This window comes from Miniopterus natalensis, chromosome 4 (assembly GCF_054644295.1).
Source record: "Miniopterus natalensis isolate mMinNat1 chromosome 4, mMinNat1.hap1, whole genome shotgun sequence".
NCBI classification, from domain to species: domain Eukaryota; kingdom Metazoa; phylum Chordata; class Mammalia; order Chiroptera; family Miniopteridae; genus Miniopterus; species Miniopterus natalensis.
Window position 1 is genome coordinate 21,197,996 of NC_142084.1, and position 111,658 is coordinate 21,309,653.

Below are 111,658 nucleotides of genomic sequence, written 5' to 3' on the forward strand. Positions count from 1 at the left end.
AAATAGTACTCAAAGGAAAATTCATAGCCTTAAATAATTATATCAACATAAATAAAAGAAAAATAAATGAATTAAACAGCTGGCCCAAGAGACAAGAAAAATAATTTTAAAATAAAGGAAATGCAAAAGGAAAAATAGATAATGATAAATACAGAAATTAATCAGTTAATCTAACAAAATACAGTAGAAATTTTATTATTATTATTATTATTATTTAAATCTTCACCCAAGGATATTTTTTCCATTGCTTTTCAGAAAGAGTGGAAGGGAGAGAAAGAGAGAGAGAGAGAGGAACATGGATGTGAGAGAGACATATTCGTTGCCTCCTGCATATGCCCCAACCAGGACCAGGGATCAAGCCTGCAACCAAAATAGGTCAAAAGTCTGCAACTGAGGTATGCGCCCTTCGCTGGAATCGAACCTGGGACCCGTCAGTCCTCGGGCCAATGCTGTACTACTGAGCCAAACCAGCTAGGGCTACAGTAGAATTTATAAATAAATAAGCTTGTTCTTAGAAAAATTCAATAAATTAGATAAGCCACAAGCTAAATTAATCATAATAAAAAGGAAATGCACTAAAACCTCAAATAGGAAATTACAAATAAGAAATAGTCACACAAAGATTAGAAAGTAAAAAAACAAAACAAAGCAAAACAAAAAACAATATATTATACAATTTTATGCAGATAAATTGAAAACCTATACGAAATATACAATTTTATCAGAAAACTAAAGATTGAAAACCAAAACAGACCAATTTGCATAAATTTTTCCAAATAATTTGAATATAATAAATATTATACATAAATATAATATATAGATATAGCTATATAAGTTCCAATAACATTTTTAATAAATAATTTTGTCAAAATAATTTGATAAATTTTGTCAAATATTTACCTTTCTCCCACCAAAAACCCAAGAAACATCAGGTTAATTGTTTTATAGGGGAATTCTATAAGTCTACTAACCTTTAAAGAACAAATGATTCCAATGATTTTTTAAAATGCTCCATTGCCTAGGGAAAAAAAAAAAAACTTTTTTCAAAAAAATATATAAATACAGATACCAAAATATAATAACAATTATAAGAATAAAGAAAAAATAGGCCAATCTCATTTAAAAATATCAATGCAAAAATCCTAAATAAAATTTTAGCAAACAGAATCCAAAAGCGCACTGAAAGAAGAATATATTATAACCAAATGCAGTTTATTCTAGGAATGGAAAAAAGGTTCAACATTAGAAAATCTAATATAAATCATCATATTAATAGTTCTAGAAAGAAAATCATGAGTATCTTTATAAATACTGAAAATTCATTTGATACTTATTACTTTTTAAAATTTATCTTTATTATTGAAAGTATTACACAGGTCCCTTTTTCCCTCCTCATTGATCTCCTCCACATTTAGTAAAATGAGAATTAATGGATACTTCTTCAAAATGAAAAAATGTTTTTTTCTTAGCAGAAAGGCAACAACTTGCTTAACAGGAAAATACTAGAGACCCTAATATATAGGATATGTTAGACTTAGTAACCAATGCAATGTAGACATGAGAAATAAATTAGTGGTAAAAGAATTGAAGAGAAACGTTCTAGATTATTTTCTAGTGTGTCCTCTAGAATTCTCATAAGGTTTCCAGGCCCAAAAGAATTGGTGAAAAATGTTCAAGATAGTCTTAGGAGGTGAAGAAAAGAGGAGCAAAAAGAGGAGGCAGAGGAAGGAGAAGGGGAAAAATGAAAAGAAAAAGAAGGAAGGAAGGAAGGAAGGAAGGAAGGAAGGAAGGAAGGAAGGAAGGAAGGAAGGAAGGAAGGAAGGAAGGGAGGGAGGGAGGGAGGGAGGGAGGGAGGGAGGGAGGGAGGGAGGGAGGGAGCTGTGGTGGTATGAAATACATTTGACAGTCCATCCAAAATGTGGAGCCTCATTCTCTTGCCCCTGGACGTGTGCTGGACTTAGTGACTGGCTTCTAATGAACAGAGTAAGTTAGAAGTAATGGTATGTGATGTAGGAGCTCATGTCATGAAAGATATTGTGGCTTCTGCCTTGCTCTTTCTTGGCTCTCTTACTCTGAAGGAAGACCCCTGTCACGTGAGGACACTCAGGCAGCCCTGTGGAGAGGTCCATATAGTGAGAAACTGAGAACTGTGGCAAATGGCCATGTGAGCAAACCATTTTGGAGGTGGCTCCTCTGACCCTAAACAAGCCTTCCCATACACAAAGCATCACCAATAAATGTCCTGAAAGCTCATCAGAGATGCTGAGCCAGAACCACCCAGTAAAGTTCCCCCCGCATTTCTGATTCACAGAAACTGTGAGATTATATTTGTTAAGTCACTAAGTTTTGGAGTAATTTGTTGTGCAGCCATATAACTAATACAGAAGGCAAAATAAAGTCATTTCAAGGTTGACAAAAAGTGAGCATGCTACTTGCAGACCTGTAGTAAAGAAAATGCAAACAAATTTTTCAGGTAGAAGGAAAATGAGACCAGATGGGAAGTAAAAGAGAGAAGGAATGAAAAACAAATAAAGTGGTAAATATGTGTATAAGTCTAATGTTTCATTGGATTTTAAAATATACCACAACAATAAGATCTAAATAAGTTGAGAGATACATCATAATTATGAATTGGAAGATTCAATATTGTTAAATGTTAATTCTTCCCAAATTGATCTATAGATTTAATACAATCCCAGTTAAAATCCCAGCAGCCTATTTTTCTAGAAATTGACAAACTAATGATAAAATTTGTATAAAAAGGCAATAGGATAAAATAGCCAAAAAATTTTTTAAAAGAACACAGTTGGCCCTGGCCGAGTACCTCAGCTGGAGTGTTGACCTGATACACCAAGGTTGTGGGTTTGATCCCTGGATCATGGCACAAACAAGAATCAACCAAAGAATGCATAAGTAAGTGGAAGAATAAATCTCTCTCTCAAAATCAATTTTTAAAAATAAAATAAAGAACACAGCTAGAAGACTCAAACTATCTGATCTTAAGACTTACTATAAAGCTACAGCAAACTATTGCCCATGGGCCAAATTGAACCTGGAGCCTGTTTTTGTAAGTCTTACAAACTAAAAATGTTTTAGATTTTTAAATGGTTAAAAACAGAAACAAAGAAAAGTATGCAACAGGAATTATATGTAGCCTACCATCTACTGAAAAAAGTTTGCTAGCTCCTGAGTTATAGTACTCAAGATAGTATGGTATTGGTAAAAGGACAGACACATAGATCAATGGAACAGAATAGAGTACAGAAATAGAGTTACACATATATGGTCAATTGATTTTTGACAAAGGTACCAAGGTAATTAAATGGAAAAAGGAAAAAAGGATAGTCTTTTCGACAAATTGCACTAGATCAATTAGGCAACCATATGCAAAAAAAAAAAAAAAAAAAAAAACCACAAAAAAAAAAGAAAGGAAAAAAAGAGCATCAATCTATTTAGGAGACAATTCTCCATGGGTCTCTCATGTATCTTCACATTTTTAAGAGTTAGACACTAACTCTCCTTTTGTTCCAGACTGTCTTTTCAAGGATGTTTGTCCATGAAACAGCCTGGAGATAGTGTCTACCTCCAGAGCAAAGGGCAAATTTGTTTACTGCCCAGATAAAAAAGATAATCTATTGTTCTGGGGCAAAGGTTGGGCAGGTCTGCTTGTAGTCCTTTATAAAAGGTTGATGTTCCTTAAGCTCAGAGTTGCTGAGCTGTGATACAAACCCTCTGTGTGTACCTGTTTGTACTTCATCCACCTGGGTCTTTTGGCATAGCCCGTGAGACTTGGGGGACATGGGGAACCAATGCAAACATGAAGCCTGCTGCAAACACAGCTCGCTGTGCTGTAATAAAGCCCTTTGTCTCTGTTGTAGGAGTCTTATGTGTTTTGCCAGCATCCATTGGAACTGTGGCAGGGAAACTTCTTAACTTGCAAGTAGGGTAAAATCTTATATCCTTTATTGCTCTTGACAACCCATACCTTGCATCATATATAAAAATCTACTTAAAATGAATCATAGATCTAAATGGAAAACCTAAAACTATAAAACTTCCAGAAGAAAACAGGAAGTCTTTATGTCATTGGGTTAGACAAAGATTTCTTAGGGACCAAAAAGCACGTAACTCATAAAAAAAGTAAATAAATTGGATTTCATCAAAATAAAAACTTTTGCTCTTCAAAAGACACTTAGGATTGTTAGGGCAGTAAAACTATTCTGTATGTTACTATAATGGTAGATACATGTTCTTATACATTTGTCAAAACCCATAGAATGCACAACACCAAGAGTGAAACCTAATGTAAACTATGAGCTTTGGATGATGATGAAGTCAGTGTAACAAAATATACCATTCTGGTGGGAAAAGTTGATAGTGGGGGAGGCTGTGTGTGTGTGTAGGGGGAGACCATATGGAACTCTCTGTATTTTCCACTCAATTTTGCTGTGTAAAATTGCTCTAAAAAATAAAGTTTTTTGTTGTTTTTTTTTTAAAAATGGGCAAGAGATCTGCCCTGGCCAATGTGGCTCAGTTGGTTGAGCATCGACCCCTGTACCAAGAGGTCACTGGTTCAATTCTGAGTCAGGACACATGCCCAGGTTGTAGGCTCCATCTCTGATAGGGAGAGTGCAGGAGGCACCTGATCAATGTGTCTCTCATAAATGTTTCTCTCTCTCTCTCCCTTCCTCCCTCTCTAAAATGAATAAAAACAATTTTTTTTATTTATTTAAAAAAGCCAAGAGATCTGAATTGACAGTTCTCCAAAGAAGATATGAAAGATTCTCAAAATAATTAAAAACACCATGAGACACCACTTTGTACCCACTAAGATGGCTATAATAAAAAGAGGGGAAAATAACATGTTGACAAGGATGTGGAGAAACTGGAACCATTATGCATTGCTGGTGGGAATGCGGAATGGTGTAGACACTGTGGAAAATGACCTGTAAGTTCCTCAAAAAGTTAAAATAGACCCAGCAATCCACTATATATCTAAGAAAATTGAAAATATATGTATACATAGTAATTTGTATGTGAATGTTCATAGCAGCATTATTTATTTATTTTAAAAATATGTCTTTATTGATTTCGGGGAGAGGGAGAGGGAGAGAGATGATAAGAGAGTCATTGATCGGCTGCCTCCTGCACGCCCTCTGCTGGGGATCAAACCCAAAACCCAGGCATGTGCCCTGACTGGGGATCAAACCGCTATCTCCCCGATCACAGGTCAATGCTCAACTGCAAAGCCACACTGGCCAGGCGTAGCAGCATTATTTAAATACCTAAAATGTAGAAATAATCCAAATGTCCAACAAATGATGCATAGATAAACAAAATGAGGTGTATTCATACAATGGAATGTTATTCAACCATAAAAAGGAATGAAGTACTGGCCCTGGCTCAGTTGATTAAAGCATCACACCGATAAACCAAGATCACAGGATTGATCCCAGTCAGGGCACATAAAAGAATCAACCACTGAATGCATAATAAGTGGAACAACAAATGGATGCTTTTTTTAATCTCTATCTCACAGTTCCTCTCTATCTATAAAATCAATTTTTTAAAAAAAGGAATGAAATATTGACACATGCCACAACATGGGTAAACCTTGAAAACATATAAGTGAAAGAGCCAGTCATAAAAGACCACATATTGCCCAGCCAGTGTAGCTCAGTGGTTGAGCATTGATTTATGAATCAGGAAGTCACGGTTCGATTCCCCGTCAAGGCACACGCCTGGCTTGCCAGCTCGATCCCCAGTACGGGGCATGCAAGAGGCAGCCGATCAATGACTCTCATCATTGATGTTTCTATCTCTTTCTCCCTCTTCCTTCCTTCTCTCTGAAATCAATAAAAACATATTTTTAAAAATAAAAAAAAGACCACATATTGTATGATTCCAGTTATGTTAAATGTGCACAATTGGAAATCCATAGAGACAAAAAGTAGGTTAGTTGCTGCAAAAGAGAGCAAATGCTAATGAATATGGGGTTTCTTTTGGGGGGTGATGAAAATGGTCTATATTTAATTTGTGTTGATGATTGACTATATCTGTGAGTACACTAATTGAATGAAAAACTTTAAATGAGTGAATTTTATGGTTTGTGAATTGTATCTCAATAAAGATTAAAAAATAATAATAATAACATAGGAAAACTGATTCTTGTCTATGGAAGTAAGTACCCTAAGAAAATCTGAATCATAGAAACAAGTTAGAAACAATAACCTGATCAGTAACTGGACTTGCCACAGGGTCCTGTAAAAGTAATACTAGCATTTTTAAACTACTTCACATTTAAAAAATGTCTGCTTTACATTTTGAAAGCATAAGGTCAACAAGTTCATATGATAAAAACAAGAATACCTATTTGTGCATTTATAACCTAAACGCAGGTTTGAGTATGTTTGTATGTAGGTACATATGTGCATATATCCCATCATTGTCAAAGATGATGCTAAATAAGCTAGTTGCTGGATGACCCCTTAGCTTTTTCACATCCCAGTAGCTGAGTTAGCTGTGTAGCTGCAGCTGCTGGTCACAAAGCCCAGGTTCCTATCTGTGGGCCAGCCTCTCCACCTTACAATCAGGCGACAAAGAATTTTGTTAATCGAACCCTCATTAAAATTAAGGGTTTTTCAGTTTGGTCAACCACGGGTGGAATCAATTACATAGGGCCTTGACTCTGGTGATGGGCCTGGGAATCTGCTGTTTTAACAAGTCCCTCAGGAGATGTGATCTGCACTCAGTTTGGGAGGCCCAGCTCTGGGCACCTATTCCTGATTGCTGTGGAGAAGCTGAGTCTATCTTTGGCTTCACAGCCCTGTCCACCCCCTCCCTGCTCACAGGGTGAGAGTAGCATGCCTCCCCATTGTTAACCATAATGAGATGTCAGTGAGTCTAGTGTTGGGTCTGCAGGCACAGTCAACTCATAAGACTCTCTAGTATTTCCATTCTGTATACGGTTTCTGCCTGGGGGCGGGGAGGGCTGGTGTCCCATCAGAAGCTGCAGAAGGAGCAGACAGCACATAGTTTGGTTTCTGCCCCTGGGCGCTACTCACAACATAGGACCTTCAGTGAAGCCCTGGATCCTGGATTCTAGGGCCAGCTCTGTACCCCACTCCACATCTTATGGATGATGCTGGGAAAGCCTATTAGGTCGATAATCTCTCAAGGCTAATGTTGGCTCTAGTGATTCCCCTGTTACTGTACTTGAATGCTTCCAAGGATGGGAAATACACCACTAGCAACGAAGCTCTTCTGTCTCTCAGCGGGTCTGCTATGTAACCCTAGAACAGACAGCAGTCATGCCAGCTCACCTGCTCATCTCCTCTGGACACATCCATTCTGGCTCCTTCCAACATCTTTTGGAAACATAGGTGTCCCTGTTCTGGCTAAAATCCTCAGCGGCTCCCAATCCCTCTTAGGATCTAGACCACAGCCCCTACCATGGCCTGCCATCCTTGTTGATCTCTATGGCCTCACCTCCTCCACTGTCCCCCACTCTCGGACCTTGTCACACAGCTCCTGCTGTTCTCTTACCAGGCCAGGCTCTCTCTTGCCATGGCCTCCTCCTCTTTATGTAGTTAACTCCTGTACCTCCCTCCGCAGTCCAGCATCATTTCCTTGACTCCGGTTCTGGATCAGGTCCCTCGTGTATTTATGCTTCTAGCACTCTGGGCCTCTTCCTTATTAAAATTTGTCAATGTTGAAAATTTTCCCTTGAGCCATTAGGTATTTCACCAGTGTCTGCCTCCCTCAGCAGACGGTCAAGTTCATTACCACAGGCCTCTGAGTGTGCTCTCGCTGCGTCTTCAGCACCTGGCAGAGGGCCTGGCAGGTTTGTAACTGAATGGATGACTCGCTCAAGGAAGGCGGGCCACACACGACCTGGGTGGGGTGTGGAGACCTCTGGGGATCACAGAGAGAACCGGAGCAGCTACGTATAAAAGTCCTCAGAACTGAGGAAATTCCTCTGCGGGCCAGGCGCGCAGGGAACCCTCAGGGCAAGGCCACAGCACAGCTCTGGCTGGCGTCCCGCTGCCGAGGGAGAGAAAGGGGCGCCGGGTCTCTGGGCTTGGGCGCCTCTGTTTCCCTACCGGTTCCCCGAGGGGTCCACCGAGGACCGCCCCAGCCCGCGCCCGGGAGCCAAGGGCTGCGGAGATCCGAGGGGCCGGGCCAGTCAGGCCGCCGCGCCCGGCGAGGGCGCTCCAGGCCGGGCCTCCGGAGCAGTCGCGCGCCGCCCGGGCCCCTCTAGCCGCCGGGAGGCGGCGCAGTGCGTGTCGGGAAGGCGGCGGGCGGGTCCGGCCCTCGGCGGCGGAGGGCGCCATGGTGGGTGGCGATGCTGTTGCGGCGGTGGAGGAGCTGGTTTCGGGGGTACGGCAGGCAACTGACTTCGCCGAGCAGTTCCGCTCCTACTCGGAGAGCGAGAAGCAATGGAAGGCCCGCATGGAATTCATCGTGCGCCACCTGCCCGACTACCGCGACCCGCCTGACGGCGGCGGCCGCCTGGACCAGCTGCTGTCCCTCTCCATGGTCTGGGCCAACCACCTCTTCCTGGGTTGCAGGTGCGGACCCCTGCTGGCTGGCTGAGCCCGTCCCCCGCCTTCCGACCCGCAGCCCTCGCCCAGGGCTGACCCCGCCCCCAGCCTCCAGCCGCGCTGGCCAGGCCTCCGTCTGATTCCCAGCCTTAGCCAGCGCCTTGGGAAGCTATTTATGACCTGAGCCTCAGTGTCCTCGTTTGGAAAATGAGTTACAATATTAAAGAGTGAAAAGCACTTAGCACAGGCTGCCAACTAGCAAGGGCTCAATACATGCTAGACTCTAAAATTGCCACTATTTGTATTCCTAGTATTAGCTCAAACTCTAGCTTTAGCAGAGTGCATCTCAAGTCCATTAGCTCCTTTCGCCCACATGGCAAGTGCAGGGACAGAAACTGAGACCCCCAACTTACATAAGAAGAGGCTGAGGGTGTGTGTGTCACAAATCTAGGGCCTTGCAGCTTCTGGCAGGTTGTAATCTGTGGCCCTTGGCATAGTCTCTCCACTCCCCAGTCTGCTGGACCCCAGAGCCAGCTTTTGCCTCACTGCCTTTCTTTTATGAAAATAATAGATTTCTCGCATTCCCCTCTCCCCAACCATGAAGAAGGTGACCTATCTTCTTTTTTCCTTTATCTCACCTGAGGATATTTTTTCCATTGCTTTTTCAGAGAGAGTAGAAGGGCGGGGGGAGAGAGAAAAACATCCATGAGAGAGAGACATCGATTGGTTGCCTCCCGCACATGCCCTGACCTGGGCGGAGGATCGAGCTCACAACTGTGGTAGGTGCCCTTGACCAGAATCTAACCAGGGATCCTTCAGTCTGCAGGCCTGCACTCTAACCACTGAGCCAGACTGGCTAGGGTGAAGGTGACAGATCTGAGGCTCCCACCTCCTTTATAATTTAGCGTTTCCTGAAATTACGTTAGGATAAAATGACTCAGCTTAGTCCTGGTTTCTGACTCTGGTCACATAGCCCCTTTAGCCCTAGGCCACTTGATTTTGTTTTCAGATGTTGGGGGTTATTCGAATGAGTTGGGGAAGCAGTGCCAGTCACATCCATCCCTTTTCTCTGCCTTCTAGGTGCCCCTGGGAAGTCCTGGTTAACAGGATCCAAGATTTGGCAAATGTCAGAATATCGGATAAATGAACAAATAATGTTATTTTCATTAGACCAACATTCCATGGGTTCAAAACTAAAAAGTTTTTGGCCCTCATACCACGAATATGTACTTCCAGATGTACAGTGCCTCTATTTTTCTAAATCTCTTGTTTTGCAAGTTTGAAATACCTGCTCTGTTGGCATTCCTAGAGCCACTTCTGTTACTCCAAGCAGGAGGAACTGCTAACCTGCTGCTGAACATGTATTGATTTCCCCTGTAGTATCAAATCAGTCCTCTGAGAATTGAGTTTACAGTCCCTTTACCTGCAGTTTGTTAGCCCCATACTGACAATTCTTCCAAGGTTTTTAACCTTACTACTTTTTATTGTGCAGTTACAACAAAGACCTTTTAGATAAGGTGATGGAAATGGCTGATGGGATTGAAGTGGAAGACCTGCCACAGTTTACTACCAGAAGTGAATTAATGAAAAAGGTAAACAGGATTTCCAAGTGCATTTGAAATGGTGTAGTTACCAGCCCTGTTTATAGTGATGTATTAGAGTATATATTGTTTTCTGAATGCTTGTTTACTAAGCCCTTTCATTTTAATTTCTCTGTAATTGGTATAAACCTTTTCATACCTAGATAATTTATCATAAGTATGATAAATTATGCATTGTTGGTGAAGTAACACAAGATCAGCCTTTTCAGTTCCTTTAGGAACATTGTTTTGAGCTTTCTGCATGATTTTTAAAGAAAATGTTGGCTAGAGTACTAGTTTCTTACTTATTAAAAAACCTTGTTGGTAACATTAACTCATCTTAACCCAACAGGTGAAGGCCTGACTTGTCTTGTTTGGCCTCTCTGACTTACTGATAGGAATGCAGATGGAGTAATGTCCATACATCATAGTGTTCCCTCTTCTGCAGGGCTTAGTCTGATATGAGGCCATGGAATTTTTACACAGTGAGCTGTTGCCTACAGAGCCTTGTTTCTGGATCCTGGGGCTGTGCCATGGAGAGTAGGGCAGAAAGCAGCTCAGGTGATGGGGCTGGGCAACCCAGCTGCTTCTCAGAATCCAAGACACACTTTCTCTCATTTTCTTGGGTCTCCCAAAGTTTGTTTCTTTGGCACTTTACCCAAGCCTCTGTTAGAGCAGATTGTAAGCTTCTTGAAGTGGTACCTAAAGTTTTAGTCTTTCTGACTCCAAAACCTAATATAGACATACCCCCGAGAAGGTGCTCAGAAAATGCTTACAAAATTCACCAAAGCAATAGAGTAAAAGACTGCTGGCCTCTTTGTTAGTTCTACCCTCAGAAACATAGGTAAGCCCTGGCCTCACCCCAATTGGGTCTTGTTTTGGAAGGCAGGACATAGAGGTTCCCTTCTGTGTGGGTAACCAGGAACTAAATCAAACCCGCAGCTGCCCAGAAAGTACTTCAGCCCCAAACAGCACATTCCACTTGATTTCAGTTTTCCTATAAAAGGAATCAAAAGCTTCAGGTTAGTGTTCAAGGGGCTATTTTTTAAATATATTTTTATTGAAGAATCATCAATCAGCTGCCTCCTGCACGCCCCCTGCTGGGGATCAAGCCCGAAACCCAGGAATGTGTCCTGACCTGGAATTGAACCTCTCCCCTAGATCATAGGTTGATGCTCCACCACTGAGTACACTGGCCTGGCGGGGCTATTTTGTTTTTAAATCAGCTGTTAACGGGTCTACTGTTTTTAGCCAGGGAACTGAGAATTAGGAATTTGTGACTGTTTGGATCCTTTCATGTAGTACTTTAAAATTTTGGGGCAGTAAATCCTTCAGTGTCCCAGAGTGGTGAGGTTTCCTAGGGCCCAGGCAGGGGCGGCTGGATAGTTGCTGGCTGAATGCAACCTCTGAGGCAGGGGCAGGCAGGGAATAGGGTGAACCTTTACTTCTTAACTGCTTGTGGCAGATTCTCTCCTTGCTTTTTGCTCCTAAAAGATATCCTGCTCTCCCTAAGGTCTTTGACATCAATTTTCTGTTGTAGTATACTTCCCTCTCTTGCATATAGCTTTATTTTCCAGTCATGCAGGCTATTAGAGATTTCAGATCGCTTCATACTTGGGCTGCAGCCCCCAGGAAAGACTAAGGTGGTTTTGTAGTTGATACGCACGTCTCTAATATTACCCATAGACCAGTGTGAAGTGTTTGTGTGTGTTGGGGGGAATGGTCTCTCTAAACTTGTTATACATTGTAAAGGGGTCTTGAACCTCAAAAATGCAGGGAGCCCTGCCCTGGGATGTCCATTTTTGATGCTGTCATTGCACACAGCTAGCCTCCAGAGAACAGTTCTCAGGCATGAAACTTGCTGGAGACCAGCTTTGCCACCAGACTAATCATTAGCCCCTTGAAGAAGCCTGCAGGAAGCCTATACTTCTGTAGCACTTTTGGATTACATATGTTTCAACTTCCTTCAAATACAACTCATGTTTTCTTAGTAACCAAGTTTAATTTTAGACTGTTGATGCCACTGAAACTGGAACTCAGTGATCCTGAAAAGTGAGGTACTTAGAGGGTGGGTATGCTTCTAAATAAGCCATTCTGAGAACAAGTCATCTGATCTGTGTGCATGACAGACTTGTATGGTGTTTAAGGCTGTCCCCTGTCCATTGAAGGTCACCTTGAGAACCCACTAGAAAGGGCCATGGGGACTTTGCAGCGGTTCTTTTGTCTCTTGCCTGAGGTGTTTGCATGTAATAGAGGCTGGCAAACCTTGAGCACCGTTGCCAGCCCAGAAACAAAAAAACGTGATGATGAACCATGCACCTGAAAACGTCTGTAGTTCTACCCGCAATTGATCCTTACCTCTAAAATTAGTTTAGTTGGGTTTTCTTTCTTTCTTTTATCCTCACTCAAGGATATTTTTTCCATTGCTTTTACGAGAGTGGAAGGGAGAGAGAGAGAAACTCAATGTGAAAGAGAGACATCGACTGGTTCCCTCCCGCACATGCCCCAACAGGGGCCGGGGATCGAGCCTATAAGGGAGGTACGTTGCCTTGGCCGGACTCAAACCCGGGACCCTTCAGTTCGAGGGTTGACACTCTAACCACTGGGCAAAACAGGCTTAGGGCAGTTTAGTTGGGTTTTAAAGCTAGCTAGTAAGTGGAAATGAATCACCTGGCGTTGATATCTCAGGACTTAGTGAAGATGACTTAGGAACATAAGCTCTTTAAGACTTTAAAAATACTTTATGGCTATTCTGCAGTTTTGAGGCAAGTATATCACTATGGTCTGTCCAGCTCTTTTTTATCTGACAAAAGAAACGGTATTGGTCTCTTACTGGTGGTATTTGTCGAAAAGTTGCAGTGTATGATTTTTCTTTTGAAAGAGGGAGACTCAAACACAAATACATTGAGCGAACAATCTCATTTACCTCACAGCCATCCCTAGGCACCTACCAACAGCCTTTGTGGTTGACCAGCATTACCCATTAACAAGCAATAATTAACAAATGAGCAGCAGCTTACTCAGGAAGAGTGTCATTACTATGACTGTCAGGGTTATTTCCAAGGCATTGTCTTAACGAGTAAGAGGAGTGATTGACTAGGAAGCTTCCATATTGGCTCAAAGAATGAATTTCTCAATTACTTGCCCATTTTCCCTGAAAACATTTTTATCCAAGATGGAAAATGGCAGAATGGAAAGTGAAAGAGAAGTTGGAAAAACTAGTATGTCTGCATGCCAAGAGGTTCTTTTGTGCACTGTGTCCAGTCTTGGCAAGCTGTAAGGTAATGGAGCAGCCACTTGGTGGAAGGAGATACGATTCTAAGGTGGCAAGCATCTGTCTTTTTTTAAAAATTGCAGCCTGTCAGATTAGTTAAATCAGGTTTTGTCTTGCATCACCAAGACAGATGGTCAGTGGCGCTACCTTTTCCCCTTTATCAACGAGAAGTCAGAAAAGCTCTGTCTGACCCGTGTGTTGCCTGGTGCCCAGGATGAGTAAATCACTGCCAACACCTTGTATCAAAGACCATAGTCTTGATCTATCTTATCAGAAATCTGAGAGACAGTTTAGGGAATAATCTTTCCTTTGGACTGAAGATGGTTTCTTTAGGTGATACTGCATTCTCCTAAAAGGAGAAAGATTTCTTATATTTTGTTTTTGCTGAGGAATTTTGCTGCTTTTACATTTCTCAAAGAGACTGAAGGAATAGGCTTAGCTAGGATATAGGTCATACCTTGAAAACTCTGATTACTAAAAAGACTCAATTGATTCATTCACACTGCTAAATGTTAAGGAAATTCACTCAAGTACAAGGTGACAGCCAAAATGATTTCTTCACACCCTGCTTAAAAGTTGTCTAAAGCCATGTTTAAATTTACCAAAGGTGCTAGAGAGTACCCAGAAAGAATACATCTGCTTCATTTCGCCACTATTTGAAGACATGCATTTACAGTTTCTAACAGTGTGAAATCCAGAAGTACATAACCTTCACATCTCCTAAATATCCTGACTGAATGTGGAATGTTGTGAATTACTACCTGGATTCAGCTGATTTTAATTTAGAACAATAAGCGTTTGTGTGATTCTGCTTTTAGAACCTTTCATTGCAAAGCATGCCAGGAAAAAAGTTATATTTTAAGTATTCCCGTTATCACATTAAATTGAGAACATTTATAGATCACAGATGACAAAAAAATTAGGTTCTGACTTCCAAATGGATGGTATGGTCAGAGTTCTGCTCAATTTTTTGTATGTAGTAAAATATTAATAATTTCTGAGTCTACTTACCATCTGGGTAGTACATAAATATTGCATCACTGCTGTACTTTATGAATCTGTAGCCACTGGACTACATGGCTACATAACCTTCTCTTTTTTCCCCCCAGCATCAAAGCTAAGGCAGAAGACTCATCCCATTTTCATTATCACCTACAAGCTAAATTGGAGGCTGGGAAGAATGGGACTCTGGCCACAGAAGCTCTCCTAAGACTCTGGGTGTTGCCAAACATGTCGGAAAGAGGCAGTTGGAATGAAAGTAGCATTTTAAAAGGTCTTATTCTTCCAGTAGCGATCATTGTAAAAGTATGCATGGATATTTATGTATTTATAAATCATGACCTTTATTTTGTTTTTGAATATCAAACTTTGTGTTAAAAATGCTTATTTTTTTTACGTTGATGTAATAATGGCAGGTAATGGATTTTATGCTTCGGATTTCTCAACAAGGTACCTTTAAGTGTGATTCTGGTTTTATGGTCTTTTTTTCCCCTCCTGCAGAGGCAAACCAGGTCCCTTATTTCCTATTTCTGTCTGAAATTTACTGTGTCCATATACTCCACTGCCACACAAACTCATCTTTTTATTTTATTTATTTATTTATTTATTTTTTAATGTATCTTTATTGATTTCAGAGAGAGGAAAGGCAGGGGGGAGAGAGAGAGAAACATCAATGATGAGTCATTGATCGGCTGCCTAGCCCGCAACCTGGGCATGTGCCCCGACTGGGAATTGAACCCCGATCTCCTGGATCCTAGGTCAATGCTCAACCGCTGAGCCACGCCCGGCCGGGCAAAACTCATCTTTTTTAAAGAGATGAGAATCAAACCATAGGCCTCAGGTACCCATTAGCTCATGGGAAGAGGCAGCCTACAAAAGAACATCTGGCCTTATTTTAAAACTGACAAGAGGTCCAGGCAGCCAGTCGATCTGTAGATTCTGTAGTTCTCCCGGCCACTGACTAAAGCCCACATTTTCTTTTTCTGGAGGGAGCCTATGGCTCTTGTCTTCTACTAGACTTGAGGAATTGCCAAACACATAGCCCCCTCAAGAAATTCTTCATTGCAGTGCTGCTCTGCTCTGCAATTCTGGTACCGATTTCCCTCTTTTAGGTAATGTATGTTCTTCCTCCCTTCCCTGGCCTTCTTTCCTATTTAGTATCCACCATTAAGTACTTACCTCTAAGCAGAAATACTGAGAAAGGGACATCATTTAGGGAGCAGCAGTGTAATAGCCAATCACAGCAGGATTCACTCATCACAGTGCTCAGTCCTGGGGATAGTAGTGGATAAGACAGTGGATCCTGCTTCATCTTAGCCTACTGGTAAACCCAGGTACTTCAACAAACAGAAGTGCTAAAGAGGAGAGCTGGCTGTGAGAACATGGTATCTGAGGGCAGAAAAGTGGGATGACTTGCCATGGCTTAAGGCTAAGGCCAGGCTGCACTCCTTGGATGCTCCTCATCTCTGTGCAGTTTTAGCTCTGATCTGTAGTGACCATTAGGGTGGACCAAGTTGGAAGAAACAGGATCTGACCTGTAACCTTGGACAAGCCACTTCTCTCCCCAGCCTTACCTGAAAAATGGAGATCATAGAAATATCTACCATCAAGAGCTATGGCAAGGATTAAGATATTAGAGGGCCAAGCACATGCTTAATGAGCCTTAGCCTCTTCTTTTCCTCAACTGTAGCCTAGCCTCTTTCATTCTGATTATCTGTGCAAATTTGTGAGGCTTAAAAAACCAAATTATAAAGTAGAAAATTCAGAGTGTGGTTATTTACCTTTTTTTAAAATGTTTTTATTGATTTTAGAGAGGAGAGGGAGAGAAACATTGATTGGCTGCCTACTGCATGCTCCCTACTGGGGATTGAGCCCACAACCTGGGCATGCGCATGACTGGGAATCAAAACTGGTGACCTCTCGGTGCACAGGACTACATTCAACCAACTGAACCACACTGGCCAGGGCTGATTATTCACTTTTAAAATGCATTTTCTATGGGCTTCTCATGATGGATTCTATTTTCTCTATACATGTCCCAGTAAATTAATAATATCCTGGCTGGCGTGGCTCAGTGATTGAGCATCGACCTAGGATCCAGAAGATAACGGTTCAGTTCCTGGTCAGGGCACATGCCTGGGTTTTGGGCTCCATTCCCAGTGGGGGACGTGCAGGAGGCAGCCGATCAATGACTCTTTCATCATTGATGTTTCTCTCTCTCTCCCTCTCTCTGAAATATATATATATTTTTTGAAAAATTTTAAAAAAATCCTGTTAGGAATGTATCCATTGTATAAAGCAAGCTTAAATTGTGAAATGACTGGTAACACCCCCACCCCCATCTCCTTCAGTTTATTTTTGAAGACTTCTCTAACTATAATCAAATTTTCTGATGGGTTTTCTTTATTTCCTCGGTTTAAGTGCTTTTTATCTTTACAACCTCTTTGGCTATCTTACCTATAAAATTAACTAGTATTTTATAATTTCATCCTGTTTTTCTGGAGTACAAATCTAATTTTTTGCATTGCAGCACTCCTCATGGTGTAAGTAAAATGGTCCACTCCTGGCTTTCAAATAGCAGCTCACACCAGATATAAGATACAATATACTGGCCTCTTCATATATTATATATATATATAGTCCTGCTGAAGATGAGGTGAGGATCAGGTGAGATCTTAAGGGACATGATGAAGTATTACCTTCAAATAATGACTAGGAGAGGATATTTTTTGTTAAAGACGTCTAAATACCTTCTGAGAAGCACAGGAACAGTTTGGGGTGCTTAGTTCACAGCGATACCCTTTCATGTTACCTAGAAAATTGCTTTTTGAAACATTCCTTAGTTTGTGTCCCACCTGATCAATCCTCTACCTTTGCAGGAGAAAGATTCCCTCTGAACTTTTCCAGGATCCATTTGGACCTGTGGCTTACCTATTCCATAGGCACTGGGAGGAATGACACTATCCCCACCTCTGATACTTTGCTATCTGAAGGAGTAAATGACCATGAAAATACATAGTATTCCATCTGAAATGAGATTTATATTACCCCGTATGTCAGGTAACTTAGTGTTTCCCAGCTGTCCAGCTCTAAATTCTCTGCTGGGTACCCTTATGTCTGGAAGATTGTCAACTTCTGGGTCTGAGGTCTGTTATCTAGTCATTCTTGATCAGTTTAGGAACACCTTTTGGTTCTGTAGGAATAAAAGTAAACACAAATCTTAAGAGGCAAGAATTTTAGAACTTAAACAGAATTTTGGTCATATGGAAATTGCTTCAACAAATACTGAGCGCACACTAAAAAAATTCTGTGCTCTCATGGATACACACACACACACACACACACACAAATATACAAATTCTTTGGGGGAGAAACAATCTCACATGGTTTTCTTTTCATTAAAATAGAGAGCAAGCAATAATGCCTGTTTATTTTTTAAGTGAAAAGCAAAAGTTTACTCTGTCCCTTCAAAGTCATGACCCCCAGGGCTAGGGGTGGCAGAGTTGGCTGCCCTCTTTTTGGTGTGGGCTTGAAGCCTTGCCTATGGACAAGATCTGCTGAGGAGGTGGGGTAACATCTGAACAGATGCCCTTGGAATTCAAATACTAAAAATTGAAAATATTAAGCTCCCATTTGATGGAGTTAATTATTTATTCTAGACTATGTGAACCAGAGGTTTTTTTCCTACGGTGCTGTCAGAAAAGGGTGCCTCTTTAAAATATAACCCTGGTAGTTGTAGCCTAAGTCCCATCTTTCGTTCCCTGCCTAGGAAAAGTAGGCTAATGAACCAAAAATATCCTTGACTATGGCCTTCCAACCTATTTGCTTGAGGAAGATGCTGTTAGGGGCATGAGGCAAGTCTTGGTACTCCCCTGGTTTAGTGGAGTAAGGTCAACCTTGAAACTGCGTGGACCTAAAGCCCTTGCTTTGATGTGAATGTTAGCACCAAAATCTCATCCTCTTAGGGTTGCATTTTCCTTTCCCTTTGACATTTTCTTTTATTAAGAATGTTTAACTGAACCTAGTAGATGTGAACTAGTAGATGCCTCCCAAGTTGTTCCACCTCGGGGTGTAGGGGTCTGCAAAGTGGGGATGATGACCCTACTTTAATCTTTGTTGGAGGATTCAGTGAAAAAACCAATGTCTGTGAAAGTACCTGGCACTCAGTGAACTCTCAGCTCATTCCTGCTCTACTTTCCCTTTGAGGCCAAGCTGGGAATATATGAAATGCTTCAACTAAATTTACATGAAAGAAAAAATGAGCACCCACAACCACCCCACCATACCAGGCTCCATTCCCAGGGCTGCAAAAGGGCGTGCCCTTTCCGTTCAAGTTGTGGAGCAGGGCCTAACATGCAACTTAACATCCATTAGGTACTCAGTAGATAGGTTGACACTGAACAGCAGCAGGCACTGAACAATGCAGCACCAATCAAATGCCAAGCTGTTCTGGAGAGGGGCAGAAGTACAACCTCCAGGATGGAGGAAAGGGGTCAGCCTTACCCAGAGATTGTGTCCATTGCAATCCTCCCTCCACACTAGTTGACTTGGTACTCCTATACCACCTTGATCTAGGGGTCTAGGGCTTGCAAAGGCTGTAGGTATGCTCCTTTCTGTGAATATGGCCTTTGCTCTAGCACTGGCTGCCTGGCTTGCCTGGAGTCTCACCCTGTAAACCAACTAGATTCCTTATCATTCTGAGTGTGAACTGTGGGCCCCCAGTGACTGGAACAGTTGGGCTAGGATCACCTGAGGCCTGTAGTACTACTTCGCCTTAAACCAGCTGTTTTCAGCTTCTCAGGTGGTGAGACAATGACTCATGCTTCTAACTTCCTGTTTACCAAATTACTTGTCATGACTATGTGCCACTTTTATAGCAAAAAAACAAAAGTATTAAGAAAGTGTCCCCAGAGAATCTGGAGCTTGGACCCTAGAGGTCCTCTGGCCTACTAGCCCCTTGCTCAGGCCTGTGCATGTACTGCCAGAGGCTGTCTGCAACAGTTCCCAATTTCTGGCTTTAAATTCCAATCTTTGGTACTAATAATGTTTGCTCTTACAACCTGATATCTCAGACTTGGTCTTGAGCTGCTGTGTAAAAGAACATCTAGCCCTGTCAAAGAACCAACATATAAGGGCTAACAAAAGCCAAGAAGGGGAACTTTCTCCCTGAACAGATGGGTTCATCACCCTCACCACTACCAGGTCCCAGTACTGCCCTCAGTGATCTTTCTGGCTTGCAAAGATCCCTGTACCCACCCCTGGGATTAACAGTCTGTTCCAGCTGACGTTCCAGGGTGTCTCCACCTGAAACCACAGCCTATGTGCACATGCCTGTAACCAGAAGCTTACAATACAGCAAGGTTACTAGTTTAGCTTTTCTAGCCTTTAGCTGAAGCTGATGACATGGGCTTCAATTCTTTTCTATTCCCTGCCCAAGATGGTTATCAGGCCAAGAAGCTTCCTGTTTCTTGTCTGTGTACTAGCACCAACACAAAAATGTTAAATCTCCCAAGTCACTTTTGTAAAAGGCGTTATACAGAGGCCAGCCAAAGAGCAGCAAGCCACTCTGTAGGTACACTATCTTGTTCAGGAGTGCTGCTAGTCCAATTAAGCTGGTGGGCTGTGATATTCTTGACAAAAGGCTTTGTTTGGAAAGGGGGAAGGGAACAGAGCAACTGTATCCTTCGGGGTTCAGACAGGAAGCACTATTAAGAGGTCTGCCTTAAGTGGCCTTAGGTTTGGAATTTGGCAGCCTTCGAGACACCACAGAACCCCTCCTGCATTCTAGGAAGAATGACAACTAAATGGTTCGGGTTGATGGCACTTTACAAATCCCAGTCTTTTCCAGGTAAGACTTGAGATCAGCTAATCTCTTCCAAAGACTAAGCAGCGTCATGCTTGTAACCAAGACCATCACCATGTAAAGACCTCTACAACAGGTAAAAAGTTATTGCTTTCTCTTACCAGAGTACATTATCTAAATATATACTAGATTCTCCCCAAACGTATTATTCCAGAAATCACTGATAAACAAGAGCATCATGTATGTGGCCACGCAATGACAGAGTTCCTGAAAGTCAGTCGGCATGGTTCTCAACCAAGTCTGAATCCTTTATATGCCAAAGAGGAAGCTTAGAGCCCCTTCCTTCCAGGGTTCTTGATTTTAACCAGCAAGGAGCTTATGTTGCTGACAGTGACGTACCCAACAAGATTTGTAAAGAGCACACCTCACTTATCTTTTTGGCCCACTGAAAAAAAAAGTCCTAGCCTATGCTACAAACAGGAAACTTAAAAAAACTTAAGACATTACTGACAAAATTGTTTTAAAAAAGCTCTAGTGATGGAGAAATTACTGAAAGAATGGGACATATTTCTGCATTAAAAAAAATCTTTATTGATCTCAGAGAGGAAGAGAGGAGAAACATCAATGATGAGTCATTGATCAGCTGCCTCCTGCATGCACCTACTGGGGATCAAGCTCACAACCCAGGCATGTGCCCTGACCGGGAATCGAACCTTGATCTCCTGGATCCTAGGTTGATGCTCAACCGCTGAGCCAAATGATAGCGGAAAATGTCAATTCTTTCAAATATTTTGTTTCTAATATCTTTGCTCTGTTATATCCTAGGCTAACTGAAGATAACTAATCTTTCCCCTTATCTGACAGCTGTTTTCCTAACTAGATGGGAACTGAAGAGGGCATACCATGGCACAAGGTCCCTGTTCTATGCACGATTTCATTTACCTTTAATAGCTTTCCAACCACACTGACTTTTCTATTAACATATATAATCCCCACAAAACAGATTACTTTGGGACTGTGCATTTGCTGAATACAATAGAAAGGAACTCTAACAACCACCACCAAGACCTAAAAATTTGGTCTATCTCTTAAAACTTGGGAGAACCGAGAGATCACAATACCTTAGACGTTAACTCTAAACTGTGCAATGAGTGCCCCAGCAGGTCTGTCTCAGTGGTTAGAGCGCTGGCCTGCGGACTGAAGGGCCCCAAGTTTGATTCCAGTCAAGGGGACATACCTCGGGTGCAGGCTCGATCCCCAGCTCTGGTGAGGGCGAATGCAGGAGGCAATCAATGTCTCTCTCACACTGATGTTTCTCTCTCTCCCCTCCACTCTGAGAAGCAATGGAAAAAATATCCTGGGGTGAGGATAAAAAAAAAGTGCTACAAGCCCTGGCCGTCAGCAGTTGAGCACTGACCTATGTCCCAGGAGATCGAGGTTCGATTCCTGGTCAGGGCACATGCCCAGGTTGCGGGCTCGATCCCCAGTCGGGAGTGCAGGAGGCAGCCGATCAATGACTCTCTCATCATTGATGCTTCTCTCTCCCTACCTTCCTCTCTCTGAAACCAATAAAGACATGTTTAAAAAAATTTTTTTTAAATAGTGCTATGAGCCCCAGGCTTCTCTCTTGAGTACTAAATGAATAAATGAAATAGATACCTTATTTAGCGAGCACAAGATTGTTACTAAATAAGGCGCCTTTAATAGTCCCTCCCACAGTTAATCATATTTGTGGAACTTATTTTGGGGGGGAGGGTGCAGTGTGCAGACTCAAGGATATTTCTAAGAAGGGGAAAATTTTTGGTCTATTGGCAAGTCACAGTCCTTCATAGCAGAGACCTGAAAGTGTCCCTATATAGACTTTATACTAGGAAAAAAAAGGTGGAAAATGGTGGTCAAGAAAACTTTTTCATTGGATAGATACTAGTCTATCCATAACTCTCAATCAGGGGTGGTGAACCTTTTTTCTGCCAAGGGCTGCTTAGATATATCATTTAAGGGACATACAAAATTATCAACTTAAAAATTAGCTATGTAAAAAGCTCCTAGATTTATTGAATTTCAAGTCCTGCCTGCTACAGTTGCCTTGGCAGGGCCAGACCAAGTGATTTCAAGGGCCATATACGGCCCATGGGCTGGACATTCCCCACCCTTGCTCTAAATCAACAGAAGTATTTTCATAAATTGAGATGAACATTTAAGTTCAGTAGAATTTCTGAACTAAACGCAATCCCTTAATATCTCTTAAGGGATAGTACAGTTACTGGCTAAACGACCAGACTGCCTGGGTTGAAATCCCAGCTCTATCACTTACTAGCTGGTTGACCTTGACAAAGTTACTTAATCTCCTCATACCTAGTTTGCTCATCTGATACCTACCTCATATGATTACTGAATTTGAGATGCAATATGTGTCAGAGTACTTAGAACAGTGCCTTGCAGTTATAGAAGTATTGTTACAAAGGAATTACGTCACAAATGCATGTAAATTTTAACATGAATCCACCTTCATACCTAAGTAAATTAGTTCTAGCCTCTTGCCATATCATTTATAAAATTTGTGTAGAGTTTGAAAGTGTTTTCTGTATGACATAACCTTGTAAATTGAGGGTTTACATGTGGTACTTAACCAAAGAAATAGGAATCTGGCCCTGGCCGGTTTGGCTCAGTGGTTAGAGCGTCAGCCCACGGACTGAAGGTTCCCAGGTTCAATTCTGGCCAAAGGCATGTATCTCAGATGCAGGCTCAATCCCCGGCCTGTCAGGGTTCATGCAGGAAGCAGCCAATTGATATGTCTCTCTCACATCGATGTTTCTCTCTCTCTCCCCCCCTCCCTTCCACTCTCTCTGAAAAGCAATGGAAAAAATATCCTCAGGTGAGGATTTAAAAAAAACAAAACTCATCTGGCCTTTCTAGCGGTGACAACTTGCCCACTACAACATGCCTCTCGCTAAGGATCTCCTTCTTCCCTCTCCAGAAGAGAAGCGGAAACACAAGAAGCATCTGGTGCAGAGCCCAATTCCTACTTCATGGATGTGACATACTCAAAATGCTAGAAAATCACCACTGTCTTTAGCCAAGCACATAGGGTAGTTTTGTGTGTTGGCTGCTCCACTGTACTACTGTCCGCCTACAGGAGGGAAAGCAGGGCTTACAAAAGGATGCTCCTTTAGAAGGAAACAACACTTAAAGCACCCCAAATCAAGATGAGTGGGGAACCATCCCAATAAACACATTTTAGTTTAAAAAAAGAAAGAAAAAAGAATCTGTTCCAAAGCTGAAGGGAAAAACTATGAGGAATAATTCAGAGAATATTCCTAAAAATTTTCTCCAATGGGAATGTGGACTAGGTATAAGCTTTATGCAATGGGCTGAATTTAGGGTTAGAGTTGACTCCTTGCAAAATAAGATGGAATTCCCTTATAATTTTCTATCGACACTTGAAATGTTTCAGTTTTAAATAGGGAAAACAGGTTAAGAATAAAAATAGATTTCAAAGCAGTATCAAAATAACATGTAGTGAAATAAGAGGGGAGACTCTCATTGCTGTGTATTTAAGAGTCACTTACTGGAGTAAATGTCTATAAAAGTATTTTAGAACTGAATATAAAAGCATCACACATTTAATATGACCAAGAAATACCTTTAAATAAAGCATCTTTTTTTTTTTTTCCTTTGGGCCATAATCCCAGTGAGTGAACTCTCATTTGTTATCAAAGTTCCTAAGATCATACACTTATCCCAAAATTTGCCAATAATTTTTAAAGAAAACCATCAGCACTTATCCTTCTAGGGTTGAACTTTGCTCATTATAAGCTATAGCTATAGCCATCTTACAGTTTTCCAAAAGAGAAGAAACCAGTCTTCTACTGAGAAGCTTTGAGCTTACTAAGCTACTACGAGTATAACAAGAAACTCTTGGGGTTACTGAAATAGCTGTTTTAACTACTAGAAAGACTACACAGATGGTTCAACAGAATTTACTTGTATATTTTCCATTGTCTATCCTACTTGAAGGCATAGGATAGCTTTGTATTAGCTTTCTACAACATTGTGTTTTAAATTTATCCAGTAAACTAAGATGCAGTACAACTTTTATACAATTTAGGAGATTAAAAAAAAAAATCTCCACAAAAGAAAGCAACTCAGCAGGCTCTGGTATTAAAACATTTTTCCAGAGTAAACAGATACGCAGTTGTATTGAAAGGCAATTTTCAAATATTTAAATTATACCAAGATTCCTTCCAAGTGTCTGCCTTGCTCATCCAATGCAACCAAATCTTACTCACTGCTAATAATGGGGCATGGATTTTTGGTAAATGTTTATCGTCTTACTTTCCTCATTATCAAAAATCTTTTAAAGTGCTATCAAGTAGCAAAATAAGTTGCATCAGCTCTCTGTTCATTAAAGGTAAAGGTGCTAATTCCTCAAGGTAGAGGTGCAAATTGTGAAATCACAAGAGGTACAGTTTAACAGTAAGTAGAACATGAAGAAACAGTAACAAGGCCTAAGTACAGAGTTGGAACAAACCAGTTTATAACTGCTCAACTGAGGCTAATATAGGTGCATTCAAAATAAAGTCTGAACCTGGCCAATGTGGCTCAGTGGATGAGCATCGTCTCATGCACCAAGAGGTCACTGGTTTGATTCTGGGTCAGGGCACAGGCTTGGTGATCCCCAGTAGGAGGCGTGCAGGAGGCAGCCAACTGATGTTTCTCTCTCATCCATATTTCTCTCTCTCCCTCTCCCTTCCTCTCTCTAAAAATAAAAACACATTAAAAAAAAAATCACACATAAAGTTTGAGATTATAAGTGGTGTTTAGAATCAAATTTGAAGAATTTCTTGATAAAATATAAATCTGTTCTTTGAAATTTGAAATAAAACTATCAACTGACAGAGAGCTAGAGACTTATTAACCCCTCCTACACAGATAAGGAAATAAGTGACAAAGTCTCTTGCACTGAAGTTATGTATTTTAACAGCTTTACATGTAATATTCATATATAAAAAACTTTAAGTGCTTTTCTCCAATTTAAAAATCTAAAGAATTCAAAAATAAGGCATTCAATATTTGAAAAAAGTACAGATTTACAAAATGTGTATATTCTGTCATGAAAACTCCACACCAACATTATACACTTGGAAAAAAATACAAACAGGATATATTACAAATTTATGTAAGCAATAACTTAGTTCACACCATGCAATAAAAAGTACATTAATCAAGATACACAAGCTTTTATAGGTTCTAAACTGAAGGACTTTTTTTTCTGCAGAATCCTTAAAACCGGTGGCACTTAAAATTTGTTAGCCTTTCTACTGAGAGGTAAATTATACACAACAATGATGAAAAAGATTAACAGACCAGTTGTCTATTATGAATCATTCCAGCTTTGTTCAACAATGGCTGAAACTCTTTTCTCATATTCTCGTTTGTTTTCCTGATAAAGTTGTGCTGCCTGGCTATTTGCTGGACTGTTTGGATTTGGTTCATCCAGCAGAGACTAGAAGGAGAGAAAAAAATGAGATTTGCAGAGTTATTCTCTGTATTGACATGGGTCAGATAAAGGAGCACAGAAGTTATACAAAATGGCAGAAATCAATACTCCATATTTTTAGGTCTAAATACTTTTCAGAAATAGCTTGATAAACATTAAGAAGGTTCCTACTGCTAGAGAACTTAAACTTCTAAAACAAATCTCTCTCACTCGCCTTAAGACCTCTAATTTCAAATAAATTGGAAAAGAACATCTTCAGCATAACTAACACATTAAACTAGGAAACAAGCAGTTTGATTTGGTTAATATACAACACCTATAAATAGCTTAGTAAACAACATTTTCCAAAGTTAAGCTCTATTATTGTAGTTACTTGGCACATCTGACTGTAAGTTGGATAGTTAATCTTGTTCTCTTTAATCAATAAAACGTATACATCTAGCAGCAAAGGAATGAAATAGGAAGGTTAAAAACTGTTTATAAGGTGACCCCAATTAAAGCAAAAGTGTGATAGAAAAGCTTTAAAAAGGTCAGAAAACCAAAACGTTACTTCCGCTCCTCTCAAATCCACATAACTAAAACACATCTCACTCCACCCCTCCGCAAAACTGTCATTCAAGGCCAACTGTGAAATATTCTGCCAGAGTGCTTTGGCAAATAGTTACACTACTTTCTTTTTTTGATATAGAATTTCTTAGACAGGGCAACATTCTCAATGCTTCTCTGCACTTGGCAGTTTCTTGAGGTCCCTATGGTTTCTCTAAGCAATCTTTATCTGTCCCCAAGATTTTCCATTCTTCTTCAAAACTCCTGGCTACAATTCATGGGCACAAATAATACTTGACCTGTGAGAACATTAACTTACATGTGAACAGGAAAATAACTGTTGATTTGATCTAAGGTGGTCACCAGTGAAAAAGCAGACCAATTGTCTGAAAATCATGGGTTTTTGTCTGAACTCTGTCACTGGTTACGTGGGTGCTGGGAAGGTTAGTTTGCCCACTTGGTCTTTAGATTACTCCTAAAAGAGCTGACTGGATCCCACAGTCTTGAAAAATTATGATGCATCTTAATACACACTTACCTGAATTGATGTTAAAATAGAAGATACATCGTATGTTGGACTCCATCGATTCTGAAGGATATCTAAACATATGCTACCATCAGCATACACTGCAAAGACAACACTAAAACTGGTTACATATTAACTCTGTAATATCTGTTAAGAGAAATCTACCACATAAACAGAACACTTGGCCCAGAGAAAAGTTTTGAACATCAGGCAGTAACTAAACCTCCTTCTGTCACAGAACAACCAGTCTGAAAACTAAGGTCTCTTATTTTCTATCCTTCATCAGGAAGCTGAGTGAGAGTTACACTTTTTCAAGACACCATATAGCAAATCTGTTTAAATTACCTATTTCTAAATATTCTTAAATAAAGCTCTTGAAATGAAAAGGTTATTTTTTAACAGAGCAATTCCACTCCCAGAAGTTAGTTATTCTAAAAAAATGATCACGGACATGCAAAGTTTTATTTACAGATGTTTACTGTAATACTAATTATAAGAGTGAAAAATTGCAAACTACCTTGTGGCCAATAAAGAGGGGACTGGCTAAATGCTACATTCATATAACCAATACCACTACAGCCAACAGAAATTACATACATCTACTCTATGTTAACTAATGTAGAAAAAATACATCTACAATATATTACCTTAACAATTTTCCAAATATTTATATAAGATAATTCCATTATAAAAAATTATATATAAATATTTTTATTTCAGGTATATGCAGTTACAAAAAATTTGTAAAACTAAATGCCAAAATCTAAGTAGTGGATATCTGTAGATAGGATTATGAAGGATCTTACTTTCTTTACCTTTTCTTGTATTTTGTGATTTGATTTTGCATTGAGTATTGCTTCCCTTTTATAATTAAAAGTCAAAATCAAGGTAATTAACATGTTTTAGAAGTCTTTAGAGTAACCCAGATCACTTTACATAAAAAGAGTAATGCAGCTTTTTGGGGGTAGACAAGGCAAATTATACTTAAAATGTTCTAACACTGATTATGGTTATGGTTGCACAACAGAGTGAATATACCAAAATCTCTGAACATATTTTAAATGGGTGAAGAGCATGGTACATAAATTATATTTCAATAAAGACGTTAAAATAAAAGGAGTAAACCAGGAAGTTAATAAAAAAGTATTGATAGCAGAAAAAAGGAAAACGAAGTTACTAATATTAAAGGACAAAAAATAACCTAATACATTGTTTCCCTATAAATCTGTTAATCCTATATCTATACACATATATCCCCTGCAGATTCTATGTTTATTCTGCCTTAATTTACAGAGCCCCCTTACTACAATTTGGGTTGATTCAATACCAAGTCTAAGCCAGATAAAGCAACAGAGGAATAAATGGTACGTAACTTGAGAATTTCCCCCAAACAGAAACAAAAAATAAAATTAAACCTGTATTGGACTAAAAAAGGGGGGGAGGGTAGCTGGATGGAAAAAGCAAAAGCAATTAAATCTAGTATTGGAAAGTCACACTGGTTCCAAACACACAAACATACCTCTCTGAGTAGGGAGCTCTATCTGCCTATAGCCCACTCATGCAGTCTACAATACTAGCCTAGAGAGGACTTCTGAAAATGTTCCTCCTGAAAATAAGCTAACTGATGGGAAGCCACATTTAAAGGAGCAAAAGGTGCCCTAGCCAGTTTGGCTCAGTGGTTAGAGTGTTGGCCCTCAGACCGAAGAATCCCGGGTTTGATTCCAGCCAGGGGGACATACCTCAGTTGCAGGCTCAATTCCCCAGCCCCGGTAGAGACACGTGAGGGAGACAACCAATCGATGTGTCTCTCGCATATCAACGCCCCCCCCCCCCCCCACTCCAGAAGCAATGGAAAAAATATCCTCGGGTGAGGATTAAAAAAATAAAGGAACAAAAGGTTACAAAAAGGAAAGAGAGCTTAAGTATCGTGGATAAGTCTTTCAGACAGTAATTTATATCCAGGAATATAAAATATATTAGAAGGAAATAGCAAAAAGTCGGCAAAGAGCAAATTTAATTACAAAAGGGTCACTCAGCAATCATTTATGACAAATAGTAATAAAAAACTTCTAAAAGTGAAAATAGGAACAAGAAAAACATGTAAAACTGTATTTTAAAAAGCCTTAGAAACACACAAACCTTTGACCAAGTAATGCCACTTCCAAAAACTTATTCTAAAGAAATATTCAGGATTATTTTCAAGAATATTAGAAGTGCTGAAAACCAACAACTAGACACTGATTAGATAAATTATGGGAAATTCAGAACATTCTGTAGCCACTAAGAATGATCTAAGAATACTTAATAAGGGAAAATGTTCATAGTATAAAAAATTACTTAACTTTACACAGAACATACCAATTCTATACAAGCACTTCTTTGTATTTTTTAAAAGCTAAATTGTAAGTGACAAATTCCTTTCAGTATCTTTTACATTTCTACAAATAGATATTACTTTAAAATCAGAGATGATTAAAACAAAAACAAATTTATCTCAAATCTGAAACCTTGGTAAGATTCCAGACAACAGAAACGTGGCTAATACTGACATGGAGGAAACATCTAGAAGTGGGCCCTGAAAGTGTTAAGTATGGGGCAAGACCTAAAAGGAAGGAAACAAGTATTTTTTTCCCTTCCCTCTATCATTTGCAAAGTCTAACAAAATTGCTACTTACCATTTGGATGAAACATTTTGGATAAAAACCTAACAGTTGGTGGTTTATTTGGATATTCTTCAGAAAATTCTATTACTAGTTTAAAAGTACCTAGATAGAAAACAAACCAAAATAATTATAGTAAAGACAAGCAAAACTTTTCAATCTCTTCATCAATCAATTCTCAACACATACTGTTTTTTGTACCACATAAAAATTAACGTGAATTTTGGTTCAGCACATGAAACGTACTAATATATATATACTTCTATCTATAGCAGACATAACACACAGCACTGGCAAGCACTTAGGGAACTAATACTTTCACATACTATTGGTGGGAATGATAACTGTAATATTTTTAAAAGGCAATTTGGTCCTACCTATTAAAACATAAAATGCACGTTTGGAGAAATAGTTTATTATAGCTTAGAAGAAGGGTGGGTGCCCAGAGGATTTTGAGAGGGGATGACTACCACATGACAAAGGACTCAGATTGGAGGCTTAGGCACTAATGCGAAAGGTCTGTACTGTCCCACAACAATCCCTTCACTTAAATATGCCAAGAATCAATCGGTAACTGCCTACTATTGTTGGTTATAGACCAACACGGTACATTTTGGTCAGTCTACATTAGTATTTTCTGGTCAATAGAAATATAGGCATTTTTTAAATTATGCATTTGTAACAAAGTAAATCTGTTTATAGTAAGCAAAAAAGTTAAGAACTCTCAACTCCAATTCCAAATCCACTTCACAGAAATAGTAGCACTATTAGTGGTTTTGGGTTTATCTTTGTAGACTTTTGTGTGTACTCACTATCCAGAGTCCTTTTATTTTGAGGAAATTCACCTCAAAGGTAAGCTGGTTGGAGAGGTCCTCCCTCTAACTATTACCCCTTAGACATACTTATTCCTATTGAAATCAGTAAGTTTAAACCATTCCAGGTATCTCCACAAGGTTCTTTTCTTATGTCACCAATACTGTTTAAAATATATATACATATATATGTGTATATATGCCAACTATAACTGAAAAATAAAATTTAAAGAATAATTTCAACAACTACCCAAACAACAAAAACCCTTAACGTAAATTCTAAGCTCCTGCTCCTGGCTTCAGTTTACTCAGATTAGAGGCATGTATTTAGTATAAAATATCTTGTTGGTCCAGCCGGACGTGGCTCAGGGGTTGAGCATCGACCTAGGATCCAGGAGATCACAGTTCGATTCCTGGTCAGGGCACATGCCTGGGTTGCAGGCTTGATCCCCAGTCGGGGGCATGCAGGAGGCAGTCAATCAATGACTCTCATTATTAATTTTTTCTCTCTCTCCCCCCCTCCCTGTAATCAATAAAGATATATTTAAAAAATAATAAAATAAAAATATCTCCTTCACTATTCATAGATTTGATGTACAAACTCTACCTCTACATTTTGTTTGGAAATTTGGGATTAGGGAGGCCAAAGATATAAGCAAAATCAAAGGTGATATCCATTTCATATTCTGATATATTAATAGAGGTACTACGAAGTGTATAATTAGTGAAGACAAGCTTATACCTAATTATGTATCTTTAAAGTTTACATTCTAATTACAAAAATGTACCATGTAAAAATTTCAGGCAAACACAAATACAAAATGTATTTTTAAGCTCCCCCTCCCCATTTTATGGGGTCTCAGGACCCTTTTACACTCTTACTCCCAACAACCACCCACACCAAGCTTCCAACATGAAGTCACTGAATGTGAAGCTGGAAAAAGTGCATGCAATAACATACATTTTATGGTACCTCCACCAAAAATAAAAAATAATTTCATTTAAAAATATTGGCTCTCTAATAATCAGCCTGCAAAAATTTCCAAAACTTTTAACAATCTGTTCTCACAAATCAGTACAAGCTGCTTCCAGCACACCACTGGCTATAACTATCGATATGTGTTGTATTAAAAACTATAACTCAGAAAACCTTAAAATAACTATAAATTCATTACACATTTACCTAAATAACATTTAATGAAGAAAAACAAAAACAAAACAACTATCTTCTCCCCAAGTTAGTGAGAAATAAAGCATTGTTTTACATTTCTGCAAACCTCTTTAGACTGCCTTAACAGAAGACAGCTGCATTCTCTTAGCTGCTTCTGTATTCAATCTGTTGCAATATGCTGTTTTGGTTGAGGAGCATGAAGAAAATCAGGCATCACAAATTATGTAAATGAAAAAGGAGGAGTATTTTCATAGCTTTTTCAGATAATTAGATATTTTTTGATATTACACCAAAGAAATGGTAGGTTTTTAAAGGTTAGTTGCAACATAGAATCTGAAACCATATAAATAAACCTTTTGCATCACTTACATTTGGAAAATATTGGTTCACTGTTATAATAAATCTTCTAAATGTCACCATATTCCATTATATACCACACACAAAAATCACAATAGGTAATACCACCTACTGATCTCATCAGAGAAATCTTAAAAGTATTGGGAAGCTGTCATTTTATCAGCAGCAACAAACATTGTCAGCTGCTCTCCTTGGCCTAACAGCTCACTTAGGTCACTTTTGAGAGTATGTCTGCCAAATGCTCAGGCCGAAATAATCAGTTTGTCAGTCATTCTTTCAAGTAAAAATGTTCCATGAAAAAAGCAGTAGTTTAAGTTGCAACTCAAACACCTGCAGAAGTGCTTTTCCTCCAGACAATCATATTTTGGTATATAAAAAAAGTGCTGTACACATACTTCCCACTTCATCACACAGAATATTAAAAAGATGTATACTTGGGTCAGAATTTAATATTAATAATTTCCACTTTTTCATCAAGGTATTTTTTAAGTGAAACTGGCATCTTTAAAATGCAAAAAATACAATGACTATTAGTACACTTAGGTGCCACTGTCTTGATTTGTGCCAAGATGCTGAACTGCTTGAGTCCTGTTTTAGTCACTAATGCTTTTGTAACATCAGAACAAATGTCAATACAGTGAAAAAGGAAAATACAGTAATGTCTTAGTATTGGTATGAAGACAGTTTTCATCACATGGAACCCCTGAAAGGGTCTTAGGGACCTTAAGGGGTTTATGGAACATTCTTGAGAACACCTTGGTACAGGGTTAAAAGCTTAAGTCCTCTATTTAATTCCTAACCCTGACCTAGAGGTAACCACTGATAACAGTGTGGTATATAACCCTTTAACATAACACACACATTTGCATGTATGTACTTAGTAAAAATGTGATATGATATACATTATTCTGTAATGTTGTCATTTGTCCAGATCTACCTTATTCCTTAACAAGTTTATAATATTCCAGAGTCTAGCTATATTTTAATTTGCTAACCATTTCCTCTATTGGTCATTCAGGTTATCTCCTTAAAAATGGCGCTGCATCAGTATCTTTGTACAAATATCCCTGCTACATTAATGCTGAAGCTATTTTAATAATTAAAACAAACCTGTTTAACAATTTCTTTTAGAATTGGAAATGTGCTTCCTCTTCTTGTTTTTAAAATGTTTTTATTGATTTCGGGGGGGGGGGCGAGAGAGAAACATCAATGGCTGCCTCCTGCACACCCCCTACTGGGAGATTGAGCCCGAAATTCGGGCTTGTGCCCTGACAGGGAATCAAACCAGCAACCTCCTGGTGCATGGGAAGACACTCAACTGAGCTGCACCTACTGGGCTGTTTAACAATTAAAAAAACAAAACACCATGCTATAATTAGGAAAAATCTAATACCTGGTTAAAATCAATTTGAGAAGCTCAATTATAAATAAATATTTGAATTAGTTTTCCATTTCCCTGGCTCTTGGTGAAAATATTGAATTTAAGATGCAAAAGATTATGCAGAATGCTATTTATGGGTGTTGAATGCTAGCTGTATGTCAAACTACTGGCAGCTATATATAAGAACCATTTCAGCTCAACATCCTATCCATAGATAGTGAAGTTTAAAAAAAAGGGACATGATTACCCTCCTGGTATTTACCTCAGGAACACTGTTAGTATGCTACAAAGGTCACTGAAATTTAAACTATTCTCAACACAGACCCCACCATCTAAGTCATGGTTCCTTAGCCAAACATTAAAGTAACAGAGTAACTGACAACAAAGGTGATCAAGCTGATAAGAGAAGAAAGTCTTGTAAACAATTCTCAGTAGCAGTATTTAGTTTTAATTTGACCTATTAACAAGAGAAAACCGTTTTTAGTAGACACATTGGTGTTAAAATTCCTACTTTAAAAAAGCCTCTGAATGCTATAGAAAACATGGAGAATGACTTACCATCTTCAAAGGGTGTCCCTTCTGGTCTGAAAACAAGAAGATATCTGATTAAAAAAAGTTTTTCATTCTTTCATTCTTTTTCCTGATTTTTCAAGAGTGGAAAGGATAAACTCAAACAGAAAGGGGCTCATTTTGATGATTTGTGGAGTTTTTAAAATATTGTTAACTTAACCCTTTGCGGTCGCTTGTCTATTCTTAGCCACCAAAGCTTTTTTACCGTTCCGGTTATATGTCTGCTCTCAGCCACCACAGCAAGGAACCGTACAAATCTTAACTCCATTCATGTATCAGTTCATAAATCTTGTTTATCCTTCATAATCTTGCATGTTACATATCACTGCTCTTTCAATGGAAATTAATTCTGACCAGTACGACACCCATGTCCAAATTTAGTATGACCGCAAAGGGTTAATACCATCTTAGCCCTACATTTTTATAGATGTAAACATAAAAGGTAGTTTTTACTTTCTAAGTTTTCCTTTTAGGGAAGCTTTACAAAACAAAACAAAATTGTCATAATTTTAGCACAAAAATCATTCAGTTCATAAATACTATCCAGTCATCTTTGTAAATGTGTGTTTTAAGAGAAAAGGTCCTATTTTAATTTACATCAGTAATGGAAATCAATACCCTTTAAGTACATCACCAAAACAGTGTGTTCCGCTTTTTTTTAAATCCTCACCTAAGGATATGTTCATTGATTTGAGAGAGAGAAGGGAGAAAGAGAAACATCCGTCGGTAGGGCCCTGTATGCTCCTGACCCAGGGATCAGATCCAAAACCTAGGTATGTGCTCTGACTGGGAATCAAACCCTCAACCTTTTGGTGTACAGGACATTCGCTCCAACAAACTGAGCCACTAGGCCAGGGCAGGTGTGTTCTGCTTTCCAACAGTGCAATTTCTCACTCAAATTGGATAGACATAACTGAAGTCATCAAGAAAGCCAGTTTCTTTTGCTCAAATCTTTTCCCTGCCTCCACACCTCAATTTCATTTTTCCCAAAGCAACAGCATGAAGCTTAACTATTACTTGTAAGGCATATTCAGGATGTCAAAGAAGCACATTAACAGCCTGAATTTAATATAATCACTTTAGAATATGCTCACTTTTCCACTAGTCTTTGAGGTAGACTCTCATAACTAATTCAGAGGGAACTCAGAATTGTTTATGAAAGTATTCTCCTTTAAAGTTTTAGTGCAAAACACTTTCAAGTCTGGGAAAAATAAACAAAAAAGTCATAAGGAAATTTTATATTAAAAAGCATATATGCAATATGTATGTAAAATGTAAGACTGCTTCTCAAAGATGCCATTCAATTACAGGCATATCTCATTTTATTGTGCTTCACTTTATTGCACTTCACAGACGTTGCCTTTTTTTTTATGAATTGAAAACAAGGTCCACCACCAGCCAAAAATAAAAAAATAAAAAATAAATAGCCTGGCCAGCATGGCTCAGCAGTTGAGCATCAAACTGTGATCCAAGAGATTGCGGTTCAATTCATGGTCTACGCGCATGCCCAGGTTTCCAACTAAATCCCCAGTAGGGGTGTGTACAGGAGGCAGCCGATCAATGACTCTCTCATCATTGATGTATCTCTCTCTTCCTCCCTCTGAAATCAATAAAGACATATTTAAAAATAAATAGTATCTCTGAGGTATGCCTGAATTTCATATTGGGCTATGAAACATTTTTCATTTAAATTCTTGCCATAGTATATGTTCTCAGTATTTTTGGTTCCTAGCCTTTTTTACAGTTCTAAAACAATACAAGCATAAACACTTGCTTGGTACATTTTGTACAAAATAATTTATCTCTTCTCCTTTAGTATCAAATGGTATTTTTTATCAAGTAAAACCCAAAGTTCTTATAAAAATCATACGTATTAACACCAAAATGCAAATAAATTTTATGTAACCACTAAAACTTTTATGGGAATGTTTTTTCTAATTTACCTTGCAGTTTCTCAGCCTCTTTTCCCAGTTGCCCGTTTTTTCTTAAATATCATCAAACCTATCAGCTGTTTTATCTTTCAACTCACCCAAATATAACTGCATTCCACTGCATGATGTTGTTTTCAGATGGTGCGCCACTGACACCCACAGGTGGGTCCTCTTGCAATCTAGAAATCCGTAGTAATTTTAAAAGTTGAACATATGGGCCACTAAAAAGGCCAAATAGAACACCTATAAACTCTATACTATCTACTTTGAGACACAAATGAAATCTATTTCCTTGTTCTTGTGCTGAGCAGGAATAAAGCATGTGACACACACACACACACAAAAATCAACCAGGTATATATACTTATTAGATGCCTCTCCAAGTTACCTTAAAATTCCCAAGGGCTTGGGAGTATCCCTCTTCAAATACGATCAAGGTTAAGTAAGGTATCTTTCAAGAACTAATGTATATAGTCTGCCTTCAACCAAAAATAAATAAAGACCTCAAGTGCAAAAAATATTTTTACACAACCATCAATTTTGCTGCCGAGTCCTAACTACTGCTACTTGTGCAACATGGCCACCAAACTTCCTCCCCCTTAAAACAAAAAAAACCCTCCGTGTAACCACTATACGACTGAAAACACTTTTTTCAATTTGATTAGGAAAGTCGTTTCAGGCAGGAGAGTTACTTTATCCCATTTGCTTCAATTAGCAATGGCTTTTAAAGTAATCAAAGATTCAGTTTGGTTTTCCATCAGTTCCCATTTTAAAGGCTCTGCACGAACACTCAATCTTTCACAAATCAGGAGACTCAATACAAAGCTATCTTCCAACATTTGTTAGTCAAATTCTTGTAACCAGAAGACCCTTGGAAAACTACCAAAGGTACCATGTGTTCAATTCAGAAGCAGAGAATCGCAGCAAGAAATCAGGGTAACTGAACACGAACTGGAAGTTTTATTATTTGAATTTCACTCATCTGAATTTCAGCTCATTTGAAATCTAATGTCAAGCTTTAGAAGATGGCTTTTACATGAATGAAACAGGGCACCTCCTTTCAAAAACTCAGTAAAAAACCGGTATTTTTATAGCTCTCTATATGTATATATGCAGTGATTACCATGTGCTATGATACTTTTAAGTAAGTCCACATAAAAACGGTTCTTTTTAGTCAACCTCAAGAAAACTGGGCCATGAACAGAAGCCTGACAGAAATTATGCTGCCTGACGCCCACCCAAGTTAACTGGCTAAGCAGCTACAAATATATTCAATAATAAATTGGTCGAAGCTCGAAACAATGGCTTCCAAATGTCTAACCTACGATTTTATAATCGCGAAGTTGAGAGGTTACTTCCTGAGCGGCTAATCTAAGTTTTTATACTAGATATTTCGTCTCAATCTGGGCAAGTCTGCTCAAAAAAAACACAGAGGATCGCAAAACTAAGTTTTCTGTTACTCCCCCCAGCCCAGTACCTCCAAGTAAAAGGTAAACAACTGAAAAATAGTCACTTCCTCCTCTCCAACCCCCACACCTCCTAACAAAACCCTGTTTTACAAAAGGAGGCCCAGGGAGTATCAGGTTAGCGCCAGCGTCAGGGAAGGCATTTTCCAGACTCCGGAGACTATACATAGGGAGGGCTTTCTCCACCAGGCCACGGAGCGGAGTTCCAGAAGGTACTGGCAGCCGGAGTTGCCAGCTTGAGTCCCCGGTCTCGAAGCCAGTTCTCAAGGTCCTTTCAGGCGGGAGGGGGAGAGTCGGGTTTCGCAGGATGGGTTAACCACCTCCGGACCTCGCGCGGCAGACCCCACCCTCACTGCAGAAAGGGGGGGGTGCTCTTCGCCGCAACCCTGCCCCTCCGGGACCGCAGGGCCATCGAACAAAGCTGAGTGGCCGAACAAGCGAGGAAAAAGCTTCTGCAAGGGCTCGCTTTCGGGGTTGAGGGAAAGGGCACCGCAGGGTGCAGGGGCGGGGGGCTGGGGGGTAAGGTTTCAACGGTAGGGCGACGCGACACGTCAGGCAGCTGGCCCAGTCGGGCAAAGGAGTATCCTAGGAGCCCACAGCCATTTTTTTTTTTTTACTTTCGGGGGGTAGGGCTATCTAAATTTCTTACGACGGAGTGAGAAAACAAGGATGAGGGAGTGCGAACCGGGGTTAGAACTGGCCTTCCGTCGCTCCCGCGGGGCCCACGGCCGGCCCTCGGAGGACCCGGGGGAAGGTGCCCCGGTTCCCCACCCTGTAGGCCCGTAGCTCTGCAGAGGAGCCGTCGTCCAGGCGAAGATGAAGGGCCTTACCGCTTGAAATCCCGCATGAGTCTCCTCCGGGCGGGGGTCGACATGCTCCCCAGCTGCCCCGCGATCCGTCTGAAAGAAAAGAGTCCCGCGCAGCCCCCCCACCCCCCGGCGCGGCGGCCGAATCACTGCGGGTCACCGCCACCGAGGCTGCACAAACAACCCTGCAATGACGTCTCCCTCCGCCGCCTCCAGATCCCTCCGCCCTCCGCCGGTACCACAGCGCGAGGGGTGGAGGAAAGTGGGAGGGGACATCTGAGAGTTTCTGCGGGAGCCTTTCAGCAACGTCCTATCCATTTAATTATATGGACTTAATTATAAAATTATGAACTTAATTATAAAATTATTTTATGTGTTAGGACAAGATATTGTGGGTTAAGAGGCACCAAAACCGAAATTTAATCTTGTTGCGTCCCCTTTCACTAGGTTAGGTCCGACCGAGTGGGGAGAGGGCAACGCGAACCGGGATTGAGATTTCAGGCAAAGGAGGTGGGGGTGACGTAAGGTCACGTGACTACCGGCGGCGTTGTCAACAATCCACCCCGGAGGGGGAGGTGGCGAAGTATCTAGAACCACGTGCCCCTATGACGCGATTAGAGCTGATGCTGTGAGAGCGTACCCTGGATCTGAGTCTCAGCCAGGTATATGAAGCAGGTAGTTAAGTTGACCGGATGGGCACACACCTTTATTAGTTTTACAAACACGTGGTCCCGTGAACAGTGAGGGCAATCGGAGAGGAAGAGGCTGTGGGAAGCAAAGCATGTTTTGCTTCTTAAGTCTTTAAAACCGAGCTAAAAATTATTCGGATTTAAAATCCCCTCTGGTTGCTTCAATGGCTTATCAAATCTGGTACATAAGGAAGAGTGTTGGGACCACCATTTTTTCTATTAAGTGAGGTATTGAATACTAAGGCCCATACAAAGTAAGTGCTTTAGGGGCACCGAATAGCCTGTATGTGCATTGCAGTGGCATTGGAAATTATGGGCAAAGATAAAAGAATGGTGTAGATTGTACAAGGTGTGTTCACACTCCCTATGGAATTACAAATTTTCCTTTTCTCTTATGGATCTGCTCTCATTTGAGGATTTGTGTCAGAACATGGATTTGGCTACAATGGGGTACTGTTGTCTTTGTCAAGAAATGTAGGGATGAGATAGATCTCCAGAGGGCAGCATTTTAAAATATGTATATATCTTTATTGATTTGAGCGAGAGGAAGGGAGAGAGAAACATCAATGATGATTGAGTCATTGATCGCCTTCCTCCTGCGCTACTGCTCACTGGGGATGAGCCTGCAACCCAGACAGGTGCCCTGACGGGAAATCCAACCCTGATCTCCTGGATAGTGGGTCCATCCATGCTCAACAGCTGAGCCACGCTGGCTGGGCCAGAGGACAGCATATTGATGGGTAGTCTGTTGTTAAAGAAACCTAAAAATCTGATTCAGATCTGGGGGACAGGTCATGAAGACATGGGTGGGGATTTTATATTTAGCCTGAATAACTCATTTCAGGTGTTCTACACTAGCATGTTAGGTGCAAATGCACCAGAAATGCTCCCCGCAGCAGCAAGGGGTGGGGTGGGGGGCAGCTAAGAGTTACTGACCCTTGTTAGAGGACTCTGAATCTTTTCATATACATCAGGGTAATTCTTCAGCCCAAACCAGAATGAGAGGATAGGGTGAGGGCCTTAGTATTGTCCCAAGATTCCCATAGTTGACTGGAACCAGAGAGGGTTAATTTTCCCCACATTCCTGGTATCTCCTGTGGACAAAAAAGGAGCCACATACTAAACCTGACAATCTCAGGGGAGGCCTGCATGGCAGGCTTTACAATCTCAGAGACCTAAAGTAGCCTCGTAGGATGATTTGAAATTAAAGCTTCCTAAGTAAAATGGAGTCATGGAGGGTAGTGGTGTCCTAGGCCTATTGTCTTTTTGCATCTATTATAACATACCTTTGTTATGTGAGAGTAATCCCCTTTATCCAGACCCCTGGGTCAAAATCTCCCACCAGAACATGAGACCACTGGACCCTTCATTGTTATCTTGTTTTCTGCATACCATCTCTGGGTGCTGTAAATATTAACTATCCTGTACCCACCGATGTAAAAGAAGTATTTGAGTCTGATTTACTTTTTATCCAATCTCAGAGGTTTCCCCACTTTGTGTTCTACCACCTCCCTAATCACCAGTGGATTTCATGTAACCCCTTTTGATTCTGATGTATAAAATGGTAAAACTGCCATTTTCCTGGAGCATTTTCTCAATCTGTTAAGAGATTTTGCTTCCCAGCAATTGTCATCAGTTTGGCTCAAACTGGTTAAAATTTTGTACAGGTTTGGACGTTTCCTATGTCAACACTCCCTTTCTTCAAACCCTGAAGTCTGTCTCTTACTTTTAGTAACTGCCTTTGTGATCAAGTTAACCAGGCCTACCTCTTGATAGGTCCTGAGCTAGTCAGTTTATAGTCCACAAATTTATAATTGTTTTTGGAAACCCAGTCTATGGTTTTCCAAAATGAAGTAACACTTTTTAAAAAAAATGTCTTGATTTCAGAGAGAGGGAAAGATAGAAACATCAATGATGAGAGAGAATCATTGATCGGCTGCCTCCTGCACACCCCCTACAGGGGATTGAGCCTGCAACCTGGGCATGTGCCTTGACCGGGAATCGAACCAGTGACCTCCTGGTTCATGGGTCGACGCTCAACCACTGAGCCACTCCGGCTGGGTGAAGTAACACTTTCGACAAAATCAGTGAAGGCGTTTCATTTAAGCCTTAGAGCTGTGTATAAGCAAGAATTATTGGCTGTTGTGGTTATCAGGGGTACCATAATCTATTTGTAGTGTTAAACACATTCAAGAGTAAATTTGAAGATCTAATTGGCTTTATTAAGCCATTCATGAATTGGGTAACATCCCATCTAGCAAAAACTCAGAAAGGCACTCTTGAGTTTTACAAAATGGAAGGTTTTATAGGAAGAGGGTGGGACAGGGAGTTATTAACAAGAGAACAGAAAGGATTATTTGGGGGCAGGGACATCTGTTTGAGTGGGAAGAGAATGGGAAGGGTTTTTTATCATGCAAATTGTCTCTTCTTTCAATGAGGGGATGGAGAGGACCCACATGATAGATTCATTGGTGTTGAATTTTCTGATCAAGGTTGTTTCTGGGAGAGCTTGAAAGTGCAATTAGCCTTAGCCAGTTTGGCTCAGTGGTTAGAGTGTTGGCCTAGGGACTGAAGGGTCGCAGGTTCGACCCTGGCCAAGAGCACATACCTTGGTTGTAGGCTTAACCGCCCCCTCTCTGATCCAGATGTTTCTCTCGCCCCCTCTTTCCCTCCCTTCCACTTTCTCTGTAAAGCAAATGGGAAAAAAATATCCTTGGGTGAGGATTGAAAAACAAAAAAAGTGCAATTAGATGAGGCATCAAATCTAGCTTTGGTATCATGGGCTTTTAGCACAAGTGATGCTGTTTTGGGCCTATGGTTCACAATAGAGTTTTTATTTTTATTTTTTTTTTAAAGTTTATCTGTATTGTTGAAAGTATTACAAATGTCCCCTTTTTTCTTCCCATTGACCCCTCCACCAGGCTCCCACCCCCTCCCCAGGCCTTCACCGCACTATTATTGTCTGTGTCCATGGGTTATACATATGTGCATATAAGTTCTTTGGTTAATCTCTTCCTACCCCCCACCCCTTTAAAAGTTATTATTTTATACTGTAGTGATTCTGTAGCTCTAGATTGTGAGCTCATTGAGGGCAAGGACTCTGATTCATGCTTTGTCCCTTACAAATATTTAGTCCACAATAAATATTTAATAAATATGCTTATAAAGTCTGAGCTCACTATGACATTCTTATTCATAGATAGAAAGTATTTTATAACAGGGTTGAATAGCTTTTTTGTTGTTGTTAATCCTTACCTGAGGATATTTTTTTCCCATTGCTTTCCAGAGAGGGTGGAAGGGAGGGAAGAGGGGGGGGGAGAGAAATAGGGTGTGGGGGGAATTGGTTGTCTCCGGAACAGCTGGGAATCGAACCAGAGACCCTTCGATGCACAGGCCAACACTCTAACCACTGAGCCACACTGGTCAGGGCTGAATAACTTTTTAAAAGGAAAGAATCCTCAGTATTTTGGTAGTGATCAACAAAATCCATGACTATCTCTCCCTCCCCTTCCACTCCTCTCTCAATATAAACTTTAGCAGCATAGAAACACTTGGGAAGCTTTAAAAATAGCAATTCCTTTACCCTATCTCATTTAAATTAGGATCTCTGGGATGGAGCCTTTTTAAAAGCTCACCAGATGTAACCGAGGTAAGTGCCCTCGACTGAGAATCATTGAATCCTGAACCCTGGTAGGTTTGTGGGCCAGCGCTGTAACCAGGGCTCCAAACCAACCAGGGCTCACAGATGTAATTTAAATACGCATGGTGGGTGGCACCATCTGGACTAGAATTTTTGGAGAGTAATGTTTTTTTTTAACAGAAAAAAATAAATGAAGGCCTAAGAAAGAGGACACTTCCTGGGCACTTGTTCCATCGGTACCCTTGTTATTCATTGGAGGCTGGAAGGCCAGCAGAACCCCGTGTCCTTATTAAGCAGTTAGATAACACTTTTTTCCTCTCGGCCCTTGTGTGTTAATCCGTGTGTGGGAGAACCCGTCGAAATACTTGCTTTCCCAAAGAGGAAGTTTTACAGTTTTGACACATAGTAAGGAACTTTTCTTAAAAAGGATTACTATGAGTTTGAAAAAATTTTAAAGCACATTGCAGAAATGTTCTTGATCTAAGAAGCGTCCTGTCCCCCATTTTAAGGATGAAATGTGGACAGCTGAACTGGAACTCAGGTCTGTGGAATATTAACATAACTAGGTAACTTAGAAAACTACAATTACACTAGACTTGCTTGGAAGTCTTTTACAAGAAGTCTCTACTACTGAAAGACACCAGCCATCCTTTTAGGACCCAGCAGAAGCGGCACGTGCTCTCTGGCCTGGAGACACAGGCGAGGCCGGTTGGACAAGCCTCCGCGACGGTTCCTCTACCCGAGAGTATTTGCAGTCGCTCCCGCTGCAGTAAAAAATGCTCACGCTCCTCCATCTCCGCTTTAAACCAACTTTGCGAGGAAGACCCAATTTGATCATTGGCCACCGCTAATTCCCACCCCGGAAGCGAAGTTCCTTTGAGCGTACACCGGAAGCTCTTTTTTTTTTTCCGCTTTTTCTCATTTCCCTTCCGGGTTAGGCCTGCCAGGCCCGTGTTCCGGTCTTGCGCACTAGGTTCGGAGCGCGAGGCCGGCGGCACCGTTGCCATGGTAGTGGGTGGTGGAAAGCTTGCGGGGCCAGCTGCCTGAGTAGGGCTGGGACTGCGCGGGGCCGGACTTTCGGGACTACAGAATGGGCTGAGGCGGTGGCGGCTGCCCGGACGAGGTCGTCTGCCGGGCGAAGGGTGCGACCCTGGGCCGGGACCCTAAGACATCTGCTTTGAGGAGTGGGCGGGACCGAGGTTTTCTTCGGTCCTGGGGACTAACCTGTGGGAGACTGCAGTATTGCGGGAACCTCATATTTGACGCAGGCATGACAGCAAGTGTGAGGATAACCTCCCTCCCCCTTGGTGGATTGTGACGTGTAGTGAAGGAATCTTAAAATTTAATGTTGATGGAAATAAGCGAGGCAGCGGGAGGCTCCCGAAGTTCTCCTGAGGGCTGGAGCCCCACAAGGGCACCTTACTGCCGAGCTGGCAGTTTCCAAAGACAAGTGGTGTCTGTGGAAAATATTCCTATTTTCCCTCTGTTTCTATATTTTAAAGTAGGAGTTTATTGTGGAAATACGTTACCCAGCTTGAATAATAAATAAAGTAAAAATGTTTAATTCTTTCTTTATTTCTATGAAGAAGAAGCCGGGCTTAAGAATGGAGATGTATGAAACCCTTGGAAAAGTGGGAGAGGGAAGTTATGGAACAGTCATGAAGTGTAAACATAAGGATACCGGGCAGATAGTGGCCATTAAGATATTTTATGAGACACCAGAAAAATCTGTCAACAAAATTGCAACGAGAGAAATAAAGTTTCTAAAGGTTTGCTTCTTTTCCCTTAATTGCTCTGTAAGTCGAAAGAGAAATAGTTATGGAAAAAAATTATATAAGGAATATTTCAGTTAACACGTGTATTAAGACGGATAATAGAAAAACAAGTGTGATACCCTAATTGTCTACATTTTGTAATTTTATAGTGATACCAGATATATGTGTGTACGTATAACATAACAAAAGCTATACCAAATATTGTGAAGTAATAATTCAGAAATATCCATGTATAATACTTAATAAAAATGTCTGCATTGTGCAAGGCATTGTTCCAGATGCTCAGACTAGAAATGAGACTATAATGAGGTAAAAGACAGTACCTGCTCTTCAGGACTTTTATTATTTAATCAGAAAGACAGGAGGACATATAAAATAATACTGGAATAAAAAGTGGCTCATAATAAATGCCAAGTGATTAACACAAAGTCCTGTTGGGTAGGGATGGTTTCTTGGAAGAATTGGGACATGAATTTGGCTTTAAATGATGTGTAGAATTTATGTGAGAGGGAGAAACTATTGTATTACAGGTTAGCGAAACAGCTTAAGCTCAGAGAGGCTAAAGCAGGACAATTATAAAGAGCAGAGTGGAAAGGACAAGAGCAGAGACATTTGCCTGTAGAATTGCTTGTATTGAAATAGAGATGGGATTAGAGAAGTAAGTTGGAGGTAGGTTTTAAAGTCTCATCTTTTGGACTAAGGAGTTAAGATGTGAATTTGTAAGAGGATGAAGGTTTTGAATTCAGAGTAAAGAAACTCTATAAATATAAATGTGGCACTATTTTTTAGAAAAGATTGGAGGACTCAGAAGAAAAATAGGGCGGCCTATTATGTGAGTTTAATTCAGGAATACTGGTAAATGTTGTGAAGGTCCTTGCTGGAATCCAGCAAGTTGAATGGAAAGTAAAGTTAAAACATGATATATTTCAAAAGAATATACAAGAGAGTCTAAAAGGAAGTGGAACGGAAGGAGTCACAGGTATCTTTGAGGTTTGGTCAGTATTATCATTGATGAAAATTTGAAAGACCCCAAAGAGACATAGTTTGGGAACTAGTTCAGTTTTAGAAATGTTGAATTTGAGGTGACAGGAGTACATTAAAAGATGACCAGTGGGCTCTTAGAGATGGGGAACAATATCAGGAGAGATCAAGGCAGGAGATAGGATTTTGTTCAGTTATGACAGGTCAACCCAGGGGAAGGAAAGAACTCAGGAGTGTGAAGGAAGGAGCATTAGCATCCCTTGGTGACTGAGTACAAAACTAGTGATTTAAAAATACTTAAATATATATGTATTTTATATATTGGGATTTATCTAGATGCATTAAAGTTTATGATTTTGATAGTGTAGTCTAGAGGTTTTATGCAATGAAGAAAACAGATACTCTTGCTCATTTTTATCTGATCTAAAAGTAATATTCTCTTTCTTTGTAAGTGTATATTAGATATGATAGGTCAATTTGCTTTCTAAATAGAAAAAATATATTAGGCGTCCGTGGATTGTTGGAACTGCTCTATTTCTAGACAGTGAAAAGGAAAGTTAAAGTCAGTAAAGATGTTATAATTTTGTGTAAGATACCAGTCCTTATCCTGAGGACCTAAAATATAATTATACTGTTATGACAACTATTATGCACTGTAAGTAAGAAATCTGATTAGAGGAACACCTTTTCCCAGGCAGTACTTTAGCTCTTTCTTCAACTCTGTTGCATTTAAGCTGATTATTTTTTTCTATTTAATAATTTTTAAAAGCCAAGAACACAGGGATGATTTTGAAAATGTACTTAACTATACAACTATTATGCAAACTATTTTGAGACATCTTAACTATTCTTATTGGTTTATTTCTTATAGAATTTTTAGTTTAATATAATTCCACAAGAGATTTCTTGTATTAGATAACATTCTTAGTCTAAAAGGACTGTCATAATGACATACTTTGAACTAAATTTTTATCTTCTAGAATTTCACTAAATAAATGGCAGTAATTAGTGAAACCATCTGTATAAAAGGTGTCTAGTAATGAAGGAAAACAAAAGCAAACAACTTGAAAAGGGGTAATGGAGCATTTCTAGGGGTTTCATGGGAGAGTGTACCTGATTCCTTACCTGAGTGGATCCTCCCTAATGCTTATTAACTCCCATTAACCCTTCACTGCTTTTACCTTTAAAATAAAGACTGCATAGAAAACCCATAATTTTCCTTAGTTGGAAGATTAATACTGTAGTGTCCAAAAGCAGTCATTTCTTTTCACTACTGCCAACATGCTGTCCCTGCAGTACTCTGGCATCTTGCCCACCAGGGAAATTGGGAGCAAAAATAGGAAAGGCATCTGGCACTGTATTTTGGCATGTTTTTCTATTAGTCATGTTTTAAGGATTGGTTTATGTATTAATACAGATAAGCAGAAAATTTGATATTGTCCCATCAGAATAAAGGCAAATAATTTTCATAAAAGTATAGTTTTCTAATGAATCCAACATTGAAAATATACCCTTTAATTTTTAGCCAACTGAATAAATATTTTTGGTAATTTGAAAAAGTTAAATATTTGAGAGAGTTGATTGTAATTAAATCAATGTGTAAAAAATAGAATAACCAGCATAAAATATTAAAATGTCATTTATTTCCTAAGCTGATACATTCCATTTTTTATATTTTGAAATTATTTTAACAGTAATTAATACCAGTCTGAAAAAATGTCTTGTTGCTTAATAGAATAATAAATTATTATTTTATTCTAATACAATAGAATAATGTTTAATAGAACATAAATGTACCCACAAATAATTATATATCTATGTAATGTCCTTATGGCTATAAAGTGGTATTTCATATATCTGGAAGTTTATAGCTATTCTGAGACTCTTTTGTTACAGCGTGATGAATTTACAATATCCACCTGGAACTTATATTTTACTCAAGAGTTTAGGACCAAACTCATAGAATACTTAATTTATATAAATTCAGATCACATACTCAGTAACATTGAAATTCATTCTCATTTGAAGACATAAGGACCTTTTAAATTTCAGATGTTAGATTTAATGACAAATCAAGTTGAAAGATAGGAAGACATCTCTTAGCAGCATGCCAAGTTGCGTTATAGTACATTAAATTATTTTAATAAGCAATCAAATGCTAACTTGAAGTAAAGCAATACATTTCCCTTTGTTCTATAAATAATTATGAAATAGATTAACATTTTCTTAAAATAAGAATGTAAGCAAATCAATTGAGAAATTTCTGTTGAAATGCATAGAGAAAAAGAAGCTGAGAATATTTTTGCTTTTTAAAATGGTATAGTTGTTACATGTACAAATTACTGTGCATGAAATAATTTATTAAAAATCTTGTTTCTTTTGTCAATAGCAATTCCATCATGAAAACCTGGTCAATCTGATTGAAGTTTTTAGACAGAAAAAGAAAATTCATTTGGTGTTTGAATTTATTGACCACACAGTATTAGATGAGTTACAACATTATCGTCATGGACTAGAGAGTAAACGACTTAGAAAATACCTCTTCCAGATCATTCGAGCAATTGAATATCTTCACAATAATAATGTAAGTGCTTCAGGGTAAGCCAAACTATAGGATGTGTGTGAATGATAAGCACCCTTTAAAGATTGTTCTGTTTTTATAAAGGCTGTTAAAAATTATTTTTCTGTACAATATTGGCACCCTGAAAATAGATTCACTACCTTACAATTTACTTGCAGAGAACCAAAAAACATAGTGAGCACACAATATTTATAATTATAGGGCAGACCAAGTATGGGATGCTAAAGGAGGTATTAATAGTTTGGTATGGAGGAATCAAGAGTCAAGTGGGGCATATTTTCTTAGAGAAAGTATATTTAGAAATGTTGAAAGCTAGCCCAGATGAAGGGAGGTTCGAAGGCAGGAACTGGAAACTTCCTACCTTCAAGTGAATGGCAAGTGAATGGGGATGCCTTTTGGGGGAAGAAAGAAGACATAAGGTAGCTGAGAGAGATAGAAACTTGTTTAACTTATGAAAAGTCAAGAAAGGAAAGAAGATCAACCCTTCTGACTTTTAGTGCTGCCTTTAGCATTACCGAGTATGTATTTCACGCAGGAGGTTATTATGGAGATATTTTGTTCCCACCATGAGCTCTAATTTCTGAAAAGTTAGATATATATTCAGGAAATAACAGTAAAATCTTCAAAAATCGTTTTATTAATAAGCGATATAGGCAGAACATCTATATATTACAGGCTTTTTTTAAGACATCCTAATTTCCAGTTTTCTGTCTTGCTTAATAGTTTATCACATTTTTACTGCTTTGAAAAATATGGTTGTGATAGCAACTGGAATTTCCTTACCAGCTAGATCCATGGGGAGGCAGTGTAATTCAAAAGTTAAGCGCACCAGTCTTTGAAATCAGACTACCTTAGGTTTTTCACCCACCCGCTTATCTGTGGATAACCACACAACTTGTGTAGTTCACAACTTGCACAGTAAAAGGTGGCAGCCCCATTACTCTGTGGCCCGAAGAAAGTTATCTAGCTTCTCTGAGCCTCATTTTCTTTTTTTGTTTGCTTGCTTGTTTTTGTTTTTAGTGCTTTTTAATATTTTTAAAATTTATGTTCAAAATATTACAGATGTCCCTTTTTCTCCCCAGTGACCCATTCCACCCTCCCCGCCCCTCCCCAGTCCCTCTCCATACCATTGTCCGAGTCCTTGAGTTGTGCACATATGCATATAAGTTCTTTGGTTACTCTCTCCCCCTCCACCATCCCTCTGAGATTCATCAGTCTTATCCATGCTTCCGTGTCATTGAATCATTTCTGTTCATCAGTTTATTAAGTTCTTTTGAGCCTCATTTTCTTTATCTGTGAAATGATAGCATAGTACCTCACAGAATTTTTGTAAAGATCAAATTAGGTAGTAGGTATAAAGTGTTTAGCACTGTATTAGGCACATTTTAAGTGCTCAATAAATAGTGCTAGTAGGGAGTCAGGAATAGTCATGTTATTGTATTCCTATAGCGCCTTATCTATAGTAGACTTTAAAAAGGTTTTTTGAATAAAGGGAGATATCAGTATGGGCTAGGCTGAGAGTAGAAGACTTCAAAGAAGAGCTAAAACTAAAGTAAGTACAGTTTTGAACTAAGATTTCACTAGAAGAGGAAATACATTCAGATGGAGTACCTCCATAATAGAGGCAGACCTGGGCAGGGGGCTTCAGAGAGTGGTAATAAGTGCGCTTACAGAGACCAGGCAAAGGGAGATAAGATTGCACAGGTGCCCTGGGGAGAGGTTTTCCAGAGCCTTGAAATTCATCCTGAGGAGTTTGGGCTTTTTCCTGAGAATACTGGGAAACCGTGGAAGGTTTTCAGCATTGCTGAAACATAGGATAAAGACAAAACATTATTTTGGCAAGAGCGGAGGATAAGTATGGAGAGAGACAGGGAGATCAGGTGAGAGCTATTGTGACAATCCAGATATGAATTGGTGAGGGCTTGGACTAGCATAGTAACAATCAGAAGGAGAGGAAGAATGGCAGTGGGAGAGGATGGAAATACTTCAGAAGAGAAATGACAGGATTTGGAAATAACTTAGATATGAGAGGGATGCAAACAGAGGGAGAAATCAAAGATAATTCTAAGATTTTTAATTTGAAAGCAGAATTATGGTTTCATTGGCAGTAACTGATTTTAGAAAGGGGAATTGCTTTTAGATATATTGATATATTTTAAGGGACAATGAGAACATTTTTTTTAATGTCTTTATTAATTTCGGAGAAAGCAAGGGAGAGAGAGAGAAACATCAATGATGAGAGTCATAGATTAGTTGCCTCCTGCACACCCCCTACTGGAGATCGAGCCCACAGCCCCAGCATGTGCCCTGACTGGGAATCAAACTGCTATCTCCTGGATCATAGGGCGATGCTCAACCACTGAACCATGCTGGCAGGGCACATATTTTCTTTAAAAAAAAAAAATGTTTTTATTGATTTTAGAGAGGAAGGGAGAGACAGAGAGAGAGAGAGACATCAATTGGTTGCCTTCCGTACTCACCCTGACTGGGGATTGTACCCGCCACCTGTGCTCTTCCCAGGAATCAAACCCTTGACCATAGTGCACAGGACTATGTCCAAACAACTGAGCCACACTGGCCAGGGTTCTTTGAGTATCTTTAATGTGGCCACTGTGAAAATTAGTTTTCCATCTCTCAGCATTTGTTGTTGCTGTTTGTTATTGTGGCTATTGGTTTAGTTACTTTCCTGAACTAATTCTGTAAAGTCTGTATTCTTCATCATGTGTAACCACTGAAATCTCTACTCAGCTAGTTTAGTGGTTAGCTAATGATTGGAAGCAGATTTCCTCAAATGCCTGAAACCAATAAATGTCTCAGCCTTATTTACTGAGGGGCTCTCTCTGTGTATTGGGACATGCCTTCAATGTTCAGGCAGATAGTTTACAACTCTGCCTTAGCCTTACCCTCCTGCTTGTGCAGAGCCTGAAAGTCAGCCAGAGGTGCGAGCTTAGGACCATCTTGGGTCTTTCCTGGACATGTGCACAGCTCTGTATGTGGCCTTCTTGATTCTCAGGAGTATGTTAGAGCTTTTCAAACCCTTTATGGACATCTCACTTCCAGCCTAAGAATTTGGTCAGCTTGTTTGTCTTATTATAGCTCCCTCAGAGGAACATAATGTTAAACAGTAGCTGTTAATTATTTCTCACAAAGGCCCCAGGAAAAAGGTTGTTTGCACTGGGCAAGTGCTGAGTTAGTGACCTGGCAGAGAGGTTAAATAATGATAGTTACCTGGGAATGGGGCTTTGGAGGAGATAAAACCTTGTTGATTTGGGGGCATTATTGGTTTATAAGGTTACCAGGAACTGGGGAAAGGGGAGTAGAAATAGGGCAAGTTAAGAATACCACTGGATCATATAGTTAGTTAGTTTTAACTTTCTAAAAAATATGTTTTTATTGATTTTATTAAAACATTGCAGAGAGAGAAACATTGATCAACTGCCTCCTGATGCCCCCTACTGGGGATTGAGCCCACAGCCCAGGCATGCGCCCCCACCAGGAATGGAACTGGTGACCTCTAGGTGCATGGGATGACGCTCAACCAACTGAGCCACACAGCCCAGGGCTTGTTTAACTTTTTAAAGAAACTGCCAAACTGTTTTCCAAAGTGGCTGTACCATTTTACATCCCCACCAATATATTCCAGTTTTTCCACATCCTTTCCAATATTTTTATTTTTAGTATAGTTATTCTGATGGGTATAAAGTGGCTTCTTATTTATTTATTTTTTAGTAAAACTGTCTATTCACAGATGACATAATTATCTATGTAAGAAGTCTATGGAATCTACAACAAAGTTAATAGAACTAATCTGTAAATTTACCAAGTTTGTAGAAGTCAATCAATATACCAAAATTAATTGTATTTCTATGTATTAGCAACAAACAGATATTGAAATTTAAAATACCATTACAACAGCATCAAAAAAACGAAATACTTAGGGAAAATCTGACAAAAGATGTACAAGACCTATACACTGAAAATTAAACATTGACAAAAGAAGTCCTAACCAAATAGAAATACTCTGTTTATGGAGGGCTCAATGTGATAGTGAGAGACCAAGGAGGATGTTGTCAGAAAATAGAATTTTAAAAGTTGGGATTCAGAGAGTGCTTGGTTCTCAAGGATAACAAGCTTCTGCATGTAGTTGTGTTAGTTGTTGAAAAGAGTGAGAATATTAGGGTATCGACTGGATGGACCTATCTGCCCTACATTTAGAGCGCTGAGGAGGAGGGTGATGGATGCATGGTGGGCAGAATGTGCGAAGTGGTATCTTAATGTGCTTTTTCATGTCTATTTTTGTTTACATTCTATCTTCAGATTTTGGCAGAGTGGCTGGCATATAGTAATCACTCAGTAAAAGTTGTGAAAGTAAAAATAGATCAATGTAGTTGTATAGATGGCACCTTTAAAATGGGTCATTAGCGCCCTGGCCAGTTTCACTCAGTGGTTAGAGCATCTGCCTAAATACTGAAGGGTCCCAGGTTCAGTTCTAGCCAGGGACATGTATCTCGGTTGTAGGCTTGATCCATGGCCCAGGTTGGGGTGCGTGCGGGAGGCAGCCAATCTACATGTCTCTCTCACATCAATGTTTCTCTCTCTCTCTCCCTTCCACTCTCTGAAAAGCAATGGAAAAATTTTCCTCGGGTGAAGATTAAAAAACCCTAAAGATGGTTCATTACCCTAAGTTAATTTTTTGGCCATTTGTGGAGGGAGACTGAGGCGGAGCAAGATCCAATCCCAAAGAAATAGCAGTAAGTTATATAAACAAGGAAAGATCCCACATTTCTGTCACTGAGGTATTTTCACTTGTGCTCTGATACTTTTCCAGTGATGAGAACATATTTCATTCATTTGATAAAGTTTTTAAATGCCTTTTTTTTTTAGGCACTGTACTGGACTCTGGGAATATAGTTTAATCAAGACATATATCTTGCCTTCATGGAATTTACAGTCTAGTGGGGATTAGAAACAAGTAAACAGGCAATTAATAATATAGCATGACAAATACTGTGATGGGGATGCGTAGAATGATGTGAGAATAAATAGAAGGAACATCTCATACAAACATCCAAGCTGATACCTGAGGAAATAGTTGGCCAGGCAGTTGGAACAGCATCAACAAGTGCACAGATGAAACAAATCCTGGAAAACTGGGAAACTAATATGCTAGGAAAAGAGGTTGTAGAAGGTTGAGAAGGTGAGTAGTGTTCAAATCTTATAAGGCTTTACAAGCCGTTTTAGAGAGTTTCAGATTTGTCCTGTGGGGTGGGGAATCCTTGAAGGATGTTAAACAGAGAAGTGACATGATCACATGTGATTTTAAAATAGTACTGTGACTTCATTGTGGTCAGTGGATTGGAGGGGATCAGAGTGAATGCAGGGAGACCAGTTAGTAGTGTAGTAATTTTCAGTGAGAGAGAGAGAGAGCGCTGAGGGGACTTGAACTAGAGAGAAAAATAAGTAGGTTAAGAGTATATGGGAGCTGAGGGAGAAAAATACCTTGGTTTCTAGCTTGAGACATGGGTCAATGTTGGTTCCAGTCACTGAGCTAAAGCACTGTTGAGAACAAATAGGTTTGGGGGACATGATGCATTCAGTTTTGGATTTGCTGTGTCGGACTTCTTGTGGAATTCCACTCCTTGTGGAAACCAGAAGAGATATCTAGAAATCGAAATTAGACATAGAAATTTGGAAATCATCAGTATATGGATAGTTACTTAAGTGATAAAAGTAGATAAGGTTGAGATGGAATAACCAGTTGTTAAGAAGAAGCACAAGAGAGTATGGTGTCCCCATAACCAAAAGAAAGTGGTCCAAAAAAAAAATGTCATGGGGTTAAAGGGAAGGTAAACTTTTTTCATTAAGTTCTTTTGATTACTTTTCCTTTTAGGAAGGTGATTTACCTTGTTAGTATTATACTTGTTCTCTTGGCTTCCTTTCATTTTGAGATGATGGTGGGGCAAGAATTGAAAATATATAACTTTAGCTTTTGCATTGTGTGGTTAATCCTTTGCATGCTATAAGAAAATAGCTTTACTGTCTTAATTAACTAGATTTTCTTTGTAATTTCTCTGAGAGATTCTCTAGATAATGAAACTTTATTTTAATGTATTGCATCTTCTCTTTGTTTTTTAGATCATTCATCGAGATATAAAACCTGAGAATATTTTAGTATCCCAGTCGGGAGTTATTAAACTCTGTGATTTTGGATTTGCACGAATGCTAGCCGCTCCTGGGGACATTTATACAGACTATGTGGCCACACGCTGGTATAGAGCTCCAGAATTAGTATTAAAAGATACTTCTTACGGAAAGTATGTATATTTTAGGATCTTGCCTGGCCTTTCCTATCCATCTCTTTTTTTCCCATGGTGAATCTGTCACCCCTATTACTGACACCCTCGGCCTTCTGCATCTGAGTTGGGTTTAAGAGAGGGACACCTCTACATAGAACAGAGAGACCCTATGGGCACCTGCCATGCTGGCTATTAATGTTGCCATGCTTGCCCTCTTGGGCTAAGTAACCGCAATCCCAGGAGACCTATACAGACATCCCTCAGGTTGTATCCATGCTTGCTTTAGTGCCCCATCCTTGGCAGAATTGTCTTCTCTGCTTGTTTAGCCTCTACATTATACAAAGATTTAAAAATCATTTACCTCACTTTGCCAGTGTTACTATAGGAACTGACAAGTTTCCTATTTTCTGGAATATGGCACCCCCTTTGCAAAGACTGGCAAGTAATAATTTTTGAAATTATACTGTTCTAGATGCCTCAAAAAGTAGCATGGTCTCAGTTTATTGTAAAACAGTAGAAACAGTATATGAAACAGCAACCTAATGTACAAATAACGAATCTCGAAGAACATAAAGGGACCAAGTTGTGCACCTAATACGACAAATAAGGAGGATAATTCTTGCATGCTTTTCCTAGAAACCATTATTCTGTTTTTATAATAATTTCTTGCCTCCCCTACATGCCCCAACCAGAGATTGAATCTCCAACCTGGGGATGTGCCCTGACCAGGAATCGAACCTGCCACCTTTTGGTGTACGGGATGATGCTCCAACCAACTGAGCCGCACCAGCCAGGGCAATAATATCTAATATTAATGAGTACTTACTTTGTACCAGAAACTGCTCTAAATGCTTTATTTGCATTAAATCATTTAGTTTTCACTACTGTTGTCCTCATTTTAAACAAAAAGACACTGAGGCACAGAAAGGTAAGCTAATTTGCCTGAAGTTACTCCAAAGTACCTTTTCTACTGTACTTACCACTGATGCCCTACCCAGACCATCTATCTGCCTTATTACTTTATCTCTATAATGGAAATAATAACAGGACCAGCTTTGTAGATTTGTTGTGAGGATTAAATGATTTAATGAATAACAAACATTAAAATAGTGCTGGCCAGTGTGGCTAAGTGGTTAGAGTGTTGGCCCGCGCACTGAAGGGTCAGTTGCAGGTTTGATTCCAGGTCAAGGGTTGGGGCATGTGCAGGAGGCAACCAGTAGATGTGTCTCTCTCACATCAATGTTTCTCTCCTTCTCTCTCTTTCCCCCCCTTACACTCTCTCTAAAAATCAGTGGAAAAAATATCTTTGGGTGAGGATTAACGAAACAACACAAAAATTAAAATATAGTAAATTCTAAATAAATGTAGCTGCCGTAAAAGCTGCCCCAGCTTATCCTCTCTTCACAATGTAACTTATATTCCTTTTCTGATGCATCCCCCAGTCCCTGTTCCTTGCCCCCAAATCATACCCCTTTCTAAACCTCCTTGTACATGGTAAGTTTTGTTCCAGTTAATATTTAATATGGCCTAGTTCTATTCTAGCTATTGTTCTTTAAAATATTTATTGCTGAAAGATAAGTTTCTTGCGGAGAAGTATAATCTCTGTACTCCACAGAACCAGCATTTCCTTGTACATGGCAAGTTTGGATTCTGTAAGGCTTCACATTGTGTTTAAAATAAATTTGCTCATGGGTGTGTTTTTTAAATCTTTTTTTGTAAAACAAAATATAGATACCAGAAAAGCCCACACAACAAATGTAGAGCTCTACCGCCAGATCCAAAAATAGAATTTTGTTGACCATCTCAGAAGACCCTCCATGGGCCCTGTTCCAATAACAACACTTTCCTTTCCCCCAAAAGTAACCATGATATTGACTTTTATTATAATTAGTTACTTTACATTTCTTTATACTTTATACTTTTATCACCCAGAAGTACATTTATTTAGTTTAATCTAGTCTTTTTAAAAAATCCTCATCCAAGGATACATTTTTATTAATTTAGAGAGAGAAGAAGGGAGAAGGGGAGAGAGAGAGAAACATCGATGTGAAAGAGAAACATCAATCAGTTGCCTCCTGCATTTGCCCCAGCTCGGGCCAGGGATTGAACCTGCAACCCAGGTATTTGCCTGATTGGAATCAAGCCCACAACCCCTCGGTGTATGGATGGTGCTCCAACCAATAAGCCACACCTGCCAGAGCTGTTTTTTTATTATTATTATTATTATTATTATTATTATTATTATTATTATTATTAATTATTATTATTATTATTATTATTATTTGAGAGAGAGAGAGAGGGGGAGAAACATTGATTGGTTGCCTCCAGGATACACCCTGACTTTTGATCGAACCTGCAACACAGGTATATGCCCTTACTGGGAATCAAACTGGCAACCATTTTGGTGTATGGGACAATGCTCCAACCAACTGAGCCACCCAGCCAAAGCGATAGTATGTTTCTTTTTATTGGTAAAAAAATTCCATTGTATGTATGTATGACAGTTTATCCATTCACCTAATAAAGGACATCTTGCTTGCTTCCAAGTTTTGGCAATTATGAATAAAGCTTCTGTAAACATTCGTGTACAGGTTTTTTTGTGGACTTAAAAATTTGAATTAATTTGGTAAATACCAAGGATTGCACTGATTACTGGATTGTATGGTAAGACTATGTTTAGCTTTGTTAGAAGCTAGCAAACTATCTTGCAAAGTGACTATATCATTGTGCATTCCCATCAGCAATGAATGAGAGTTCCTGTTACTCCACATTCTCACCAGCATTTGGTGGTGTCAGCGTTTCAGATTTTAGTCATTCTAATAGGTGTGTGGTGGTATCTATCACTGTTTTTATTTATAATTCCCTGATGACTTATGAGCTTCAGTGTCTTTTCATATGCTTACTTGCCATCTTCTTTGGTGAAGTGTCTGTTCAGATATTTTATTATTTTACCCAATGAAAAGAAAAATTTTTTAATCCTCACCCAAGGATATTTTCTGTTGCTTTCCAAAGAGAGTGGAAAAGAGAGAGAAGGGGGATGGTGGAAAAAGAGAGAGAGGGAGAGGGAAGGGGAGAAACATCGATGTGAGAGAAACACATCAATTGGTTGCCCTCTGCACACGCCCCAACTGGGGCCAGGATCGAGCCCGAAACCAAGGTACATGCCCTTGACCAGATTTGAACCTGAGACCCATCAGTCCATAGGCTAATGCTCTAACCACTGAACCAAACCAGCTATGGCCTATTTTACTCAATTTTTAATTTGATTGTTTGTTTTCTTATTGTTGAGTTTTAAGAGTGCTTTATATATTTTGGATACAAGTCATTTATCAGATACATGTTTTGTAAATATTTTCTCCAACTCTGTGACTTCTCTTTTCATTCTCTTAATGTTTTTCACAGAGCAGATATTTTTAATTTTTAAAAAATATATATATCTTTATTGATTTTCAGAGGGAGAATGGGAGAGATAGAGAGAGAGAGAAACATCAATGATGAGAGAGTCATTGATCGGGTGCCCCCTGCATGACCTCTGCTGGGGATAGAGCCCCAGACCTGGGCATGTGCCCTGACTGGGAATCAGACCGTGACCTCCTGGATCCTAGGTTGATGCTCAACCTCTGAGCCATGCCTGGCCAGGCTAATTTTTAAAAATATATGTTTTTATCAATTTCAGAGAGAGGAAAGGAAAGGGAGAAAGACAGAAGCATCAATGATGAGAGAGAGTCATTGATTGCCTGCCTCCTACACACCCCTTACTGGGGATTGAGCCTGAAACCTGGGCATGTGCTATGACCAGGCATCAAACCGTGACCTCCTGGTTCATAGGTCAATGCTGAACCACTGTGCCACATCGGCAGGGCTTAATTTTTATTTATTTTTTGCTAATCCTCACTCGATATTTTTTCCGTTGATTTTTTTAGAGAAAGTGGAAAGGAGGGACAGAAACCTCAATGTGAAAGAGGCACATTGATTGGTTGCCTCCTGCACGTGCCCCAACTGGGGCTGGGGATCGAACCTGCAACCCAGATATGAGCCTTTGACCGGGAACCAAACCCACAACCCTTCAGTGTGTGGACCAATGCTCTAACCATTTAGCCACACCAGCCAGGGCTGTTTTAATTTCAGTGATGTACCACTTACCAGTTTTTTTCTTTTGTGGATCATGCTTGTGGTGTATCTAAAAATTCATCCCCAAACCCAAGGTAATCTAGATTTTTTCCCTGCATTATTGTTTAGAAGTTTCATAGTTTTGTATATTACAGTTGGGTCTATGATGCATTTTGAGTTAATTTTTGTGAAAGGTTTTTAATTTTTTTTAATTTTATTTATTTATAGAGGAAGAGAGAAACATTGATTTGTTGCTCCATTCATTGGTTGATTCTTATATGTGCCCTGACCAGGGATTGAACCCACAACCTCGGTGCATTTAGTACTGTGCTCCAACCAACTGAGCTATCTGACCAGGGCTTATGAAAGGTTTAAGGTCTATGTTTAGATTCTTTTTTTTTTTTGGCATATGGATGGTCAGTTGTTCCAGTATCACTTGTTGAAAAGACGTTCCTTTCTCTACTGAATTGCCTTTGTCAGAGATTAATTGAGTATATTTATGAGTCTATTCCTGGGCTCTATGCTGTTCCCCTAATCTACTCGTCTGTTCTTTCACCAGTCCCACGCTGTCTGGATTATTGCAGCTTTATAGTAAGTCTTGAAATCAGGTAGTGGCTTTCTTCTGACTTTGTTATTTTTCACATTGCATTGGCTATTCTAGGTCTATTGCCTTTCCACGTAAATTTTATAATTAATTTATCGATATGTACATTGGATTTTTATTGGGATTGCACAACTCTATAGATCAAGTCGGGAAGAACTGACATCTTGACAATTTTGAGTCTTCGTATCTACAAACATGAAATATCTCTCCATTTATATCTTCTTTGATTTCTTTAATGATCATGCTTTTTTCACTTGAGAGTTTATCTTGGAGATCATTTTATATTAGCACACATAGACCTATGTAACCTTTTTAATAGTTGAATAATATTTCACTGTGGTTGTACAAAATTTTATATAGCCGTTTCTGTATTGATGAATGTTTAGGCTTTTTTTTCAATATTCTTCTACCACAAACAGTGTTGCTGTGAAAATTTTATATCATTTATCTTTGTGTATAGGTGTGAGTAGATTTTTTTGATAAATTTCTAGGAATAAAGTTATGTGGTCAAAAGTATGTACATTTTTATTTTGGTAGCTTTTTCCAATTTTCCCTCCAAGGAGCTGTGTAGGTGTACACTCCCAGAACTGTACATAGGAGTATTCATTTTCCATAGCCAGCAGTTATCAAATCTTGCAACTTTTAATCAGTTATATCAGTAAAAAAATATAGCTCATTGTAGTGTTTATTTATATTTCTTCTGAATGTGATGTTGGACATATTTTGAAATCTATTAAAAGCCCCAGTGATATAAACTATTTTTTAAAAAACTGATTACATAGAAAAAAGTTTGAATTATGGGTGACTCACAATATGTTAAGATAAATAAATGAAATGTAAGTGGTCAATGTTTGAGATTTTTAGTTTTTCATTTTTAATACAAGATGATTTTATTATTCAGTTCTAATTCATAAACTATCATAATGTTATTTAAGTGTCTGAAACAATTTTACAATTACAGTTTTTATCTGGACTGCTACATGACTTCTCATGCAATTTAAATATAATCTATTTAATGATATTAGTAAAATGTGATAATATTTAATGTATATCCTAAAGTTGGCATATGCTATTACAGTGAAAATTTAAATATTTTATTCTTTTTTTGATATATCTTTATTGATTTCAGAGAGAGGAAAGGGGATGGAGAGAGAGAGAGATGGAAACATCAATGATGAGAGTCATTGATTGGCTGCAGCCCGCAACCCGGGCATGTGCCCTGACTGGGAATCGAACCCTGATTGCCTGGATCCTAGGTCGACACTCAACTGCTGAGCCATGCCCGGACGGGCTACAGTGAAAATTTTAAATGATATCACTTAACCATTCTTTTTTCTTTGTCCTTAACTTTATTTTAAAAGTTTTTTTTTAGAAAATATATTTTATGTATTTCTCTGTGAAAAAGTGATTTATTCTTATCTGTTTCAGACCTGTGGATATCTGGGCTTTGGGCTGTATGATCATTGAGATGGCCACTGGAAATCCCTTTCTTCCTAGCAGCTCTGATTTGGATTTACTTCATAAAATTGTTTTAAAAGTAGGTAGGTAGGTATTACTGAAATATATTCTTGAATGCCTAAAATATTTCCAGATCAATTTTGCTTGATTTTCAAATTTAGTTTTCTCATTATAAGAACAGGGAAGCAGCTCAGCCAGTGTGGCTTAGTGCTTGAGTGTCAACCCATGAACCTGGAGGTCACTGTTCAATCCCAGGTAAGGGCACATGCCTGGGTTGCAGGCTCGATCCCCAGTGGGGCCATGCAGGAGGCAGCCAATCAATGATTCTCTCTCATCATTGATGTTTCTATCTCTGAAATAAATAACAAACAAACAAACAAAACAGGAAAGCATATTGTTTTGATAGATGGCAGCAAATGGATGCCTTGAGCTGATAAAGAAAGTAGAAAATTCTTTTCTGTTTCTACAAATTATATATTTTTTGCCAGGATGCAAATAGCTAAGCCTTATGTTGATGGTCAATAATAAGAGAAACAGTACTATAGGAATCTTCTTCAATTTTTCTGAAAGTTGTTTAAAATTTTTGGCTTCTATAAATATTTGTATATCTCAAAGAAGACTTTTAAATAATAGATTTAATTTAGATGCTTTTTAAAAGCACTTGGAGATAGAAAGTCAATTATTGGCTGAGAAAACTTTTTTTTTTACCATAGTAGATAACCAAATAGCTAAATAACTTATTAAAAAATATATTTGATGATAGCTGAATTATTTGATTATTTGTTTTGACTGTGCAAGCATTTTGATGGATAGCCTTGCTCATGGAGTTTCAATTATTTGTTTACATATGAATGAGGATCTGGAGGAGCCCTTTTTGTGGTGGGGAAGCTATACATAAATATGTAATTACAGGATCATGAGGAAGGTACTGTGGACAACTATAAAAACTATAAAATCTGGATAAATACTGATCAAAGATACAGTTCAGAGCCTTAAAGCATCACACTTTTTTGTGTCATCTTTAAAGTTCCGGTTATGAGATAAATGTTAGAAGGAACCTTAGAGATGATGGGATCAATTTTGTCATTTTACAGATAAGGAAACCAAGGCACAGAAAGGGAGATTTGCCCAAGGTCACAGAACTAGTTGTATAGAAAAACTGGTACTAGAACTTAGCTCTCTCCACTTCTATTTATAGTTCTACTGCTACTCTGTAGCCTTGTTTTTTCTTTGCAATATCTAAATAACTTTAATATGTTAGCTTTTCTGAGTAAGGATTTTTTGATGAACACTTGCTAGTTAAGTCATTTAGACACCCATATGGAAATATGTGAAAGTTTGTACTTGCTTTTCCTGATAGCATTATATATTAGGTATTACATGCTGGGAAAAGAAGATGAACCTGGTTGCTGTACATGCTCTATTGCCTATGTGCTGTCAACAGATTACTGGGAAAACTTTCATTTTTATGCTATGTTCAGATAGTTCTTTGTTCAACTTTAAAAAATCAGAAGAACGCGCCCTGACCAGTGTTGCTCAATAGTTGGAGTGTCAGCCTGTGCAATGAAGGGTCTTAGGTTCTATCCCTGGTCGGGGCATGTGCACTTGCTTTCACTCTCTCTCAAAATTGGTGGAAAAAATATCCTTAGGTGAGGATTTTAAAAACCCCACAAAACAAAAAGTAAAATTAATTAATTAAAAAAGTAATTGTTATTCTCTCTTTTTAGTAACATAGTAAAGCCCACATAGCAATTTGATTATTTTGATTGGAGACTAATTTCTGTGTTTTCTTATATATTTTTCTCTTTTCAGGTAATTTGACACCTCACTTGCAAAATTTCTTTTCCAAGAGTCCTATTTTTGCTGGAGTGGTCCTTCCTCAAGTTCAACACCCCAAGAATGCAAGAAAAAAGTACCCAAAGCTAAATGGATTATTGGCAGATGTAGTTCATGTATGTTAAGAGATTAAAATTTATTTCTGGGAAATTTGCATAAATTGTAATGCAGTTTTAGGATATTCAATTCAATTTTAAAAGGATTTGTAAAGTAATGGTATCTGTTAAAAGTTACTATATTCCTATCTTTGTGTTTAGCTCAGAGAAAGTAAAATTCCTAGACTATTAGAACTGAAAGCCCCCTAGGATAATCCTGTTTATTATTTTTAGTTTGTCCCAATTTTAATGATAATTAAGGATAAACTGAAAAAATTCTAAGGGCTTACCCTTTTTATCACCACCTTTTAATAACCAGTCTACCCAAGTTAGGGATCGGTTCCATGTACAGTGGTATCCTAAGGTATCTACAAGGCATTGGCAGCTGCAGTTGTAATATTGTTTGAAGACACACCAATGCTAAAATACAACTTGAATTGGAGGGAAAAACATTATTTTAAAATTAAAATTTTATTTTAAACTAGGTAATAAATATACCAACACACTTAATACAAAATTCAAAAGGTAAGAGAATTTAATGTGAAAAATAACTGGGTTTTTTTTTTAATCTAGCCAATTTCTTTTCCCAGCGTCAACTAAGGTATCTTATTTATAGTGTATAGCCCTTAAAAAAAAAATGGTTACCTAAATTTCAAAGCAAGCATAGTCCAGTGTTTCTAAAACGGGGCTCTAGAATCACGTAGACTACATTTAAAACCCAGCTCTTTCACTTATTAGCTCTGTTACCGTGGGCAACTCACTTAATCTCTGTGCCTCAGTTTACTGGGCTCTAAAACAACATTAATAGTATTTATTTTCTGGGGCTGGAGGATTAAAGGAGGCAGTGGTAGCAATGTTCTGAGCACAGGGCCTTGAATAAGCTGTCAACAAATGTTCATGTTGTTGTTGTTGCTGTTATTTAGATAAACTTAGATGTGTGTAATATCTAAAGACTATTCTTGAAGGAAAAAAAATATTTTATTGGTTCCTGGACAGAAATAGAGTTTATTAAGGATCAGATTTGTTTACTACATTTTCAGTTTAACTTATTTTTTTATTTCATAGTTTTAATTAGGCAAACAGTATACAATGATTATAGAAAAGGTAGAAAACACATGATAAAAAGAGAAGATTTTTCTAACTTCTATAATCCAGAAAAAATTACTATTAATATTTTGGTTTATATACTTACAGACTTTGACCAACCAAATATATGCATAGAAATTTACACTTTTTAAGTGCTGCCTCTGGCAATAGACCCAATACATGTAAACCTCAGCTCTAACACTTTCTAGCCATGAGAGTTGTGGTACAATGGGAAATTTATAGCCATGTGCCACATAACATTTTGGTCAACCACAGACCACATATATGGTGATCCCTTAGGATTATATTGGAGCTGTCCTATTGCCTAGTGATGATGATGTCATAGCACAACTCATTACTCATGTGGTTGTGATGCTGGTGTAAACAAACCTACTGAGCTGCCAGTTGTATAAAAGTATATTATATACAGTTCTGTACAGTACATAATACTTGATAATAAATGACTATGTTGCTGGTTCAGGTAAAAAAACAGAAATTTATGCTTTGTAAAAGGTATCATACTTGACATACTGCTATGTAACCTGTTTATCTTTACTTAGCATTATAATATTATAAACATATTACCATGTTAATAAATATGAAACTACATCATAATTTTCAATAGTTGCATAGTATTTCATTGTATGAATTATAGTTTATTTAGCTGATCTTGAAACTTTGGACATTTGTTTTCAGGTTTCTGGGTTTTTTTTAATCCTCACCCGAGGATATTTTTTCCATTGCTTTCCAGAGAGAGTGGAGGGGAGAGAGAGAGACATTGATGTGAGAGAGACATATTGATTAGTTGCCTCCGGCACGCACCCCGACCAGGGCCGGGGATAAAGCCTGCAACCGAGGTGTGTGCCCTTGGCTGGAATCGAAACCAGGACCCTTCAGGCCAAGGGCAGATGTTATAATTTTAAGAAATATTTGCTGATTTAACAGACTAGAAATAGTATCTCTTTTTTGTTGTTGTTAATCCTCACCCAAGGATATTTTTTTCATCGTTTTTTTTTTTAGAGAGTGTGGAACGGAGGGAGGGAAGGGGAGAGAGAGAGAGAGAGAAACATCGATTGGTTGCTTCCTTCATACACCCCAACCAGGGCTGGGGATTGAACCTGCAACCCAGGCACATGCCCTTGACTGGGAATCGAACCTGGAACCCTTCCGTGCGTGGGCTAACGCTCTAACCACTGAGCAGCACCGGCCAGGATATAATATCTTTTTTTTTTAATTGCACTTACATCATTACAGGAAAGGTTGAGCATTTTGCTAATATTAATTGTTCATTTGTATTGCTTATTTTACCTATTTGTCATTAGAATATCTTTTTTCATATATATTTAAAAATGATAAGAATAGTAGTCTTTTGTCATATATATTGTAAATAATTTTTTTCAACTTTAATAATTCAGTGATTTGGAATATCACATTTATCACAGACAATGCTATGCATGCTAGGGTCTGTTTCTATGTCATTGATTTCTCTCTTTATTCTAGTATAAGTACCATTTTGGTTGATTATTATAACTTTAATACATCTTAATATCTGGGGTAGAGCATGTATTTTTCCTAGATTTAAATTTTCTAAACAACTTTATTGTGGTTTAATTTATATACAGTAAACTACACATACTTAAAATGTACAATTTGATGAGTTTTGATAGATGTATATACCTATGAAACTACTACGACAAGACACATAACATTTCCATCACCCCTTAAAATGTCCTTGTGTTCTTTTGTAATCCATCTTTTCCTCCATTCCTATCCCCAGACAACCACTGATTTGCTTTGTCACTATAGATTAGTTTACATTTTCTAGAATAGTATATAAATGGAATCACACAGTTTGTCCTTTTTTGTGTCTGGCTTCTTTAACCCAGCATTATGGTTTAGAGATTCATTCATGGTTTTGAATGTGTCAGTAGTTTATTCCTTTAATTGCTGAGTATTATTTCATTGTTTGGGTATATCACAGTTTTTTATCTATTGGGGTTGTTTTCTATTTTGGGCTAGACAAAATTGCTATGAACATTCATGTACAAGTCTGTGTAGAGGTATATTTTTCTCTTAGGTAAATATCTAAGAGTGGATTTAATGTATGTGTACGTTTAATTTTTTTTAAATATTTTTTTATTGATTTCAGAGAGAGGAAGGGAGAGGGAGAGAGAGATAGAAACATCAGTGATGAGAGTCATTGATTAGCTGCCTCCTGCACACCCCCTGCTGGGGATCTAGCCAGCAACCCAGGCATGTGTCCTGACAGGGAATTGAACCTCGATCTCCTGGATCATAGGTCATTGCTCAACTGCTGAGCCATGCAGCTGGGCTGTATGTTTAATTTTTAAAGAAACTGCCTGTTTGTTTCTCAAAGCATCATGTTTTACATTTTCCAAACTAGAGCATGTATTTAAATTTTCTGAATTACATTATTCATAGAAGGACTAATTTGTCTGCCTCTGATAGGCTATGACTTGCCCAAATCTTTAAGCATTTTTGTTAGTAAGTTTTATTGATGGATTACTATTATGTTTTAAAATAAACACGTATGCTTAGCTAGTTGCAGTTTGAAGGATCTGGGTATTCCCGCATCATGAAGTAAATAATGGACTCAATTTCACTTTTGAGTCAATTTTTTTATTGTAGTAAAACTCACATAACATGAAATCTACCCTCTTACCAAATTTTAAAATGTGTAGTACGGTATTGTTAACTATATTCATATTATTGTATAGCACATGTCTACAACTTCTGTGAATCAATTTAAACATATATTCTTAAATAAACAGAAGTATAATATTATATGCAATTACCTTGAATTTTCTGGATTTTAATTCTAGCTTTTTTTACTTATGAGATTTTAGACGAACTACTTGACCTTTTTGGGCCTCAATACCCTCATCTATACAATGGGGATAATAATAATCCCTACCTCGTAGGGTGGTTTTTGGGATCAAGTGATAGGAAAAGGCTTCAGAGAATGTTGTGTGGTGCTCAGTGAGCAGCAATAGCCTTCTAGAGAAAGAATGAAAATTATAAGGCAAATGGCTTTTATTCACATTTATTTTTTAATATTTTGATTAGAGAAAAGTGTTTTATTTATAACTACAGTTACTTAGTTGTAAATGGATTCATTATGTGCAACTTATTATCCAAAACCCTTCCATTGTCTGTTTTTGTTTTGTGGGGTTTTTTAATTTTAATTTTTGGTTGTTTCTCTACTCAATTGTAGTACTCCCCAGAGGGGAACAAATGAGCTGTACAAATAATGGATTATTGAAAAATTTGGGGCTTGTATATTTGTGAAATTGTATTATGCCATAGAAAGAGCACTGGATTTGGAATTAGACAATGTAGTTAAACTTCTAGTTTGGAAAATAACTAATCATGCTTCTAGCTCTGTGAAATGGAAATGATAATCCATGAACTTTCCATTTTCTGGGCTGATTAGTAGGAGCTAATTAATTTCTGCTAATTCCAGCAGAAAGAGACTGACTTCTGTTTTGACTAGAATCATAGGACATTTAACCTGTAATAATGCTTTGTAAGTATAAATTTCTTAGGGAAATAAATGGCCAGAACTCACTGTCAGAAATTCCTTAGGTGGTCTAATTCCATCTTTTGAAGAACGCTATTAGCTCTGGGTAATTAATTACTTTTATACTTGTCAAATAAATTTAACTTTTGCCTCGTAGAGCCCTATTAAGAACTTATTTAACCATAGAATCCTTTTTCCCTCCCCCCCCTTTCTAGGCTTGTTTACAAATTGATCCTGCTGAGAGAATATCATCTACTGATCTTTTGCATCATGATTATTTTACTAGAGATGGATTTATTGAAAAGTAAGCATTTTGAGTGAGTGTAGACTTCTTAGTGTTTTGTATTAGGAAATTTACTAGCATGAAAATTGCTACATAGGTTAACGTTAGACAACAGAAAAATTCAATTTAACAAAAACTTATTACATTCCTGTGTTGACTAGGTTTATGGTAGACTTACAGGTGTCATGGTAAAAATTCTAATAATAAAAATAATTGCTGTTAACATACATTACACAGTTATTATGTCCTAGGATGTGTGCTAAGCTCTTTACAAACATTTTCAATGGCCGTCATTGGCCAGAAATAACATTAAATAAATAATTGGTAATCTCTAGCTTTATTCTCATTTGGACCTCTGACTCAGAATAGTCTGATTTTTCCTCTTGTGATAGCATCTCTGATGTATATATTAAAATTAAGATTAATAGCCCTGGCTGGGTAGCTCAGTTGGTTAGAGCATTGTACTGATACTCCAAGGTTGTGGGTTCAATTCCCAGTCAGGGTATATACAAGAAGCAACCAATAGGACTTCTGGTCAAGGTGGCAGCGTAGGTAAACGTGGTATTCAAATTCTCCCACAACCACATAAAAAATACAACTAAGCTACAGAACAACCATCATTCAGAACCTCCTGAAATCTAGCTGAATGGAAGTTCTGCAAATAGGCCTTTAAAGAAGAAACCACACAGACTGATAGAAGGGACGAAGATGCAGAACAGGCTGGTCCACATCCATGTGGCAAATAAAAATCAGGAGGCATATCAGGTCCCCACTGAGGAGCGAGGGGTCCCAGCCCCACACCAGACCCCCCAGCCCAGGGTTCCAGTGCCAGGAGGATGAGTCCCCATAACTTCTGGCTGTAAAAACCAGCGGAGATTGTGGCTGAGTGAGACGGAGGGCTGCTGAAGTCCCAGATATTTCCTCCTAAAGGGTCTGCTCATGGACTTATTCAGACTCACTCCCTCTGAGCTCCAGCACAGGGGCAGCAGCTTGAAAGGAACCAGGGACATATGAGAAGGACCTGAATTGTCTGGCATCAAGGTGAGAGCTGTGGGGCAGCTTCCTGGCAGACAAAAGTGCTTGCAGAGGCCATTGGTCCTTTTCTGAGACCCCTTTCCTCCACAGAGCCAGTAAGCGATTGCAATACCTGAGTGTCCATCAACCTGGCTCACAGTTTGCCCCGCCATAAGGATTCCCTGAGCCCCCACCTCTCCGAATCTGTGGGCCCATCTAAGCTGTTTCCAGTGGCTTTTCCATATTAACAGCCTCTCTTGCCTCATGCATTGGACTGTGCTAAAAATCTCTCCAACAAGCAGTGTCTGGCCTCTGCATACCTCCTACCTCTTGCTAAGTGGCCCCAGGCCTGGCACTAGTGGCAGCCCACCTTGGTTCACCACTTGGGCTCTCCTGGGCATCTCCAAGCCCAACACAAGTAGCAGCCATCTGCAGATTGCTCTGTAGCTCATGCTGGGTGGCCCCCGGCAGGGCACAGGTGGTGGCTGACTTTGCACCTTCCCTGGAGGCCCCAGAGCCAGTGCACCAGGTGGACAGCTTCAGACCATGCCAGATTACAACCCTACCACCTTCATAAGCGACACACTCAAGGGGCAGACTCAGTGAGCACCAAAGCCCCACTGAAGCAAGTCCCACTCCATAGGGTTGACTCCTGCACAGCAGCTCCTCCGCTGTAGTGGCAGGTGGTCCTTGCAGCCAGTTGGCCTGAGGGTCAATCCGTCCCAGTGATCCCAACAGCAGTGAAAGCTCATCTACAACAGGACACCCCATACAGGGGCACATATGGAGCTTTGAAAGAAATAGGAAAAGTTTCTCATTAACTGCAGAATCATTCAATTGGCCTTTGGATGTGAGGTCAGAATGATAAACATCAATTAAAAATGTGATGGAGCTAAGATCGGGCATGGAAAAGTCTAGGAACTGCCATTGAAGAGAGACTCAAGTATTAAAAGGCAAAGGAAAGGGAATCCTTGAGAGTAACTAGAACTTCAGTCATTTCAGGAATTTTAATTTAAAACAAAAGAATGAGAAGATATATTAAAGTGTCATTAATGAAAAGTGCCAGTTGTTGAATAAAAAGGTGGTTTAGTATCAATTCTACATAGACTAAGTTGATATTTCAGGTATCTAGATATTTGGATTTTACTGTTATGGGTGAAAGTTCTTGAGTTCCAATTATTGAACCCTCAGAAAATGTTTGGGGAAGACCTTTTCCTTTGGTAAGAGGACTCTTCCTTTTTTGAACCTTCTGCAGTGCAAGGGAGTTTTCACAGAAGTGTGACATTTTCTCATTCTACCAAAGTAATCGCACTAGTTATTTTCTTCATCTCCTCACACTACCCTTTACTAAACATGTCCTCTGCACAGCACTGGCAAGACTGGGCTGAACGAGGGAAGAATTCATTCATGGACTGATATTTTTAAAAGTTCCCCAGATTGATAGCAATAGCTGCTTCGAGGAGTTGAACTGTGTAACTCAGGCACAGGGGTGGAAAGGAGACTTTTCAAGATAGCCTTTTGAATTTTGAGCCAAATTAATGGATTTTATGTTAAAAAATAAATAACTTTTTTTAAAAAAAGAAAGAGCCTTGGCTGGTGTTGCTCAGTGGTTAGAGCATCAACCTGCAGACGCAAGGGTCACAGGTCCAATTCCTGGTCAAGGGCATGTAGCTGGGTTGCAGGTCCTATCCCCGGCCCCAGTTGGAGTGCCTGTGGGAAGCAAACAATTGATGTGTCTCTCTTATATCGGTGTTTCTCTTTCTCTCTCTCCCCCTCCCTCCTCCTCCCTCCCTCCCTTCCACGCTCTCTAAAAATCAATGGAAAAAATATCCCCCAGTGAGGATTAACAAAAAAATAAAAATAAAATACAAAAGAAAGTCAAATTATAACCCAATCTTCCTTCATTGTTGACATTCTGTTACATTTTGTATTGAAAATATTTTTCTAGAGTAAGATTTCAGAAACTAGTTAGTTTATCTTTTAAGTACTATTACTTTAAAGAACCACAAAAAAGACAAAAATGGCCTGAGCCTTCCCTGAAAAGAATAGTATACTTATCAAAATTTAAAAGCAATATTTTTATTTTTAAAGTTTGCATCACAGAAGGAATCTAATTTCTTTAAGTCTTATTTTGTAAAAGTTTTATATAGTAAATTCCCATGGCAAAACTGAAAGATGTGTCTTTACCAGGAAGCAATTTGTATTAGGTAAATATTGGGCCAGTTCTTGGTATGCATTATTGATTACTTATTTTGTGGCTGAAATGTAAATTACTTGATTAAATAGTCCATTAAAGATAAAAATATCTACAGCCCTGGTCAGTTTGGCTCAGTGATTAGAGCACCAGCCCACAAGACTGAGGGGTCTGGGTTAAATTCCTGGTCAAGGGCACCTGCCTGGGTTGCAGGCTCTCCTTGCCCTGTTGGGGTGAGTGCGGGAGGCATCCAATAGATGTGATTCTGACTCTCACATCGATGTTTCTCCCTCCCTCTCTCTCTCTCTCTCTCTCTCTCTCTCTCTCTCTCTCTCTCTCTCTCTCTCCTTCCTCCCTTCCGTTGTCTCTCTGAAAAGCAATGGAAAAAAAATATCCTTGGGTGAGGATTAACAACAAAAATTATCTACATAAATAAAAAGATGATCGGTTGATATTGCTTGTTTTATCAGATTCATACCGGAACTAAGAGCTAAATTACTACAAGAAGCAAAACTCAATGCATTCGTAAAGCCAAAAGAGAATTCTAAAGAAAATGAACTTATGAAAGATGAAAGAAAAACAATTTATACTGATACACTGCTACACACTTCACTTTTCGGAAAGGTAAAAACTGGTTTTCTTTTTAGCCAGTAACGTTATATAGTTAGCACTCTAATGATAAAAATTACAGTTCTTCTGACTCAGATTTTGGATGTATCTATTCCAGGAAATGGAAAAAGAAAAAAAGCTCAAGGAAACCAAAGCCAGAGTTATTAAAGTCAAAGGAGGAAAAGCAGATATCTTAGAACCAAAAAAGACAGAGTATGAAAGTGGACATTGTCAAACAGATACAATTGAAAATGCTCATACCGTGTCTCAAAATACAAAATCTGTAATCAGTGAACCACCACACCCTGCCAATCCCAGCGCTAACTCCCTTGGCATGAAAGACAGCCCACATGCTGGAGGCAGTAGGATGATGCCGCCCATTAACCTAACTAGCAGCAATTTGATGGCTTCCAGTCGCAGTTCAAATCCCTCCCACTCCAATTCAAGGTGAGTTCCAACAGAAGAGAGACAAAAGGAAGTGGACCTAAGTAATATAATGTCCCTGTATAATAGTATTTCAAAGAATCGAGTTCATAGTGTCTGTAGGTAAAATGAATTTGAAGATATATTGAAATTATAGTCATACACTGGGTCCTTACTGAGTCTTTCTTATAAATACTGTAGAAGAAATTAACTTTTATTAGCTATACAGATGTTTAATTTTTCACTAATGCCTTTTGGAAAAACCTCAATTTAAAAAACAAAAACAAACTTTACCTGGCCGGGCGTTGCTCAGCGATTGAGCGTCAACCTAGGATCCAGGCGATCAGGGTTCGGTTCCCGGTGAGGGCACATGCCCGGGTTGTGGGTTCAACCAATGACTCTCTCATCATTGATGTTTCTATCTCTCTCTCCCTCTCCTTTCCTCTCTCTGAAATCAATAAAGATATATTTAAAAACAACAACAACAACAAAAAAACCTTAGAAAAATTTCTTCTCATTTGGAGAGAAAAAAGGTGATACGACCTAAGTTCTGGTATTGATGTGCCTTGTTATAACAAAGTAAGCTTTATTTCTGTATCATAGCTAATTCTCTAAATGGAGAGAGGATAGTTGAAAATAATCTTATATAGTCAAATAGTCAATAGTTTTTCAAGGTCAAATATTTTGGGAGGAAAACAACATACTTGGGCTACTTTTAGTTTTAGCTACTGATACAGATTGAGAGAATGGTGCATCAGTCTATTAATCAAGGGCAATGTGATGGATGGCAGGGTCTATCTAGTAAGGCATCAGGGCCAGTTCTAAATTTAGGGAAACTACTGTATATCTAGATGAGGAAGGAGACTAGATTCTATATCCCAAGCTGATCCTACCAGACTGATTTGGGCTATACATTGTGAAACACTGCTCTGCAGAGGTGGGCAAGTGGACATGTCTATGTGGACATGTCTGTGTCAGTCGAAAGGCACAGCAGGTTACAGATAGCAAGAGCTCAGTTGTTCTTGAGGTGACCCAAAAACCATTGCTGCAATAACCATGGTTGTGAACCAGCTTTGGACAGCAAGCTCAGAAATTCAGAAACCCAATAATTCAAAGATCTAGGTTCAGATCAGATAGAAGGGACCAAGTAGGCCAGTTGGAGTAACCCTACAACACGGTTGCTCCCACTGACATTAGCCATAGTGAGTTGTTCTCTGCTCTGTTTTCACCTCTCTACTCAGAGCAGTTGGCACTTGAGGACTGACAACTGCATTTTGCACTCAGTGTTCAAACTAGACTTCTATGGTATAACTTACTCATTATTGAATTGAAACAGAAGCACTTCTGGGGAGTTTTAATAACTTTTTATTTGTTTTTAAATAATAGGTTATCTGAAAGAGCAAAAAAGAGACATACCTCTTCACAACCTATTGGACAAGTTATGGCTAATAGCAGGCAAGAGGATACAGGCCCCACTCAAGTAAGGCAAGAAGCTCGTTAATGAATTATGGCCTCTTTCAGCATTATCTCTCTAACTGCCCCCCTTGTCCTTTCCCCATCTCTGGAGCTTTAAAATTTTTTAAAATTTGCTTTTAGTTTCCTTATTTTCCCCCTGAGATGAAAATAGGCATTTCCTTAGTGCCTTCTCAATTTTAGTTAATTCCTTTTAACCTGATTTGTGTATTCAGTGTGTTACTTGCCTGGGGGAGGGGGAGGCGTTTAAGATTTTCACCTTTAAAAGTCACAAGACTTTTTTTTCTTAAACAAAAATTATCTTTATTGTTGAAAGTATTACATATGTCTCCCTTTCCCCCCAATTGACCTCCTCCACCCTGCTCCCCACTCCACTGTCCTTCACTGCACTATTGTCTATGTCCATGGGTTGACTTTTTATTTTTTCACCTCAAAAAATGAATGGAGTTTCCTCAAAAAGTTAAAAATGGAACTGCCTTTTGACCCAGTTATCCCACTCCTATGAATATATCCTAAGAATCCTGAAACACTAATCAGAAAGAATATATGCACCCCTATGTTCAAAGCAGTGCAATTTAGACTAGCTGAGATCTGGAAACAGCCCAAGTGCCCATCAGTAGATGGGCTATGGGACATTTACACCATGGGGTACTACACAGCTGTAAAGAAGAAGGATCTCGTACCCTTTGGGACAGTATGGATGGACCTGGAGAATATTATGCTAAACAAAATAAGCCAGGCAGAGAAAGACAAACATCGCATGATCTCACTTATATCTGGAATCTAAAGAACTTAATAAACTGATGAACAGAAATGATTCAATGACATGGAACCATGGAACAGACTGATGAATCTCTGAGGGAGGGTGGGTGGGAGCGATTAACCAAAAATTTATATGCATATATGCATAACCTGTGGACACAGACAATAGTGTAGTGAAGGCCTGGGACAGGGAGTGGGTGCAGGGTGGAAGGGGTCAATGGGGGAAAAGGGGACATCTGTAATACTTTCAAGAGTAAAGATAAATTGTAAAAAATGTTTTTAATAACTTTATTATTATTTTTTAAATATATCTGTATTGATTTCAGAGAGAGGAAAGGAGAGGGAGAGAGAGAGATAGAAGCATCAATGATGAGAGGGTCATTGATCAGCTGCCTCCTGCATGCCCCAGACCGGGGATCGAGCCCGCAACCCAGGCATGTGCCGTGACCGGGAATCAAACCCCGATCACCTGGATTCTAGGTCGACGCTTAACTGCTGAGCCACGCCCAGCCGGGCAATATCTTACTTTATAGATTAAAGTAATTGCCAAATAGATACATTTTACTTTTCACTAAAAAAAACAATCAGTGAAGTTTATTCCCTCATTTTTTTACATAGGAAAGTAGCTTATTCAAAAATTGAACCAGACCCTAGCCAATGTGGCTCAGTGGTTAGATGTCGGCCTGCAGATTGAAGGGTCCCGAGTTCAATTCTGGCCAAGGGCACATACCTCCATTGCTGGCTCAGTCCCCGGCCCGGGTCTGGGCACATGCAGGAGTCGACCAATCAATGTGTCTCTCTCACATCGATGTTTCTCTCTCTCTCTCCCCCCCCCCCCCCACTGTCTCTGAAAAGCAATGGAAAAAATATCCTTGGATGAGGATTTAAAAAAAAAAATGTTGACCCACAGTGTTATTTATAATAATAAAAAATTGAAAATACAAATTCATCCAAGCAAGTGGCTGGTTAAGTGCATTAGAATATATATATATACAGCGGGATACTACACATTATATTGTGGAAGGTTATTCATTAACCTAGGAAAGTTTTTCTTTTCCTTTTTATTTAAAAAAAAGTTTTTAAAGGAGAGTCTTTTAAAAATTTATTTATTGATTTTGAAAGAGAGAGGAAGAGAGGGGGGGAAGAGAGAGAGAGGGCAGAGAGATTGAGAGAAAGAGAAACATGGGTTTGTTGTTCCACTTATTTGACTATATTCCCTATGCTGCACTCTACATCCCCAGGACCATTCTGCAACCACCAATTTGCATTTCTGAATCCCTTCATCTCTTTCACCCATCCCCCCCAACCCCTCTCCCATCTGACAACTGTCAAAATGCTCCCACATCTATGAGTCTGCCTCTGTTCTGTTTGTCTATTTTTTTCCCTAGATTCCACATATAAATGAAAACGTCTGGCATTTGTCTTTCTCTGACTGACTTCTTTCACCTAGCATAAAACCCTCTAGGTCCATCCATGTTGCCGCAGATGGCGAGATTTCATTCTTTTTTATGGCCAAATCATATTCCATTGTATATATGCACCACTTTTTGTTGTTGTTGTTAATCCTTACCCGAGGATATTCCCTTCATTGCCTTTTAAAGAGAATGGAAGAGAGGGAGGGAGGGGGAGAGAGAGAGAGATTGATGTGAGAGAGGCACATCCTTTGGTTGCCTCTTGCACGTGGCCCGACCAGGGGTGGGAGTGGAACCTGCAGCCCAGGTATGTGCCCTTGACTGGGAATTGAACCTGAGACCCCTCATCACACAGGCCAATGTTCTAACCACTGAGCCTCACCGACTAGGGCACACCACTTCTTTTTTATCCACTGATCTATTGATGGACACTTAGGTTGCTTCCATATGTTGGCTATTGTAAATAATGCTACAATAAACATATGGATGTATATGTCTTTTCAATTTAGTGTTTTGGATTTCCTTGGATAAATACCCAGAATTGGATTGCTAGGTCCTTCTTTTCTCTTGTTATAGCCTTTGTTTTAAAGTCTATTTTGTCTGATATAAATATTGGTACCCCAGCTTTTTTGTTTTATTTCCATTTTCATGAAATATTTTTTTCCATCTCTATACTTTCAGTCTGTGTGTCTTCGAATCTGAAGTGAATTTCTTGTAGACAGCATATGTAAGGGTCTTGTTTTGTTATACATTCAGTCACCATATGTCTTTTGATTGGAGCATTTAATCCATTTGCATTTAAAGTAATTGTTGATAGATATGTATTTATTGCCATTTTATTATTCATATTTTTTATGTTTTCTTCTTAAAGTAAACCCTTGAACATTTCATATGATATTTGATTGGTGGTGATGAACTCCTTGTCTGGGAAGCTCTTTATCTGTCCTTTGATTCTATCTAAATGATAGCTTTGTTGGGTAATCTTGGTTGTAGGTCCTTGCTTTTCATCACTTTGAATTTTGTGCCCATCGTGTCTGGCCTGCAAAGTTTCTGTTGAGAAATCAACTGACAGTCGTATGGGTGCTCCCTTGTAGGTAACTAACTGCTTTTCTCTTGCTGCTTTTAAGATTTTTTCTTTGTCTTTAACCTTTTGGCATGTGTCTTGTTCTGGGCCTCTTTGGGTTCATCTTGTATGAGACTTTCTGTGCTTCCTGGACTTGTTTATCTGTTTCCTTCACCAGGGTAGGGAAATTTTCCATCATTGTGATGTGAATGTTGTTGGTATGCTTGAAGTTGTCCCAGCAGCTTCTTACACTATCCTCATTTCTTTGGATTCTTTTTCTTTTTGCTGTTCTGATTGGGTGTTTTCTGCTTCCTTATGTTTCAAGTCACTAATTTGATTCTCTGCTTCATCTACTCTACTGTTGATCTCCAGTAATTTATCCTTTGTTTCAGTTAGTGTATCCTTCATTTCTGACTGGCCCTTTTTTAATGGTTTTCATGTCCTTTTTTATGCTGTTGATGTTCTCACTAAGTTTCTTGAGTATCCTTATAACTATGTTTTGAACTCTATATCTGGTATTTTGCTTGCCTCTATGTTATTTAGTTATTTTTCTGGAGATATCTCCTATTCTTTCATTTGGCACCTGTTTCTTTATCTCCTTATTTTGGCTGCTTCCTTGTGTTTGATTCTGTGTATTAGAGCTGCTACATCTTCTGTACTTGGTAGAGTGGCCTTGTGTAGTAGGTGTTCTATAGGGCTCAGTGGCACAGCCTCCCCACTCACCTGAGCTGGACGCCCCAGGTGTGCCCCTGTGTAGGCTGTGTGTACTGTCATGTTGTAGTTGATCCTTGATTGCTATTGGCACGTCACTGGAGGGATTGACCCCCTAGGCTGATTGGCTTTGAGGACCAGCTGCAACTGTAGGGGAAAAGACTTGCTTCACTGGGGCTTTGGTGCCCACTGAGTCTACCCCTTGAGTGTGTCACTGGTGGAGGTGGTTGAGTTGTAATTTGGGGTGGTCTTAAGCTGTCCACTGGGTCAGCCACCACCTGTGCCCTGCCTGGGCCACCCGGCGTGAGCTACAGAGCAATCTATGGATGACTGCTATTTGTGCTGGCTTGGAGGTACCCAGGAGAAACCAAGCTGTGATCTGAAGCTAGCTGCTGCTAGTGACAGGCCTGGGGCCACTTAGCAAGTGGTATGGGGTAGGCGGAGGCCAGATGCTGCTTGTTTGACAGATTTTAGGAAAGTCTGAAGGATGAGTCAAGAAAGGCCATTTGTATGGAAAGGCCACTGGAAACGGCTTGGGTGGGCCTGCAAGTTGGGTGGAGTGGGGTTTCAGGGAATCACCAGGGCTGGGGGAACAGTGTAAGCCAGGTTGATAGAGACTGATGTGGAGCTGGCCTGCTGGCTCTGTGAGGGAAGGGCTCAGCAAAGGAACAGTGGCCTCTGGCAGCACTTTTCTCTGGGAGAAAGCTGCTCCCCCAACCCTCACCTTGAAGCCAGGTAGTTCAGTTAATCTAGGAAAGTTTTTATTATCTGTTGTCAATTGAGCAAAACCAGGAAACATAAAAGGTTTTCCAGAACGCTGGGTTCACAAGTAACTTTTTTCCTTTGTATTTTCCTAGTGTCCAGAGCACATTATTTTGTAAATAGAAAAATAATTTAAAAAAATAATAATATGTTTTTATTTATTTTAGAGAGATTGGAAGGGAGAGGGAGAGAGAGAGAAACATTGATCTGTTAACTTCTGTACACACCGCAACGGGGGGTTGAACCCACCACTTGAGCACATACACTGACTGGGAATCAAACCTGCCACTTTTGGTGCATGGGACGACACTCAACCAACTGAGCCACCCCAGCCAGGGCTAGAAAAATAAATTTTTAATAAAATGAACTGAAGCAATTTGTCCAAAGTCAGAGTGCAATGAATAGGATTAAAAATTAAAAGATTGTGGTTCTCATGATCAAGACTATTATTCTCAGAATATTCAATATGCTAAAAATAATGTTTGCTTTATGAAACTTCTACTGAACTTTAATCTGTTTATATATTTATTGGTACTGTCTTCTAGAAAGTATTTTTATGCATATCTTATACCATCCAAAATGGCTAATAATTCTAGGCTAGTCATTGAATAGTTACACATCTTTATTCAAATGAATTCTTGTTTATTTGTTTGTTTAGAGCCAAATGGAGAAGGGTGTATTTAATGAGCGGACAAGTCAAAGTGACCAAATGGCAAATGGAAATAAAAGGAAGCTGAATTTTCCCAGACCTGACAGGAAAGAATTCCATTTCCCAAAATTGCCTTTCATAATACAGTCAAAGGAGGTGAAAAGAATGGACGGTATGTATCTATTGCGTAGCACTGCAAATCTCCCGATATTATCTTTCACAAAACCTTTTATGTAATATAACTTACATTTTATAAGGTGATTTAGGTAGAAAATAGTAAATTACTGTGAAAAATATTTTCAGCAGATGAGAATTTTTTCCCCATAGCCAAATAAGGGATGAGACTTAAAGGAGAAAATTTTAAAGGCAGGTTAAGAAAACTTGAAAAGGTAAATATCTCATTAGCTCAGTATTGTTGAAATGTTTAGAACAGTATTTGAAGAAGGTGGTTTTGGTTCGGTCTATGACAGGGAACAAATCAATTTCCTGTGTTTATCCATGATTATTTGCCCATATAATGGCAGGAATTATATATGTGCTTCAGGAATCCAAGGATTTAGTAGACTAAGGTTTATAACAGGTATTGATTTCTTAAAATGAAACTCATTTTTGGCAGTGTTATGTTTCTTTGAAGAACAGTGACACCTTGTGAAAACTTAATATAATAGCAAGAATACAGCACTTGTACCGTTTAAGAGGAATTATCTGATCCATTTAACAGTTATACTCAGATTTAAAAAAAATAAATGTCTTATTTGTAAAGTTATAAAACAAATAATTTATGATTGGTACATTTTACCATTACAACTCATGATTTGTCCAGTTCCTTTACAATAAAATGAGAAACTGACTTAAGTTGATATCAGAATTTTCATTTGAAACTCTTAAAAAGGAAAGTAAAATATCAACGTAAGAATAACAAGTTGTCATTGTTGTATATATTTTTGCAAAAGTTAAACAGATAAAAGTGCTGAAGAGGGAATCAAAGAAAATAGATTCATCTAAAATACCAACTTTACTTAATGTGGATCAAAATCAAGAAAAACAAGAGGTAAAGCATATTTTGTTTATTGCTTTTACTAAGGAATGCTGTTTAGAATCCTTGACTTGGTATGTAAATTTAGTTATTATCATTGGAAAGTTATATAAAAATTAAAAATTCTGTAATCTTTGAAGTAGAGAAAGCAATATGTCTTTCCTCAGAATAGCCACTTACTAAAGGCTTTATAACTTCAGGGAGCAGTGAATACCAGCCCTCATTTGAACGCCAAAGTGATTAGCACACATGGTGCTCAGGGAAAAGAGTGTGTGTGTTGTGTGTATTTCCTAGTGTCAGGCGAGCAAACCGTGCCAGAGGGAGCAAATGGTGGTATAGACATGGCTATATGGTCACAAGAACAGTGTGTTTGCCTGGAGCCCCTCCCTTCCTGTGTTTTCTCCAGTTTGATCCCGAATCTCTTCTGTCTACCTACTGTCCTATTTTCACAAATATTTGCTCTTAACTGGCTATCAGATAATCTTGTTGAATCTCCCAGCCCCAACCCACCAGAGAGAGTCTTGAATTTTTTAAAAATATGTTTTTATTGATTTCAGAGAGAGAGGGAGGGAGAGAGAGATAGAAACATCAATGTTGAGAGAGTCATTGATTGCCTGCCTCCTGCATGGCCCGCTGGGGATTGAGCCCACAGCCTGGGCATGTGCCCTGACTGGGAATCGAACCACGATAGCCAGGATCATAGGTCGATGCTCAACCACTGAGCCACACCAGCTGGGCGAGAGTCTTGAATTTTCTTTGGAAATCTTAAAGCCCTAAACATCCAAATGAATACTCTCTAAAGGTATTCTTTTAAGAGAAGGGGATTGTGCTCAGCACCCACTGAATTAAAACACATAGATGGCCTATTTTTGTGAGGTCATCAACTTTGTTATCTCAGTTTCTTATTTTTTAAATAAAATTGATTACATTTTTAAAAAGAATAGTTCACTGATATTCTGAGAGAGAGGAAGGGAGAGGGGAAGAGAGAAACATCGATGTGAGAGTGCAGCATCAATCGGCTGCGACCTGTATGGCCCCTACCAAGGATTGAGCCCCCAACCTGGACATGTGCTCTGACTGGGAATTGAACTGGCAACCTTTCAGTGCATGGGACGACACCCAACCAACTGAGCCACACAAGCCAGGGCTTTATTACATTTTCATTCATGATAAAATTAGCACACACCGTCTGGCCAGCGTGGCTCAGTGGTTCAGCATCCACCTAAGATCCAGGTGATCGCCATTTGATTCCCAGTCAAGGCACGTGCCAGGTTGCAGGCTCGATCCCCAGCAGGGGATGTGCAGGAAGCAGCCAATCAATGATTCTCTTTCATCATTGATGTTTCTATCTCTCTCCTTCTCCCTTCTTCTCTCTGAAGTCAATAAAGACATACTAAAATATATGTATATTAGCACATACCTATCAATGAAATTTGAGTAAATTAGAAAAGTAAAGAAACTTTGATCTGCAACTACTTAAAAAGGCATTTAAATAAGTCTGTTCAATGTCTACAACATTCAAATAAAACCATTATCAGACACTAGTAGATATATTTTCACAGTGATATTTATACTTTATTCTTGGCCTAGAACTTGTTAAGAACTCCCTATTTTATTTTGCAGAAAAGTTAAAATTTCTAGCTAGAAGATGAAAGCCATTAATGGTCACCTTTAAGTTCATTATAAAAAGTAATAAGATGGCTTTAAACTTTGGTCACTTACTGATGTCACAGCATGTTGAACAGTATACCGTTTGCACATATTTTGAATGATTGTTGACTTTGGGCTCCTGAGTTAGGCAGGCTAGTAATGTGCTATTATCCCACTGTCCTATGAGAGCCCCACCTGGAACTACAATTACATTCCAATGCAAGAAGAAAGGAACTCTTAAGACAGTTCTGTCATTGTATTTATTTATTTTATTTTTAAATATATCTTTATCGATTTCAGAGAGAGGAAGGGAGAGGGAGAGGGAGAGAGAGAGATAGAAACATCAGTGATGAGAGAGTCATTGATTGGCTGCAGCCCGCAACCCGGGCATGTGCCCTGACCGGGAATTGAACCCTGATCGCCTGGATCCCAGGTCGACGCTCAACCGCTGAGCCACGCCTGGCTGGGCCAGTTCTGTCATTTTAAAATACAAAAGTAAATAGGAAAGGAAAAGTCCCTTCTTGCTCATATGGTGTAGAACTCCTGAAAAGATGACATTTTAAAGAGTGACCTTGAAACAGTTGTAGTTATTAGAAATAACCAGAAGTCATCAATGATAGTTGTAGTTTATTTGTATTGCTCAATTCAAATAGAGTTTTGACAAGTGACCAAAATTGCATTGAAGGCTATTCCAGATGCTTTTAATAAATTAATGTCAGAATTAAGAAAATTTTCTAGATTTTGAGTTGGTAGTTTGTTGTTTTAGAGCACAAGAGAATATCACATGTTTTTAAAAGCATAACAGATACTAGCAAGTTATTTGTTTTATTCTTGGCTCTGTAACTGACTTGTTTTTGAATTACCTAATCAGATTCAGGCACTTACCAGTTGTACATTAAACTCTTTTAGGCATCTTAAACGTGTACTGAAATAGTACATACATGCATTGAATAGAATCTATGACCTAGAGAGAAACCCCAAAGTACTGCTAAAGAGTTTGTTAGGCAAGAGAGATAAGAGCCCATACAAAACTACCTTCAGTTCTGTTTCATGATGATAATGAGGAATATTTTGCTAAATAGTCTCCCTGTACCTTATGAAACAACCTCCAGGTGCAAAGTACAAGTACTTATCTGTGGCTATATTTCGTTAGCCAAAGAATCACCATTTCCTCAATTAAGGTCCTGTTTCTATTTACTTTTTAGAATACAGGAAATGCACAAACTGAAAGGAAGAAGAGCCTGCCAGATGTAGAGTAGAAAATGCAGCAGCTGAAAATTCAGGGAATCCCAGAATCACTGTATGGTTTAAAAAAAAAATCCTTTTCTTTAATATTAAGCAAAAATGCTGACTAGATAATTCTACATATATATCATAAATTCTGTGTAGTTATGTGTATATTCAACTAAATTTGTTTTAAATTTATTAATCTTTAAATTATTCATGTTTTCTTAATTTTAACATTAATTTATAAAAACTGCCTGACTGGTACATCCTAATATAACTATAGCTTACATTAAGTCATATAATTTTATTTGATGATAAATTATCTCAGTCATGTTTGATTAGTGGTCATTCTTAGCTTAGGTTCAGAACTTTATAATTACAAAAGGAAAGATTTCTAAATGTGTAATAAAGTAAGATTCTAATGTCTGGGAGCACTAAATATTTCTGAGCAAGCAAATATACTTGATAAGCATGAAACATGGGTTTGATTCTACACTGATCATTCTGGAACAGCATTTAAATATATCATGAAGGTTGTGTTTAATAAGGATGGAAATTGAGCAAAGCATTGAAGCAAATCTTTTTGGCTTGACCAGCATGTTTATCATTTAGTAGTTTAATAGAATGTGTTGTTACATATAATTTAACATTAATAGGCGAAGTTTTGGCAGTATATATTTGCATTCTTATCTCTGGTTCTTACTGGCTTGGTTTCTAATTTTAGGGTGGAGATGGCCATTGTGAGGAGAAGAATTTGAAGTGGAGCAGGGTGTGTTTTTTTTTGTAGTGTCTTTTAAATCTTAAATGACAACTTGCAAGTCTTCCCTTTTTATTTTATATACAATATAAATGTAATGAGCTGTTAAGTAGGCCATTCATCTGCATCAGTATCATCCAACTGCATTTTGTTAGCAAACCATTCACTGTTTTCATCTTTCTTCTGTTGATGTGATGCTCTGATTTGGAATTAAAGTCATCTCCTGTCCGCCTGCCTCTTTACTTGCCATGATTACTCCATACATCCTGCCATATGACACGCACTGTACTTATACCAATCTCTGCCCTCTGCTAGTCATATAACTTTAAATATCAATTATTTCCTAAAGTAAGGCTTCCTGAAGTAAGTTTTTAATGAAATATCTGACCCATTGTTTTAAAAGCTGTTATTACCATTACATGATTCAATATGTTCTGTTAGTCACCTATGAAATTATTTATAATATTTATAAAATATCTATAAATTATATGGTATTCTTTTATCCTTTTAAACAACTACTAGCACTCTTCCAGTTTTCTAGTTCCATCTGATAGTGCCTTTGATGTGCTATAAACCTTTTCTATGTAATAAAAAGCAATTATATACAACCCAAAAGAAGTATACTGCCAAAATTCTTGATTGTCCTATTCTTAAAAAACAATAATAAAATGGGGTTATCTGGTGTTTTGCCAGGACTCTACCTGATTTTTTATTTACTAAAAGTAGACATGAAAACAAAGGAAAACATAATTTTTTATTATAACATCATAATCTCCTTTATTTAGTTAGTTAAATTTTATTTATTTATTTTAGAGAGAGGAAGGGGGGTAGAGAGAGAGAGGAATATCAATTTGTTGTTCCACTTATTTTTATACATTCATTGGTTGCTTCTTGTATATGTCCTGACCAGGGATTGAACCTACAACCTTGGTGTATCAGGAGATGCTCTAACCAACTGAGCTTTCTAGCCAAGGCTATAATTTATTTTAATCTCATCAGAGGTTGATCAGAATACAGCTTTCTAACAGACTCCCTGTTAGCTTTTTTCCTTTTATAGTTTTTTATTTTTATTTTTAGAGAGTGGGGGAAGGGAGAAGAGAGAAACATCGATGTGAGAGCTTAACATTGATTGGCTACCTCCTGCATGCCCCCCACCAGGGAATGAGCCTGAAACCCAGGCATGTGCCCTGACAGGGAATCAAATCAGCAACCTTTTAGTGCACAGGCCAATGCCCAACCAACTGAGCCACACCAGCCAGGGCTCCCTGTTAGCTTTAGTAACTAATCTCCTCCAGGGAAATCAAGTTGTTCCCTGCAGTACGTTTAACAGTTATAAGTCCGTCCATTCTCTGTTGAATGTAACATTTGTTGATTCTTACATTAATATCAGAGGATTATCAATTTCTTTCAATTTCTACAAAAAATGCCTTCTGGGATTTTGATTGGGACTTGTTAAATTTATACATCAATTTGAGGAGAATGGATATCTTAATAATATTGAGTCTTCTAGTCCACGAGCATGGTATTAACTCTCTGTTTGTTTAGATCTTTAATTTTTTGGTAACATTGTGTAGTAGTCTTCTACATCACTTATTAATTTATTCCTATGTGTTTTGTTTTTTGATGCTATTTTAAATGGTATTAGGTTTTTGTTTGTTCATTTTTAAAAAGACCCTGGAGCCCTGTGTCGTGTGTGTGTGTGTGTGTGTGTTTTAATTGATTTCAGAGAGAGGAAGGGAGAGAGAGAAAGAAACATGAATGATGAGAGAGTCATTGATTAGCTGCCTCCTGCACGCTTCCTACTGGGGATTGAGCCCGCAACCCAGGCATGTGCCCTGACCGGGAATCAATCTGTGACCACCTGGTTCATAGGTGGGCACTCAACTGAGCCACGCTGGCCGGGCAGGTATTGGTTGGTGTGGCTCAGTGGTTGAGCGTCAACCCATGCACCAAGAGGTCGCTGGTTTGATTCCTGATTTCAGGCTTAATCCCCAGTGGGGGCTGTGTGCAGGAGGCAGTTGATGTTGATGTTTCTCTTTCATCGATGTTTCTATTTCTCTATCCCTCTCCCTTCCCCCTCTCTAAAATCAATTAAAAAAAATATTTTCCAATTTCCCTTTGGGTTTCTTCTTTGGTCCATTTATTTAGAAATGTGTCGTTCAATTTTCAGCTAGTTAGGGCTATTCCAAATATCTTACTATTCTTGGTTTTTAATTTAATTTCATTGTGGCCAGAGAATGTATTCCATATTATTTCAGTTCTTATAAATCCACTGAAACTTGTCTTATGTCCTAGCATATGGTCTTTCTTAGTGAATGTTGCATTTACACCTGAAAAGAATATGTAGTTTGCTGAAGTTGGGTATAGTGGTCTATAAATGGCAAGGAGGTCAAGTTGGCTGATATAGAGTGTACTAGGTCTCATATCTTTACTGATTTTCAGTCTTATCAGTTGCTGAGGGAATAATACTGAAATCTACTGTAGTTATAGATTTGTCTCTTTCTCCTTTTAGTTCTATTATTAGATGCTTTATGTATTTTCAAGCTTTGTTATTAGGTGCATACATATTTAGAGCTATTATATTTCTGATAAAATTTACCCTTATCCACTGTCTAAAATCTGCAAACAGGTGTTTTAAATGTTTTTGTACAGTTTTATCATTATTTTTGCTCAAGGTAAGACCAATACCTGTTGCTCTATCATGGCTGGAACTAGAAGTTCAGTTAAAGAGTTCTGGAAGTGGAGATCTAGTCATTATTGTGAATAAGGGAGATCTATTGAATAACATACTGCCATTTATCTTAAGAATTTGGGAGTAATTACCAAGAGTTATAGCTTTATCTTATATAAAATGTCCCCGATTGATTGTCTGCTATTTTAGTTTAAGACCATCCCTAAGGATGTGGATTTTTGGACAGAAATTTGTCACTTTATTATAAAAGTAGGGGCTTACCCATACTTTCCTTGTTGTTGTTCTTATTCTGGTTACTATAATGATTATTCTGTGAACTCTTTGCTGATAGTATGAAAGTTTGAAGTATGAAACTGTGAAGTTTGCCATTGAAACTTCAGCAGTACACATAGTTGGTAGGATATATAGTTATTGGTTGATAATACTTGTCAAAAGGCATTAGTCAGGCGAGTGTGTTTGAGTTGTATTTCTGATCTGTTTTCATTTTCCACATATGACTCTGTCTTGTAACTATTTGTTACAAAGCATTTTTTTTCCTTTAGCAAACAGTTGAAGTAATGAGTTGCTTACATCAAAACTGAAATGTCCCAGGGTGGTTAGAACATGATGACATTGGAGCCCAGAGAGTCTTTGAAAGAAGATATAATCCTCATTTCTGTGTTTAAATTATTTCTATGCCATTCCTGCAGACATTTCACCAACTCTGCCAAAGGAGTTGGATTTGCAAACCTGAGTAACAGTGGTTAATCGTATAGTTTCAGTGCCTAATAAGGCCACAAATGTGGTAGCTGCTGCTGCACAGTCAACATTTCCATCAAATTCAGGGTTAAGAAAGTCGTGCCGTTTACTTATTTATTTATTTATTTATTATTTATTTATTTATTTATCCTCACCCGAGGATATTTTTTCCATTGCTTTTCAGGGAAATTTGGAGGGAGGGAGGGAAGGAGGAAGAGAGAGAGAGAGAGAGAGGGAGAGAAACCATCTATGTGAGAGAGACATCGATGGGTTGCCTCCTGCACGCTCCCTGACTAGGGCTGGGGATCAAGCCTGCAACGGAGGTACGTGCCCTTGGCCAGAATTGAACTGGGGACCCTTCAGTGTGTGGGCTCTAACCACTGAGCCAAATCGACTGGGGCAGAAGGTCATACCTTTTAACACATAGTTCTGTAAACAGGAACAAACTATACCGGTACGTGTGAATGCCAAGAAAATGCCAAGTTAGCTAAATACAAACTTATACAGCTTCTCAAAGTGTAAGTTGAAGAGCCCTAAATGAAATTGATCCAGGTTATTAAAACAACTAGCAGAATTGAATTGGGAAATGATCAAGAAATCCTAGGTGACGTGGGAGCCATAAGTGACAAGATGGTACAAGACAACAAAAAAGCATTCTTTTCATTTTAAAAAAAGGCAAACGGATAGAAACAAAATATCTTATTATACTAAGCTCCTAACTGCCTACCTTCTCCTCCCTCGGGGTTAGGGAAAGTTGACAACTGACGACTGTAAAGGCAGAGAAGTATAATCATTTTTCTTCTTTTCTGAAAAAGTAATCCTGAGGTCAGATAACCAGAAGTGTGCATTTAGGATGGGTGGGATGGCAGACAGACTAGTTGGAGAGTTCTTAAAGCTGTGGTCTATTCACGTTTGTCTAATATATTATCATTTATCCTTGGATTGCTGAGAAATAGTTGTTACTGTCTAGTGATGAGTTGTTATTTGGGGAACCTGCCAGGGAGTCGGCAAATGTAACGCCCTTCTTTAAAATGTCACTGGCAACAAACAAGCCCCCCAAAACACCCAGATTTGTTCATCTTAATTTTGGAACCTGAAGACCTAGAAAGAATCACCAGACAGGTGATTTATAGTCATCTGGTGGAACAGTAGACAATAATCACTGTGAATTTATTTTTTTCTGGATGGTTTCTCTTAATAATAGCTTAATGAGCCCTGTAAACAAAGGGAAAGCAAGAAATATAATGACTTTGTAGTTCCCAAATCAACAAGTATTTGGGTTCATTCCTTAGACCTCGTTTGTTTTCTGTCTACACTCCCTTGGTGAGCTTATCCAGATTCATGGTCTTAACTACCATTTATATACTGATGACTCTCAATTCTCTGTCTCTAGCCTGGACTTGGACCCCTAAACTCCAGACTCAGACTTCCAATTGCCCATTCACCAGCTCCACTAAAATATTTAATAAGTATCTCAAACTTAACATGTCCAAAATTAAGGTCCTGAACTCTTCTTACTCCCTTCTGTGTTCTTCCCATCTTAGTTCAAGGCAACTGTGTTTTTGCAATTGCTCAGGAGGAAAATCTTGCAGTAATCCATGACTTCTCTCTTTCTCCCATGCTCTATATCCTTTCAGGTCTACCTTCAAAGTATTTCCAGGATTTGACTACTTTTTACTCTCCTGCTATTGACAACATTTCGTGCTTGGATTTTGTAGTAGTCTCTTAACTGATCTCCCTGATTATACCCTTGTTTAACCTTCATTCTCTTACCAACTCACTGTCTGGGTGTTCTGTTTTGTTTTAATATTTTTAAATTGATTTTTAGAGAGAGAGGAAGGGAGAGAGAGAGAAACATCAACATGAGAGTGCAACATCGATCCGCTGCCTCCCCATACCCCCCAACTGGGGATTGAGCCCAGAACTTGGGCATGTACCCTGACTGGGAATGGAACTGGCAAGGTTTCGGTGCACAGGACAATGCCCAACCAACTGAACCACACTGGCCAGGGCCTGAGTGTTCTTTATAAAATTTAAATCAGATGATATCACTGCTCTGCTCAAAAACCCCAATGCTTCTCACTTCACTCAGAGTAAAAGCCACAGACATTACCATAACCTACACTGCCCTACGTAGTATGCCTCAGGTGCCTCTCTAACCCGATTTGCTACCTCTCTCCCTACTGCCGATTCTGTTCCAGGCCCACTGGCCCCTTTGCCGTTTCTAGCTATGCTCCTGCCTTAAAACCTTAGTTTTTGCTCTTTCCTCTGCTTAGAAATCTTCCCCCAGGTGACTGCATGATTGATTCCCTCCTTCATCTTCTTCCTATTATTCGCGACAACCTCCTCACTGGTTTTTACTCATGTATGAAGTCTGCTCTACCACTTTTACTTAAAGCTACAACTCTCCGTTTCACTTTTTTGTATAGTATTTCCCTATCTACCAAGCTATATATTGTACTTATTTTGTTCATTAACGGTCTCCCTCCACTAAAACGGGAACTACCTGAGGGTGGGGATTAGAGTTTTGTTTGCTACTGTACTCCCCATGCCTAGAACAGAGCCTAGCATATATTGGCACTCAATGGCATTTGCTTTGTGAATGAATGGATGAATGTATTAAGCATCTTACATAGTAAACACTTGAAAAAATATGGGATAATTTTATTGGTGGGATAGGATATGCTCTCTTATAGCAGGCTAATGCTAATCATTCAAGGAATAAGTAGTAGTGATTTGGTGTGGCGTTGACAGGTGAAGATCAGCTGAATTGACAGTATTTTGATGAAGGAATTGAAACTTAATTACAGAAGGATAACAGAAGGATGCAAGTTAGGAACAGAATTCCATGGAATATCAGATAAGATAGAAAAATTGTTTCTCAAAAAGTAGAAAGAGGAAAGAGACAAGGAAATTCAGATAAGGCAAGTAAAAGGGTCAACTGAAATAACACTCTGGAAAGCGAGTTACAGTATGTGGGTCAGGTTTTCTCATGCTCCACCTGCCGTCACCATGTTTCTGTTTTTTAGCTTCTGTGTGTTAGGTGACCAGGAAAGTCCTAAATTAGTACACTTAGTGCTTGCTGTAGAGTGGGAAACTGTCAGTGTCATGCAGGTCTCTCAATTAGCTCTCCTGGCTTAGAATAAATGAAATGATTTCTTTGCTTAATTGAATAGATACATGCGGTATTGAAAGAATAAACGATCCTGTGAAATGAAGTTTGCCTGAGATTGACTTTCAAACTGACTTTGTGTTAAGGTTCTTGCTGTTAAAAATTAACTTTCATTTAATGCATAGCAGTGTATAGATTGCAGAAATCCAGTGACTATTAATTACATAGTCTATGTGCCTGTCTCTCCAAAGAGTCAAGATAAATCTGGTTTTCTTTGAAGTCAGATAGTCCTAACCTCCTCCAGGGGGAGCTAAAGGTGCAGCATTTTCAGGACCTGGTGTAACAGAGGACAAAGCTATTCAGTCCCCTGTTGCACTGAACTGGTATATAAAGATGGTGTACTAACGTGGCAATGGTTTTTGCTCTAAATCAATGCTTTTTACTCCTCTAAATGAGAGATGCAATAAAAATGCATGCTAACAATTGGGTTTTCTCAGATGAATGACTCTAAAGTCTTAGGATATTTAAGCCAAGCCCTAGATTATTTATATACATTTCAAGCATCATCTCTTGGGTATACCTGAGTAATTTATTTGTGACTATTAATTATTACATCAAACTGTATTATTACAATGTTGAAAGAATCTGATGCCTCATGAAAAACTTTAAAAACAAGATTTATTATGGAATAATTCTTCCTTGGATTGTTGTTTGATAGATTTGGGTTTGGAAAGTTGGTTTCTTTCATATCTATCCACCGAACAGAATATCTGATAGTATCAGTCTATTTATTGAAACTATACCTATAAACTCCTGGGGCTCCTTTCTTTTTAAAAATATTTATTGAATGAACATTCAATTTTTATTAAAAGCCATATAGTACAGATTAAAAATAAAGTCCAACCACTTCTCCACTGGGGTGTATGTGTGTGATGCTCTAAAGCTTCAGTTTTCGTAGCTGGAAAATGGGAACAAAAATAGCTTAAATCCTAAAAATAGCTAAATGAAACCCACTCTCAGACATATCGACATGAAAGTATAGAACACCAAAGAAGTAAAAATAATCAAAAGTAGAGAAAAAGACTGGTCACTATAAATGAATGACAGGTAAAATGACAGCTGACTTCTCAACAGCACAATGGAAGTCAGAAGATGGTTGGAATAATATCTTTCAAGGACCAAGAGGAGATAGCTCACCTGTAATAGTGGGGCAGATTAATAGTGCTCTCTCAATATCTGTCCTCTGTCCTTTTTTGGAATAAAAATCCCTGATTTTTAACTGAGCAAAAAAATACCTGGAATAAAAACTACTTTTCCTAGCCTTCCTTGTAGTTAGCATTATCAGAGAAGTAGTGAAAGTAGTAATTTGTTTGAACTCTAACAAGTCAAAGATTTTGCTTTGTTGCAGTCAATTGCTAAGATAATGGGGAAAATATATGCAACAACTGTCTTAGACACTGGGCATCAGGCAGCCCAGGACTGTGATCCCCGACAGAAGGAAAATGAATAAGTGGTCACTAAGATCACACAGGCTTTCTACAATTTCTAGGTCCCAGCACAGAGAGGAGGTGATCCAAGGAGAGCCTGGCAGTTTTGCTGAGTTGGTGAGGTGGGAATATAAGACTGGGGAGGCCAAGGTGGCTAGAATTGGCAAGCCAGAGTATAGAGAAGAAAGCGCCATGTAGAGGAGTTTAGAAATCTGCATGAGTTCCCCTCCAAAGTGTGGCAGCCACGCAAATGCACTTCAGAGCTCCAATTGCAGAGGGTGTAATTAACCCTACACCAAAAGAACTGGAAAATTATCTAGTTTAGCAGCAGGAGTCAAGGAAATAACCCCAGATTTAGATTTTTAGGGTGTTTGGTCAAAGGGGTTGGAATATAAGCCTAGATAAGCAAGAATTCATTGATTTGGAGGTACCTTCTCAGGACATGAGATTTAATATCCTAACAAGGACCTAAAAGGATGTGGCAAATTCACTACTGGGGTGGCTCTTAGAAGCCTGGAAAAAGCTCTGGCTGATACTCAGGGAAGTAAAAATTCCTGAATTGCCCTTACATATGGTAGAAGAAGAAATAAGGAGACTGAGCAAAGAGGGCAAGCTAGAATAAACATGCCCTCTGGTATTGTGTAAAACCAGAAGGCCAACCAGGGAATGATGTCCCATGGGAGGACCCGGGGACACATCATTCACCAAGGCTGTTAAGAATGCCATGATGAAAGTTTTGTACATTGAAAACTACAGCAACAGAGGCCAATGTTAGTCCCTGACATGGCATTATTCCTTGAGGAGACCAACCAGCTATTGATAGCAAGTCAATTATATTAGGCTCTTTCCATCCTTGAAGGGCTAGGGTTTCATCCTCACAGAGACAGACAGCAATCTGAGAATGGCTATGCTCTCCTGCCTGCAGATTCCCAGTAGCCTGGGCTTACAGGAGAACCGATCCACAATCATAGAAATATGCACAGCGTAGCATCCAGCCACTTCACATTGAGGAAGATGTGGGAGTGGTGTGCTTTTGGGTCGTTCCTATGTCTATTTTTCAAGACTTCTGTTCACTTTTAATAGATTGTTTGTCTTTTTATTGTTGATTTGTAGGGTTTCTTTACATATTCTGAATATGTCCTTTATTGATAGATGTACTGAGAATATTTTTCCAGCACATGAGTTTGTAGCTTGTCTATTTATTTTCTTAATAGTGTCTTCAGATTAGGAGAAATATTTAATTTTGATGAAGTTCAACTTAATGTTTTCTTTTATGGCTAGCACTTTCTATGAGTTAAGAAATTTTGCCTACCCAAGGTTGCAAAGATATTTTCCTATGTGTTTTTAGAAGTTTTACAGTAGTAGTGTTTGATTGAGTTGGAACCAATCTCAAATTAATTTTTGTGCCCTAGCCGGTTTGATTCAGTGGTTAGAGCATCAGCGGAGCACTGAAGGGCCTTGGGTTCGATTCCGGTCAAGGCCATGTACCAGTCGGGGCGCATGTGGGAGGCACCAATCGATGTGTCTCTCTCACATCGATGTTTCTCTCTCTCTCTCTTTCTCTCTCTCCCTTCCATTCTCTCTGAAAAACAATGGAAAAAATATCCTCAGGTGAGGGATTAAAGAAAAAGGGTTTTGTCCTGGCTGGTGTGGCTCAGTTGGTTGAGCATTGTCTTGTGCACCAAAAGGTCACCAGTTTGATTCCCCATCAGGGCATATGCCAGGGTTTTGGGCTCCATCCCCTCGTGCAGGAGGCAGTTGATCAACGTTTCTCTCTCACATCAACTTCTCTCTCTCTCTCCCCCCCTCAAATCAATAAAAACATATTTTTTAAAATGAGTATCTATGAGTCTATATACATATAAATGGATAATTGAAAAAAAGTAAATGGGGGAGAAGACAGAGGTCTTCCTTTCAGCAGAATTCCATTTAATAAATAGAAGGAATTACGGAAAAAGGAAATCATCTTTTGTCAGTGCACTAATAATTACTGCAGGCAAGAATCACTGATGGATGCAAAAACTGACCAGGATGTCTTCAGGATGTCAAAAATATCTCCCTACAGGACACTGATTCCAAAGGGAAAAGAGTAATTTTAAAGAGGTGAAACCTGTTAGAAAACAGCTTAGTAAATTGATCAAAGTGAACATTCTCATTAATGGGACAAATTGATATAATTTACCACCTGACAGGATGCAATGAGAAGAACATTATTTCTCCAGTATTCCTGCCAAAAACACATGATCTGAATCTAAATATGAGGAAATATTAGAACAGCTAAAATTGGGGGCACTGTACAAAACAACTGGTCTGTAATATTCAGAACAGTATAGGCCATGCAAGTCAAGGAAAGACTGAAGGACTATTCCATGTTGAAAGAGAGTGGAAAGCTAACTAACACATGTGATCCTGGACTGGAGTGTTTTGCTGTGAAAAACGCACTGGGACAATTGGGAGAACTTGAATGAGTCCTATGGATTAGATGGTAGTAACATATTAATGTTTTTTATTATTGTATTGGGTTAAGTAAGAAAATACCATCATTTGTAGAAATTACATATAAATTCTAAGTTACTTGGGGGCATCATACCAAAAACTTAGTCTCAAATGGTTCAGGAAAAACATGTTTTTGTACTATTCCTGTAACTTTTCTACAATTTAAATAAGTATTTTAAAATAAGAGAATACAGTGTTCATATCAGCATTATTTGCAATAGCTTCAAACTGGAAACCATGCAAATGTGCATTAAGTAGAATGGATAAATGAATTCTGGTGCATTCATATAAAGAAATATTATGCAGCAGTAAAAAAGGACAAATTACACCCACATGCAAATTACCCACATGCAATAACTCAGATGTATATCACAAATACAATATTGAACAAACGAAGCCAAACACAGAAGAATACATACTATATTATTGTTTTCATAAAGTTCAAAAACAGGTAAAACGAATCCATGGTGCCATGGTTGCCTCTGGGAAAAACAGGAGGTGGCAACTAGAAGGGGCATGAGGAGGGCTTCGGGCATCCTAGCGATGTCCTGCTTCTTGACCCGCTTCCTGGGGGTTACGTACGTTCTGTTCATTTTGTGATAATTCATTGAACTCTTGTAATTTGTGCATTTTTGTATATGTGTTATAATTTTTATAAAAGTTATAAAAAGGCTTGTGATAGTTAGAAGGAAATGTGTAACTTTAAATGTTTCTATCAGAAGAGGAAGGCTGAAATTTAATGAACTAAACACCAACTGAAGAATTTTTAAGAGCAGAACAAAACCAAAATAGAAGGAAGGAAATAACAACTATAAGAACAAATTAATGAAAGGAAAACATTGAGATATAATACAATAGAGAACAAAGCCACAAGCTGATTTTTAATAAGACTAGTAAAATCGACGAGCTCGCGAAACTGATCAGGAACAACAAGGAAGGGACAACTAAACAGGTGAACCAACGGGAAGGGGCCATGAGTACAGAGGCTGCAGAGATTAAAAAGGAAACAGGACATTGCCAGCCGCCGCAGGCCAATACATTTGAAAATTTTAATGAGATGGAAAAATTCCTACAAAATATTGGTTTAAACTGACTCAAAAATAGATAGAAAATCAGAACGACCCTATAACCAATGAAGAAAAAGAATCAATTGTTAAAACACCAAAGAGTTTAACAAATATGTTCTTTCAAACATTTAAGGAAGAGGGAATTCCTAAGTCATACAGCTCCTCCAGAGAATAGAAGAAGGGGAACATGCCTCAATTCACTTTATGGGGCTAGACTATAATCACCACCGGGACAGGGATATTTTTCTCCTTGGCTCATGCTATGTCCATGTGCCTAGAAATAATACCTTGTGCATAGGGGGAATTTAAAAACTTTGTTCAATGAATGAATGCATGGAATAGCCTTGAAACCAAAGCCAGGCAAGGTCAGTAAGACAAGGAAAATAACAGCCCAATCTCACAAACAGCTGCAAAAATCCTAAACAAAGTATTAGTAAGCAAATTCTACACAATATAAAAATGATAATAAATAACAATTAAGTTGGGCTTATCCCAGAATACAAGGTTGATTAGGAAACCTTTAAACTCTAACAGATTAAAGGGGGGTGGATCACGCTTATTTTAGTTTCTGCAGAAAAAAAATATGTGACATAATTCAATATCTATTTTGATAAAAGGTGGAAAGAAAGCTCTTTTAAACTAGGAGTGGAGGGAATTTTCTAAATCTGAAAAAGTGAATCTGCAAAAAACCCACATGTATTAAAGAATGCCTTTAAAAATCAGCAAGGATTCCTACAACTGCCTCTTTTCAACAGGCGTTAAATATAAAGATGTCAGCTCTTCACGAGAAATTTCAATAAAATCACAACAGGGTTTGTTTGTGCTTTTTTCTTTTTAAATAGACCTTGACAACTTCTTTGTAAAATTCATATGGAACAGCAAAGGCTAAGAATAGCCAAGATGTTGAAAAATAAGAACAAAGTAGAAAAGCTTGCCTATCAAGACTCATTATAAATTTGTAATTAAGACACCACTGGATTGGTGTAAGGGTAGAAAATAGACCACTGGAACTGATTAAAAGCCTAAAAATAAACCCATAATGTAGAGAAACAATATACGGCAGCAGTGGCATTGACGATCAGTGGAGAGAGGCTAGACTAGTAAATAAATAGGACTAGGACAATTGGTAATCCATATTTTTAAAAAAATGAATTGGATTCTTGCCTTATACTAACAAAAAGCAAAAGAAAACAGCAAATTATAAACAAATTTACCTATATTAAAAATTAGGACTACTTTTCATTACAGAATACCTTTCTAAAAGAGCAAAAAGGCAAGTCACAACTGGGAACTTACATAACTTTATTATAACATTATTTTAACATAACATTTTAACATAACATCATTATATTTAGAATATATAGTAAATTCCTTTAAAAAATCAATTTAAAAAGACAACATATCCCCCCCCCAAGTGAACAAAGTACAGAATCAGATATTTCACAAAAGCAGAAAGATGAATGGCCAATAAAATAACAAGAGCCTCAGCTCATTAATAAGCAAGGAAATAGAAATTAAAACCTCAGATTCCAGTTCTCACTCTCACCCAGTTGGCAAAAACTAATTGTCAACACTAAGTGTTGTGAAGATATGGAGTGATGGGATCTCTTGTTGGTAAGAGTGTACATTGGGACAACCACTTTGGGAAGCCTGGCATTATCTGGTAAAGTTGTAGATAGGCACACTCTGTGCACAACTGTTCCTCTCCTTGGTGTTTAACCAAGAGAAAGTCTTGCACATGGACCTCAGGAGATAAGTATAAGGATATTTCCAGCACTGTTGTTTGTTATAACAAAAACTGGAAACAATCCAAAAGTCCATCAACAACAGACTGGATAAATAAATAGCAATATATTTAACACATACAGAGTAAAAATGAGTGAACTGCAACTACATGTATCATAAATCTCACAAACATATTTTTACCAAAAAAAAGCAAGTCACAGTATGATTCTACATGTATAAGTTAAAAATATGCAAAACTAGCCCTAGTCAGGTAGCTCAGTTGGTTAGAGAGCCATCCCGATACCCCAGGGTTGTGGGTTTGATCCCCAGTTAGGGCACATGCAAGAATCAACCAGTGACTGCATCAATAAGTGGAACAACAAATCCATGTTTCTCTCTTTCTCCCCCCTTCCTCTCTCTAAAAATAATCAATAAATAAAATTCATTAACATCTATTTTCATCTTTATTTTAAAAATATGCAAAACTATACCTTAGAATACACACTATATGATTAGATTATAAAGCAAGGCCAAAATTCAGGATAGCAGCTCTGTCTGCTGGGGATGTGATCAGAGTGAGTGGGCCTGGCCCTTCAGTGGTACTAGTCATGTTCGGTTTCTTGAGTCACTTGGGTTCAAGGGATTTTGTTTTATTATTATTATTTAAGTATGCTAATTATATTTTTTCATAAAAATATTTTAACATAAAAAGCAATTCTTACAAGCTGAGGGTTGGGTGGGGATGGGTATTGTTCTTGGAAGTCAATCCAAGAAGAGCAGGACTCTTCCAGAACATCCCCACAGATGATTACCCACTTTTTTCTGTTTCATTTTTAATTTTAATTTTTATGTATATTTTTATCATGAAATAGTTCAGAAATACAAAAATTTATAGAGAATAATATAATAATACCAATGTGTCCATGACCTTTATGTAAAACTGTAACCCTCCCCAGTTCATTCCACTCCCTGCATTCCCGATAACCACACACGCTTCTGCAATTTGTATCTGTCGTTCTCATGCTTGTCTTCCTAATTTCATCTATGGACATAGCCTTCTGCAACTTTTCGTTCCCCAACCTTATTTTTTAAGTTTGTCCGTGTTGATATGGCAGGATTCTTTGTATCCAGTTTTAATTTGTTTCCAATGCTCAAAAAAAATTATTTCGAATATATACAAGAGTAGACAGAGTATTATAATGATCCCTCATGTACTCATCACCCAGATTTGACAATTATCAATAGATGGTCAATTTTGTTTTATCTATTCCCCCCCGCTGGTTTTTCCCCTCCATAGTATTTTGGAGTAAATCCCAGACATCATATAATTCTTCCCTAAATATTTCAATATGTATTTCTAAAAGCTAAGGCCTCTTTTTATAAAGACATAACTATGAGCCTTTATAATGGCTATTAACAGTTTCTTAGTAACACCAATTATCTAATCAGTGGTCAAATATCTATATTTCTCATATTTTACATTCTGCTTGAATCGAGCTTCTGTTTTAATTTTTGTTAAATCGCTGATGGGCTATTCTGTGCGAGGCATTCATTGAGTGAAGTTCTGTTGACCATGTGTGGGGATCTCACTCAGCAAGGGCAGCCTGCCTGCTCTGTCGATGAGCTGAGACGCGAGCCTTCCTCAGGTGGCCCGTGGAACCCAGCAGCCGTGTCCACAGATGCCTGGTTTGTACATCACTGACAGTCATTTAACTCTGTGATAATGTTGTTTTTTGTCCCTTTCATAGACCCGTGGAAAGAACTCCTGCAACAAATCTTTCTTCTTAACACCCCATTAGATGGCTATGCAGTTGCTCAGTATGTCTTACACTGAGTACGATATAGATAATACTTCTTTGTTTACTAGTAATTCATGCTAAGCAAATACTGATTTTTGTCACCTTACCTTCCTTGTTCTCCCCTGAAACTGAAGAAGGGTGTGGGGTGAGATGAAAAAGTGAGGTGATGGCCCAATGAGATAATGTACGTGGGAGTAGGTTGTAACTTGTAAGGCGCGATGCAAAGGTAGTTTTAATAGAACAAGCAGCCCTCGTATTTCACGCATTTTAATTTTGTACTTGCTGTACTTACAACTTCTCCGTAGCCCACCCGTCTTATATTTGGACTCTTATCCATCATTTGGGCTATTGCAGTCTGGGTCCCTCCACTACATCCATGAAAGTATTGATTTCATTGTTGGCATGGTGGTATTTATATGAAAATTTGAATATTTTTATTTTTTAAAAAATAATTATTTTATAAAGAAAGGGTAAGATGTTTTTTGAATTGAATTTTAGAGAGAGAGAGGAAGGGGGGAGAGAGAGAGAGTGAGAGAGAGATGTGTTGTTCCATGTATTGATGCACTCCCTGGTGGATTCTTGTATGTGCCAGTCCTGTTCTTTGGCAGCCCAGAGGAATTATTTCATTAGGAGCCATTTCGATGACACGTATCCAGTTCACACGGTCAAAATATGCTGTCCAGTTGCATTGTTTCCTGTTGTAGTAGGCATTGCAGGTGTTATCTTCTGGTATTTGGGTGAGGCAGGATCCTGAGCAGTCTCACTTGAAGTCTTGTTGACCCTGACAACCTGGCATTGACTTATAGTATCATTTAGTACAAGACAGAGTTAGGAATTGAGCAGTTACAGCTGCCAGCTTCCTGCAGCTGAAACCCAGTGGTAGCCACTGACCTCATGCTCTTGACTATCTATAGGCAGGGTGAGAGGAGGCAACATGGACAATGCGGCCTTCACCATCCACTCTGCCCTTGAATCACAAATACACCAAGAATGCACATCAGGAAAAGCAGGCTTAGAAGTGCTTTAGCCTTGTGCCATATTTTAGGTCCAACACTGTGTTTATTTTGGCAAAAGCTTTGGGAGCAGAGGATGTCATAGTTTGATCATATTACTCGAATCTGACAATATCACCGTTATTACTTTCTCCTTGATTTTTCTCCTAAACTCAGCTGTGTTCAATTGTATGTCACTATATTTGCTTTCAAGAGGTAAATTCTATTTAGTAGTAGGGGAAACGGTCCCTAGGTTAAACTCTAGCTCATACCTGGAGATTCTTCTGTAAAAGAGACCCTCAGGGAAACAATATCATAATATTGATAATGAGCCACAGCTTTATTCAACAAACATCACTGAATTGTTTTTGAGTCGCCAATGTCTGTTTGCTAACGAGGGTGTGAGCATTTGTATGGCAAAGAACCAGGTTTTCTTCACTTTCATTCCTCAGGGCGTTTAGTATGTGCAGGGATTTAGTAAAGTGGAACAGAGATGCATATCTAAATAATAATAGTAATACAAGGCAGAAAGTAATCAATGCTGAGAAGAGGTATGAATGATCTGTGGGATCCCAGAGGAGGGAGATAAGACTTTCAGCTGGGGGAACTAAAAAGGCTTCAAGGGGTAGTATCTCTTGACACATAGAAGGACCTGAATAGATTGAAATAAGAGCTATCATATACTGGATGTTTATTATGTGCCAGGCCCTGTGCTAAGCCTTTGACATGCTTAATCCAACAGCATCCTCACATTTGTGGCTCAGGCAGATTAAGTGATTTTATCAAAGTCACGTAGCTGGTAGGTGACAGAACCAGGATTCGATCCAGTATGACACGAAGGGTATGCTATACTTTCATCCTAGGAAGTGAAGTCAGGGGTCAGTGTTTAGAAAAACATGAACCATGTTCTAAAAACATTTCCTAGCTGATGGCGGCAGAATAGAGCATGTGGAGAGTGCAGAGCAGTGGGAAATAAGGTGGTTCCAGTAAGACAGGGCAGACCTCAGAAACCCGGGCTGCTATCCACCGGTGCCTCGGCTTTCGAATGTGATCACTTCTGGAGCACTGTTCGGGTTCTGAAATGTTCCAAAACCGAGGGACCGCCAGCCGCCAGCTGGGCCTCAGGATCCTGCCCTCAGTGGAAGCCATGGGGCATGTTCGACTTCCGAGGCGTGTTTGAAAACTGAAGCATTGACGTGCGGGTTTACGGTGCTGTAAACTGAAATATGTTCGTCAGCAGAGACATTCGAAAAATGAGGTACCACTGTACTAAGGAATAGGGGGGTTTGGAAGGTAATGGAAGCATTAAATGCCTATTAGTGATGTGGAAGGACTATGTATGTACTTTAGGAAGACAGCTCAGTGGAAGACACAAGAGAAGAGGCATAAAAACCATAGATGGCCCAGCTGGTGTGGCTCAGGAGTTGAGCGTCAGCCCATGAACCAGGAGCTGACGGTTTGATTCCCGGTCAGGGCACATGCCCAGGTCGCAGGCTCGATCCCCAGGAGGGGGCGTGCAGGAGGCAGCCCATTGACGATGTTTCTCTCTCACCGATGTTTCTCTCTCTCAATCCCTCTCCCTTCCTTTCTCTGAAATCAGTAAAAACATATTTTAAAAAACCCACAAATCCCGTAGAAGGCTATTGCAGTAGCGGGGCAGGAGTGAAAGGCACGCGTAGGCTCAAGAACATGGGATTTCCTCCTGTGAGCCTAGTTGGGATTGTTTCATTTTAGGGGAAAAAGAGACAAAAAACATGTTCAAAAGTTGAGACTCACGAAAGCACATAATGGGGACTAATAATTAGCTTTGCAAAACATGCTCTGTTTGAAAGCTTTAAAAATAGGATTAGGTTTAGAGAATTTTTTACACACAAGTCTTTGGGAAATGCATAAACCAACCTATGTTTATGTAATATCCTTAAAGGAACATTTGTCAGTCAATATATTCCTTTGTAATAGATTGACTGAAAAAATATATGTATATATATATTCTTAGAACAAAACCCTTTTAACATGACTCTACTTCCTCTTCTAACCCTTATGAATGCCACTAAATGTTATTACATGTCCAATAAATTTCTAAAATATTTCCAAAGAAACGAACCAAAAGAATCAGACATTGGAAAACTCTCATAGACTGCTGCTTCTGCACAGTGCTCTGGGTCTACAAGTAATTCCCTTGCCCACGCTGCTCGCTCACATTCCTGAGCTGCGTGTGTAGCTCTGAGGCAACGTGTGACATGACATCATGACATTGGCTAATTACATGGAGCCTCCACTGTCCGAAGGGAATCGCTCATAAAGAGGCAGGCTCTCTAATTTTCCTTCTTAGGGGGATTGCATCCCATGGTTTCCCATTGTGAAGTGCAGAATAAACAAATAATAAAAATTAGGTTGACTGTGAGATCTTATTATGCACTTTCTGAGGTCTTGTCAGCAAAGCCGGACATGCCACGTTTAGCCACAGAGCCGGTGGGAATGGCAGTATTTTCTGTCTCCCCGCTGGTCAACATGTTTCATTTGCTGCCTAAAACGTGATTACGTGGATATTATGAAATTATTAATTTCAAGTGTGGGAGTGATTGTGTTAAAAATGAGTTTTATCTTTTAGAGATACATTTTGAATATTTGTAGATGAATTCTATGATGCTTACAATATGCTTCAATATAGCACAGAATGGGGGAAGTTGCTGGGAGTGCAGATAAAATAATAAAGGCCATGAGTTGAGGATTGCAGCTGGGCAATGTGTGCCGGGTGATCATTAGACTCCTCACTATATAAACTAGTGCATGATTATTAGCTTTAAGGAAGGCCTCCTTTTGTATATGTTTGAAATTATACATAATTTTAAAATAATCACTCTAGGTAGAGGGCAGAATTAGCAATGTTTAGATTTTGGGTTGAGTATTGTAGCAAAAAAGGAGAAATACTGATGAATTATTTTTAGAAAAATGTACATGCCCAGTCATTTCTCTTATTTTAATTCTTTTCTTCAATTACAGTTGACATGCAATATTATATTAATTTCAGGTGTACAACATAGTGATTAGACATTTATACAAGTTACAAAGCGACTCCCCTTCAATAAATCTAGTACCCACCTGAAACCATATATAATTACTACAATATTATCGACCATACTCCCTATGCTGTACTTTACATTCCTGTGACTATTTTTGTAACCGGTAATTTGTACTTCTTAATGGCTTCCTCTTCAGGATTTTCTCTTCTTGATGCGTAGTTCACTATCCAGTCCATCACCTGTCTCCAAGCCTACACTGACTCTGTAGAGCAGTGACTCATGTCCTAGGCATTTGCCTCTGACTTTCATTTGTATCCCTAGAGCTTTTTCACCTCCAGCTCGTCTCTTCGATTAAGTTGGTAATCTCATCATGGCAGGACTTTCCAGGTAACCAGCCCCTCACTTAATGTCCCAGAGTACTATGATTTCTCAAGAGCAATCAAATAAAATGTTAAAGATAAGAGATCTCACAGTGTAAACCAGTATTTTTGAAAAGGCTTGCAAGGGGTGGTGATTATCTAAATGTTGGTTTATGTGTCAGAAACATCTGAGTTCAATTCAGTCACCAACAGCGATTCTCTCTGAAGCTACGAGGAATGAATATATCATACTTTTTCTTCCCATAAAACAGAAATAATCTAGTCTCAGGGCAGAGAGGAGGGGAAAGGAGGGAAATGGCAATGAGAATGGCAACCATGGTCCCCAGGGACCCGGTGGTTGTTTCAAACTTCATGCCTAAGTGGTGCGGACCGTGGACCTCTCCCAGGTGGGTGTGTCTTACTGGTGTGGCTGCAACACTGCTCTAATTCTTCCGAGCAGGTGAACTTGAGGCCAGAATCTTCTGTAGCAACTGTTGCCCCTTTGCCTCTTTTCCCATAGTGTTCTAGAAAATGTTATTGCTGAGAAAGTCATAGCATCATTTAAAAATTTTTTTAAAAAATTGATTTCAGAGAGAGGAATGGAGAGGGAGAGAGAGAGAAATATCAATGACTGAAGTCATTGATCAGCTGCCTCTTGCACACCCCCCACTGGGGATCGAGCCCACAACCCGGGCATGTGTCCTGACCAGGAATCAAACCGTGACCTCCTGGGTCATAGGTCAACCCTCAACCACTGAACCACACTGGCCCAGCAGCATCATTTTAAAGGTTATCCAAAGGCCCTGGATGCAGCAGGGCTCATACTGGGAGTCAGGTCTCAGTAGTACTGGCCAACTCCCCACCTCCACCCAAGTCCTGTACAGATGTATGTTGGAGGTTTGGAAAAATGTCATCTGATAGGAACTAAGGGATAGGTTGAGTGCCTCATTTAAGAACTCTAATCTCTAGTTTGGGCTTTCAAAAGGAAGTTAGGGGAGGGTGACTTACCTCTTAAGCAACCTGCTAAGATGACTGAGCGAACTGCTACGGGGAAGTGGTGACGTCGGCAGCCCTTTCTGGCCTCCACACTGAAACTGGAACTACACTCTTCGTTAGGAAATACAGGAGGAAGCGAAGCCGATTCAGCACTGTTTAAGGAGCCTGGTATGCGGGCTAGGATCCCTTCACTGTTGGCTGAGGCAACACAGGGGAACTCGCTCAGCTGAGAAAGGCTGGGGCGCTGCTGGGAGCTGGGCTCAGCTCTGATGAGCTCACAGGGAACAACAGTGATTCCTGTCTTCTCTGGCACTTGGTCAATATCTTCAGGAAGTTTTCTTTAGGAGGAATTTTTCTAGTAGTTCTGCATGGACAATTGACAAATACGACTTTGACACAACAGGCAAGATTTATTTGATTATTTGAAAGTTTCTTCCACTCAATGGGCTTTAACGTTTAAGATTCCCCTTCCTTGGCCCCCTAAAAGTTAAGAAAATGAACCAGGCTCATAGGGCTTAGGGGGGTAGACATAGCAGGTAATTTGAGCTCTTGGACTCCTAGACAGGCTCTCAGCCCTCCTTTTTTTCTCTAGGAATAGGTTCTTGTTCAGTTGTTAAGAATAAAAAAAAAATCAGCTTGCCAGAGATCTAAAAGGGACCTTGGTCTTCCCCTGCTTGTAGGCAGTCTTGACTGTGTAACGTCTCCTGCTCTGTCTGTTCCTTGAAGGGCTCTGGAATGAGATGAAGTTCCTGTCCTCTTGCCCATGGCCTAGTCCAGCCTGTGTTTCCTCTTTTGTCGAATACTTCATCAGGTATCAACTGAAATCTCCCTTGCCTTAATTTGGGCCCATTTCTTCTTGATTAGTCATCTGGCGACACAATAACTCCTTGAAAATTTTTAATGAGCTTTGAGCCTCTCAGAAGAAAGATACTTTTAAATCCAATAAAGAAATATATAAACAAACATAGCATGAGTTCAATAGGTACCCAGTACATGGAAGTTACACTGAGTGACCTTTTCTTTACCATCCATTTGGGGACACCTCCTCCCTATATGGTGCCTTATGTGTATTAGAAAAGGTGTCTCTTGCCTGGCCGGGTGTGGCTCAGTGGTTAAAGCATCGACCTAGGATCCAGGCGATCAGGGTTCAATTCTGGGTCAGGGCACATGCCCGGGTTGCGGGCTGCAGCCGACCAATGACTCTCTCATCATTGAGGTTTCTGGCTCTCTCTCTCCCTCTCCTTTCCTCTCTCTGGTTGAGGGCTGCAGCCGATCGATGACTCTCTCATCATTGAGGTTTCTGGCTCTCTCTCTCACTCTCCTTTCCTCTCTCTGGTTGCGGGCTGCAGCCGATCAATGACTCTCTCATCATTGATGGTTCTATCTCTCTCCCTCTCCCTTCCTCTCTCTGAAATCAATAAAGATATATTTAAAAAAAAAAGAAAAGAAAAGGTGCCTCTTCTTCCTACAGTCAGGCACAGGTGTGGCAAGTAGAGCCAGGTTTCAGCCCCACGTACCTCTTGGTTGTTCGGGGCACAATCTACACGACTCCAGGACGTGGCCCTGTGAACAGACTTGCCCCTTTCTCTCTTCCTGGTATGCACTGCTTGCAGATCTTTCCTGGTCAGTGTGGGGAAGGCAGACGTGATTCCCCATTCGCCAAGGGGAGCAGCACCGTCTCCCATCCCACATGCTCTTCTGGAACTTTGCCCTTGGCCCTGTAAAGGTGGAGTCTGGGTCCATTCTCTTTGAGTCTGGGTGAGCTTGTGACTCCTTGCAACCAAAGTGACACTGTAATTTCTGAGGTTAGGTCACAGAAAGTGATACAGCAGCCACTTTGTAGGCTGGTACACTTGCATTTGGAGCCCTAAGCTGCCATGTAAAAGTCTGAGTCCCGAGACCGCCAAGCTGTGAGCAGGCCATGCCACATGAGAGGCCATGTGTAGGGGCTCTGGTCACCAGTCCTAGTTTTTTAGCGTCCTAGGCTTAGACACACCGAATACGTGAATAAACAAGCTTTTGATGCTTCTAGCTCCCAGATATGAAGTCATCACCAGATTCTGAATCTTCCCAGCTAAGGCCCCAGACAGCACGGAGCAAAGAGAAGCCATCTCCGCTGTGCCCTTTCTGAATTCCTGACACAGAGAATGCATGAGCACAACAAACTGGTGGTTGTTTCATGCCATTGAGTTTGGGGTGGTATGTTACACAGCGATAGTAACTAAAAGATCCATTCTCTTCAACGCCACCAAAAAGTAGAGCAATAAAAAAGGGGGGAGAAACTGCTCTGAATTAAATTTTTTTAAAGTTATAAACTGAAAAAGATAGAAGAGATAAATCAACAAATACAAATGACATTGTTTGGCTATTATAGATTAAACTATTGCAGAAAGACATTTGGGAAAATCACTTCATGATATTAAGGAATTAGTGTCTTGAAAAAGAATCCTTGTTTCTTGGATACATACGGAAGTATTAAATATGGAAATATCTGTGATTTGTTTAAATTTGTTTTAAAGTAGAGGGAGGGATGGGGTACAGATGAAATAAGATGGCCATATGTTGATAATTGCTGAAGCCAGGTGACGAGTAATGGAGGTTTATTATATTATCTTTACCTTTTGTGCATATTTGAAACTTACTATAAGAAAAAGTTTGATAAATAAGAGAGTGAGGGGCCCTGGCCGGTGTGCCTCAGTGGTAGCATCAGCCCACCCACTGAAGGGTCTTGGGTTTGATTCTGGTCCAGGGCAAGTACCTGGGTTGCAGGTTCATTCCCTGGCCTAGTCGGGGCGAGTGCAGGAGGCAACCAATTGATGTGTCTCTCTCACATTGATGTTTCTCTCTCTCCCCTCTCCCTCCCTTCCACTCTCTCTAAAAATCAATGGAAAAAATATCCTCAAGTGAAGATTAACACAAAAAATTAAAAAATAAAAGAATAAAAAAAGAGGGGGGGTTGCTGGCTTTCCCCCATCCCAGTCTTCCAGGCTGTGGTTATGTGTTAACAGGTGCCAATGGTTTTAACAGATTGCTCCTCTTATAAACACAACCTCTATGTACACCTGGAGGCTTCTTGAAACCCAGGACCCTAGGTCAATGTGGGGATTTCAGGCAGAGAAACAGAGGAGCAAAGGAAAGTATATTCTTGGGCAAATGTTTCGGGTACTCCTCAAGTCAGGATACTTTCTGGAGGCTAGGATTCCCTCTGAGGACAGAATTTTCCTCCCTGACAATCCCTAGTCCAGCGCTAGGTACACAGTGAGGCATCTGTAAATTCCTGGAGAACTGATTTGAATTTAGAAGCCTGGTTGTTCAGAATTAATCCATCAGCTTCCTCTGAAGGTTAGTGTTCAATTTTGAACCTTGAAATATATCTGTCAGCAGAAAGCCAGCAAATAGGCTTCATGTTGCTATGCAGAGAATGTATTTTGGAAAGTCCTTCTGTTTGCCTGTGGGTTCTCTCCCTTGAAGAAAAACTATTAACTCACGCTGCAGCCTGCTGCTCTCTGCTTGGCTTTGGCTATGTCACTAAACCCAAAATAGAAAGTTCTTTTACTGCAGAGGAGGGAAAGAGGTTTAAATTTATCAATTCAAATAACAAAGGGCAGCATTATGCTGGCTTTCCGAGAGTGGGGGCGGGAGGGAGATAATGCCTGCCTCATCGGGGAGTGATCTGACACTGGCAGGGGCTGGGACCAGGACACAAGCCTCCACTGTGGCGAGCTGGGCTTGTTTCCCACCCTGGCCCCCTCACCCCCTCCTTCCAACTATGTCACCTCTTTTAGGACATGGGAAAGCAACTGAGCCACTGGGGAAATGTCACCGAAGTTATCAGACTAGGAACAATTCTCTGAGCCCAATCCCTTCTCTATCAGCTTTTAGAGGAGTCAGTACCTTGCCACAAAGTTAAACAACCATGAGACATCATGTTTTCCTATCAAATGGTCAGACATTTTCAATGACCCTTAGGGTTGGAAAGGGTTTGGGGAAATTGCCATTCTCAGCCTTTGCTGAAGGCAGGTAGGCTGATCCAGCCATAGGGAGAGCAACTTGACAGCACAGATCCACGGTGTGCCAGAGGGTGTGAGTCCAGAGGATCTTACCTCCGCTGGTGGGAGTGCAAACTGGTCTCCTAGACAAACTCCTGCACAACAGAGGACATTTGCAGTAATGCTCACAGCAGCAGTGGGAACAAGAGCTAAATTCTAGAAACAGCGCACTTTCCCTGCTCATCAGGGGAGCAGGGATGATAAACTGTGGCATAATCACACATTGGGATATTTTACATCAGCCAAAGCGAACTACAGTGAAATGCAATGAATGATATGGATGAATTTTAGCAAAGTAACATTAAGTGGGGGGAAAAATCCTGAAATATTACATATAGTATGATACCCTTTTTATATAGCTAAGAACAATTTTAAAAATTACTCTTTAGGATTATGTAAAATAGAGTAAAAACTTATAAAAAACCCCAGCTGGCATGGCTCAGTGGTTGAGTGTTGACCTATGAACAAGAGGTCACAGCTCCATTCCTGGTCAGGGCACATACCCGGGTTGTGGGCTTGATCCCCAGTAGGGGGAGTGCGGGATCAATGACTCTCATGATTGGTGTTTCTATCTCTCTCCCCTTCTCCCTTCCTCTCTGTGAAATCTATAAAAACATATTTAGCCCTAGCCGGTTTGACTCAGTGGTTAGAGCGACAGCCCACGGACTGAAGGGTCCTGGGTTCGATTCCAGCCAAGCGCATGTACCTTGGTTGCAGGCTCGATCTCCAGCCCTGGCCACGTGTGGGAGGCAACCAATTGGTGTGTCTCTCTCACACTGATGTTTCTCTCTCTCTCTCCCTTCCACACTCTGAAAAGCAATGGAAAAAATATCCCCCGGTAAGGATTAAAATATATACATATATAGGTATTAAAAATATATATAAAAAGAAAAGCAAGGAAATGAAGATTCAGGGTGGTTCTCTAGGTTGAGGAGCACCAGGAGATGGGGTGGAAGGCATTATGGTTAAATATTGCTTATTACTGAGGTCCTACATTTTGTTTTGGTTTGTGGATTTATGTGTACCAATTACATCATTAAAGTTACTGAATTTACCACCTAAATTAATAAAATCAGGCCATCAAGTATCAACTATGAGAGTGTGTCATGAACCAGCGATTATGGTTAATCCAATTCTGTATACCCAACATTAAAAACAAAACTAAACTAAAGGTATATAGCCTTTGGCACTGTCATTCCACTTCTAAGCATTTCTCTTACGAAATAAACAGAGATGCACACAAAAATGTATGTACAAGGACATTTATGATGATATTTATAAATAAGGAACAATCTAAGTACCAAGCTAAGGGATTAGTTACATAAACTGGGTTACTTCAATATGCTTGAAAACTAGATAGTCTTTTAAAAATACTATGCCCTAAGAGTGTTTAAGTATATGATAAAATACTTGTTATATCAGTTGAAATAAACAGGTTTCAGAACAGACATTTTTAATATGAACCCAATCTTTAATTTCCCATAAGTATATATATGAGCACACAACACAAGCTGGGAAGACTACACATCAAAACGATTACAGCACTCATCCCTGGATGTTATGTTTGTTTCTTCCTTAAACTTGTCAGTTTACAAATTTTCTACAGTGGTCACCAATTCTTTTTCAATCAAAAAGAATTTGATTATAAACATTATGTTAATAATAATAGCTAATGTAGATAGAGTACTTGTTATGTGCTAAGAACTTTACATGGGTTTATTTAGAGCTTAAAATAGCCCTGTGTGGATGGTACTATTATAATCCCCATCTTAGAGATGAAGATACTGAAGTTTAGAGCATTAAATAACTAGCATGAAGACACAGGGGTTGTAAGAAGTGGTGCCTTGAATTGGGCTTGTAGGGGGTTCTTCAAAGGGTAGGCCCAAGAGTAGGGTCTTGGTTTACCTGATGCAGTGATGACTCCACTAAGAATGATCTCCCTGAGAATAGTACTGGAAACTGAATAACCTGATATGGAACCTGCAATCCACAGAGGAAAAGACCCCAAGGGGTGTCTGACCCAGAGCCCATATAAGGCAGCCAACCATCTGACATGGGGAAGGCAGACATGGGTGAGCCCCTGAGGGTTTCTGATGAGCTTTTGTGGGAAGTAGATCCCAGTGACTGGAGAATCGATTGGAGAGCAGAGTTGTTTTACTCATGGTTCTGGCCAACTCTGACTGCCACCAACCACTGTAGCATTGGTGCGGGGAGAAGGAGGGTGCTCCAGGTGCACCGAGGGATGGGACGGAGCCAGGAACTTGGCTGTGGTCTCTTCTTATCACTCATGCTTTAAATATAAGCTCTGATGTGATCAAGACTCCAGAGATAAAATGCCTTTCTCAAGCTAAGCAGGCAGGATCTAGTATCCAAATTGGACAAGACAGTGGAAAACAGACTCAGGGGGAAAAAATCCCTTGGCCTCAACATCAACACATGGCAGTTAAAGAATTTGACACCTTAACATCGTAGAATAAACAAATGTGGGCATGGTTTCCTACGTTCTCTTCAAAACATCTAGAATAGATATGATTTAAGACGGAATGATTTTAACATCTCTTCTTGGCTGAAGAATTCTGGATTCTCTTTCTAGATGTAACTCAAGCTTCAGGTTTTGTGAAAATACTTCCCAGGTGGCCCCAAGCAATAAGGCCATTCCTCTTCTGTACATGTTTAATAAAAGCTTTGCTTACCTGTGGGATTATCTGTCTTCCCTTGCTGGGGCATAAGCTCAGTGGACTGTGTTTTATGCACCTTTGGGTTTATCCTGCTTTCCCTGCACCTCTTCCCCACATGCATTCCTATGTCTGCCATGTGGTAAGTGCTAATTAAGCATGGCTGTTGGAATAGAAAGCTAGAGATTTGGGTGTGGTCTTAGAGAAACCCCAGAGCTGAGAATTCAACCCCCTTCTGCATCTCTGATATTGAAGAGAATCTGATGAAAGCTAAGAGCCCTTCCCCAGAAAAAAAGCATATGCAAAAGAAAATTCCCAATTTTATAGCAGTAAATACACACACACACATACATACATACACACTCCAAAACATAAATTAGTGTATGTAAAACTGGGCAAATCTGAATAAAATAGGTGGCTATTCCAGTTGTAATATTGTACTACAGTATTGCAAGATATTACCATTGGGAAACTGGCATCTCTCTGAATTATTTCTTACACTGCATGTGAATCTAAAATTATCTCAATAAGAATGTCAGTTATAAAAAGAAAATTCCTACACATTATCCTTTGTGAGTTGATGGAGCCCCCTGAATTCACCCGTGAATCGTAACTTGAGAACTCACCAATATAGTCCAATCTTTACATTGCTGGGTGAGGACACTGATGTGAGAGGATGTGCTCAGGTCATTCAGATTGTTGGTGGCGGGGTTGGGACGAGCCCAGCTCTCTTTCCTTTACACTACCGCTGGTTCCTGGGAGGAAGGGAGCGCAGTCCATAGTGCGGTGTTTACTTGTAAAGGCAAGACAAACCGGTCAGGGCAACTGATGTCCTCTGATGTGGGGAGAGCAGGGCAATTTGTTTTCAGAACAGTTTGGTCTTTGTTTCTTCTCATTGTTTCCTAGGCTGTCTATGCTTAGCCTATGGATTGGGAAGGATCTCATCCCCAAAGAAGGTGGCTCGGGAAGGCGTAGCCCGGGGACCAGCAACCTTTTTTATTCTGATGCCAAAAGAGGAGCGAAACTGTAGCTACGGGCTATCCCAGTAGGCTGGAGAAATGGAGAAGTAGGGGAAAAAGAGAGAGGGTAAGTCAGGAAAAGAGAGCAGAAAGGGCATGGTGCAAGCAGAAGACAGGGGAGGGGGTATGGGAGAGATGTATTTAGGAAATAGGAGTGATGGGGTGGGCTGGACCTCGGGCCACTCACTAAGCTGCAAACCTTAAGGATCCTGGTTATTGCTCTATCCCTGGAGATTGCTGGGCATTGAACGTGTCAGATGGCCCAATGGTCAGGATCTTTCTTTGGTTAACATCATTTGTGATCTAATGCTAAATGCTGTCTAGTAGTTAAGAGTTTGGTCAGTGAAGGCAGACTATGTTTGAACCCCAACAACTCTACTTACCAGTTATTTTACCTTGTACAAGTTACTTAATCCCTTTATGCCTCAGTTTCATCTGTTAAAATGAGGATAATAGTATCTGCCTCATAAATTGTGAGGAATAAATGATATAATACATGCAAAGCACTTAGAAAAGTACTTGACACATAGTAAGTGCTTAATAAATGCTTGCCTTATAGTTGTTACTACGTGACAGAGGCTCATTTCCTCATGTTTGTTCCTCCAAAGATGGAGACAACTGATTAGCATCCTTCCTCTAAGAACCGATTATCAACTTGTAGGCACTAAATTACCCATCAGCTCTCTCTTTTCTGTTCCTTCTTTTGTTTGTGAACCCAGCTCCCTTACCATCCACCACGTTCAGAATTTAAGGATGATCACATAAGTACCTGGGGTCTCCCTGCCCA

The 111,658-nt window shown here is 39.2% G+C and overlaps 3 protein-coding genes across 3 annotated transcripts; 2 read left to right on the plus strand and 1 right to left on the minus strand.

Annotated features, from left to right (window-relative positions):
• The first annotated feature begins 8,331 nt into the window (after nt 1–8,331).
• Nucleotides 8,332–14,862, plus strand: XTBD1 (XRN2 binding domain containing 1). The gene is made up of 3 exons (XM_016197573.2): nt 8,332–8,570; nt 10,036–10,135; nt 14,507–14,862. The coding sequence occupies exons 1-3, from the start codon at nt 8,332–8,334 to the stop codon at nt 14,516–14,518; spliced, it is 351 nt and encodes a 116-aa protein (XP_016053059.2). The 3' UTR covers nt 14,519–14,862.
• A 9,303-nt stretch (nt 14,863–24,165) lies between these two features.
• UBE2B (ubiquitin conjugating enzyme E2 B) lies at nt 24,166–38,051 on the minus strand. Its single transcript, XM_016197550.2, has 6 exons — nt 37,950–38,051; nt 35,752–35,832; nt 33,711–33,736; nt 29,447–29,536; nt 26,784–26,872; nt 24,166–25,705 (listed from the first exon to the last, which is right to left on the minus strand). Exons 1-6 carry the CDS (start codon nt 37,991–37,993, stop codon nt 25,577–25,579), a joined length of 459 nt encoding a protein of 152 aa, XP_016053036.1. The 5' UTR covers nt 37,994–38,051; the 3' UTR covers nt 24,166–25,576.
• A 5,807-nt stretch (nt 38,052–43,858) lies between these two features.
• CDKL3 (cyclin dependent kinase like 3) lies at nt 43,859–81,917 on the plus strand. Its single transcript, XM_016197551.2, has 12 exons — nt 43,859–44,023; nt 47,400–47,594; nt 53,727–53,905; nt 60,030–60,142; nt 61,872–62,011; nt 66,833–66,921; nt 70,579–70,732; nt 70,836–71,164; nt 72,527–72,620; nt 77,982–78,144; nt 78,926–79,023; nt 81,864–81,917. Exons 1-12 carry the CDS (start codon nt 43,859–43,861, stop codon nt 81,915–81,917), a joined length of 1,773 nt encoding a protein of 590 aa, XP_016053037.2.
• Nucleotides 81,918–111,658: the final 29,741 nt, after the last annotated feature.

What these genes read in the sequence shown, in the direction of transcription:
- CDKL3 (XM_016197551.2), top strand. Translation starts at nt 43,859, where the DNA reads ATGGAGATGTATGAAACCCTTGGAAAAGTGGGAGAGGGAAGTTATGGA. An exon ending in TAAAATTGTTTTAAAAGTAG is followed by an intron (nt 60,143 to 61,871) that starts GTAGGTAGGTAT and finishes TTCTCTTTTCAG; the next exon opens with GTAATTTGACACCTCACTTG. An exon ending in TATTGGCAGATGTAGTTCAT is followed by an intron (nt 62,012 to 66,832) that starts GTATGTTAAGAG and finishes CCCCCTTTCTAG; the next exon opens with GCTTGTTTACAAATTGATCC.
- XTBD1 (XM_016197573.2), top strand. Translation starts at nt 8,332, where the DNA reads ATGGTGGGTGGCGATGCTGTTGCGGCGGTGGAGGAGCTGGTTTCGGGG. An exon ending in CACCTCTTCCTGGGTTGCAG is followed by an intron (nt 8,571 to 10,035) that starts GTGCGGACCCCT and finishes TTTATTGTGCAG; the next exon opens with TTACAACAAAGACCTTTTAG.
- UBE2B (XM_016197550.2), bottom strand. Translation starts at nt 37,993, where the DNA reads ATGTCGACCCCCGCCCGGAGGAGACTCATGCGGGATTTCAAGCG. An exon ending in CTCATGCGGGATTTCAAGCG is followed by an intron (nt 35,833 to 37,949) that starts GTAAGGCCCTTC and finishes ACGGATTTCTAG; the next exon opens with ATTGCAAGAGGACCCACCTG. An exon ending in CTATTTTAACATCAATTCAG is followed by an intron (nt 25,706 to 26,783) that starts GTAAGTGTGTAT and finishes CTCTCCTTCTAG; the next exon opens with TCTCTGCTGGATGAACCAAA.